The sequence below is a fragment of the Dipodomys spectabilis genome, unplaced genomic scaffold (assembly GCF_019054845.1).
Source record: "Dipodomys spectabilis isolate Male_0828 unplaced genomic scaffold, ASM1905484v1 ptg000051l, whole genome shotgun sequence".
Taxonomy (NCBI): Eukaryota; Metazoa; Chordata; class Mammalia; order Rodentia; family Heteromyidae; genus Dipodomys; species Dipodomys spectabilis.
In genome coordinates, this window is record NW_024870728.1 from 21,622,890 (window position 1) to 21,744,785 (window position 121,896).

The 121,896-nt window shown below is 38.7% G+C and overlaps 4 protein-coding genes across 5 annotated transcripts; 2 read left to right on the forward strand and 2 right to left on the reverse strand.

Moving 5' to 3' along the window:
• Positions 1 to 12,222: 12,222 nt before the first annotated feature.
• Positions 12,223 to 32,044, reverse strand: Fastkd2 (FAST kinase domains 2). The gene is made up of 12 exons (XM_042679170.1): positions 31,972 to 32,044; positions 30,174 to 31,012; positions 27,233 to 27,336; positions 26,493 to 26,601; positions 26,019 to 26,142; positions 25,623 to 25,762; positions 24,159 to 24,331; positions 17,527 to 17,690; positions 16,896 to 17,111; positions 16,089 to 16,170; positions 13,411 to 13,525; positions 12,223 to 12,458 (listed from the first exon to the last, which is right to left on the reverse strand). Exons 2-12 carry the CDS (start codon positions 30,912 to 30,914, stop codon positions 12,339 to 12,341), a joined length of 2,088 nt encoding a protein of 695 aa, XP_042535104.1. The 5' UTR covers positions 30,915 to 31,012; positions 31,972 to 32,044; the 3' UTR covers positions 12,223 to 12,338.
• A 297-nt stretch (positions 32,045 to 32,341) lies between these two features.
• On the forward strand, positions 32,342 to 58,022 carry Mdh1b (malate dehydrogenase 1B). Of its 2 annotated transcripts, XM_042679171.1 has the most exons (12): positions 32,342 to 32,390; positions 33,852 to 33,964; positions 37,264 to 37,398; positions 37,584 to 37,726; positions 39,225 to 39,721; positions 41,212 to 41,353; positions 42,617 to 42,780; positions 44,679 to 44,818; positions 46,070 to 46,121; positions 51,841 to 51,939; positions 55,497 to 55,568; positions 57,810 to 58,022. In XM_042679171.1, exons 1-12 carry the CDS (start codon positions 32,369 to 32,371, stop codon positions 57,845 to 57,847), a joined length of 1,617 nt encoding a protein of 538 aa, XP_042535105.1. In that variant the 5' UTR covers positions 32,342 to 32,368; the 3' UTR covers positions 57,848 to 58,022. The 2 variants fall into 2 exon arrangements, with proteins under 2 accessions (XP_042535105.1, XP_042535107.1); XM_042679173.1 differs by lacking the exons at positions 32,342 to 32,390; positions 33,852 to 33,964 and adding an exon at positions 36,606 to 36,654.
• A 14,689-nt stretch (positions 58,023 to 72,711) lies between these two features.
• Dytn (dystrotelin) lies at positions 72,712 to 111,386 on the forward strand. The gene is made up of 13 exons (XM_042679344.1): positions 72,712 to 72,787; positions 74,601 to 74,828; positions 77,005 to 77,079; positions 80,043 to 80,244; positions 80,731 to 80,816; positions 81,345 to 81,445; positions 87,844 to 87,915; positions 88,130 to 88,293; positions 90,236 to 90,347; positions 91,611 to 91,759; positions 101,194 to 101,353; positions 105,015 to 105,489; positions 111,283 to 111,386. The coding sequence occupies exons 1-13, from the start codon at positions 72,712 to 72,714 to the stop codon at positions 111,384 to 111,386; spliced, it is 2,004 nt and encodes a 667-aa protein (XP_042535278.1).
• A 3,066-nt stretch (positions 111,387 to 114,452) lies between these two features.
• On the reverse strand, positions 114,453 to 118,328 carry Fam237a (family with sequence similarity 237 member A). The gene is made up of 2 exons (XM_042678992.1): positions 117,917 to 118,328; positions 114,453 to 114,586 (listed from the first exon to the last, which is right to left on the reverse strand). The coding sequence occupies exons 1-2, from the start codon at positions 118,326 to 118,328 to the stop codon at positions 114,453 to 114,455; spliced, it is 546 nt and encodes a 181-aa protein (XP_042534926.1).
• Positions 118,329 to 121,896: the final 3,568 nt, after the last annotated feature.

The following is a 121,896-nucleotide window of genomic DNA, read 5'->3' on the forward strand; positions in this document are numbered from 1 at the left end:
TTCTAACCGTGTGAAACTTTTTTGTTTGCGGTGCAACTTGATGTTGCATTTGATTTACAAAGCGCTGTGTATTCTTAGTCTGAGATGACAGCCCATTCTTCTATGAGCTGAAAGTATGGTTTGGGGCAATGGGGTTAGAATTAGAAATCTGGGCTTGTGCTAAGCACTTGTAAAAAGATAGAAATTCACATCTTAGAAAGAAAAGATCTACCTCATCCTCATTCTTATATAGAAGAAGAAACCAAGACCTAGATGATTTAAATGACACAACAGTAGCTGTACCCCAGGACTCTTGGCCCTCACTCCAGAGGTCTTTTCTCTCTTGCCCTTGGCTCCTTACAACTGAAAATTCAAAATGAATTTTCATGGTCAAAAAAAGTTACCTATGTACAATGTACTAGTATTTTCATATTCTAGCATGTGCACATCAGATAATTGATATGATTTCTGTTTGAAAATGATTTTCTGTTTATTACAGTCATTTAATATATGATAATACCCCTATGGGATCAGATTTAAAGGTGTAAATGTCTTATGCGAAGATATGTGGTTTGGGAGACTAAGTATGGGTCTCTTCATCTGTAAAATGGGCAAGATAATTCTTCAAGGTTGGATTGTTTTACTAAATGAACCTTTGAGTCAAATGCTTAAAACACAATGGCTTGTGTTATGGTTTGTGTAGTCGGGCTTCAAATAGCAGAGCTGGGAAACTCACCGAGCTTTCATTCCCATAGTGCTGTCCTTGTTGAAAATACTTGTATGCTTTGTTTGTGGAACTGCCTTTGGAGTTAGTTTTTGAGTCTTATGGTAAAATTATAGTTTTATGCCTACTGCTGTGGTTTGGAAATGTCCCCCAAAATCCTGTGCATAAAATCCGGGTCATCAGTCTATGGCGCCACAGTAAAACCCTTAAGAACTTTAAGGGATAGGGACTAGCGGAGGGATATCAGGTCATTGTAGTGCCCTTAAAGGGTGTATTGTGAACCTGCCTCTTCCTGTTTCTCTCTTGCTTCCTTGTCTCCGTGGGAGAAGCAAGCCCAAAGCAGCATGGCCAAACATCAAGATGTCGGTATAATTTGTGGAGGGGAAGGGAAAAAACAAGTCGTTTAAATAGGGATACAGGTGGAACCATTGCAACAATGAGATGTACAAGTCGTTATGTCGAAAACGAACTTTACAACTTTGGTGGGGGAGAGGATTGGGGGGAGGATGGGAAGGGATGGGAAGAGGAAACAAAGGAGGAGGCTACAATGCTTGATAAGAAATGTACTCATTTTCTTGCCCATGTAATTGTAACTCCTCTGTACATTATTTTCACAATAATAATAAAAAAGAACCAAAAGTCTGAAACTGTGAGCTATACCTTTTTCTCCTTTTGTATTGATTAGCTCAGGTATGCTGTCAGAGCAACAGAAAACTGACCAACAGGCCTGTATTTAGACAAAAAGAGTATAACTTAAGGGTTTTTTTTTTTACTATATATTTTTATTGTAAAAATACTGTACAGAGGGGTTACAGTTACATGAATTAGGTAATAAGTACATTTATGGAGCATTGTTACCCTCTCCTTTTTTTTTCTCCTTACCATCCTTTCCCTCCCTAACTCCCCAACTCCTCCCTCTGTTGTTTTTAATGTACTTATGAATAACTATGTGATTTTTTTGTTTCTTTTGCATAACTTAGTCAATTTTATTCACCATTAATAGCTCTGAGGTACTTCTAACCATTTGTTTATACTGAAGCTAGATATAAGAATAAGAATACTCAAAACTTGACTAAGAATACTCAAAACACTTTTCTGTATTAAGTGGAGGGAACACACTTTCTATTTGTTAGATCAGGTCCAGAAACCTTAGGCAAGGCAGAAACCATGGAACCAAACCCTGTTCTAGAGTCAAGGAGATGGGAAGCCCTGGTATTGATGACTTAGTCTTGGGGAAGCTATAATTCTCTGGAATTTTTGAGTCAGAAACATTACTGCGCCAAGCAATTAAATATGGGTTTTTCACAAGCAGAAAATATCGCTGTAACTCTGGCAAGGATGAAGTCTCCTTTTGTGGGAAGGACAGAAGGAAGGAGATACCTTTGGGAGCCCTGAGCACTCCTGACCTTGAACACAAGGCAGACGGTAGAAGGAAAAGTAGCACCTGGAAGGCTCCTATTTTGTCCTTATTCAGGATAAATTTCTATCCCTTCCCCCAGGAGACATAAGCACTTATGCACAAACACATATACACACAATAAAGAAGAGAGCCCCTTTAGAACTCTGTCACTCTTTCACAGTAGAGTTAGCATTGTACTGGTACGTGCCCCTCAACTATCCCATTCTTTGTGCTGTTATCATTATAACACTATCATTACACTGCTGGTTAATCATAATTAAAACAATAAACAAGGGAAAAAAGTCTTTCCCTGGTGAACATAAATAATTGCAGATGAGTATATCTTACTTGGGCCTCACACCGTGTAATGTGTGCTATTACAAACAGTATTAGCAAAGGTTTTATTGCCTGCTATAATTTTTCTAATTGTAATATCTACTCCCTTCACATTCCAGGCACATCCTGAAGATCCCCCAAAGTTACTTACCATTTGTGGCACTTTCAGCTAATGGAAAAAAAAGTCTTTCTCCTCCGTAGGTAATAACCTTTAAGGTGAAAATGCCAAAAGGGGTGGGGAATGCTTTCTCTACCAGATGTTAACTAGAAAAGCACAAGGAATTGTGGGTCCAGAGTGAGCCTCGCTGGGTTAACTGAGCAAGGAGAGGAAATCCAGGGGGCCATTTAGAAAGGCATCACGCCTTTGGAAGGCTTTTACTAGAAAACCAGCCTTCTAAAGGACCAGCTCAGTAGTTCAGCTGGAAATAGATTGTAATTTTTTTTTTGCTAGCTGTTTTTCTACCCAGCTAGGCTGTTTGCTTATACTCAAATATTAAAGTATTCGAGTATTTAAAAAGCTCTTGTACTGATAGGTTCTCACCCTATAGTAGGTTCCATCCCTCCACCCAGCTCAGGAATGAGCAGCCAGGGGAGGAGATGGTGTGTGTGGAGGGGGGAGCAGCGGGGGAATGGTCTCCTTTGTAGCTTTTCCTACCTTGTCTTCCCTCTGTTGCCCCTGCCCCACTCACTGTACTGCCTCTGAGCCCTCCAAGGTGAGGGTGAAGAGGGACAAGCGCAAGACCTGTTAATGGGTGCCTTTGTATTCTGTGAGCATGGCTTTGTGGGTAAACTGCAAATTTGCCAGCTGCTTCTCTCCTGAGAGGATTTTGTGGGTTCTTAAGCAACATCATCTGCCCACCCCCAGCTACCCCTTCCATAGCTATGGCTTCTGGGGTACACCATAGTGATCCTGACTCAGCCCTGAAGATGCACTGTCAGGCTGTTACAGACTCCAGACAGTTTCTTTCTGAAAGCAAGTCCTCTGGTTTCAGGTTTACTAGACTTACTGGCTTTCTCTGCATCCCCTTAATCTACACTAAGTATTGTGCACATGTGCCACACATGCCTTCTCCGCGGAAAAACTTGAAGCCTGACGCTCTCTCATGGTGTCTCTGGTTTTGTTCTGTCACCAGAGGCAGCTCTGGGAAGTTTTTTTTTTTTTTTTCCAGGCAAGTCTCAGGCTCTATCTCTAGCCACCTACTCCTATCTTCAACCTCAGCTCCACCAACATTTAAGGATCCACCTCAAGTCCTCAAATCCTGTATCCATGTTTCTTAGTGTTGCTTCATGAGTCATAACTCTATCTTATTGAGTGAACAAGTCCAGTTTAGCAGACATGTGCTCTATGATCGGGTTCTGATCCCTATCCTTCTTCTCCATACACCGGGCCTTTTGCATGGCAGAGATGGCTTGGTCAAGAATGCAGATCATTTCTTTTTTGAAACTATTTTTGGCTTAACTAAAAATATTAAACATAACTCCTTTCTCTATTGTTGTCTTAAGCCAACCACACAGATAAACTTCATATCTATACAACATAAGTTGGGATGTTTGATTCATTAGAATATAGAATTCGCACATATAAAAGTTTACACCTATAAATAGTATTTCCACAATATTCAAGCCAAAGATGATCTCATTATCTGTATGTGTGAATCTTTGCTGATGAATTAAAAACTTAATCCTGAAAACCTTGTTTGCCATATGTAATATATGATACTTTATACATTCATAAATTCATCTAAAACGAAGGATGGATGAATGTAGAGACAAGATAAATAGATACATAAAGATAAATGATAGATGACATATTTTTAGAAGTGCCATATTTAGGAAGCCAGCAGGGAAATAGAAATGGATCTGATGTATAATTCTTTAAAATAATACTTGATGACCTAGGAAGATGTCACTTAACCTCTTAGTATCCCAATATTCTCATCTATAAATAGAAACAATAATCTCAAGACAGCTGTGAGCAATATATGAGCTAATCTTGGGAGCTCTAAAACTACATACCAACAGGAACGTGTTAGTGGGATGGAGCAGAAGATCTACAGCTTGGCTTCTGCATTCAACAATTTCCATGTTTCTGTGACTTGTTCTTACTCCTTAGAAATTGGGAGAGTCTTAGTTTTATGTAGAAGACAGTTTATATAGAAAAAGAACTTTAATTTCTCAGAGCCCTGCAGATCTAACTGGACTGTACAGCCAAGGACAAGTCATGAAAATCTTTGTGCTACAGTTCTTTCAACCATTAAAGAGGATAATGGTGATGGTCTCATAGGGTTGTTGTGAGAATCAAATGTCTTACTAAGTAGCTCAGTGACTGTACAATGGTAAGTCTGATTTGTGTCCTGTGGGTTTCCAATGAAAAAAATACCATGGGGTTACCTCCCCCTTTACTGCCTTGATTCAGTCATTTCTGAATAAGCTTAGTTGCTATGGTTACCTCCCAAAGACACCACTTTTGAAAATGTGTTGGGAGATGGGGATTGGTGGCAGAAGGCTTTAGTGGAGGACACAAAGCAACTTCAGCAACAGAGACATTTTAATACATGTGAATTCTTTCCCTTGGAAACCAAAGTCACATTTTGCCAAAATGGAAATCAACTCAGGAAGTGGAGTCTCAGAAGTTCTGCATTTGGCCAGCCTCCTCCCCTAACTGAGACCTCAAGGACAGGTATGTCTGGCCCTGAACCAATTCCAGAGCATCACAGTTTCCTCCCCCAGGATCTGGCAGTCAGAAAGATGCTAGTTGCCAGACAGAATTCATCAGATTCACTTCCCAGATGCTATCACTTCTGATGCCGAAGGAAAAATAGGTTGCCCAGCAATTGAGGTTGGAATGGATGGATATTGCCGAGACAAATTCAGTGTTATGTACCAAACAATGATGGACTATTCTTCCTGAAATTCATAAGCAGCAATTTTTAATTTTTGAATATTACAGGAGGTTCTCATATACCTCCAACTCCATACTGAGCTCTGAAGGAGCTAACACTATTATCCCAGGCCAACCTCATCCCCCCCCTCCCCCAGTGATGTCATAAAAATGCCTTTTTATCTGTCAAAGTAAGTCATAGTTCCAACAGTGCTCAGGGAATGAATAAAAGTTGGCTTGACCCTGCTTCCTGTTTCCAACGAAACAAAACCCCAGACCTGATGGGGCCTAAAAGGCAAGAGTATTGTGCACTGGATTCTACTAAAAAAGACTCTTTTTGCCTGGCTATTTTCCCCAGACATCCCAGGGAGCCATGAGGGCTCTCATTTGAAATTCAAACCAGAAAGTGACCCCTGAAAATACGAGGTGTCCCATTTGTACTTTCATGATGATTCAGCACCACCTAGGGGACATTTTTATTCATTTCTTGTTATTTCCATTTTAAACATCTTTGGATATACTGCAGTTTCCCCCACTCCCACTCCATTAGAAGGCCATTGAAGTTTCCTTTTCTCCATTTTTTAAAAAAAGATTCAGTGCCAATCTTACTAGAAACTGACCAGCAAACATCATACAGAGCCTGATGCTGGGTGATGTGGTTCACATTTACAATTCACATTATAATTACTAATATAAGAACCACCAATGCTTACACAGGTAAAGCATAGATAATTATTCCTAACACATGCACTAGTCCTGCAAATTGGGGACTGGCATCCTGATTTTACAGATGAAGAAATTAAGGTGCAGAGGTTAAGAGACTTTCCTAGAATTCCAGACCAGAATGGGCTTTTTCCTTTCATAGGAAATTGTTGTCTCTGTTCTTCTGTGTTAAGCCTATGTAACAAAGCTGTTCATGTTAATGACTTACTGTTCTTTTGATATATCACCTTGAAATCAATTCTGTCATTCCCAAATTAGTGATGAAACATAATTGTCTCAGTAGTGGGAACTACCTAGAGAACAACCTTGAGCTGCCTGGTACAACCTCATGACTTTAGAAGCAGGTTATGGGCTAAACAAAGCCATAGTGATGTTGTACAATGTAATCTTCCAGATCCTTTGTCTGTAGATTTTGATTTAATACATCTGGAATGTACCCAGGAGTTTGTAGTTTCCACGAGTATATAAGTGACTGTAACCACCTGGAAAGCCTGACACATAGTTGTACACTGAGGTGAGAAAGACTTGGATTGCAGATCCAAGGCTATGCCTTGTCTGCAGTTATCACTAGGTGAATAGCAAAGCCCTTTCAACCCCTTAAAATAAATTCCTTGTTTATAGAATGAACATTAGTAGTTATCATGAACCACTAAGCAGGGCTGTGGTAAGAACTGGATATGAAATGCTAGTGTAGTGCCTGGAACACAACAGGACTTGATAAGTGGTCATTACTGTTGTTGTTAATCTCTTGCTCAGTTCACCAGACTTGTTGAACATGACTTCTTCCTATATCCAAAATTTAAATTCAACAGTGAAAGGAAATAAAGATACAAAAAAATACACTATAATATATATATATATATACATATATATATATATATGTATATATATATATATATATCACTAAAAAAAAAAAACAACCAATCATCCTTAGGAAAGATGATAGATGACAGACAGATCAATAGTTAGCTAGCTCGCTAAATAGATAACCTTTAAGAAAATGTTCTACAAATGAGAAACCACATATTAGAATAGTTGGACATTCAACAGAATAACAATTGTCTGGACACACAGAGATTCAAATTGTGGACAGATATATGCATAAATAAAATGGGAGAGTTTTATCTCAATTAATCACCAAAAAGTCGTAAGTGGAGCTGTGGCTCAATTGGGAGAGCCTTGAGCACAAAAGCTCAGGGACAGCCTCCAGGCCTTGAGTTCAAACCTCAGGACTAGTGTGCGCGTGCATGTGCGCACGCGTGCACGCAGGCACACACACACACACACACACACAGTTAACATGGTAAACTTGGTTATGTGTGTTTTATCATGCTTTAAATATATTCTAAAAATATATAGGATTTCAAAATTTCAGGTAAGTGTTTGAGAAAGATCATGTTTGGTTCATTTGCTGTTTCTTCTAGCAAATATGGTCCTAAGCTCCATGTGAATTAGCTACTGTTACCAGAAATTTAGGGCAACTTAGTTGACCTTCATTCTTGTTTCTGGCAAGAAAAGAAGAGCACTTAACTAAGGTAACAGGAAAGTTTATTAGCAAAGAATTATGGCAGAGAAAGAGAGAAAGAACAAGGCATAGGCATTCCAAGGGAAGATGGCAATTCAACCCATTTTAGCCAACTTGGATTGTCTTCCAGGTTAAAGAGCTTGACCTTGGGTTTAATAGGGAGAGTCCTTGAAGACTGCTGATAGGTGACGAGACTCACCTAGAAGTATCCTATAAGTTCATAATACTAAAGATTTAGTACTTCTCCCTATTTTATCATTCTTTTGCCCTTCATACTTCCTCATTCTTTTTTGGTAGCCACTGGTTTGCATTTCCTCGTCAGGTTTTAGTTTATCATCTTATCCTGTCACCTGCAAGTTCTCCAATTGCCTGCTTTTTCCACTAACAAATATCTATACTGTGACTTAAAAGGGCACAAGGTACATACTTCTTAAAAGTGAACAAGTAAATTCACAACTTTACACATACATTCTCAAAAAAAAATTAGCTGTCAATGTTGTGTTTTTGTTTCCAGCTGCATGTAAGCAAGCTACCCATGACCAATCAAGAAATACTAAGCAAAATAAGAGGTTGTCACGAACAGTTGTTCTACTTTAACCACCCTGACATGTTGAGATGTTTTGTAAAACAGCCCCAGTGCATACACTTTTAGAACACTGAGGGAGAATGGTCTTTAGTGGCCTGCATCGGGGTCTGCCACTCTTACTTGGCTGGGCTCTAAGTAAAAAGCAGACATCAGAGGCATATCCTGGGGGCCAAATTGTGGGGGACCCACTTCAACAGCTGCATCAACAGCAGCAGGTGAAACCTTATTGAACCTCAATTTCATTTACTGCTAGTTAATATTCAAGCCTAGTAATTCTTCCAGACCAGCATCTGATAAGCTACAAGAGTATTTGCTAATGAGTTTAAGCAACATCCAAGCACTTCAATAGTTTCCAAGCATGGCAACATCGGTTTTGTCTAATTTAACTTTAGGTGAGACAAAATGAAAGTTTTACCTATCTAGTTAATTGTTTCATTTATATATCTAATGAATTCTACATCTTGCTCCTGTCCTGTTTTTTGTTGTTGTTGTTGGGGTTGTTTTTTTTAAAGCAAAACCAAGAAACAGATTTCCTAAGACCATTGGGAAAATAGCCTTTTCCCTCTTCAAGAGAACAAGGGTCTCCGTGGCAGAGTGCCTGTGAGGGAGCCAGCCACAGCAACAGTGAACATGTGGGGAAGGTGGGTTGGTTCCCCCTCACCTGCCAGAGCAGCCGTACCACTGCCTGGCAAGACTTGCTGAGGAGACCTCACGCGGAGTGCTGGGCATTCCTAGTGAGTCTTAGTATGTGTGCCTAACCCTGAGCAAAATTCAAAATATTTTAAGGGATTTTCTTTAAACTCTGTAAACTATATAGGTATGTATCTGTAACATCTTTATCAATCATACCAAGTTTAACATAATGTAGTTGGAAGTTAACTCCTGGCCCTTCAGAGAAGCCTGTCCTGCTTACACAATTAGAAGAGCTGAAGGAACAGCCTTTAGTCCAATATCTGGAACAATTCTCAGAACACCATAGCAGAACTGGCTGTTTAGGAGACACTGGCTCTGCTGACAGTCGGGAAGATGCTAACCACATTACCTCAGCCATGATCCCACATCCCAGGACCTCTGTTACTGCTATTCCAGACAAATCAAAACATCCCATAATTGCTAGTAGAAACAATTGATCTCCATTTCACTTGGCCTTCCTAATTTCAAGCAAGAACATCTGCATGGAAGAAGCTCTCACATTTGGCATTCAAGCTGAAATGGATTCTGGGAAATGTAAACTTCAGTCTTTTCTGATCCCATCATCGAGAGCCCACTTATGTGCTCACAGATGTGTCAAGAGATTAACTCCTCAGCCTTCTCAGTAACCAAAAGGCTAAGCAGACAAAATTCATTTGGCCAGTAACCTACTTACCTAGGGCTGCCTAGAGGATAGCTCAAGCATGATGGACTATTGTCCGCCTAGGTCCCTCTGGAAAATGAGTATGCGAAGAACCTAGGCTTTCCTGCTTTTCTGTGCTGTTAGGTGAAGTCCAGTGCATGTACAGACACCTGTACAGCTACATAAGCAGCCTGCTGCTGGTGAATCACTGAGAATCATGGACAAAGGGTCCTCCAGCTACTAGATCATCTTAGCAAAGTATAAACAGGTGACTCTGAAAATACTAGTTCCTCATAGGATCTGCTCCAGCAGGAGCCCCAAATCTGTACTAAGTAAAGTTCTATTTGTTTAGAGATGCCCAAGGCACTATCATAACAATACATACACACTCATAAATTAAGAGTGTCATCTATAAATGCTTGATACTTAAAAATTCTAGGCATGTGTAAAAAACCACTACCACATTCTGTTAGTGACAGGAAAAGAGCTGTTAGGTTATGAAACTTTTGAAGTTTGACTGATACATAAAAGTTTCAAATTGTTTTAGCAGCTACTTTTGTGAGCAAAGTTTCTGTCAATGGGAACTACCAAGAATGTGAAGAACTTACCTAATGGTCTTGATCTAAAATTGCATGTACTCATGTTAGCACACTATATATTGTCTAGAAAGCCAGATGAAGCGTCTCACCCAAAGGCAATATTCATTTAGCATCTTCCTTATTAGTTCGGGTTTGACTGGTTTATTTCTTCTTATACAATGAACATATTTTTTTCCTACCCACCTGAAAAGGAAACTCCAAATCCTCTGCAGCTGGAGCTAAGGAAACCATTTTGTTGTCTAGGTGAGCCTTTCATGGGAAGGGGAAAAAAGAAATGAAGAGAAAGGAACCTTTCCGTTATTGGACATGTTGTCTTGATTGTGGTGAGGTCTCCAGAGGTATGGTGTTTATATGTCAAAACCTACCCAACTGTGCATCTTTATTATATGCCATTTGTTGTATGCCAATTACACTTAAAGCTTCATTTAAAAAAAAATCCATTCCAGAAAGGTTGTATTAATTTACACTTTGCCAGCAGCCTATGTAAATGCTTGCCTCACTTATCAGCACTATAATTCTTTAAGAAAAACAACTGCTAATTTTAAAGGTAAAAATACTGTTCTTTAAAAGTGCATGTCTTTAAGAGTACACTAAAATTTTTCATGGTAATCAGCCCACTTTTCTTTCATTGCCACAAAACAATGAAGAATGGTAATATTAGTAAGGCTAGTAAGAGAGGAATGTCTTTTATGTGCCATATTAATCAGTTCAAACTCAAGAAAATTACTATTCTAAATGGCAGCTTTAAGTATCTAAGTTTATCCAGTCCTTCCACTAAGAATCATAACTAGCTACTGGAAAGAAACTGATACACTTAACATTAAATAATGAACCTTAGTTTCATTAATAATGGAATATTTTCATCTCCTTAGGAAGCTTATAAAGGTTAAATCACTTGGCCAAGTACACAAAACTAAATGGCACCCAATTTGGAACTAGAATCCAGCACCCTGGGGACATGACCTACTCCAGCAGACAATGAAAAGAATGGAATGATTGAATTTGAACTTTCTTCCACATAAAACTAGGAGGGTACACCAAATGACCACTGGACTCCTTCTAGTTCTAACCTTTTCTAAATGCAGTTGAATGAGTAGATAAAAGTTGACTGCTGCCCTTATACTGTTGTAATTGTTTTTATTACCAGACTGGGAAATCCTTGACTATTCATTTTTTTGGCCAGTCCTGAGGCTTGAACGCAGGGCCTGGGCGCTGTCCCTGAGCATTTCATACTCAAGGCTAGCACTCTCACTTGAGACACAGCTCCATTTCCAGCTTATTGGTAGTTAATTTGGAGTAAGAGTCTCATGGACTTTCCTGCCCAGGCTGGACTGAACCTTGATTCTCATATCTCAGCCTCTTGAGAAGCTAGGATTACAGGAGTGAGCAACTGGTGCCCAACAAGAATCCAGATTTTTATGCACTGAAACTGATGAAAAAAGTAAAATTTGCACCTCATGAATTTGTTAAACATTTAGAGTGGAGAGTATTAGTGGTTAGAAAAATGACCTTTCTAAAAATTTTTCAGCATATTCTAAAATGCTAATAACATCACTTCTATTCCTTTTTTATGCTGGTACTAGGGCTTAAACTCAGGGTCTAAGTTCTATCCCTTAGCTATTTTGTGCAAAATTGGTACTGTATCTACCACTTACACCATAACTCCACTTCCACATTTTCTATTCTTAAAATAATTTTTGTCAGGCAATAGTGGTGATTCATTCCTGTAACTCCAGCTACTCAGGAGGCTGAGATCTGAGGATCACCATTCAAAGCCAGCCCCAGGACAGAAAGTCTATGAAACTCATCTCTCATAAGCCAGCATAAAGCCAGAAATAGCATTGTAGTTCAAGTGGTAGAACAGTAGACTTGAGCAGAAAAGTTCAAGGGACAGCACTCAGGCCCTGAGTTCAAGCCTCTGGACTGGCACAAAAACTACAAAAATAAATAAATACATAAATTCTTTTGACAGAGAAATAAATTAATGTTCTGTTATCATGAGCTGCCATGTTAATTTCACTGATTTCAGTCTTTATTAAAGTTAATTTTTGGGGGGAGGCTGGGAAGGGATGTGAAGGGTAAACCAAAGGAGGAGGCTGCAATGCTTGGTAAGAAATGTACGCATTATCCTGCCTATGTAATTGTAACCCCTCTGTACAGTATGTTCACAAATAAAATTAAATTAAATAAAAAAAAATAATAAAGTTAATTTTTACTGGATATATGTGTCTCCTGATATGAAAATGCTGACTTTTAATATGTACTTTGCAAATTTACATCAGTGGTGGGTAGGGCTTCAACTGAATAGATTTTAGTCTTCAAAAGCATAGATGCATCTTCCATCTTTAGTTTTTCCATCAACCAATTATTAACCTAACCAGAGAAAAAGAAAAATAGTTTGTGAAATGATAACTTTTAAAAGCTGTAACTTCAACCATATTAAAGTCAACAGCTTTTTAAGAATAAATTAAATTACAATTACTCATATTTTCAAAACCTAATAAGACTATATGAATTGACTATAGAATTAAGAAGCATTCTAACAGTGAATATTATAAAAACTTTAGAGGCTGTCTAAATGGTATAAAAATTACTTCGTTGGAAAGATCTTTTTACTATACAATACCACTGGTTGTACACTAGGAGAAGGGGGACATTTCAATCTTAGTAATCTATACATGACCCATCTCTGGATTCTAATGTACATTAATGGAAGACCTGAGTGTTTACACTTCAGATTATGCATAAGACCAAGTGAACAGCAGGAAGATTGGTCCCAACATTACCATAGATATAAATGTATTTATATGATTCTTTTTATGGGTAGAGATATTTAGGAGTAGAAGATGCTGTTCAAGGAAAGCTGTGGTGCTTGAGATCAAAGGGAGCCATAAGAGGAAGACCATCTTCTTCTGAGTATTCAAGTGGTCTGCACCCTGCATCAGCCTCATTCTGGCTCAGGAAAACAAACATTAACACCTTTTTTTCCAGGTTCAAGATTGTGTGGAAACTGGAATGGTTTAATATAACTTCAATTAAATAGGAAAAAGTATTATTTACATTCTTCCTTATCAAAAATGGATTAAAGTTGCCCATTAACAACATTCGTAAAATTCCCCAATATCTGAGAGTAATCTGCTGAGCAGAGCCAAGTCATATACTGGCAATGTTCCTTTTCAAAGGAAACCAGAAATAAAGTATTTGTTCCAATAAAGCTGACAATTCCCCTAGAGTGTTAATAACCAAATTCAATCATGGTATTCCCAGTAAGTACTGGAATGTACATCAGTAATGAAAGAATACTTCATTTGCATTTTTTTCTTACCAAGATTACATGAAAACCCATTACATTCAAATGCCGCATTTTCAAAGCAAGAAAACCTCTCGGGTGGCTTAAATCCAAACAATAAAGGGATTTAGGAACACAGAGCACAGCTACCCTGAAAATAAACATACACAACACAAGAACAATTAGGGAGATGAGCATTTACAATCTTGCTACATATCTGTTCTTTGGAGATTCCCAAGTTGGGCTTTTTTGAAAAGCCCCTGTTTTAGTCTTTCTTTTCTTTCTGTTACTTGGGTCTCTATACGTATCATACTACTTGCAAACCAAAATCTTGAATATTTTATACAGTTATCCTTCAGCCATTGTTGTGAATGCCTATATTTGTGAGGAGGAAAATTTGCAGATAGGAAAGCACCCATTTTAAAGTTGCTTTGGTAGTGCAAATCTCTGACCTGGATACAATTACTCATTAGAAGCTGAATGGGGAATACTAACAATGGTAAATACATTGCAGATATTGTAAAGAACAACATTTAAAAACTTAAGAGAAAGTCGACTAGAAAAACTAACATCTGTAACAACAATGTAAAGAATGTTATATGTTTTCTCATGTGTGAATTTTGGAAATAAGTTGATTGGGAAGAAAAATGGAAAAGGAATTTATAAAGATACTATATCCTCATTGTCTTCTACACACTAGATTTTATAAGAGAGATTATATGACTATATTATATACATATATTAAAGAAATGCTTAAGTTCTTCACTTGTCAGTTCTTTCTACTGAGAACTATGATAGCTCTTACTACGTCAGAGAGTTCTTAGTATGCCAAGAAAGAAAAAGAACAAAATCTTTGGGCAAGGAAGGCTCAGTGGTAGAGTGCTTGCCTTGCATGCATGAGGCCCTGGGTTCGATTCCTTGGCACTATATAAGCAAAAAAAGCCGGAAATGGCACTGTGGTTCAAGTGGTAGAGTGCTAGCCCTGAGCTGAAGAGCTGAGGGATAGTGCCTAGAGTTCAGGCCCCATGACCGACAAAAAAAAAAAAAGAACAAAAACGTCAACAAGTTCAGCAAGGAAGTTTTTTTGAGGACAGATGGGTAGGAAATAAAACATGTGAAAACAGTGGCCAAAGAAAGAGCCAGAGGGATTCACAAAGAGTAAGTCACAAAACTTTATGCAAACAGAAAGGTGAAGATAAAGAGATTTATTTTATATCCCTAGGTCATATTTGTTTACTGCCCAAGAGGGTAAAGGAATATAAATTCCTTGAGACAAGGTCTTAGGCTGACTCATCTAAGACCCAAAAAGCCTCTCCACAAAGGCTGACTGAAGAGGGGGTATGCAATGACTCATGACCTAACTCCTCGAGGTATGGTACAGTGCTTCTCCACAGGTTCTGATGAGTCAAGGACTCCATTTATGATTAATGTCAATACTCTCTGCCCTCGTATAATACAATTTAACTGAAGTGCTAAGGTTCTGCTGGTCCCCAACAGCTTATACCGGCAATCTTAGCTACACAGGAGGCTGGTATCTGAGGATGGTAGTTAAAAGCCAGCCCTGGCAGGGAAGTTTATGAGACTCTTATCTCCAGTTAACCACCAAAAAGCCAGAAGTAGAAGTGTGGCTCAAATAGTAGAGCACTAGCCTTGAGTGGAAAAGCTAAAGGATAGTACCCAGGCCCTGAGTTCAAGCCCTAAGACCAGAAAAAAAAAGAAAAAGAAAGAAAAAGCTAAGGTTTCTCTACTTTTGAAAGGTCTTGGAGTAAGGAAGTAAAACAAACTATACGTTGGATATTAGATTATTTTGTGTGTGTGTGTGTGTGTGCGCGCGTGCGTGCGTGCGTGCGTGCGTGTGTGTGTGTGTGTGTGTGTGTGTGTGGATAATGCTTAAACTCTAGGCCTTATGATCTCAACCTGCTTGCTTTCTGATAACTGGCATTTTTCTACTTGAACTATGCCTCTAGGACAGTATTTTGTTGGCTAATTAGAGATAGAATCTAGCATACATTTTTGTCTCAGCTGGCTTCAAACCTCCAGGTCTTATCCTCCTGAATAACTAGGATTACTAGTTGGAGCCTCCAGTGACCAGCTGGTATTTGTTTGTCTGTAGAAGTCTCAAATCTTTGTGTCTTTAAAATATTACCTTGTTTGAAGTTTAACTATTGATAGTTTCAACTATGTTAGCATTGTTTTATGACCAGTTTAGCTTCAAAATCTAGCTTTTTGAAAATGTCTATTTCAATAAGCAACACAATTCCAGTTTTGTATTCAACTGTAATAAACACATTTATACTGGATACCAGTGGCTCACGCCTATGATCCTAACTACTCAGGATACTGAGATCTGATGATCGTGGTACAAAATTAGCCTAGGCAGAAAAGTCCCCATGAAACTCTTATCTCCAATTAACCACTGGAAAACCAGAAGTGGTGCTGTGGTTCAAAGTGGTAGAATGCTAGCCTTGAGTGAAAGATGAAAGAGTTCCGGGACAGTGCCCAGGCCCTGAGTTCAAGCTCCATGACCAACAAAACAAAACAAACAAAAGGAAAACAATTTAAAAAAACACATTTACATAAAACAGTAGATTTTGAGTGAAAAATCTTTTGGTTTGTTGAAAGCTCTATACAAACACATTGGTATTATTACTGCTATCTGATATGAAGTCTTTCAGATTTCAGAAAGCCAAGAAAGTACGTATTATGTAAGCAACCTTTGTATATTTGTAGAAGTAACGTCAGCCTCTGAAAATGAAAATGCTTGGCTTCTGTTGGCATCCATTCTGATTTCAAAATCTGAAAGAAAAAAATTGAAATGAAATTTTCAAACATCATGATTTTCTATATCAAAATGTCTAAATCTACTATTAGTAATGATAATGGCAGTTGCCAAAAAAATAAAAAAATACTGAGAGCTTACTAGTTGGCAAACACTAGTCTGTGGATTTTTACTTGATTCTTTTTTTTTGCGGGGGGGGGGGGGGGGGGGGGTTCGTCCGGTCGTGGGGCCTGAACTCTGGGCCTGGGCGCTGTCCCTCAGCAATTCAGCTCAAGGCTAGCACTCTACCACTTGAACCACTTCCGACTTTTTTCTTTTTGCTTATGTGGTGCTGAGGAATCGAACCCAGGGCCTCATGCATGCAAGGCAAGCGCTCTACCACTGAGCCATCTTCCCAGCCCCCGTCTGTGGATTTTTACTCAGATTAGTTATCAGTTATTAGTCTCAAAGTATTATTGCCATTTTCCAAATAAGGAAATTAAGGTATATTTGTGTCTAAAATCAGATCACTGGTCATTTGTAAAGGAAGAATACAAACCCTGGCAATCCAGGTCCAAGGAAAAACCACATGGTACTAAGCTGCTACAACGAACTTTTTTTTTTTTTTTGTCAGTCATGGGGCTTGAACTTTGGGCCTGAGCACTGTCCCTCAGCTCTTCAGCTGAAGGTTAGCGCTCTACCATTTGAGCTACTGCTGAACTTCTTTTTTAAGGGAAATAAATAAAATAAGGAAGTCCCATACCAATGTGATAGTTATGTGGCAACTGGATATTTCTTGCAAAGTATCCTTCACCTCCCAGAATGCTACTTAGCACCTGGGCAACCTTTGCATGTGTCAGCGATGGTGATGGTGGCGGTGGTGGCAGTGGTAGGTCTATGGCATTTTGATAAGCAACATCGTCAAGTTTCAGACAAGTATCTAAAATATGAAGCCTAAGGACATTTTTCTCTATATCACCTAAAAAATAACACAATGGTGGAACAAAGGGTTAACAAAGTCAGCAGTGATATTCACTAGACACTACGTTGAAAATGAACTATACAACTTCACAGGGAAAGGGGTTGGGAGGGAGAAAATTGATGAGGGAAGAGGTGACAATGTCCAAAAAGAAATGTACTCAATACCTGACAGGTAACTATAACTCCTTTGAACATCACCTATACAATAATTTTTTTAATGGATGCTCTATCTTCAAAATAATATTAATATATCTATATCTGTGTCTCTTTCTTATGATGAGAACTCTCCTGGGGTCTCTGTAGGTTGGTTGGTTTGAAGCACTGACTTTACCTTCACCACTCTTCCCCCAGTAACATCTGTTCTGCAGACTCCAGTGTCTTATTTTAGTCATTACTATGCACTGCCATCCTACCTGATGTCAGCAGTTCATCGATGATTTCTTTTTGGAGAAGCTGATTAATAGGAGCCAAGGGGAAATAATTCATCATACAAAATGAACACATGGCATTCAGTAGGTTTTCAGGAGAAATATGGTGTAGACAACCAGTCAGAGCACTGGACATACCTTCTAGGAACCTTTTGAGAATAAAAAGAAAAATCAGATTTCAAACATAAATACAAAAACAAGGTCATGGAGGAGCTAGGTAGGTGTTATAGAACTAATGTCTTCAAGGAATCCCAAGAAAAGAGGTAAGAAAACCAAGTCTATAAATAAGTTTCTACATATAAATCAGGATAAATTGCTAGTATCTAATAAGTACATATCCAATTAATGATGGCCTATTGCTTATATCTTGCACTAAAAGTTATTTAGTAATCTTACTTGTTTAAGTCTTACTAAAACTATGGGACATTATTACTATTCCAATAAGAAAATGAGTAAACAGGCCCAGAGAAGTTGAGTAATTAGTCTATGAATTAGTAGTGTTTGGGTAAGCAAGCTCTGAAGCAAGGAATGACAGGGACAGTATTGCCAGTCTCCAGAGCCCTGACTTATAGGTTCACTGTCTTAAGCTCTTGATATTCAACTTAACTCACTATGTAGATCAAGTTGGCCTCAAACTTGTGGTCCTCCTACCCTAGCCTAAAAGTGCTAGGATTACAGGTATACACTAACTTCCACATCCAGTTTTAGAGACTTTTAATAATTATAGAAGATTTTCTATAAAGCCAGCACTCTTGCTGAAATTGTATCATCTATTAAAATTCTGTAGCTATCAAAATTCTGAGTTAAGTTTAATATCGATGGCTCATGTCTATAATCCTACTTACTAAAGAGGCTGAGACCTGGAGGATCAGTTTGAAGTTAGTCTGGGCAGATAAGTCCAAAAGACTCTATCTCTGAAACAGTCTGGGATTAGCTGTGATTTGGAGAAAAAAAAAAAGATCAAGAAGTTAAAAAAAAAAACAACTAAGAAAAAAGGTGATGGGTTAAGTAGATAAATGTTTTCCTCTGCAGATTGCAAGCCACAGAAAATATGGATTTTACATGCCCTCTCCCTGCTATAGGCAATCAGCTTCTGGACATACATGTTCCTATCACATCCATCTCTTCCAGTCAACTCTCTTTCCAAATGCTTGGATTTAGCCTATTTTTTCAACCTTGTCACTCTTGCTTACAATGTTGTCCTTACTCTTTCCTTCATAAAGCATCATCTGGTACCTGCCATTTACTGTTTCCCTCTGGAAGAACAAGATATGGCGTCTAAATTGAACTAGAAAAGAAGGAGCACAAACTTCTTTTTCATAGTCATTAGAGTACCAAACTCAGACAACGGTATATGTGGACATTCAGGATGACTGATTAACTGCTATCTCCCACTGTCCCTGTTCCTCTACACAGAGACATGGAATGGGAGACTAAGAGGTAGATAGACTTTTCTAATCACAGTATGACTGACATTTAGAACTGGATAATTCCTTTTTGTGAGGGGTGTTAGCAGAACTTCTGGCCTCCACCTAGTAGATAGCAGCACACAAGGCTTAGCCTTTGTATGTCCTCCAGTTGTGGCAACAAAACATGCCTTCAGCACTGCCAAACGTCCCATTGGGAGACAAAATCACTCTGGTTGAGAACCTCTAGGTCCAATAAAAGCAGAACAGACAGATAAAAGGATAATATTCATAATCCTCCACTCCTGTACTATTTAATTCTGCTATTAATATTTTACTAAATACCCCAACTCTTGTTGCTTCTTTTGGGTATGACGATTTCACTGGATCCAGTTACCACTTGAGCTGCTTAGAATCCATAATCTCCCTCACCCCTCAGTACTTATTCGCTAACCCCATACGCTCTAAGAGACAATTTCTGGAGTTTTCATTACCACCATCTTGCTAGTAATTGTCTGAAAAGTGCAGAGGTCAATGAGAGAAAGAAAACCAGGTCAGAGCAAGAGAAGGATAAATTTAGGAGATATTTTTCAACCTTTATTAAATGCCCATTTTTTGTCAAGTCCTGTGCTAAGTTCAAGGAACCTGGTTTTGATTCCAGAGAGCTTACTAAATGAAGAATAGAGACACATGAATTGACACAATTATGTGGCCAAGTATCCACCAGATTTTAGGATACACTGGCACTGACAGAGACACCAGAGAAAGCAAAGGAAACTTTCAGTGGTGGGCACAGTAGGCAGGTGCTTTGTAGGCAGCCTAGCCCGACTTCATTGATGAACTGAATCTACACAAATAGATAGCTTTAGAATCTGGATCTAGAGGAAAGACTATAGGACAGTTGAAGCCAGTTATTTTGTGGCAAAAAAGACAACCTGAAAATCTTGTCACTAACACCCTCTGAATGTTTTTTCCTCTAAGACCTCTTTAACCCATGCTATTTCCTTTTTTCAATCTAACAACTACTTTGTGACAGACATTGTTTTCATAGTCTGGCATAGGTAATTCATTTAATCCTCAAAATGACTCAAGGCAAATTTATCCCCATTTTAATAGTGAACAACTCTTTGCATAGATAAATAACTTGTCAAGCATGTAGTATGTAATAAAGGCAGGGCTGGAATTCAAACCTAGAAAAACTATCTTTAGAAGCTGTGATTTTAATCCACCTAAAATAATACTCTTCATTCTGGTTTTTAATAAACCCTGACCCAAAAAAAAGATGTTTTATCTAGTTAAAGATAAAAAGAACAGAAAGTAGTTTGGGACAAAATGAATAGTCACTAAGAGTGACATTAATAAGACAAATAGAAAGACCAGCTCTTTTAGTTCTATAGAAACACTGATTTGATGAAAACCTACAGACCAAATAGGACTTCATGAGGAGTCCAGAATCAAGATAAAAAAAGGCCATAGTAATCCAAATATGCGCAAAATCAAAAACAGCTGCATAGGAAGATAAAAGGAGAACTTTACCTATGTCAAGCCCTCCCTCAAACTGTCAGCACTCAACACTAACAGACACTCTTGGCCTATGACTTTTCTCTTGGAGGGAAAGAGTAGAAGATGCACACAGCATTCCAGTCTTTCACTGAGACTAAGGAATTGGTTTCTGCTTCACCTCACATGAGGTACTGATGGACCCAGCATAGATCAGACGGCTAGGCAGTTTTAGGAAAGTACTTTCTGCAACTAGCGCAGACACTAAAGATGAAGAGAAAGAATAGAGTCATGGGTATCAACCCAAGAAGCAGGGATGTGCAGTGGAATACACCTTTAACATCACAACTATCTGAGATTTCCATTTCTTGGACACCTCATATCTTGCCTCCTATCTCCATGACAACACAACTAGCACAGTTCAGATGCTTAGGAAAAGTTAAAAAGAAAGGAAAAGAGCTTGGTGGCTTATAGTGGACAGAGCAGCTCTGTGGCTGGGAGATGAGCAGAACTCCAGAAAGAAGGAAGGAATCTGGTGCATCTCCAATGTCCCAGCCTACAGTTCCAAGGACAGACACCAGAGGGAGCAAGAGCTTATGGGCTCCTGAAACAAATGAAATTTCCAAATCCTAATTAGGAATCCAGCCAGGTGCTAATGGTTCATGCCTGTAATCCTAACTACTCAGGAGGCTGAGATCTGAGGATTATGGTCCAAAGTCAGGCTGGGCAGGAAAGCCTATTGGAACTCTTATCTCCAATTAACCCCCCCCCCCCAAAAAAAAAGCTGTAAATGGAGCTGTGGTTCAAGTGCTAGCAAAAGTTCAGAGGCAGCACTCAGACCCTAAGTTCAAGCTCCAGGACCTGCACCTCCATCCAAAAAAAATTGCAAGCACAATCAGAGAAGACATATCCACAGAAAGGTCTGAAAGGGCCTTGTATTTTCTGACTTGACTGAGCGTCTTTCCTTGTCAAAGCCAGTCCATAAAAGTAGGGCGAGGCAGTTGTTCCTTTAAATGTGCAGACAACAGTGCAAAAAACTACTTAAACACAATCAAGACCACATGATACAATTAAAGGAATAACTATCAAATAGCTGACCCCAAACAAATGGAGACTTGATTGCCTCACAAAGAATATAAAATAACTATCTTAAAGAAACAGTGTGTTTCAGGACATACACAAATAAGTCCAATCAGGAAACAGATGACAAAAGCTAGGCTATCAATAGATCATGTTAATTTTTTTAAAACAACTTAACATTTCAAGAAAAATAAAAACTATACAAATATCCTTTCAGCCCATAATGGAATGAAACTAGAAAGCAAAAGCAAAGCTGGTAATTTCACAAAAATGTGAAAATTATAGAACATTGTATATGGGGGAGGGGGGGAGGGGATGGAGCACACATGCATGTGTATGTGTAAGGCCTGGATTCTGTCCCTGACTGGGTGCTATCCCTGAGATTTTTTTGCTCAAGGCTAGCACTCTACCACTTGAGCCACAGCTCCACTTCTGGCTTTTTAGTAGTTAATTGGAGATAAGTCTCACTGACTTTCCTGCCTGGGCTGGGTTTGAACCAAGAGCCTCAGACCTCAGCCTCTTGAGTGGCTAGAATTACAAGCATGAGCCATAGGTGCCTGGCAGAACAGCTAATGGGCCAAAGAAGTCAAAGTGGAAAATATCTCAACAAAACCACAACATATCAAAAATTATGGGATCACAAAGAAATCACAAAGAAATAATCTAAAATTGTACTTGAGGAAAATATTAAGCCCAAACTTAGCAGAATGAAAAAGATCATAAGGATTAGCACAGAAATAAATGAAATAGAGGAAGTGGTGCTGTGGCCCAAGCCGTAGAGTGCTCGCCTTGAGCTGAAGAGCGCAGGGACACCGCCCAAGCCCAGAGTTCAAGCTCCACGACTGACCAAAATAAAAGAAAACACAGAAATAAATGAAATAGAGACTAGGAAAAAAATTAACAAAATTAAGACATGGTTTTTTGAAAAGATCAACAAAATTGTCAAACTCTATCTAGACTACCAATGAACTGTGAAATCACATTTATAATAGCAGCAAAAAGAATAAAACACAGAATAAATCTAATCAAGGAGGTGAAAAACTAGCCCACAAATGTTTGCATTCTTTTCTATTTTTCATTAGTGTTGTATTAATTCTTTCATTAGTGTTTTGCTGTTTTCAGTATATAGTAAAATGTCTATATTATACACAATGATCTACAAAGTAGACACACAAATAGTTTACAGGAATATGTTAAAATGCTCATTACCAATAATCATAAGGAAAATGCCAATCAAACCCATAAAAGATATGAGATATAACTTGCACAGGTTATAATGGCTACTATTTTTTTTTAAAAGGATTAGGAAGAAGACATTAGAATGGGGAAACAAGATAGGGGAAGGAGGAGGGAATGTAGATGTGGAGGTGGAAGGGAAGGGATGGTAGGGGAAAAACAAAGGAGGAGGCAACAATCCTTGACAAGAAATGTACTCATTACCTTGCTCATGTGATTGTAACTCCTCTGTACAGTATTTTCACAATAAAAAAGAATGGGGAAATAAAAGTGTCTGTGTACTGTTGGTAGAAATATAAATTAGTATAGCTACTAAGGAAAGCTATAAGGATTTCTCAAAAAATTTAAAAGGAGACAATTCCACACCTAGAAATATTTATAAGCATGATCTCCTAAAGATATCCATAGTTCCATGTTCACTGCAGCATTATTCACAAAGTCAGAATACAACCTAAATGTCCTCAACGACCTAAATGTCCATCATTCTAAACAGATAAATATTTTTAAAGAGGGGAAGCCAGATATAGTGGTGCACATCTATAATCTCAGCAGTAAGAAGGTTGAAGAAGGTTGAGAACACAAGTCTGAGGTAATCTTTTTTTTGGGGGGGGGTCCGGTCATGGGCCTGAACTCTGGGCCTGGGCGCTGTCCCTCAGCTCTTCAGCTCAAGGCTAGCACTCTACCACTTGAGCCACAGTGCCACTTCTGGCCTTTTTTTTTCTGCTTATGTGGTGCTGAGGAATCAAACCCAGGGCCTCATGTATGCAAGGCAAGCGCTCTACCTCTGAGCCACCTTCCCAACCCTAAGGTAATCTTGAACTACAGACTAAGTTCAAGGCTGACCTGGGTTACATAGTGAAATTCAATAGAATATTATTAATCCTTCAAAAAGAGCTATATGCTAGAACATAGATAAACATGGAGGACATGATGCTAAGTAATGAACAAATCACAGAAGAACAAATACTACATAATCTCAAACTCAGAACTAGGACAATGGTTGGAATAGGGTAGGGAGTTAACAATAATCCACTGACATTTAAAAATTTATAGGAGAGTAGATATCATTTAATAAAAGGGAAACTAATACTAAATTAAAGATACATTTCTTAATTTTGCAACAAATTAAAAAAATAAACTACAAACTTAGTAGCTAATGAGATAAGATAGGAAAGTTTGAATACTGAATGAACATACATTGAGAATTTTTTTGAGAAAGACAAAGAACAGTGAAAGTAAAATTCTATTTAATTTCATAAATGACTGAAAAATACTGTCTAGTTTCTTCACATGGATGATAACTACGGGTACATTCAGTTGTTATAACTTGTTACGCTCATAATTTATAAATAATTTTATGTTATTTAATAATCGAGTAAAAGAGAAAGTACATACTCTTTGTGCTGGCCTTTGTCGATGTGATTAAGAGAAGAATACACAAACAGAACAGATATAATACTTTTCATGTGCAGAGATTCAGGTTTCTCTACAACTTTCTTCATAAACAAGTCCATCAATTCAATGGGTCGAAAGTGAAGGTTTTCAAATAAAATAAGGAGAAGAAGGGCCTTAAAAAGAGGAAAATGTCTTAGTTACAATAAACTGCTAACAATCTTTATATCTGAAAAACATTAACAGTAATACCACTGTCCTGAGTGATAAAATACTTCCTAAAAGGGAAAAAATATCTCCCTGGTGCCAGTGGCTCTTATCTGTAATCCTAGTTACTCACGAGTCTGAGATCTAAGGATCATGGTTCAAAGTTAGCCTGGAAAGGAAAGACCATGAGATTCTTATCTACACCAAAAACTGGAAGTACAGCTATGGCTCAAGTGGGAGAGTGCTAGTCTTGAACACAAAATCTAAGCCCTAAGTTCAAGCGCTATGACCAGCAACAACAACAAAAAAAAGGAACAGAAATTCTTGAATCATATTAAGTTAATAAGTAATCTTTTTGTAGCTGAGAACCAGAACAATACAATGGTTTCCATACTTCTATTTCATTTAAAACTAAATTCTTTCCTACATGCTTTTCATACTACAGATCTTAAAATTACTTTTAAATGTACCTTTAAATGAGGTTTCCCAAAGTGACTAACACAATCTCAAATAGCTCCCACTTCCAACTCCAGATACTCCCTAGATGCTAAGGTAACTGAAAAACTTCTAGATTTTATAATAATTTCTAAAACTGAAAATGGTTGAAGTATCATGGTAAAAATAAGTCTTCCAGGACACCTCCAACCTTCCCCTTGGGTCTTTACCACAGTAATTCTTTTCCCAAGGTTAATGTAAAATTTTTAAATACTGAGTTAATCAATATTCACTTTACTCTCTAAACAGACCCAAATATTTGCCACAGTCATCACCTACTTCATTATAAAGAGAAAAATTCTAGCAGCTGAACAATGTTTCTATTAAATATTATTCCTAAAAGCTTTTTCACAGAATGAAAATGGAAATGATCATAAATAGTAACATTTTATGAATAACAACATTTTATTCTTCAACAATCAAATCTGTCACACTGCCTATCTTTATTTTTAAAAATCTAGGAAAGAAAAGAAACACACAGTGATAAATACTCATGTACAATATAATCTTCCAAAAACCAAATTAAGAGAGCAAACTTCAGACAATATAATTTTTGTTTCAGATACAAAGACAATTAAAACACTAAATAGTATATTAATAAATAACCCCAGAAAGGAATAATGAATAATTTTTCAAAAGTCAGATTAGTATTGGAAATTGACATATTAACTGCTATAAAGCAGAAAAAAATACTTAAAATGTTTAATGAATTGACATGCTCCTTTAAAGTTGTTGAGGACTACTTGAAACTGATAATTTACTCACTTGTTTCAAATTCCAGATGTCAAAAGTTGTAGACACATAATCTGCTATTCCCCTGAAGAGATCTAAATTATGGTATTGGAGTTCTTTGCAAGACCGCAAGATGCTGACCAATATTTTAAAAGGACATCCATGGATATTATCTTTAAGAACCAATTAAATAAACAAACAAAAATTACCAGATAGTTTCGAATGCAAGATTTATTATGTCCAACGTTTTTGTCCTTTTGATTAAAAGAAAAGGAAGCACCATATTTTTAGGAAAAAAAACTATAGGCAAAAATTAAATATTTATAACCAATTTTAACTCATATAAAAGCAAAATTTCACAAGAAAAACAAATGTAATTCAAAACAGTACATCAAATACTATTAATCATGAGAGGAAAACTCCCCTTACCTATGACCTTCTTACTGCATTCACTCAGGAGAGCAATAGAACGATGATTCATAGCAGCAAGGACTTCAAACATGTGCTGGCTATTCAAAAAAGAAAATCTGTCTAATTCTTTCAAGGCTTTCATCTAAAACAAACAAACTTGTGTTTAGCATTTGTGGAAAAATAAATTAAAATTTTAAGTAAAAAGTATGAAGTTTGAGAAAAACAACTCACTAAAAAAACTACTCTGTGTTTTAGTGGAAAAATAAACTTTTAAATAAAAAGGATGAAGTTTGAAAAACTCAGACAGGTAAGTAAATTCATGTTTATATATGCAAACAAAAAATCTTAATTGACTTCAGTAAAGCTAAACCCCAAAAGCCTAACAATGTTCTTTCCCCATCCTCCCCACTCCAAAGTGACTTCAAGAAATAGTAGCAGGGTCACAAAAAATATTTTTTTTAATTACCCACTAAAGAAAATTCAGGTTCTTACCTCCAATTTCTTTTTAAGTGCTACTGGTGTATCTTTTCCAATATATTTCATCACAGTTTGTAATGTGAAGACACGCTGTATTTTCCAAACATGTTGATCAACTAGTATCCTGTCATTAAACACAATAAACATTATAATCCTAGAATAATTTCAAACTTTATTTGGCTCAGTTCCTGCTTCTCATGAGCAAAGAATATGAAGCCTATTAAAGAGATCTACATGCCCAACAGAGTATATACGTCTACAACTAGAATACCATATAGAACTAGTATCTAGACCATATAGAACTATTTTGTCTTACATTATTGTGTTCTCAAATCATATCAGGACACTACACTATGATTTATTATGTATAGTCAAAAAACAGGAATTAAGTATTATTCTCAATAATCTATGACATTAGGTTAGTTGATTCATGCTAGTTTCATGAATAACATAGTGCCCAAATAACTATCCTGAATGGATTATACTTGTCAGTTCTCTCCACCTCTCAATTCAAAATTATGTTTTAAGATAATTTAATTTCAATTTTGCTCACATATTTGTTTGTGGTAGTTCTTTTAAAAAGGTATTATTTACAGCTTTATCTCACTCAGAGTTAGGATTTTAAGTTTATTAAAGTATGAAAGACTTTAATGTTCCTTCCCTCCCCAAAAGGAGTTTAGTTCTCATTTCAATTGTTAATTTCAAGTACAGAGGGTCAGATAAAAACACATGAAGAAAGGATAAGAATTTCTCACCGCAACCCTGCTTGAAGAACATCCACATTCTTGCATGGGTCCATTGCCTTTAGAAGAATTGACAAAATTGAAAGACATCTCTCGTCACACTCATTGATACGTTCCTATTGAAAAACAATTCAGAAAACATAAGACAATAAGTCCATAGTGGATTATCTCACCCAATGAACACCACTGAACTTCCCATTAAAAGTCTAAATATTAAATCAATAAGCCCTATATTCAATCCAGAATAAACAACTTCATTGGGGAAATAAAATGGAATACATAAATTTTCCAAATAATGGATACACACCATTTTGTACAACACATTTTTATTTATCAATATAATTGAAAACACATTTGACACTTTGCTTCTGAAATAACTTGAATCAAACATTACTTTTTCCTCTTAAGACCCAAGCCATCACGAAAACCCCATGGTACATAATATCAGTGTACTGAGGTATACAATTGTATTCTCTAGTGTTCACCACAGTGCCTAGAATACTGCATGTCTTATAAAGGGTTAGTTTTTCTAAGTGGTTGAAAACATGTCTTCCTTTCTAGATTTAGAAGCCTCATGATTATAAGGGATTATGTTTTTCGTATCTTTATATATCCCTATTGACAAATGCAGTAACTAGTACATAGTGACATCCAATGTTTATTGTGTCAATATGAATGCACTAGCTCTGTGACTTTAGTCAAGTTGCTTGACAACCCTGAGTCTGCTTCTTCTTCGGCATCATGAAGATAACATCAATCTCCAAGTGTAGTTGAGAGGATTAAGGAAGATTATATAAGTAAAAGCCAGATACCATTTACAAATATGAATCCTTCCCTTCTCTTTTCTTCTTTCACCTACCCACCCTTTCTTTGTACATCTTTCCTGTATCTGTATTTTAGTCCCTTCATTATTATTCATCCTGGAGAAAGTGAGTAGCATAAAATTTCCAAAGCTAAAGAAATGACCTATAGCTAGGCACCGGTGGGTTACATGCATAATCCTATATATTCTGGAGGCTGAGTAATTAAGATTCAATAGTAGTTCTAAGTTAGCTGGAGCAGGAAAGTTCATGAGACTCGGATCTCCAATTGACCTCCCAAAAGCCAAAAGTAAAGCTGTGGCTCAAGTGGTAAAGTACTAACTTTGAGCAAAAAAGCTCAGGAACAGTGCCCAGGCCCCAAATTCAGTCCCAGGATTGGCACAGAAAGGAAAGGGAGAGGAAAGGAAGGGAGAGGAGGAGAGGAAAGGGGAGAGGAAAGAAAGGGAAGGGTGAAAGAAGGGAGAGGGAAAGAAAGAGAGACAAAGAGACAGAGATAAAGAGAAAGAAGGAAAGAAGAAAGGAAGGAAGGACCTAGCTAACTTAAAGTCTCCTAACAAATAATATATAAACAAATCAATACCTATGGCAGATTTTTTTACTAGCTTATGCACCACACAAGGGTCTCATATCTAAAAATATACTTAGAGCTCAAAAAGTTAAAACCACCCAAAAATAAACCATCAAAGAAACAACTACTCAATTTAAATAATAAATAGGGATTTAAAAGACTTCTCAGCAAGAATGGCCGTGAGACACGTGAAGAAATGTTGAACATCTCAGGCCATAAAAGAAATGTAAATTAAAACAACAATGAGATTCTACTTCACCCCACTTAGAATGCCATTATCAAAAAATAATAGATGCTGATAGGGATGTGGCCAAAAGGGAACATTACTACACTGCTGATAGGAATGTAAACTTGTTTAACCATTCTGGAAAGTTGTATGGAGGTTCCTAAAAGACTAAACATAGAGCTTCCCTAGGACCCAGCAATCCCACTCCTGAAAATTTATCTAATAGACCACAAAGAAGGCCATGCTAAAGCTACCAGCACATCCATGTTCATTGAAGCATTGTTTACCTTAATCAAGATATAGAATCAACCTAGATGCCCCTCAATGATCAAATGGATCAAGAAAATATGATATATATATATAATGGAATTCTACACATCAGAAATATTGTACCATTTGTAAGGAAATAGACTTGGAAAAAATTGTATTAAGTAAGCCAGGCCTGAAGAAACAGACTACATTGTTTCCATTTGTTGTAACTAGAATACGCCTATAAATCTATAAGTAAACACACTATATGGTAAAATACAAGCAAACATGTAGACATGCTAAACTATGCAGGACTCTAGACATTCACACAGTGTGACCTGAGGACAATACTCTTAGGAGAGGATCACAGAGGCTCAACAGCTATGTGCAAATGATCATATAAAATGATATTTATTGAAATGAACTCCAAGAAATGTAAACAAGAGGTTGTTTGTTAGTCCTGAGGCTTGAACCTAGGGACTGAACACTATCCCTGAACTCCTTTTGCTCAAGGCTAGCATTCTACCACTTGAGCCACAGCACCAAAGCTTTTATGTGATTACTTGGAAATAAGACTCATGGACTTGCCTGCCCAGGCTGCCTTCAAACAGTGATCCTCAGATCTCAGCCTCCTGAGTAGCTAGAACTACCAGCCACCAGCACCCTAGTACAAGAAGTTTTTTGTTACTTTGGGTTTTGTTTTTGTTTCTTTTTTCTCCTTTTTCACTGTTTTTGTTTTTGCTATCTTTTGTCTCAAATCTAAGTTTACGTTTTGGGGAGGGTAAGGGGCGAGCACAGTAATGGTAGGACAGAGTGAATAAATGAAGCTGTGAGACTCACTAGACACTATGTTGAAAATAAACTATACAACTTTGGATGTGAGGGCAAAACTGGGAGAAAGAGAAGGAAGGAGTGACACTGTTCAAAAAGAAATGTACTCATCACCTGAGTATATAACTGTAACCCCTCTGTATATCAAATAAATAAAACTATACAAAAAGGAAACACATATATTCCACAGATAGCGTCTAATCTTTCCTCCCATCCTTTCAAATGTATAAATACACTTCAGTTTCCTTTTGATTTTACCTGTACCATCCTCAAGGAAGTCTGTACCACAAGAGTATTCTGAGGTACTCCAAGCTTCACCATAGCATAAAGACTGAACAGCAGGTGGTCATAGTGCATTATCCTGGCTTCTCTCATCATGTGATCACACAGGTGGTTAAAGGCCGGGTGCCTAAACATCAGTTGCTTTTCAAACCGTTTCTGGTCTTCAGACATTCTTTTGGCAATTGTCCACATTGCTGAGAAATAGTTACTACTAGGAAATGTAGGGGCTTTTGAAAATATATCTAACACGTCACTCAAGGAATTACACTCTTGAGACAGTTTTCTATAGCTTATAGGAGTTGGTTTCGTTTCTTTATTGGGTTCAGCTCCACTGGAGAACTGTGGATCAACATTCACTTTCTTCAATCCATCATCAAATATCTCAGCAGATACAAGAGAATGCTTTGAGTCAAAGAATAGTAGTCTTCTAGGACAATGCAATCTGTCAACCCCAAATACTGATGCAATGCTTATGTCTTTTCTTTGCAAGCTACCATCTCCTGACTTTAAAATAAATGCATCCTGAAAAAGGTATCTACATGATGTTTGGATTCCATTATCGAAGTCACTTAACAGAAAGTTTCTTAGGTTCCAGTTTGAATGAGGAATTTTTGGTCTGCAAAACTTCAAAGGATATAACCTCAGAATTCTGCTCCTTGGAACTAAAGAATTGATTTGTCCAAGGTTCCGTAAAAAGGAACCTGCTTTATGACTCATTTTGCTATCCACTGAAACACTTTCAAATGGCTTTAAAGTTGTCAGTATAAAAGTGAAGTCACCTCTCTTAATGAAAAACAACACATGATGTCATTTTCCTGTAGGAGACAATAATGAAAGAAATTTAAATTTTAACTTAAATACACTTAAAAGAAGCCAGCGTAGGAACCCATGGAGTCATTACAAATTTACATTAAAACAGTAAAACAATTGTAATGATATGGACTGCTTCCATGTTTACCTCAGTTACGTCCAATTGACCAGGTGTCCTTATCTTGAGGCCCCAGAGTAGTTCCTAGATTCAGTAACACTCCCACGGTACCCTTTCCAGACAAGATAAACTCTAGCAACAGGAATCGGACCAACATGTACTCCCAGCTTGGACCTTGAGCAGATACTCTGGCGCAGCAACCTCCCCTCCCTCCAGCCTTCACCTTGTTTCCCGCCCTTCGTCCCAATCACCTCCACTAGACAATTCCAGCCCTCAATCTGACTCACTGTAAATCCGTGGGCTGTAAGTAAGGAGTGAATCTCTAGCTTTCGCTAGAGGCTCTCCCTTGCGAGTAATTTTTGTTCTTCCTAACAAATCTATGCTGGTACCGAACCATCTCTTCGTCTATTCTTTTGCTCTCCTTTTCCTCCCTCTTTTTGGACCTAACCACCACCTGTAGGCTGTCTGAAAGTGTCCATGATTTAGCAGCTTTCGCAGTGATCGCGGCATGAATTAGCCGAAAATAACGAAAGAAAGGGGGGGTTGGAGATGTGTTCCATGACCATGCTAACATGGCTGGAAACTTCCCAACGCGATCTAATCGTGTCAGAGCCTGGGCTTGGGCAGGTTGGACCTGCTGAGGCGCGGGAAGCCACAGCGAGGCCCGGGGCCCGGGAGGAGCCACCACCGGCCGGCCTCCCGGACCCACCCGCACCCGTGCCCGCGTCCTCCGCAGCTGGGCCAGCCGCCCGTCACTCCGGCCCTCGTCAGACCTCCCGCGGCGGGGCGAAGCGTCCAGGGTGGGACACCGGCCCGCCGCGCCTCCCACACCCGTCCTACGCTCACCTCTGAGGAAGAACCCGTGGATGAGGACGGGCGCCGCCATGACAGTTCCGCCAAGCATTGCCAAGTATCGCGAGATTCTCCTACGGCATTTCTTGCAGGTCAAAAAGGATCGGTTCGCGGGAAAGACTGACTCGTTGTAAAAAATGGTTCATTTTCCTGAGCGCCGAAATAAAACCAGAGGCAAAAAAAAACCACAGACTCTTTTAATACAGGCGATGTGCAATCTAATCGTGTGCCCAAGCGTAATCCTTTCAAGTCATGAATTCGAGTCCTTCGCCCCTCCCTCTGGATCACCAAACGCGAAGCGCCGCTAGCTTCAGAGTGCGCCTGCGCTGCGCTTGGCTGCGTGGTTGCTAGGAAACCGCGACGCCGACGCGGATCTGGGTCTCCCCGGACAATGGCTAAGTTCGTGATCGCTGGTGAGTGATCCTCGAGTCTGCCCACTGGACACAGCACAAGCATAATACCACCGACAGCTCACTTCCCCAGGACGCTTGTCAGTGACCGTTTAAATGGCTTCTGTTCTAGCAACCCCAGACCTCTAGATTTTCTTGTGCATTTATTCAAAGACACGAATGACAGAGTGTCAAGTACTACTTTTTTTCTTTTCTTTTTTCTCTTTTCTTTTCCATTTTTGCCGGTCCTGGGGCTTGGACTCAGGAGGGACTGAGCTCAGTCCCTGAGCCTCTCTGTGCTCACGGCTAGCGCTCTACCCCTTGAGTTACAAAGCCACTTGTGGCTTTTTCTGCGTGGTTTATTGGCCGTAAGAGTCTCACGGACTTTTCTACCGGGCTGACTTCAAACTACGATCCTCAGATCTCAGCCTCCGGAGTAGTTAGGATTACAGGCGTGAGCCACCAGCACTGGGCTGCTTTAAAATAATTTTTATCAAATTATATTAAGTGAAGTAAGCCAGGCCCAAAGAAACATAGGTCTCATGGTTTCCCTTATTTGCAATATCTAGTATATGTCTGAGTCAAGCAGAAAAGGTCAGATAAGGTGATGTTAGGGAAATGAACCCTAAGATATGTATTCAAATGTTTTTTTTCTTTCATGCTATTGTTTCTAACACATTTATAAGATTATTTCTTTGTTGCTATGTATGTCCCTCCCCCACAGTATAACCCCTGCTTTCACTGTATTTGATGTCGGTATAATTTGTGGAGGGGAAGGGTAAAAACAAATCGTTTAAATAGGGATACAGGTGGACCCAATGCAACAATGAGATGTACAAGTCGTTATGTCGAAAACGAAGTTTACAACTTTGGTGCGGGGGGGGGGGGGGGGGGGGGGGGGAGGAAGGGCGGGGAGGATTGGGGGGACAGGAGGAGGATGGGAAGGGATGGGAAGGGTAAACAAAGGAGGAGGCTACAATGCTTGATAAGAAATGTACTCATTATCTTGCCCATGTAATTGTAACCCCTCTGTACAGTATTTTCACAATAAAATAAAATAAAACTCAAAAAAATATAAATAAAATAATTTTTATCATCTTCCCCCTTCCACTCAATGAGACATTCCATTCTATAGATTCCGTCCCTAATACCTCTCCAAAATACTTCTCTCCATTTCCATGTCCACACTAAAGTAGATCTCTATAAATACCTGCCTAATCTCTTGGAATCCAATCTTTCTCTCCACAATGCAGCTACAATACTCAAGTAAAATACAAATTCGATTGTTTCCATATTGTATTATTCTGATCTCCTGTGCATTTTTATCAACATAATAATTGGAAATTTGTGTTATGTCTATTTCTGCCATAATGTTATGTTATAAAATTCTAACCATGGAAAACTTCAGAATTGCATGACAAGTTGTTATACCTAGATGATAATTTCTGTGTTGAAAGAAAACATGGCTCATTTGAACTTTCTTAGGTAAAGCAGATTGTCCATTTTATGCTAAAGCAGAACTTCTGGCAGATTATTTACAAAAGAATCTTCCGGATTTTCGGATATTTAAAATCACACAACATCCTGATGTTTGGGAGGTAAGAAACGTTTACAGTTTCTTAAACTCACACATAAAGTTTGCTCTCTTTTGATAAAATTGGTGTATCATATTGCCTTTTAATAATGAATGTTCTTGTATGAATGATATTTCACGACTAGTAAAAGTAGTCTAGTCTCAAGACCTTATTTTATTTCCAATAAGTGGAATAAGTTTGGTGATTCCACAAGAATTCACTCATTAACCTTTCGTCAGCCTTCATAAGGATTTCTAGTGATAGGAGGACTTGTTAATTTGAAATAGTCATCTTTATGACTGTGTTGCAACAGAAACAGCTTCAAAATGGAAATTTTGAAGAAATAGCTTTTCTGAACAGTGCTCTTGACAATGACAACCTGAGAAGGAAAGAGGACCCTGTAAGGGTATTGGGTAAAGGGGGTAGGTGAACTACAATGCAGCCTGCAAGGATCCTACAGGGCACTCATTGGTATGACTTTTGAGAGATACCCCCAAGTTGAGGCAAGGTTTTTTCACTCCTGTATCAACCAGTCACCAGATGTTGGCTTTTCCAGGGGAAATGATTTAACCTTAGACAAGAGAAAACCCTTCTGCTGAGGTCATTCATGGAGAGAGATGGCGGTTTGCCATCAGCTTCCAATACAGCTGGTAGAAAAGGGCATAGGTGCCTTGGTTATTAAGAGGGGACATAGACTACACATGACAGCATCCAGTACATCTGTTGTACCTGTGGGTCCACATGTACAATATAAGTTCTCACTACCTAGTAACAGCTCATCTGAATTCCAAATGGCATCTTTCCCTTGGGAAATTTCACATGCCCCAAGGCATGTAGTTTCAAGGTCAAATTGGCACTCAGTACTTTTTTTCTGTTCTATCCACTGTAGATTCCCCTAGTCTGTGTCCTTGAAGGCTCTGAGCCCTAGTCACTCTTGAGGATTTCACTGCTATGTTTGTCCATTTTTGTGTCAAATGTGAGCAGAGCAATATTAAGGACACCTGATAGATAAGACAGATGTTGGGTTTTTTCTTTTAATTTTAATTTTTTAAAATAGTTATACAAAGGAGTTTGAATTCAACCTGTCAACTTTATGAGTACAGTGTGTCTTAATCAGGGTCACACTTTCCATTATTCCAGACGATAACTGTTCTTCAGCACCTACACTACGGACCTGCCACTGTACAACAGAGCCAATTACCCTTTTCAGAATGTCAACTCCTGTCCCTACCTTCTGGGTCTCTTGTCATAACAGCTCCCTGTGTGAATAATGGAAGCCAGAGCCTAAAATTTAGTGGGACTTTTCCTTTGTCCCTAATATAGCCACTCCCCCTTTTGGATTTAGGAGTACAAATTCCTTCCATGAGTCACTGGGAGTGATGTTAAGTGTCCCTCTTAATTTTAATTCTTAGTCTCTGAATCCAATTATTCTATATATTATTAGGGAAAAACACTACATGGATGTGTGTGTGTGTGTGTGTGTGTGTGTGTGAGAGAGAGAGGGGGGGGGGGAGAGAGAGAGGAGAGATACAGCCTGAAGGAGATGTCCATCCTTGCACAGGATACATCTTAAAGCTAATACATGTCTTTTGTGGCCCTTCTGCCCCTCTATCAGGCTAGGTGGTACAATAGGAGCAGGCGATCTGGTTATAGGCTCCATTACGCATGCAGCACCTTTTTTGCTATAAAAGGTATCTTTTGGTTTGAAATTGTGTTATGTAGGATTTAGTGTTGGTATACTAGACAGTTTGTAAGTGCTTAGCCAAAGGGTGCTAAGATCTATGATCCATGCCAAAGATCTATGAGCAGGAAGATAGTTCTTTACCCAGAACATACGTTGATTCAAATCTAGATAAATCATTGCGCTCTGCAGGCTAGGAGTCTACTATAATCATCTCAAAGAGGCTGACTGGTATCTTCAAATGATAACACCATTACTGAGGCCCTTATTGTTTTCTGTTGCTGGCACAGTGACCCACTCAGCAGCAACAGTAACTAGGTAAGCATTAGAGCATGGCGGCCTTTCCCTTTGCACCGCTTGCATAACCTCTACCTCTTTTTTGAGACCATTCTGCCTGTAACTATCTAGTGTTAACTCATCTACTGGATGAGTTAAACTCCCAGAGTTTATCAGGAACAAACACACTGGGCTTCTCCATGCCACTAGGGCACTTCTCTCTGGTACGTTACATATAACTCGATGAACGCAGTGCCCTTTCAGAGAACACAATTCACTGGGAAGTAGCCACGGTACTAAATCAACTAGCCGATTGAATCCCTTCTTCCACTATCTTCCAGGGCAGTACTAGTGTTTTAGTTGTGTTTAACTTGAGTCATCACTTTCACCAAGCTTCCAAGAGACAATCTAGCAACAGGTTATCACTGTCTTGTGAAGTCCCTGCCAGCTTGTGCACTCCTGAATTTCAAAAGAGGAATTCACATGGTAAATTCTCCCTTGTCCAATTTTATGTTCCACTCTTGACACAACACTCCAGTCATGTTTCTCAGCTGCTGCAGAGACATCAATATAGTCTGCTTGGTGCTGATGGTCTTTTGAGATAGAACTTACTGCTTAGGCCCAGCATGTCATTTGGTTGAGCCATGACTAGGGAGTTCATGATGAATTCTCATGTTGTTTGCTTTCAGCTTGGATCTAGGTAGAGAAATCTTCAATATCAGCAAGAGAAATTTATTCCCAAGGCCGAAATTGGAAGGTAGCCTCATTAGGGATACCTCTAATAATTACATGGGCTTTAATACTGCTGCTTTATTCTTCACAGATAAGAATGCTGCTCCTCGCCTCTCCTCAGATCTTATCACTGGAATGTCTGATATCCCCAAACCAGATATTAATAATTTAAATTCTATTCTGATAAGTATAATCAGAAATCCACAAATGGCTTTTTAGCTCATTAATTCAGTCTGAAGTACATAAACCACGTCCACAAATCTGAAAGGCAGTATCTTTATGTGGCCCTAAACTGGAAATATTTCATGTATAAGGAAAAAAACAGCCTTTAAAAAAATCAATCCAATAAAAGCATCTGGTCTCTCTTAAGTTAAACACATCTTAGATCTTCTCCTCAGCAGAAAGAGCACCATTATTAGGTTGATAAATCTGAAGACGATCCTTTCTTATTTAGTAATTTGCTACTGAAACCATCCATTTTCTATGTTCACATTTTTCCTGTTTAAAGACACCTAAATTGCATTTTATATACATAGTGCCATTAAAACAAGCTGATATCTTAGTGTTAAATTCTAGAGTATTGAATTCTCAGGCAGATTTAATATATGTCTTTTCTTGGGGTGTCATTTGATAGAAGTGGCTGAAAGGAGTGTGTGAAAAGAACAGATGGAATCACAAAAGATCCCCAATCATCTGGAGAGAGATGATTGATCGTGGAGGAAAGGGTCTACTCCTGGGTGGATATAACGAGTTCCTGGAGTATGCTCAGGTATGTAACTGACTTATCTGTTTTAAAAATTATTCTCTTCCTTTAATATTTCAAATGTCTTGCTTTCTGAGACATTCTCTCATTTCTCTTTCCAGCCTATTTAAGCAAAAAAAAAAATTCATTGATAGCCATTGTTGAGTAATAATCTCTTTTCTAAGACTGACTTTTGCTTCCCAAATATTTAGCTGTATTATGGTGTCACCTCTAGCATGACAACTCAGATGATGATGGTAATAGCCCAAGAGAATCTGGAAACACATATAGAAAAAGAACTGGAGAAAGAAGCCTTGAAAGATCTTATCAGCCCCTTGCAGGTCTGGATCACCAGGTGCGAGAGTCAGATTCTAGGACCTTTTTTTTAGATTAGCTGTTGATTTTTTTGAAAGAACAATGAGATGAGATTAATTCCATCCATGGTTGAAGAAGGGTTATCAAGTTTCAGATATACATATATGTGTGCGCATGCGTGCATGTGTGCATCTTCTTATGTAACTCCATGTATGAGTTTTACACACACACAATCTGTAAGCATATTTATTGTGTGGAAGTTTTGTTAAATTCTGTCATTGTTCATTGTTCCTTGCCTCCTTTGACCATTGCCCTCTGGCTCCTCTTACAAGTTTCCTTTGCATCTTCTCCATGTGTTTACTCACGCTAACCCCACACCCCTCATCCGATCCTGCTTTTTTCTGCCTGTAGGTTTGCCCCTTGGTTCTCCCAGACTGGACCATGTACAACCATGATTACTTTCTCTCCTGTCTCTGCACTCATTCTTTGTCTTTCTTTCCCTCTTCCCCCTTCCATTCCCCATTCCCTTACTCTGCCTTTTACACTTTCCTGGCTATGTGTGTATTTTCTAAATTGTATGCTTGTTTTTATAAACTTTTGGTTACTTTGAAGCATTACAAATTCAGAGAAGAATGGATGATTATATAGTAAACACCATAACTCTTTTGTCAGATTTTGTAAATACCATATATTCAAAGGATTAAAAAAAAGCTATGGAAATTCCCACTGTGCATCTTCCCAAGCCCATAGTGATCTCAGAAACTATCTGCTAGGTTTCCCAATCCCCTACTGTTGATTTTATCACAGAAATAGAAAAGTTAATTCCTGCATGAGGTTGCAAATATATCATCCACAATCTGTGTACATGCTAACCCTGTCTGTAAAGGCTTTTGTTTGTGAATATTTGGAAAAGATAGTCTATTCTAAAAACTGTTATTGCTTGGTACATAAGGGTGTAAAGGAGAGCTTTCACAAATGAAACCTATATCCTTTTCAAGAGGAAATGTAGACCTGTAATTAGAAGGATGTGATGAAATCTTGCTCTCTGCACATAGGGATTTCTACTTTATTTGAAAATAATATACAGTGCATTTTTTAGTTTGAAATTGCTTTCAGATGTCCAATGCAGGGGTCAGCAGCAAGAGTATTTTGTTATTGCTGGTCAGCTACACTTTAAAATATCTGTGAATGCCTTCGCCCCCTACCTTGGTACCTTACTGGGGACTTAATTCAGCACCTTGCCCTCCTGCTCAGCTTTTGGCTCAGGGCTGGCTGTCAAAACCATACCTTCACTTCTAACTTTTTGCTAAACATCTCAGGAATTTGTCTGACTAGGCTGGATTTTAACTGGATCCTCAGCTCTCAGCCTCCCTGAGTAGCTAAGATTACAGGCATGAACCACTGGCCCTAGCTGTGTGAATTCTTATTTAACATATTAAAACATGCTATTCATGTACACATAAAAGTAGCTATTAAGAACAAACACCTACCTAAGTGTTTATCTAACTGCTTGCCACTCAACTTTGCATTTTCATCAGTGCAACCACCCCTGTTAGCTACAGCCTAATCCCCATACTGACCAGCGGTGAAGTGTTTGGCAAGAACACAGAAATCAGCCTAACTCTATTTGACCAGCAGAAGGTGGAACATTATCTCAAAATCATAGTGATGGAGATGCAGGACATGGCATCTCAGCTCCTCCTCAGAATCGCCTACTGCACCAAGATAGAAGAGGCTTTCCGCCAGGCTCAAGTCATCATCATCCTGGATGAAAGCACTGACAAGGAGGTGACCAGCCTGGAGGACTGCCTGAGGAGCAAGGTGTCACTGTGTCGCCTCTACGCATACCAGATAGAGAAAAATGCCCATGAGTCTGTCAAGGTCATCGTGGGAGGAAAAAGCTTTGTGAACCTGAAGGCAATTTTGCTTATGCAATATGCCCCACGTATCGCACACAACATTATTGCTGTAGCCATGGGTGTGGAAGGCCAAGCCAGAGCCACAGTGGCCAGAAAGTTGAAAACAACTGCCTCACGTGAGTGGACTGCTGGTATTCTGTTTGCATTTCCCAAACATGATTCCAAGCAGCCTTCTTGAGGGATACTACTGTACACTGCACATTTTTTGTGCCTGCTTTTACAACTGATTTTGTCTATCATTATAAACATTAACTGACCAATAAACAATGTGATTAGAAGCACTGTCTTCTACTTTAGTTTTTCAGATAGGGTCTCCTGCTTTTACCCAGGCTGACTTCAGGCAGAGATCCTCCTACCTCTGCCTCCCAAGTAACTGCCTCCAAAAACTTTTTGATGTAGTAGGGTCTATATTAGTAAGTGATAATATAAACCTAGTAATAATATTTTTGCCATAATATTAATCAATTTATCAGGATTATTTTAAAAATTAGAATTCAGTTAGGTTTATGGTAGAGCACTTGCCTATCAAGTTCAAGTCCCAGTGTAAAACCCAATCCCACCACCCAGAGAGAGAGAAAGAGAATAAGGATATATTAAATCAGTTTTGCTCCATTTCCCATCTGTGTGTCCTTAAATGTCTTCCTCCTAGAATTGAGGAGGTTCAGTGAGATAATAAAAAAGGTCTTGGTGCATGGGATCCTTTGCAAAGATGTTAAACTTACTGATAAATTTATGATATGTGACCAGTTTCTGCTCCTAAAACATTGAAGCAGGAGACATCAGAATCATGGGATAATGAGAGTGGATCAGAAAATAGATCACATGTGACACATTTTAACTCTGTCATGATTGATAGGGCAGGTACACAGCACCACTGAGAATGAAAAGAGGTGAAGGATTCTCTCAAACAAAATTAAGAAAACAGTTGTGAAATGTGACCTTAGCATGCTCCAAATCTGGGCAGTAAGGGACTTCAGTGATCCTTAACATCAGAGCCAGCTTCAACTGTGTTAAAAGCTACTTTACAAAGAAGCCCTAGGAAGCCTAAGTTATGGTACTCTTGCATACATGTCTGTAGTGTCCTACTCCTAGTGGCCTTTTTGGTAGTTTTTTTTTCTTTTTTTGGGGGGGTCGGATCGTGGGGCCTGAACTCTGGGCCTGGGCGCTGTCCCTCAGCTCTTCAGCTCAAGGCTAGCGCTCTACCACTTGAGCCACAGCGCCACTTCCGGATTTTTTCTTTTTGCTTATGTGGTGCTGAGGAATCGAAACCAGGGCCTCGAGCATGCAAGGCAAGCGCTCTACCACTGAGCCACCTTCCCAGCCCTTTTTTGGGTAGTTTTAATTGGGATAACAGTCTTGTAAACTTGCCTTACCAGGCTGGCTTTGAACCACAATCCTCAGATCTCAGCCTCCAGAGTAGCTAGGATTACAGGCATGAACAACCGGTGCCCGGCTCATTCACACGATTTTAAGGAGCATAAACTTCAATTTATTTTGTACCAAATAGAAATAAACAAACAATACAAAAAATAGGCTTCAGGTAATTTTATTTTAATTATAAAAATGTTCTGTAATCTATTTTTATTTCTACTTTTCTTTTTTACAGTCATCAAAGATGTGATCATTTGGGGCAACATCAGTGGGAATAACTATGTTGATCTGAGGAAGGCAAGGGTTTATGGATATGATAGTGCCATTTGGGGACCTCCTAATTATTCTCGCCCTGTTTTAAGCTTGATTTTTGACAGGTATAGTATATTTCTGAGTGACATACACTAACAAAAGTTATATAAATGCAGAATCGTCGTTAGAATCTTTGTAATCATCTTGCAAATCTTTATACATAAATTACTTGTACTGGATACTTTTGTTCTTGTTTGTGGTATTATCAAACAAACAAACAATTCTACAAGTAGTAACTAGTGGATTTACAACCCCAATTTCTCTTATGTTAAAATGATAAGTTTTGATATTTCAGAGTATTTTTAAGGCAGTTTGTGTATTCTATCAATACAAGCATACATAAAGGAATTTAAACTCTAAAGCCAGGTATGTAGCCCAGTTGCAAAAGTTCCAAAAAGAAGAATTAAGGTGATAAGCTGACCAGGCAAAGTGGGGTGCTATGTTTCTCTGAAGCGCCCAACTAGAGGTGCATGGCTCACTGTACTAAGGAGCAAGCTATTTGGGATGGAATTCTCACGTAGCCTCTTGTTGTTTTAGAGACATTATATAAACTCTCTGTCACAGATTTTCCATCAGCAGTATGAAAATGATAATATAGCATGACCCACACAGGATTGTTGGAAAGATGAAATGGATTCATCCAGTTAATTCTGGTAAACACACCAGGATGCAGCAGAAGAGAAACCTGCAGGAGCATATTTAATGTATTTTCTTCTCTAAACTATAGAACTTTCCCACTCTTGGCATTTCCTTTGCATTGTTGCTCACTTCCCTTCCTCCTTCAGCCATAGGACCCTCATCCAGGCCCAAGAATGAGGAGTTTCAGGTTCACCCTGCTGCAGCTAGCAAACTCAGGGCCAGTATTGGATGGATCTATCTCGTAGGCTAACCCACAGCAAGGTAGTCCTTAATACTTGCACTAGTTCAGCTGGACTGTTTCTTAATTTAGACTTCAGACCATAAAACCATGATTAGTTCTTTAAATCTCAGTGTGACTAATTCAGTGTTTTATAAAAAAAAAAAGTTATTTGATTTTAAATGAAGAACACCAACTAGTTCCAAGAAGATATCTTCATAGAATAAATTCTTTGTAATGAAAGTAATTGTTCCCAAAGTATTTGGCTACTTTTCTGTGTAGCATATTTAGTTTGAAATTTGGGGGTTCCTTTCTTTAATATCTCCCCATCGATTGCTTAAGGATACTATGAAGTCATATTTCCATTTTGATTATGGACATCATTACTTGTACTAACTTCCAACAGCACAAGAAATTTCCCTTTTCATTTCCATTCTTCTCTCTTAACAAAATTGTGTCTTTTTTCTTCCAGTGACTGGCTACAAAAAGAATTTGTGACGACTCTTAAAAACCTGACAGACACAGGAAAACACTTTGGAGGCATTTTGGCTGCACATAGCATCACTACTACTTTGAAATACTGGTACCATGGTTCACCACCTGGGGAGATTGTGTCCTTAGGAGTATTGAGTGAAGGTAAATCTAAACTTTTCATGTCTTGTTAATTTAAAAAAAAAACCTCCTGTCCATGTCTCCTTATGGTCTATAAGCAGTCTTATTCAGCATCAATTCATTCTGTTATTCCCTGGAACCTTGGTAAAACTCAAGGACATTGTCCCAAATCCCTCAGATCAGAATCACTGTCCATCTCTCTTCTAAAGTAACATGGTGCTTTGCCAACTTTCAGAGAGCACATTATAGTTGCCTTCTTAGCTTTATACTTGTAGATGTCCTTGTTATGGGTCTGTCTAGCTTCTCAAGACAGCAGCTTTGTCTGGATCACCTGTCTACACCTTTAGGAAACAGCTTTTTTATAGGACACGCAGTGAATTTTGTAAAATTGAAGTTCAGTTTCACATTGCTACAGTGTGAATTCAAGTCAGTTTGTCATGTTTGTCAAGAAATGGGTATTCAAAACTCTATATTTGTAGAAAGAAAATTCAATTACTTTCTTGAGGAATTTCATCAAAAATAAAGAATGCAATACTAGGAGGAGGGAGACAAATGATGTTTGTCTCTCTAAAAGCAGAACCTTAGATAACCTTCACACATTCTTTGCCCATAAGTTTAGTTATTCACAGATAAAACACATACAGAATGAACAGAAGACTTAGGAGGCCCTCTAGGGAAAAGGCTGGTTCCTTGACTCCCTTGTATTTTGGGGGAGTTCCTTGCCTCCCTCAGTATTTTTGCCCCAGTAACAGCATTTTTCGTATCTGAAATGGTAAGAAAAGTTTTCTTATTCAATTGAGGTACCAAAAAGGGGAAGATAATTTGGCCTGAAGGGTACTCAGGAACTAATAACTAGTGTTAGTCCTTTTACTCCCAGCATACCCAAGTGGGGAATTTGAAGCTGCAAGGAGATAATCAACTTTCTCACTTGCTTTCTTTCCATTGCCAGTCCTGCACGTCCAGGCAAAATGGCTGCCATATGAGCTGCAAAAGTGGAAAACTGTTTGGACGAATGACTTAGGCTTGTGGGCTACAGAGAGAGTCATGGGAAGCTATGGGAAACAGATACAAGGAAGACAGACAAAGTTTGGAAAGGAAAGATTGTGTTAACGCCTGGGTATGCAACTTGGTATTAACTGTGTTAACTCCTGGGTATTAAAACTTGGACAAGTGCTCAGTTAGTACTTTTCAAGTGACTGCTTTGGTCTACCCTAAAGATGAGTACCTAAAACTTACTTCCATCATTGCCACTAAAAATTGTGACTATGCTGAGTGACTATGCTCACACCTGAATCATAGCTACCCAGGAGGCTGAGATCTGAGGATTGCAGTACAATGCCATCCCAGACAGTAAAGTCCATGAGATTCTTATATCCAATCAACTACTCAAAAAAAGAGCTAGATATGGCACTATTGTTCAAGTGGTCGAGTGCTACCCGTGAGCAAAAGAGGCTCAGGGACAGTACCGAGGCCCTGAGTTCAAGCTCCAGGACTGGCGTGAACGTGCACATGCACGCCCATACACACACACACACACACACACAAATTGTGTTGTGTAATATTGCCAGGACCAAGTGGCTGTAATCCTAGCTACTCATGTGGCTGAAGATTGCAGTTCAAAGCCAGTCTGGGCAGAAAAGTCTATGAGAATCTTATCTCTAAATAACCAGCGAATAAAACAGAAAGTGGAGCTGTGGTTCAAGGATAGAGCACCAGCTTTGAGTAAAAGAGCTAAGGAAGAACGTCCAGGCCTTGAGTTCAAGCCCCAGTACTGACTGGTGTGCCCATGCACGCACGCGCACACACACTCACACACATGCACAAACTTGTGTGCTATGTGTGTCCTTTTCTATAATTTTCAAAAGAGAGAGTGTATTTTTCTCAGTGTGTTCATTTTGTTTTTCTTGTGTGCCTCACTACAGGCCAGTTTGGTATTCCTGAAGGGATTGTCTTTTCTATGCCTGTGAAATTTGAGAATGGGACTTGGATAGTTCTTACTGATCTTGAGGACATTGACCTAAGTGGAAAAATAATGAAGAGCTTGACAAGAGATCTGTTTCAGGTAATGTCAGAGCACATTCAAGGGAACTGGCTTTAATATAATCTTTTTTTTTATTGTGAAAATACTGTACAGAGGGGTTACAATTACATGGGCAATATAACGAGTACATTTCTTATCAAGCATTGTAGCCTCCTCCTTTGTTTTAATATAATCTTAAACTGAATCTATGCATTGGTTTTCTACGTTTGTTTAATTTGTAACTATTTTTGAGATGCTTATTTTTAATTGTGAAAATATGTACAGAGAGGTTACAATTACATGAGCAAGGTAATGAGTACATTTCTTATCAAGCATTGTAGCTCCTCCTTTGTTTCCCCTTCCCATCCCTTCCCATCACCGCCCCCCCCCCCCACCCACCAAAGCTGTAAACATAACATCTTGTACATCTCATTGTTACTGCAATGGGTCCACCTGTATCTCTATTTAAACAACTTGCTTTTTTTCTCTTCTCCCCCACAAATTATACCAACATCAAATACAGTGAAAACAGGGGTTATACTGTGAGGGAGGGACATACAAAGCAACAAAGAAATAATCTTATAAATATGTTAGAAACAATCGCAAGAAAGAAAAAACATTTGAGTCCTTATCTTGGGGTTCATTTCACCTAACATCACCTAACCATTTCTGCTTGACTCAGACATATACTAGTTATTGCAAATAAGGGAAACCATGGGACCTATGTTTCTTTGGGCCTGGCTTACTTCACTTAATATAATTTTGTCCAAGTCTTTCCATTTCCTAACAAATGGGGCAATGTCATTCTTTCTGATGGAGGTATAGCATTCCATTTTCTTGATCCATTCATCTACTGAGGGGCATCTGGGTTGGTTCCATATCTTAGCTGTGATAAATAATGCTGCAATAAACATAGTTGTGCTGGTAGCTTTAATATGATCTTGTTTGTGATCATTCAGGTAAATGCCCAAAAGTGGGATTGCTGAGTCATAGGGGAGCTCTATGTGGAGTCTAGCCATCATAACCCTAATCCCAAAAACAGGCAATGACTCATCAAAGAAAGAGAACTATAGACCTATTTCTTTGATGAACATTGTAACTTATTCCTAAAATTAATGAAGCAATAAAAATGTAATGAAACAAGAAGAACATTGTTCATTGGGATTGTAATTTATGGCATATTAAAATATTTGTCATTATTTAAAATCAAGAATTGAAGCACTGTTCTATTATGGGGTAACTAAGTTAGTGATTATTGTCATTTAATGATCTGATTATAAAATTTTTCAACAGGAGAAACTTGTTGCACTTGGACACAACACAATTTTTCAGCCTTACAAATCAGGTAATATCTTTAGATATTGTCTTTATTGGGCCACTATGAAGAGTTGTTATAAATGAATCACTATTCATATAGATACTCAAATCCATATTCATCATTTTAACTAAAGTATTGACAAAAACAAACTTCCAAATTCAGAATCTTTTTTTTTTTGGGGGGGGGGGGGTCCAGTCGTGGGGCCTGAACTCTGGGCCTGGGCGCTGTCCCTCAGCTCTTCAGCTCAAGGCTAGCACTCTACCACTTGAGCCACAGCGCCACTTCTGGTTTTTTTTTTCTTTTTGCTTATGTGGTGCTGAGGAATTGAACCACGCCTCAGGCATTGCAAGGCAAGCGCTCTACCACTGAGCCACCTTCCCAGCCTTCAGAATCTTTTGAAATGAAATATGGTAAGAATGTTCAAGAGATCACATCCTGAAACACCTACCAAAATTTGGTATAGGACTACCCTTTACTTTTCTAGAGCTACTATATAAATTACCATGAACTAGGCAGAATAAAACAGCAATAAGCTATTTGCTTCTAGGTCAAGAGAATAGAAGGCCTAAATTAAGATGTCAGTAGAGCTGGATTCCCTCTGAATGCTCTGGGGAAGAATTCTTCTTTGCTTCTGGTAATAGTGATAGGCATTTTTTGGCTGTAGCTACATCATTCCAATCTCTGTCTCCCTCAACATATCCATTGCCTGTGTGTGTGTGTGTGTGTGTGTATGTGTGTATTTCCAAGTTTCTTCCTCTTGCCTCACAAGGACACACTTAGGGCCTCCACAACCACCCAACATGACCCATGTTAAATTGATTATATGTGCTAAGACCCTATTTCCAAATAAGTTCACAAGCACAGAAAACAGAGGTTAGGACTGCAGAATATTTTTGGTGATCTGTTTTAACCTACAACACCATATTTACTGCAGAATAAATGTCAATATGTTATTCTTTTTCATTGACATTTTCTTTCATCATAAATTCATAAGGAAGAGCTATCATCTTTTTGTCCTTCCTTCGCCTTGAGGTAATTTCCATTTAAAAGAGGGAACTCTAACAATAAGTGCTAGAAACTGAAAATACATAGGCATTAGTTACTTTTCTATAGCTGTGACCATAACCTGGCAAAACAACTTAAAGGAAGAAGAATTTATTTTTATCATACTTCAGTTCATGGTGGGTGACTCCACACACTACATCTGAACATTATGATGGCTGGAGCCATCATGGGTGCCAAGAAGCAGAGAGAGAAAAAGGGATAAGGGCCACACCTAACCTCCAAAGGCCACACAGCCTTCAGTGACCCACTTCCTCCAACCTAGACCCTATGACTTAAAGTTTCCAGAAGCTCCCCAAATAGTACCACCAGCTTGTAATCAACCATGCAACATTTTGCATTCAAACCACAAGTGGTGAGTAAGATAGCTCTGATCTCTCTTTGGGTATCTGCAGACCACCAAAGGACCACACGTTATACAAATGATTGCTTGGTGGTGTCTCTGGAGGATGCATACTGTAGGGTGCTATGCTGTGAGAATATAGGCCTGGGGAAAGAAGTGAAGAACGTGAGGCAAGAAAGCCTACGTCAGCTTATTTGGAAAAACTTCAAAAAAAAGGAAAAACAACTCACATGGCATAAGCCTAAGAAGATGGAGCTAAGAGTCAAAGCCTTGACATGGAAATGTGAGAGCAATTGGAAATTACTAGATGGAAAATGATCTGGTCAGGACAGAAAAACATGTGAGAGAGATAAGATGGGCCCAGAAGTCTGACCAGAAGTATGATTAGTTTGAAAAACATACTGGAATAAGGCAAGGCTGTTTGCAAAAAGACTGGAATTAGGAGGTAGCATAATGACATGAGAGTAAGGGCTAATTACAGCCAAGAAACTGAGGAGACATATAAGAGACTTGATGATAGGGTGGCTCTGGGAATTCCAAGACACTCAGGCTTCTTCTAGTTCAATTACTGATAGAAATTAAGTACATTTACTGATAGAAAAAATGGCATACACACTCAAAAAGAGAAATGAATGAGAATATGAGAGAGAAAAAGAGAGACCATGGGTGGTATTGTACACATGCATGTGTAAAGTAAAGGCAAGATGACTTTGGCTTCTTACTTTCTAATTCTGAAATACCTTTGGGGTATCTGCAGTGGAACTATCAGATAGAGAACTGCATATTTCTCAGTGCTCAGAACAAGCTGGAGTAAGCTGTCGAATTGGGATCTGTTGCCTCATACATAACACAAAGCCATGAGATTATCCTAACTAGTGATTAAGTAGCACTGGGTTAGCTGACAGAGGAGTGAGAGAGAGAGAAAGAGAGAGAGAGAGAGAGAGAATGAAAATCTGATTTTGTGGGATATCTAAAGGCAGAGTGTTTTAAGTACTAGAGCTAGTCTATACTTTCAGATGCTCTGAATAAGCCAAATAAAATATCTCAAAGTATGAATGATACTCAGAAGTCATTGTATGTATGTCATGCATCAAACCAATGAATGACATAATGGTCATTTATGACTTTGACAAGAGAAAAACTTATAGATTGGTGGAAGGAGGCATGAGACCAGAGTAGAAAAGAAGAACCCTAGATTTGGAAGCCACAGACTTTCAGTGGAGCTTAGGTGCTTCAATCAGAAGCCCCATGATGATTTTGATATCATGGAAGAAGGTGACACCCAAGGTAAATTGTGAGAAGAAAGATGGTTCAAGCAAGCTGGGTGATAAATGGGAGGGTTGTTCTTTTGAAAGGTATCAGCATATAAAAAGACAAGAGAAATAAGAATGAACTTTGAAAGTGCCTACCCATTATATCTGGGGAAAGGCTTGAGATGAGAAGGCTTAGAGTTACCTCCCTATCTCCTTAATAAGCCTTATTTGAACTAATTTTAGGCAGGAGAGGAATCAGAGCATATTCTTACATTTAGAATGATCATTCTGTATTCCAAAAAAAATGGATTGAAGGAAGAGATACAAGCAGCAGGAATAATTATGATGATAGCCTTAGCTAAGCAGTGGCCAAGGAGATGTAGAGAGAGAAGCAGCTAGATTTGAAAGAGATACAATTTGCAGAACATGACCAACCTGAGAAAAAGGATGAGAGAGAACTCCAAGCCATCAAGAATGTACTCAATGTTTTTGCCTTTGAAATATATGGTGGTAATATTTCATGAGGCAGAATTTCCACCAATGGTGGAAGTATGTAATTTACACTATTAATCTCCACTCTTGGGAAAATTCATGAGCAGCTGGTTACCTCTACTGGCCTTATCACTTATTATGTTTCGTGAGTCATGAAAATGACTGGAAAGATGTGGTTAAGGTAAGGAATAGAGGGGAAGGAACAGACTTTCAGGAGTCCTTTAACTCGAAGTATCTACATGGTGATGGACACATGTCTCTTAGTTTAGGAGCTGAGATAGCCCTAAGGACAAAAAGTCATCAACTGGTACCTCTTAGAAGAGGTCCTGGTGGCTAGGGATGGATGGCTTCTTCATTGGTCATTTGTACCATTTAGATTTGGTTCCATGTACACAATTAAATATCAAAAAATGTAAATGCATAGATATGTGGATGGTTAATGTTTAACCACCATTAACATGAGGGAGAGTAAAAATAGATGGGAGTCAAAAGAGGGTCCTCCAAAGAGCAACAGAACCCCAGGCCTTGATTACAGGATCCGCTTCAAACTGGAAGCATCTCTCCTGCTCAGGCTAGAGGGAATGAGGAGATGGTCCCAGGTGTGGGTGAATATATAGGAGGGGAGAAGTCAGAACAAAACAATAAGCAGCAGAACCAGCTACTGAGAGTCAGAGGCCAAGGGAAAGGCTAGGGCTATAAGGAAGGAGAAGAAAGTTAAATATTTGATAAGGGGAAAGGAGAAGAGAAAGTGACCTGGAAAAAGCACATCTATTTTTTTTTTTTCCAACCTGGCAATTCAGTAGAAGTCAATGATTGTAGTGACCCCAACATAGGGTTGTAGGATTCCCTGTAAACATGCTCTGCTGCAGGATGAAGGAGTACCAAAATAATAATGTGTACCACCACACTACAAAATTAGAATAAAAATAGCACTACCCTGTGATGACAATGAAATTCTGAAGTTCCCCATGCTGATTTTATTTGGAATATCAAAATATTTCCAAATGTTTTAAAAAGATACTGAGATGATTTTCATCAGCACCATTGGATATAAGTATGGGAAATGAGTCTTGTTCTATTCTTTTACTTAATATTTGGAGAGGGAGGGCTCCAAGGCAGATGATGGTGGTAACTGCAAGAACACAGATGAGGTCATACACCTTGGCCATCCGTAATGTGTTAAGAAGCAAAAGTAAATAGAAATAAAATAAAAGAGTGATACTGAACGTCCCTGCCCATCTCTGTGCTGCAAAATCTGTCTAAAACACTTGTGGAAATAAAACACTAGCAGTAAATAATTGAGGGGCATTGCTTCAGACCAGAGATTTAGTAAGGTCAAATTACAAAGGAAGAGCAGAGAGAACTTAAGGAAAATGTGTGGACAGAGCATGGGTTCAGGAACTTAGAGAATGTTCTGGCTGATACCACATCATCCAGATTGGGTCAAACCAAATGCAATCCAAATGCAGAATGAAGTTGGAAACTACAGGCACAGATAATTATATAGACGTCCAACAGGCAATTGTATATTACTACTGCTACTACTACTACTACTACTACTACTACTACTATTACCACCTTCAAACAACTGTAGAAGGAGAAGGTTCTACTTAGCATGTCTATTTATATATACAAAGCACCTTGATCAGCGTCATCTCTTCTATTATTTGCCCTTGGTTTTAAAGCAGACTCTCTTATTCCAGAATTTAAAGCCTCTCCAGGTGGCTTCTTACATTGGGAAGACTAGAGCTGCGAAATCCTTTCACTGAAATGCACATCAAAACTGTCTTCCTAACTTTGACTTCAACACTAGTAGCTAGTCCTAAATTCACCATCTATACTGGTATCAGAAGCTTGTTTTACTTGCAGATTTATTGCATGTGGTTTTGGCCCAAAAAATGCCCCCCAAATTAAGTTTTGAAACTTTAAAAGAAAATTCAGAACAAAATTTGTAAGTTCTTGCATGCACTGTGGATGGAGAGAAGCTGGCCAGTCCCATATTATAGTGTTAGCCTTGTTTAAATCATTGTGTGACCTGCTATGGGTTTCCCGGCCCTTAAATGAAAATATGCCTCCCTAAATGCAAGCAGCATCCATAAAGCAAGGTAAATGTGAATGTGCTTGATCTAATTGATAGAGTGAACATTTCAGATTTGTTGAAAAGAGGCAAATTTTTATTTGGGCATTTTTATGTTTTATTTTTATTTTAGTTGGGCAGCACTGTGGAAAAATGAATCAGGCACCCATAGTGTACAACACTGAACTCTGAACCTTAGGCATCTGAAGTACTTTCCTAACACTGGTCTCTTTGGAACCAAATACCCAGGGTTACCAAGGGTCTATTACATTATGGAGAGTTTCGTGAAAGATAATTACCTGTCATTCTTCTGCATGTTTATTACACTGTATTACCTTTAGACCTTGCTCCAAAGAAAAACACTGTCCCTGGGATTCTAAACTCACATCATCAAAAATAATCAGAGCATTGCACCTTCTTACAATTTGGAGAGCTCTGCTTAAGGTTAATGAAATGATTTTTGTATGAGATTTGCTTAATCATTTTAACCAATCTAATACTTGGTTTTCTGGCTTTTAGAATCTCAATTAATCAAGAAGTATGAAGACTTGTCCCTTTCCGCCCAAGATGAAAAACAGGAAGTACAAGTAGAAATACAAAACCCGCTTACACGTCAAAGTACGCGCAAGTGAAAAAAACTGCCTTTATTTTGTATAAAAGCTAACACAAAATTTTAAATATTTGGATAAAATTGCCTGATAGACACTGCAAGTCCTCAGTCTCTTGGTTGCTGTACGAGATACAGGGGGGCAAAAAAGGAAGTGAAAGCAACATAAATTGTTGAAAAGAAAGGAGCCAAGAGACTGTGAAATGCCAAGACATAGAATGCCAAGTCAAAGCACATAATTGATACTCTAAAAACTCACAGGAAAGGTCCTTTTAAGACATGAAGAGGAAAATTTAATCTGAATTTTGGAAATGACTTGTGAATTAAGGTTGGCTAAAGATAAACAAACAGGCATTTCTTTGTTCAGAAACTGTACTGGCTCAGTCATTCCAGATGAAAAAATTCTAAAAATCTACTATAGAACAATTTTTACATAGTTGGCAACCTTGTATTATATCTTTAAATTTTTAACAGGATAAATGTCATGTTATGTGTATTGGCCAAGTCAAAGAAGGAGGGTGGAAAGAAGAAAAAAAGGAGGGAGGGGGGAAAGAAGGGATGGGGGGAAGAGAAGGAAGGAAGAGGGAGAAAAGGGAGAGAGAGAGAGGAAGAAGAGAGGAGGAAGACAAAAGGGAAAGAAGGAAAGAGAGAAGAAGGAAGGAAGACTTGCTAAGTGCTAGGGACATTTAAAATTAAGCCAAGCCTGGTTTCTACTCTTGATATTCTACTCTTAAAATTGAGCATTTGAAATAGTAAAGCAAAGAAAAAAAATTATACTATTGAGATATCTTAATTTGTTTCAGCTGCCATAACAGAATACCATAACCGAAATGACTCACAAACAACTGAAAATTATTTCTCCATGTTCAAGGGGCTAGAGAGTCCCAAATGAAGACATTAGCAGGTTCAGTGTGCTGTCAAAGCCCGTTTCCTTGTTCATAGATGGCCTCTTCTCATAATGTCCTCACATAGTGAGAAAGGACAAACAATTCCCATGAGCCTATTTTATGAGGAAATAATCCCACTCATGAGGGCTCCACCCTTATGACCTGATCCCCTCCCAACAGACTAACATTGAAGTGACATAGAATCACTCTGGAGTTGAAGTTTCAATATGTGAATTGGAGTGGGAGTAGGGCATAAACTCTATCCAAAAGGAAGTGCTATAATAGAAAGAGGCCCAGGGTGTAGTCAGGAGTGTGACTCACTGTGCATTCATGTTTATTGCCACAATATTTTCACTAGCCAAATTATGGAATCCACCTAGTTGTCTACCAATAGATGAGTGGATAAAGAAAAGGTGTATAATATATGCACAATAAAGTATGATTCTGCCACAAAGAAATTAATTATGTTGTTTGCAAGGAAATAAGTAAAACTGGAGATGATTGTGTTAGTCAAAATAAGTTAGACTTAAAAAGACAATTACTACACATGAAAATATGTGCAGAATCTAGATGTAAGAGGACATAGACAAAATTGGAAGACCATTTGTGGACAGTCAGTGGGGAGAGGAAATGTGGGGGCAAATATGATCAAATTATATTGTAGACATGCATGAAAATATAATAAAACTTCATCTAAAATTAAAAAATATATTTACCATGTAAAAAGAAGGAAAGAGAGAAAAGAGGGAAGGAAGAAAAGGGAAGGAGAGAGGGAGAGAAGGGGAAAAGAAGGGAGACAGGTCCAGGATACAAAGAGAGCATCTAGGAGTCTTCTGCCATAGACTGACTAGGTTAGGAAAGGCATTCCAGAAGAGCTGACATGAGACCTTATTCTAGAAAGATGAGCGGGGATCCCTTATGTGATTCAGAGTAAAGGAAGTTCAAGGGTAAGGCAAAGTGGAAGAAGGTGGTGAAAGGCTTTCCACAGAGGGAAAAGAACATGGAAGAGGAGGTAATCAAGGCATTTCCAGAAGTACAAGTCTGGGATATTAGAAGTTGCTTTCAGAAGACAGTAAGATCTGAGCTCCAGGGGGAGATGCAGAACTAAGGGCAGTGTGTCGTTTGACTGATGGTGAGCAATATGGCCGGTGGGATGATGGGACAAACCAGGAAGTCGATGGGGCCAGGCTCGCACTGAGACAACTGTCATTACCGCTAAAAAGGACGGTTACTGGGCGCAGATCACTGTCCAAAAGAGGTCCCGGCCCTAGGATGGCCCTAGAGGCTCAATCAACTATTCTGTGTCTCTAGGTATCTAAGTAGCAGAAAATGTCAGAAAAGGAGCCGAGTGTAGTTTTGGTTGGTTGCACTGGTTTCAGTTGGTGGCATTGGTTCCTGCTTGTTAGATGAACTTTAAAATCAAATATAAAGGCTAAGCACTAGTGGCTCATGCCTATAATCCTAGCTACTCAGGAAACTGAGATCCCAAGGATCACAATTTGAAGCCAGTCTAGGCAGAAAAAATGCATGAGCCTCCATCACTAAAAGAACTAGCAAAAGGCTGGGGCAGAGGCATGGCTACAATGATAGAGCAAAAGCTGGGCAAGTCCAAGGTCCTGAGTTCCAACCCTGGTAGAAGGAGAGATAGAGACAGGGAGAGAGGGAGAGAGAAGAGAAAGAAGAGAAAGAGGAGAGAAGGGAAGGAAGGAAGGAAGGAAGGAAGGAAGGAAGGAAGGAAGGAAGGAAGGAAGGAAGGAGAGGGACAAAGGCAGAGGAGAGAATGGAAAGGATGAGGGAAGGAAGGAGGAAAAGGGGAAGGGGAAGGGGAGGGAGGGAGATAAAGAGGGAGGAAGGACAAAGGAAAGGAAGGGGAGGGAAAAGGGAAAGGGGAGAAAAGGGCAGGCAGGCATTAGCAATATATATATATATATATATGTATGTATGTATGTATGTATGTATGTATGTATGTATGTATGTATGGTTAATGAGTTAACCAGATAGATAGATAGATAGATAGATAGATAGATAGATAGATAGATAGATAGATAGATAGATAGATAGATAGATAGATAAAGTTAGTCACTAGCATTTTTTTTTTGGGTCCAGTCGTGGGGCCTGAACTCTGGGCCTGGGCGCTGTCCCTCAGCTCTTCAGCTCAAGGCTAGCGCTCTACCACTTGAGCCACAGCGCCACTTCCGGCTTTTTTTTTTCATTTTGCTTATGTGGTGCTGAGGAATTGAACCCAGGGCCTCAGGCATGCAAGGCAAGCGCTCAACCACTGAGCCATCTTCCCAGCCCCAGTCACTAGCATTTTACCATTGAGCTATCATAAAACTGATGAGAATACAATTTTTAGTTCCCCACCCAAAGAATGAGAATAGAAAAGAAAGAAAAAGGCAAATAGAAAATATTTTTTCAAATTATCTTTAAGTAGTTGTGCAAAGGAGATTCAGTTCAACATATCAATCTATGTGTCCAAAGCAAAATACATTTTTTTAAAGATTGACAGGAAGAGATTAGAAAATTATTTCTTGTGCTTTTTGGTTGATTCATATGGGCACTAAAGCCTGTGCTGAGAATGTGTTCTTTGCTGGGAACTCTGCACACAGACCCAGCGTGGCTTAGAACATGTCACAGATTGTTGGTTATGTTCTAACCCAACACATTTTCTTCAACTTTAGTTTCAGATACTAAAGAAAACCTGTACTATGATATGCCCACAGACGAAGAAAAAGAACAAATTTTATCAGATGGTAAGTCAACAGAGCCCAAATGGAGCTCTCTGTAGTACTTACAGTCATGGAGCACGTGGTCCAGCTTTAGAGGTAATGCTGATTCTGTGATCAGAAGAACTTAGCTAGCAGTCAAAGTAAATGTTTCTGTAAGTACTTTAGAAAGGGAATAAAAATGCCCCGCCTTTTTGTATAAGCAACTGAAAAATTGTCCCATGTCATACTCACTCAAACTGTCCCCAAACACTACTTCTCAGCCCTGGCCCTTTGTGTTTATGCTTTCCAACTCTTCCTTTTCCATAAGTAGAAAAGGGCTTCAGAAAGCCCAAAATATCCAATAGAGTAAGACAAAATCCTCCTCAGAAGACAGGTGAGAAAACTAAACTTTAGGGGGAATCTTCCTCCTCTTCTTCCTCTTCCTCCTCCTCCTTATTCCTTCTTTTCCCTCTCTCATACATACATATACATACATATATATGTTATTATATATTGTTACATATGCTATTATGTGTTACTATATATAGTAAATACTATAAAATAAATAATATATAATAAATTCTTAAAGGTATTCATGTAGAGCTTTGAATATTTTCTAAGTCTACCTATACAAAATACAAGTAAATATAATAATTTTCTCTGTTTCCAATTCACCCACACTTCTTAACTGATTCTCTGAATAAAAGAAAACTGTCAGATGGGTGAGAATGTGAAGGGTTGACATTGATCAAGACACACTATAGAGGGAAGGGATAGTAGGAGAAAAACAAAGGAAGGGGTAGCAATGCTTGACAAGAAATGTAACTGTAACCCCTCTGTACAGCATCTTTAAAATAAAATTTTTAAAAGGACACATTATATTTATAAGCTGCTTTGTTTAATGGCAACTCCTTTGTAAAACTACTTAAAAGTAGTAATGAAAAGGAGAGAGAGAGAGCGGAGGAAGGAAGGAAGGAAGGAAGGAAGGAAGGAAGGAAGGAAGGAAGGAAGGAAGGAAGGAAGGAAGGAAGGAAGGAAGGAAGGAAGGAAGGAAGGAAGGAAGGAAGGAAGGAAGGAAGGAAGGAAGGAAGGAAGGAAGGAAGGAAGGAAGGAAGGAAGGAAGGAAGGAAGGAAGGAAGGGAGAAGACAGAAAAAGTCAAGCACTGACAAGTTCCACAGTGATTTACATTATAACACCAGAACTCCATGGGTGGTGGGGGATGATAAAAAAAAATTGCTCTACTATTGTTTGGGCATCTGTTTACCTTCATGGGGCCAAGAACCAGCCAATATCTTAGACTGCAGCTCTATGAGAAATGTGCCCTAATATACTGCAGTTCCTAACAGAGCAAGACACTGAGAAAAACTTCAGAGTGGAAAGAACAAGATAGGAGAAAATGAGAATATCTGGAGAAATCAATGTGCTTTAAATATTTAAAACTATTTTTAAGTTTCTACTTCTGCAATGGATCAGCAATTTGAGATCTGAGTTATCCCACTACCTCAACCAATTCATCAGTTCAGGGACTCATAAATGGTACATGGAAGACATAATGTTTTTGTTTTCTTTTTCTATAAATGAACTGGGTAGTAGAAACATCAGCTTCCCTTCTACTAAAATTCCCTTCAAACCTTCCTCTGCATACCGCAGGTATTCAACCTGGCTTGTCCACTCTCTGGGAACTCAGCTTTCCACTTCTATAACCAAGACTGTAACAGTAGGAATCTAGTCCAGATATCACACAAAAATATATGTGAGTCCAGATTAGCAAGGTATTCAACTGAGTTGTCCTAATATTTCATAAAAATAAGGCCACTATAGATTGCTTTGTGGCTGACCAATTAGGACAGTCACTCATGCCTCTACATTTTTATTTAAATGTCCAATAAAAGGTCTAATGCAGCTTCCATTCTGAGAATGTACAAACAATCTGATAACTTTGGAATAGACCTAACTATAAGACACTAGAATTTGTGCATTGAATTGATAGCTGTATTCATCACTCAGAAGGAGAAGCAAAAGAGTACAAAGAGTGAGCACTGAAAAAGCATAATGTCAAGAAAGAAGCCAGAATTAGTTTTTCCAGATGAAAATACATAATGATAGTAATATTGTTTTATTTCCCCCATAGAATCTACCTCACAATATGCTCCCCAACTATTGAGCCAGACTGAATGTAAGAGTCCAGTAGACAGAAGGAAAAGGGACAAAAGAATACTAATAAAATAGAACCTACTAATGTATTTTTAAATAGTTACCTTGTTTTAATTTTCTTCCTTTTACAGACTCTGATGGCAAAACTGACGAATACCAACAGCTCTAATTGGACCAAATATATTAATATGGAACTGTCATAAAGACCTGTGTGTGTATTTAGGGAAGAATGATTTGGAAGGATTTGTTTAGTCTTAAGTAGCATTATGCGAGGCATAACAGCGCAATATATGTTCTCTATAGCACTGTGATGTATGTTTATGATTGCATTTCCTCAGAAATGGTTTGATGCTGATTTCTTCTTTTGAAATTGTATTAAAGATAGTGTTGTCAGTCATTGTGTCCACCTGTATATCCTTCCAAGAAAACCTACTTCCTTCTATCTGTCATTGGGCCACATTAGTTCATATGGCCTTGACTTTGACTTTAACTGATTAAGCCAGAATCAATGAGATGACTCCACAAATACCCCAAGACGTCGGCTGAGACAAGTTATTGGTAGTGAACTAGAGAAGACCACTAAAACCTGCCCTTGTCTTCAGGGCTAGGCAAGTTCCTCTGCCCTGTATTGTTTGCCTTGGATTTGTTCAGTTTCACATAGTTGTCACTGTAACACATTTAGTTTTAACTGAATAGATCTCTAGTTCTTGACATAGATAGGGTCTGAATAAACTGAAATTTGAAGGGAAAGCGTATTTTTTTACCTTGAAATTGGATAGTTTAAGTAAAGATTAGTCTTAAAGCCATAGTAGTCAAACCAATGTGCATTCTCAAACTTAATAGGACCTGAACAAATGCCACTTAGGAACTTTTGAAAACCCAGGAGTCTTGTTAAAAACTGCAGCTAGTTCTGCCTTCTCTGTATTTCTTAATAGCTCTCAAGGTACCCATTGCTAGCTGAGATTCAAGAGAGTTTCAGGTGCTTTTGCCTTGCTTTCGGCCCATCACAATGAAATGGATAATTTCAAAACCATGACTGACTGTTGCTTATTTCCAAAGTCATCACTCTATTTGATGTTGCTGTGAAGAAAGCTTGCTGTCTGTTTTAGGAGGTAAGCTTGAACCCCAGTCCTACCCCTTCTCCTGTCCCACCCCTGGACCCTTGTGTTTTCACCTGGTTGGTACCCTCAGACCACAGTCTTCTAGTTCTGTCACCTGAGTAGCTTCAGATTGCAGGCGTGTGCCCCCATGCCTGGCATGGAAATAAGTTTAATGGGAACTTATGAGAAATAAATAATCAAAATTGTAAAGGCTGACATGGCATGGCATAAGGGAGAGATATTCAATAGAAAACACTAGAGCATGCTAGGTAAAGGCATTTATGTGGCTAAATAATTGGCTCACTAGTCACGAAAGTATCAGTTTCATGGTTATAAATCCTGGAACTTTAGCAGACACTGTGAGGAGCTCTCCCTTCAGGTTTGTCCCCATTTTCTTGACAAATAGAACCTTAGTTTTGTTGCAATTGCCACAAAGGCCAGCACTATGCAATGGATATTGATATATCTAATCTAGTGTTGCTGATCAGTGATTGGCCTAGAGACAGGCATGTAATCCAGTCTTGAAGAATACTATATAAAGACAATTCTTCTGATGTGTATGGGGGGGGGGGCATGCAGAGATAGAGCCGGGAAAGATGTTATATAAGGACAAAGCATGTGGGCTCCTTCTACTTCTGTCATACCAAGATATAATGTTTGCTGGCAGCCATTTTGCCACAACAAGAATAGACATTACTATTGTAGTAAGATGGTGATGGAGAAAAATAGACAAAAAGAAAAAAAATAACTAGTTCCTGGGCCTAAGGCCTTGATGATTTCAAAAAGAATCTAAACTAAGCCAAGACCGATTTCAATATTTTAGTCAAACAACAACTGTATGTTTTCAGCCTCAGTTAGTTGTGGCTCCTGTTACCTGTAGCCAATGTCTGTACTCTTACACATGTATATGGTATTATACACCACAGTCCCCATGTACATAATTCATAGAGAAACATTTTCAACTCTTTGTTTTTGGGGAATTCATAAATATTCTGGAATTGTTTAAGCCACTTTTCAACACAAATGGGCTCCAAACCTTGATTGATTTACATTTTCAATATTCCCCCCAGTTCTAGCCAGTAAGTACCATGAGCCTACATCATTTGTAGGCTAGTGATTTTAGTATTAGCATGAATTAGAATCACCTCTTCAGACAGATAGATGAGTTTGTGATAGCCAGTAGTTTTAGGTAGGGTCTGAGAATCTGCATGTTTACCCTGTTGCCAAGCAATACTAATACTGCTGATCTCAGGACCACACTTAGATAATCACTATCCTGAGCTATGGTTAGTTGCCTCCCAAGGCAGACACAGACTTAAATTCACACTCTCCACATGTTTATCCCAGACCCTTAAAAGTAGGTCTTTCTTTCTGATCAAAGGATTGTTCTTCAAACTTAGGAAAGGTTTCAGGATTTTGTAACGCCATTACCATCCCCTTTTAAGACTAGTCCACCCTCATTCTTATAATCCTCAGACTGGCTGCTTCCTGCCTTGGCACATACTGCTTCCACTTTCTGGAGTACCACACACTTTATTGTACTCCAAGTTTCTTCAGGTCTAACACAATGGAGTCATCTTTTCTCTTTTGGTCAAATTATTATGCCTTGCTTTTCATTTCATAGAGATGAGAATTATGTGATGCTGAAAGACAGAAGGTAAATAAAGAGCTCTCTCCTTCTGCCTGCTGCCTGCAGGTACAAATGTGAAATTATGCTGCCTGTAACCTCCATTTCTGCATTTGCTGGCCTTAAAATGAGCTTTCGCTCTGAACTGGTCCTGACCCAGAACTGAATGCTTTCTCCATCTGCAGAGGACATAGGAAGGTTACCCAAGCTTGCAGCTGAGCTCTGGAAGCAAACTGGTAACCCAACCGTGAGCAGCTGCTCTGTCCTTCTCATTAATTTTTTTTTCTGGGCAGAAATTAGGAGCTCACAGAGATATCTAATCACAGGGCCCTCTATTCACTAGTATGAAGAGCATGGATTTTTATACAAAGGGTCTATAAGCACACAGTCTCCTCACTTCTTGCAGGCATGCTGCCTATGTCTGGGAAAGAGGCCACAAATTCTACTGTGTCTTGTTCAAGAACAACATGTGAAGGTCACACTCATATGATGTCATCAAATCAACTTTTCATCCACTCTCAAAATTACCTGTATGTTTGCATAATCTTCCAATAAACCCTGTATTTCTTTGGTTTGGATGTGGTTTGTTCCCCTGCCCTCACTCCCCCCCCTTCGCCCCTGACGTCAATCCCCAAAAGCTTTATATGTTGGAAGCTTAGTTCCTAATAAGGCATCATTAAGAAGTGAGAACTTTAAGAAGTGTAGTCTGGCTGGGTCTGAGTAGCTCAAATCTGTAATCCCAGATACTTGGGGGATCTGGAGGACTGCAAGATGTGGTAGTGCACACCTATCATCCCAGATACACGAGATATATAAGTAGAAGGACTGTGGTCCAGGATAACCCTATCTGAGAAACAACTAACACAAAAAGGGCTGGGATCATGACTCAAGTGGTTGAGTATGTGCCAGAAAGTGTAATGCTTTAAGTTCAAATCTCATTGCAAGCACACATACACATACATACAAGGTAGATTCTAAGGGTTTGTCAACTGGGGATGCTGCCATCAGAAGAGATTAAAATACTTCTAAAAGATCCTGAGTTAGTTATTGAAAACAGTAAGATTGGTCCCTCCTCCCACACTGGCCTCCTGTGTCACAGAGCTATCTTTCTTCCTTTACCATGATGTGATGTAGCTCTCCCCCAACATGGCACTATGCTATTTGCTATTTTCAGCCACCAACATGGACAGCTAAATAAACCTCTTTATACCCATGCTCAAATATTTTGTTATTCTAACAGAAAATGGGCAAATCGAATCCTCATGATTTCTTGTTCTACCATCATCATTTGAAATACATCTTTGTCTTTTTCAGGCTATGATAACAAAATATCTTAAACTATATAGCTCATAAATGATAGACATTTACTGCACACAGTTCTGGAGACTTAGGAAGTCCAAGACCAAGGCTGCATCAAAGTCAGTGACTTGTGAGAACTCGGTTCTCAGTTCATAGGTAGCACTGTCTTTCTATGCTCTTACATTATAATGGATATGGCAGCTCTCTGAGGACCTTTTCACGAAGGGCACTAATACCTCCCAAAGGCTTCACCTTCTGAAACCTTCAGACAGGCAATTAGGTTTCAACGTGTGCGGCTTGGGGTGACACAAACACTCAAGACTGTACTGATAGGGTTGATATTTCCTTGTCTCCAACACAGATCCTACAATTGCTTTCCATCCTACCTCATTCCCACAAAGTATACCAGCCTCCTTTTCTGGATCCTTCTCTTATATCCTCATAAATGCTGGAGTACTTCAATGATCTTGTCTTTAATTTTTCTTACTTTTTACACTCATCACTTAGCGACACCATCTGGTCCCATGGCTTTACATAACATCTATATGCAGACCATTTCCAATTTTTCATCTCCAGCTCAGTGATCGCTTCCAACTTGAGACTCCTCTATTCTACTTGAGAATTTCATTTAAATAACTAGAAAACAACTGAACATATATCAAAATTATCTCCTAATTCTTATCTTCCATTCGCTCAACTCAAAATCTTTGAAATCATCTTTGGCTTTTCTCTCACTTTCTTAAATCCACTTGAGGGAAATTCTGTTGTCTTTACCTTCTAATACTCTTCTATATTTAGTAGAAGCCATTCTCTACCATAATCACCTTTCTCTCTTCTGGGTTACTGCATGGCCTACTGACTAGTCAGTATTTTTTGATTGCTTAGAGAACATTCTGATAGTAACCAAAATAAAAACCTTATTTCCAAATGTTAATCAGATTACATCTCAGCTAAGAATCCTTACAGATACACTCCACTTACTTCACAGTAAAAGCCCAAGTCTTTAAAAGCCCTATATGAGCTACTTCAGCCTCCATCTTTTTATCCCTCTGTTCTTCCTTTGGTCACGATCTCCCAAGCTAATCCACTCTGTTCTAATGGCCTACATCTGTATTTCAAGTCTTCACTCACATTTCACTTCTTATGAAACATGCAGGTAGTTAATGTGCAATCTCAGCCCACAATTATGTCAAGCCCTCTTGTTGCTTGTTTATATATTTATTGGATATTATCAATGTCCCATACCAGGATGAAAGCTTCATAGTATAATGGATATTTATCTTTTTGGTGTTTTCTAATACCTTAAAATAATGTGTGCTATACAAATGTTATCAATACATATTGTTTATCCCTCTTTTCTAAATTGCAATAATGTTCATATTATTTTAAAGTATGAGACAAAAATAAAACCAGTAAGTATCCATGGAAGTGAGTGTGTTATTTCTCATAGTTATTGCACATGAGTAAAATACATAACCAAAGTCTTCTTTATCTGCAGAATTGGAAGCATAAAAGTTTAATTATTGAAAGTGTTTGGTAGCACCATTAATGTTCTTCATTTAACAATCAACAAGCCCAATGGCAGAACAAAAAATGCCAACTTGCCAGGTGCCAGTGGCTCACAACTGTAATCCTAGCTACTCAGGAGGCTGAGATCTGATGATCACAGCTAGAAGCCAATCTGGGCAGAAAAGTCCCTGTGAGACTCTTATCTCCAATTAACAACTCACAGGAAGTGGCACTGTAGCTCAAGTGGTAGAACGCTAGCCTTGAGCACCAAGTCAGAGACAGCCTTGAGTTCAAGCCTCACAAGTGACAAAAAAAGTCAACTTATTGATCTTAGCTATAAAATAAGAGTTCCAAGGGTACCAGTGTCCATAGATCTAACCATGAATTCACTTTCTATACAAACTACATGGAAACACAAGATAAAGGCAAAAACTATATTTTGGACTTAGCAAAAAAAATATGGAAGTGCAGATATTGCTTCAATATATTCATTTTATTCCCTTTCGCCACTGATGCTATCTTATGTAGTTTTAGAAATTCCAACCATGCAATCATGGCCTCTGTCGGATGTTTTCCTGTGTATTTTACTATTTAGGGCCAATTGTGAATTCATTCCTCTTAATATTTCAACTTGACCACTAGCAGAAACAACTTGAGGGAGGAAAAATTTCTTTTGGCTCAAATTAAGTGTTTAATACAAAGTGTATGCAATGCCATGGAATAGGAAACAAGATAGATAAACAAAAAGATAAAGAATGAAGGAAGGAGGGAGGGTGGGAAAAAGAAAAAGAAAGGAAAGAAGGAAGGATGAAGAAGGAAGGAGGAAATGAGAAATAAATTCTGTCATTTGCAGCAATGTGAAATTAGTTGTACTAAGTAAAACTAATCCTTCAAGACAAATACTGTTCGATCTCACTTATATGTGAAATCTAAAAAAAAAAAAAGTTGAACTCAAAGAAGGAAAGAATAGGATGGTGATTACAAAAGGCTAGCATGAAAAAATGCCTGAGAAGATGCTGATTAAATGACACACGTTTTCAATGAAAAAGGAGGAAGAAGTCAAAGCAACTTATTATATAATGGATTAGAATTAATTACAATTAAGTATATGATTATAATTCATAGCAATAGATTATATTTTTGAATATTTATAAGAGGATAGATTTTGTATAAACATTTTATTTTAATAATACTCTTTTTCACTTCAATTTAAATCATTCCATTATGAAAATTTCTTAATTGAAGAGAATATTTCTTTAAAACTCTAAGTTAAACAGAGCTTTATCAATTAAACTTACAGCAATACAGTCTTTAGAAATACATCATTTTCATACATCCACTTTAAAAATTTGTCAGGGTTTATTACATTTTTAAAATAAAAGGCACCTAATGCTATTAATACAGTATACGTAGTATAAGGTAGCACATCTTTTCTCAAATATTTATTTTCTTTAAAATTCCAGCAACTCTCCATGAAGACAGTGTTACTCAAGTTAAAACATTTTTTTCTGTGTAGTTATTTTGCAATATTCTACAAAACATAAAGTGTAATCCATACCTAATACAGGCAGCTTATTTGAGTATTTTTTTTGTCTGTCAGAAATACTGATCTACACACTTACATGATTTCCTTGAAACATAATATAGTCCAACATTTAACAAGTATGTGAAAATAGTCTTTCAAACATTAGGATTTTATTCCTTGATTAGTTTAAATCATTTCATCAACTGAATTCCTTGAGATATGTTAGGTAGGTTGGTCATTTCAATGGACTGTGGACTGGAACTTCCCATAACTGTAGTGATATGTTCATAGCTACATAGCAAAGTACTTCATTATGAAAATGAAGAAAACAGACATGAGGAAAATATATTTTAGAGTTTCAAAGAACTGAAACTGTTATTTTCAGACTAGGCACTGAAACATTTTTTTACAAAATCTTGCCAGATTGTCTCTTCGCTGTATAATGTTCCATCATCAGGCTGGACTATGGACACCAGCTAACTGGCTCCAAAGAGGATAGATTTTGTATCATCACCACAAAACCAAGTAAATAGAAGCAATGTCTATATTAATTATCCCAATTTAGCTCTTCCATAATATACATACAAATCTTGAAATAACATCTTGTACAGAAGTATACAGAATTTGGTCAATTGAAATTAACTAATTTTTAAAAAATAGTATAGCAAATGCCTACTGAAAAAATTTCTTCTTTTTGTTTGTTTGTTTTTGGTCAGTCATGGGGCTTGAACTCCAGGCCTGGGCAAGATCTTCATCTCAAGGCTAGCACTCTACCACTTGAGCCACAGCACCACTTCTAGTTTTCTGGTGGTTTACTGGATATAAAAGTCTCACAGATGTTCCTGTCCAGGCTGGCTTTGAACCATGATCCTCAGATCTCAGCCTCTTAGAGGCGTGAGCCACCAGTACCTGGCTTGAAATAATTTCTTCTTATTGAACCTACTAATATATTACTTTGTGTTATGAATTCCTAACTATCATGTATTGTCAATTGCAGTCAATAATAAAATCTCAGTTGTCACAAAATCATCTTTTAGCATATATATCTCTGTGTTCTGTATTTAGGATTTTCTCTTGTGCATTTGTAAATAATATTGGCCCATATTTTTTGTGAGTATGTGAAATAGAAAAGTAACATGTTTATGGTTGCATTGCTTTGACATTCATCATTTTACTCATGTTCTAACATGAGTTTGGTGGCCTTGTGTATCTGTGTCCATTTTCAACAGTACGAAAATCTGTTTTTTAAAGCTGATAAGGCTTGACACTTAGGACTACTGTTCTGGGCTCAGAACATTCTGTTTTTAGTTCATTTTCAGTATCTTTCTTGGTAATGGTTTTCTACTTATCCTTGAGTCAATTTTAGAAGTTTCACTTTTCCTTCAAAATTGTTCAACATTCATAGTATTCTATTTTACTCTTTTTTTAGTATGACTATACCAAGCTTCCTTTTCCTCTTATAACACTTTTAGTCTTCAGATATTTATGTGTAAGACAGAAGAGTAAACCAGACCCTGGCTTCTCTACTCATCAGCACCTATATATTATAAGGAGGGACCATAGCCCAGTTCCTGGCTGGTGTAGAATCTGTATGTCTGCAAGGGGGGCAATTTGTGATCACATAGGAAAATTGAAGCCTCTTCCCATATGCTTCCTCAAGGTGGAGCTGTTTCAGAACATAAATGATTACTAATTAGCATCTACAGGAACTAATATTGTTAGCAAAATTGCCACCTTGTCATCATGTATAGTGTAAAATCCAGTAATTGTCTTTAAAACCCAAAACAGTTACAATCTGAAAAGAGAAGAAAACAGGACAGGAGAGGAAAGGAGAGGAGGGGAGAGGAGGGATGGAGAGAAGAGGAGAGGAAGAAAGAAGAGAATAAAGGCAGAGAGAAGGAAAGGGAAGGTCTTAATGTGACTCTATTCAACATGAGCCAAAGATTGCAACAAAACTACAAAGATCCAATTAACAGTAGTAAATGAACCCAAACTCTAGATCTTTTCTCAAAGCCTGGCCAAAGTCCAGTCTAGCTAAAAGTTTAAGATTGTCAATTGTCCATTTGTGGAGTTTTTTTTTTCCAGTATGTGTTAGTTCATTCTTATAAATTTTAAAACTTGCTTATTTAATTATATTATATTGATTGTAACTCTAGACAATTATTTTTAGGAATACAAGAATTTTAATTTTTTAATTAATATATATTACTTGTAGCAAAGAATGGAGTTCATTGTGAGATTTTCATACTTGTATATAATGTACTTGGATCTTATTTGTCTCTATCTATTGCATCTCATCACCTCCTGCTGATCCTCTCTTTCTTCCTTCCAATTTAGTCTAATTAAAACTTAATATGATTATTGATTTTATGATTGCTCTTTCAATAAACCACAGGTCTATCAACCAGTTAGAGGAATGCAGACACTAGACAATTAACAGTGCTGATGCTCTGCTGATGCTCTGAAAGAGCATGAAATTGAAAAAAAAAAACCTTTTTATGGAGGGGAGAACTTTTTCTGGAGGGGAGAACAATGGAAGAGGTGACATGGATCAAGATGCATTGTACAGCCAGGCGCCCGTGGCTCACGCCTGTAATCCTAGCTACTCAGGAGGCTGAGATCTGAGGATCAAGGTTCAAAGTCAGCCTCAGTAGGAAAGTCCGTGAAACTCTTATCTCCAATAAATCACCAGAAAACCAGAAGTGGCATTGAAGCCCAAAAGGTAGAGCACTAACCTTGAGCTGAAGAGCTGAGGGACAGTACTCAGGCCCAGAGTTCAAGCTCCACGACCGACAACAACAACAACAAAAAAGATGCATTGTATGTATACACTAATAAGTTGAATTGAAACCTCTTGATACAACTACTTGAAGGTAATTTTAAAAATTTTAACTCTTTTTTTTTTATGTCTTTTTCCCCTTGGGCTGCATATGAGAAAATACAGATAATATTGTTTTCTTGGGTCTTGTGTCACTGTATGTGATTTTTAAAAAAGTGGTATAATTCCATTCATCATTATGGCTGAATAACATTCTATTTTATATTAATACATTCTCTTTATCCACTCATCTGCTGCGGGGCAGGCATGCTATTTCCACATCTTGGCTATTGTGAATAGTACTGCTAAAATCACAGGTATGCAGTTCCGTACTGGTTTAGAATACCTTACATGGTATACTAGGATGAGCTAGTACCTCTATTTATAGAGTTTTGAGGACCTTCCATCCTGGTTTCACAGAGGTTCTGGTCTTTTACACTCCCATCAACAGTATATAAGGGTTCCACATCATTATCAGCATTTGTTGTTTGTTTTCTTGGTGAGAGTAGTTCTGACAGGGATTCAATGAATTCTCAGTGAAACTTGGTACTAGCGTTGCTCTCTGCTCAGGATTGCTGTAGCTATTTGGGATCCTTTGTGTTTTCATATGAACTTTAGGATTCTTTTTCTTTTTTGCTTTTTTTTTGGGGTCCGGTCATGGGCCTGAACTCTGGGCCTGGGTGCTGTCCCTCAGCAGTTCAGCTCAAGGCTAGCACTCTACCACTTGAGCCACAGCGCCACTTCCGGCTTTTTTCTTTTTGCTTATGTGGTGCTGAGGAATCGAACCCAGGGCCTCATGCATGCAAGGCAAGCACTCTACCACTGACCCACCTTCCCAGCCCAGGATTATTTTTCTTTTTCTAAAGGCTATCATTGGAAATTTTTTTGTTGAATCTACAGATTGCTTTTTTTTTTTTACAATACTATTTGATCAATTGATGAACATGGGATGTCTTTACATTTTCTAGTGTCTTCTATTTTTTCTAGTGTCTTCTATGTTTTATAGCTTTTGTTACCTCCTTGGTAAAGATGGAATTATTTTCCTATTTTCCTTCTCATATTCATTATGAGTGTACAGAAGAGCTACAGATTGTAGTGTATAGATTTTGTATTCTATTATGTTCCTGAAGGCCTCTATCAGCTCTAGGAGTTTTGATACGGAATTTTTTAAGGTCTTAGATATAAGATCATATCACCTATAGCTAAGGATAGTTTGACTTCTTCCTTCCCTATTTAGATGCCTTTTATTTCTTTTTCTTTTCTTATTGATGAAGCTAGACATTCCAGTGCTAAATTGAACAGGAGTGGGGAGAGTGAACACCCTTGCTTCATGTCTACTTTTAGGGGAAATGGTTTTATTTTCCTCATTTATTATATAGACTTTATTATGTTAAGGTACATTTTTTTCTATTACTAATTTCTTCAGCGCTTTTGGCATAAAAGTATGTTGGATTTTGTCAAAGGCCTTTTCTGTATCAATTGTGATGATCATATCATTCTTATTGTTAATTCTTTTTATGTGGTGCCTTATGTTTATTGATTTACGTATACTGAAACAGGCTTGAGCACCCGGAATGAAACCAACTTCACTATGATCTGTGATCTTCTTGATTAGTTACTGAATTCTCTTGGTATTTTATTGAGTTTTTTTGCACTTATGTTCATCAAAGTATTCTCTCTCTCTTTTCTTAATAGATGTAATGCCAGCTGCATAGAATTAGTTTGGTTGTGTTTTTTTGTTTTTTTGTTTTGTTTTGTTTTGGTCGGTCGTGGGGCTTGAACTCTGGGCCTGGGAGCTATCCCTACACTCTTCAGCTCAAGGCTAGTACTCTACCACTTGAGCCACAGCACGACTTCCGGTTTTCTAGTGGTTTATTGTAGATAAGAGCCTCACGGACTTTTCTGCCTGGGCTGGCTTTGAACTGTGAAGCTCAGATCTCAGCCTCCTGAGTAGCTAGGATTACAGGTGTGAGCCACCGGCACCTGGCTCGTTGTGTTTTATACCTTTCTAATTTGCAGAAAAGTTTAAGGATCATTAGCACTAGTTCTTATTTAAATGTCTTGTAGAATTCACCTGTGAAGAAATCATGTTCTGGACTCTTCTTTGGTGCTTCAAACATTTTTTAAATGACATGTTAAAATTAATTTCCTATCTCCTCAGTAGCCTAATTGTCTTCATTGTAAATTCTGATGTACTTGGTTTATGTAATAGCATTTTTTCACATATCTTGGTAGATTTAAAACAGGTTAGTTTTTAATATGGACTTTGTTAGAAGTAATACATTTTTAGGTTATGCTTAACATATAGGCACAAAGAGAATTCACTACAGAGTCATGATCTTTTGAAGACTTGCATTGTATTTAGTGTCTTTTTTAAATTGGTGCCATCCCTCTCTATTTATAAAAGAATAAAATGAGCTTGATTCCATTTCTGGGTTGGGTTGTAAAGTGATGGTCCCCTGGGACGGGGTTCTTCTTACTGTTTCCTAATCTCTATGGTAACTCTCACTCTCAATAGCACCCAGAAGATGTCTTAACTTTCTCTCCTACACATGAAATGAATACAGAAATAGCCTTTGAAACAGAGATGTGCAAATGACTTTGAATTATTCAGGACCTTTATTACTAATGCATGCACTTCAGTGAGCCCTTAAAAATGGCACCCCCTCACTGCTTAGCATGCAATTGCTGTGCCCTTAGCTCCAGAAATCACCATCCCATGGAAAGAGCTGAATACCCGGTATCATTCAGCTGATCCCTCTCCCAGAACAGCTGAGTCATTCACACAGGCTGTTTGACCAAAATGCTTCTCCAGGGAAACTAAGAAAGGTAAGGAACTGGCAAAGCACATTGCCAGCTATGTGACTAAATGGGAAACCACCCCTTTCACATTAACTCGGGGCCTCCGGGAGAGCCCAAGGGAGCAATTCGTCATTAAAGAGTGCTGACTTGATTGTCTTGCTGCAACTTTTCTGAACAGATCTTACTAGAATGTATTTGGAAATTACCCAGTTGTCGGCAAGTCTTGCAGACATTGTTTCTGTCACATTTTAAACGAACCTATGAAATCAGTATTTGCTTTAATTTCTATTTAAAATATTTATCTGCTCACATGATGTGTGCCCTAATTCATTAACAAGAGGTGGGAACATTAAATAACTTTAATTATAACATAATCTTTTTAAACATTTTCTACTTGTCCATGTTAACAACTATATTTTTTACAACTGCATAAAATATTCTCATAGCATAATTCATTCTTTTTGTTAAAGTAATATAGCTCAAACTGTAGTTGCAACATTAAATTATTAAAGTTAATGTGAATTAATTGACTGCTCTTCTTCAAATAAAACATGAACTAAATTCTGTGCAGATTCAGACTCACATATATGTGTGTATATATACTATTTGTAGGAATTTAATATTGACAGTTATTTAACATTGTGTTAGAAATTTATGCAAGTGAAAGTTTTTATTTTTGTCCTTAAAATTCAGGAAAAATGTTAATTTACTTAAAATGAGGATTCAATTCACTTTCAGAAAGATCATGCCTCAAAAGTCCTGTTAATAATATCAACTTTCTAAAAACTGTGGGCAGGATAAGAAAAGTCTCTCTCCTTGTGTTCTTTCTTTATATCCTGTCAAGTGATTTCAGTCTCCTGCACATTTTGGATTCATTGTTCCACAGGTACAATGATTTACTTAGCTGCCTTGCTATTTTCCCTTACCCATCCCCCACCCCTGCAAAATCTATATAAAATATCGGTTCATTTCCAGTTACAAGGACTCTTTTACCATCTGCCATCCCAGGAAATTTGTGAAATGGGTCCCAGTAAACAAAGTGAGTATTATTTTTGAGTTTCTCAACATAGTTTATAAACAAAAAATATTAGACACAGATGTATTTTCAGACCTTTGAATCATAAAACAGAAGGCATCTGGCAATTTGGGGGCAGTAAAACCATCTATTGAGTGATTAAAATAGGCTTCTCTATGTTCTGTACAGAAATTCACAATTTCCTGAAGAACATTTGGTCAATTGTCTCCAAAGCACCAAAAGATAATTTAACAGAAGAGTTGATATCAATATAATTACAGTTCAAATTGCCAGTCAAATCATACAATGTGTCTTATATTTATTTGTCTTCATGATTTTCTATTCAAATGACATCACTAAAAGTGTTTGGATGTCAGGAGGAAGTTCACAGTACAGTGTGGCCCTTGGTTGGGACAAAGGTCCCACAGCTGTCAGTGTGCACATTCAATAATTATCTATGGAAGAACTAATTGCTCTAATAGCTCCCAATGCTAAGTGAACTCCAGGACTGGTTGGTGACACTTTTATTGCTGAATCTACTTGTAATCTTATTCCCCTAGCAGAAATAGGTTGTTAACTTGGTTGTTTTCATAAAATGCTATGATCCCAAGTGATTTATTAAAAACAAAATTATGGATTGCTTAGATTATCTTTGGGTTCCACAAATTTGTGCCCTCATATCAATATGCTTAACACAAAGCTGTGATGCTCCAGCTCAATTGTATCTCATTAGAGCAGTGTTTCTTAAATTTAGTATACATCTGAATCACCTGGAGAGTTTGTTAAAATGTTGGTGTCTACCAGCTAAGTTTCTGATTACCCAGGTTAATGGTAGAGTCTGAAATTTTTCAATGCTAACAGCTGCTTGATAAATGCCAATGCTACTTTCCTGGGACCACATGTTGAAGAGCACTGGCCTAAAGTATGTATTTCTGAATTTCAAACTAGATAATGGCCACTCATCTTAGTACCTGTGAAAAATAACATTCACCCTAGTGTCATTGGCTAAGCAAAACAATAAGGCATGTAGAAGCAAAATGTTTCTCAGAGTGCTTCCATTCACAAGAATACTTGTATCCTGTGTTATTAGGTCTTTGAGCATCTAGAACTTTAGGCATCTGAAAGCATCAGGTGCCTCATTCACTCAGCAGATTCTTCCATTTTTTTGAGTTTTCTCATCATCAGAAAAAAAAATTAATGAAGCCTTAAGGAAGTGGAGCTAGCAGCAGATTACCTGAAATACTTATTCATATTCCACATTACACTGAATCACAGCTTGCCACGTTACGCTGAATAACTTTATCAGATGACGCTGCAAAGCATCACTTGACAGGAGTGATGGGCCAGATGGTCAGACTGCTACAAGGCCACCGCTCCACCAGGAGCTGCAGCTGGAAGCCTGCACAGCGACTAGGTTTGCTGATTCTCTGTAGCCACTTCAGGCATCTGAGGGGAACAGGGGGCACAAAACTTGGACAATTTCCAGAGAAACAACAAATGATAAATGTTGCTCTTTCGTAAAGTATTTCAACATTACGATGCCTTTCCCTAATTCACTCTTCTTCAGAAGACAAAGATGACTCTGACTTCTCCTATCCCCTAACTTTGAACTCTTCTCTTAAAACAGCATTTTCATGACATTAAATAACAAACGGATTAGAACAAATTACAGAAAACAATAAGGCCTTCCCATATCAGGATTTCTTTTATGAATATGTATAGGCTCTCTCAATAAAATCCCCATGCTTCCTTTGTTCAAAGAAGGCATTGCTTTGGAAAGGAAGTATTACTCTCCTTCCTGTGGCAGCTGATTAATCTTTCTCCACCCTTTTACTTTTTGGGCTCTGTTTGTCTTGGCTTTGTGCTCACCAATATATGAAAGCATTAGGTTCTCTTTCATTCAGGACTCAGTGAAGCCGACTTCAGGGTCGCCTCCTTAAATCCAAATAAGCTGGTAGGCTTCCCCAAGGAAATTTTTTTAAAGCTTGGGCCTTGGAATACACAGAGGAATGAGCACAGAAACATTACCTTTTCATCCTTTGAATTCCCCCATGGTTGTCCATACAAGAAAAAATAATAATGTCACCATAAACTAACTTGCCTATTTGTTTGATTAATGAAATCCACTGAGCAATGTCTGTTTCAGTTCTGCTTTGGACCTGACCTCTGAAGTCTGCCTGTATTTCTAGACACAGAACTTTCCCCAATGATTTCAGTCCTATGGCCATCAGCTCACATTAAATTTGAAAACAGTTTCATTTTCCTTGAGATTTCTTCCCCTCAGCATAGTAAATACAAGTCATTCTTGGGCTCGCAGCTTGTGGACATGTGAATCTTTTACCCCAGAATAAAACATTATGTAAAGTTAACCTTCTCTGTTATCTCAGGAAATACCAAAGATACAATGTTGCTTGGCAGTCAGTCTCTGACATTTAAGATGGCTTCCTCTATCCATCACCACTCTTAAACTAGCCCAAGTCTTCACTTTCTAAACTTTTATTTCCCCAGTATCTCCTTCTAATGCTACATGGATGGACTTGTTCCCAACTTCATAAAGAACAGAAGCTCTTGGACACACCATTGTCACATCTTTTATTCTTCCTCTCAAAAAACTAGTGATGAGCTTCCCATCCAGTGTCTTTCCTCCAGGGACTATCTTGTTTAATACTATTTCACTTGCTTGTGAGAAAAAAAACTTAGCTCAAAGAGGCTTTACCTTTTAGAATTAATAACTCAATCAAGCAAGTTATGGTAAAACATTGTGACTGTAGTTAATAACAATATGCTACATTTGTTAAAACTGCTAAGTGGATAAATTCTATATCTTAGTCACCAAAAAATGAAGAATCTACATATTTTAAAATAACATGCAATAATACCTCACAAGACTAGGGTATAACTCAGTGGTAGTGTGCTAGAGGTGGTAGGGTGTGTGTGTGTACCTCCTCAAATTTGAACTCTACACAATAAAGAGTTATACTAAGTACATATAGTTTTTAATCTATTGAATAAAACAAATAAAGTGGAATAATGTATGGAAAGCATAGCTTTGGCTAGCCTCAGACATTGCTAGCTGAAAGTGGTTTCTCCACCACCTCCAAGTTCATCCCTGTGCTCCGTGCATGTTGATTTTATTCACACCCTATCAAGATAATGCCTATTGCTCCATCCAAAATTTCAAGTTCACTCCAGCAAGAAAAAAAAATGTCTACTTGTTTGATAACTAGAACAAAGAGTCCTCGAACTAAGTTCCTTCATCATATTCTGTGCCCGCAACGATGGATGCGATGTTGCTTGGCAGACCTGGGCTCATCTCATTGGATATGGGAAACTTGATATTAGCACTACTAGAGCTTCCTGGTGTATTGTAAAAGTAACTGAATCCCGAGTGACTGAGGGAACATGGACCCGAATCCATGACCGCTTTCTCTCTCCTAGCTCCTTTTCGCTGATGTGTACTCTACAATTGCCTCTGCCCTTTGAAAACAGAGCCTCATTCTGTCTTCTTTCTGTATGGCTCTTTCATCAAAACCTCAGGCTACCGGTCTTGTTTATAGGTTTTCTTATGCAATCCTTTGCAACTTGATGCTTACACCTTCTGCTCCCTGAACCCACTGTTATAAAGGATTTCAATAATCAAGTTAATTGGTTTTCAAAAGGTAGGATTCTTTATTCCATGTCTGGCTTTTCTTGTCATTTTCAGCTTCTTTTTAAATTCTAGCTTGTCCCGCTTTCTGAAACACCTCTTACTTGACCTTCACCTTTCCTTTCTTTGCCTTTCCTGTCCATGCTTCCTCTTACAAATCTTTCTACTAAGTTACCTAAACGATTATGTTTCTCAGAGTGCTGTTACTGGTTTTCTCTTCACTTGATATACTCCAGTGAAGCAATCTAGTTGATGGGCAGGAAATTGCCCAAAGCCAACAACTTCTAAATCCCTAACCTAGCCCAACTAGCAACTATGACTCCAGATGCAAAATCAAACATTGGAGACTCTTCAGCAATCTGAACAGCACCATTTCCAATATTCTCTAAAGCCGAGTCATCAATACATACACAGCTACATATGACTATTGAGCACTTAAAATATGGTCAATATGAACTATAGTGTGTCACAAGTATAAAAAGATAACAGAGGGCTGGGAATGTGGCTCAGTGGTACAGTGCTTGCCTAACGTGCATGAAGCCCTGAGTTCAGATTCCCCAGTACCACATAAACAGAAAAAGCCAGAAGTGGCACTGTGGCTCAAGTGGTAGAGTGCTAGCCTTGTGCACAAAGAAGCTCAAGGACAGTGCCCAGGCCCTGAGTTCAAGCCCCAGGACTGGCAGGAAAAAAAAAAGATGTCAGAGTTCAAGGACTTAGCCATATAAGTCATTCTACTTACATGTTAAACAATTTCATCTGAATGAAAATTGGTCATTTTGGTTTTTAGAAAACAAAAACCTCACTGTGAAATCATTCTATTAAACTAATTGATAATTAAATTTAAGGCACCAATGAAACAAATTTAAGTGTGGATCCTTGAAGAAGAGAAACAGTTTTGTAAGTATATTACCTATATTTTCTTATTTAAACCATACAAATATTATGAAAGAGATGTATTATAATCCATATGTACATGATGAAGAAAACATGATAATAAGGAAACTAATTTCCCCAAAAGGAGAAAGGAAGAAACTGAAACAGGGATGTCTCCAGATCTCTTTCCTCTACTTTTTTTCCCCTCTCCTCCCCACTGAAATGGGCAAATACACTCACCATGTCTGGGAAGTGCTCAGAAATACTAGCCATTGTGACAGTCATATTGGTGTTAACTCAAAACAAGATATACTAGTACTTTGTCTCAATTATAAGAGCAATCTATCCTATTTGCCAACAAATTTGAGTAATAGTGACAGGTAAGAAGAAAATAAGTGAAAACACTAATAATTTCAGCACTAAGATAAGTCTACTGCTAATAATTTGGTGGACAATGCCACTAGAAGTTAAATCTCACCAGGGTGAGGTTTGTTGTTCTTATCATTGTTGATGAGACAGGTTCTCATGTAGCTCAGGCTGGCTTTGAACTTGGCATCTTCCTGCCTCACTCTTCAAAGTATGAGGGTTACAGGCATACATTATTAGATCCAATGAGGATAAGGATTATTACCAGCTTAGTTAATTGCTTACTATCAAAAGTTTAGAATCATAACAGAAATAGATAGTAAGAGCTCAATAAGTATTTGGTAAAGTCATGAGTGAGTAGATAGCTTTTGCATCTTTTTCATGGATGCATAAATGCGCACATATATGTAAGAGTATATACTCTAGATTTTTATCCTATTTCTGTCACAATGTCATTGCCTTCTTCTCTACGAAGTGGGGAGATAAATGCAGGAATGCTCTCCACTTTTTGCTAAACTCCTGTATTTGGTGAGTTTGGAAGATACTTTCTCAGGTCATCGCTTGGCCCTAAGATACTGTAAGTCCATTATTATTTGTTTCCAAGTGGAAAAGAATACTCTTTATCTTGACTTTCTCATCTGCAAAAATAAAGAAGTGCTCTATAAGCACTAAGATTTCTTTCCAGGATGTGGGATTTACACGGTGAGGCAGTGCTTCATGGGTGATGTTTCGTGTTTTCTTTGCAGGTGCTCTTAATAGTATTGAAAATTCTGTCTATAGGACAGCCTTCAAACTAAGATCAGTGCAAACTCTGTGCCAATGTAAGTACAAACACTCTGGAAACACATAAAATAGTCTTACCCAGATGATATATGATGTAAACATCATAGAGAAAGGCAGGACTTGCCCCACGCAAGAATCCACTGGGCTCTGGAAGGTTGGGCCTGTGCGCATCTGCCCGCTGATAACAGACAAGATGGCAGGGAGGGGAGAGAACCCGCTGAGCATTCAGCCCATAGTATAATAGAAAATACAACACATGGATAACAACTTTAGCAATCTTGTATTTTCCTTATGTGGCATCTAAACACATTTTTAAATTTCCCTTTAAGGTTATCAATATAGACACCAACTATAATTACCAAAAAACAGGCATTGTACTAGTAATTTAAATACAGATATTGAAATTTTCTTCTATCATATACAATTTAAACTATTTTTTTTGTCAGTCATGGGGCTTGAACTCTGGGCCTGGGTGCTGTCCCTCAGCTCTTCAGCTCAAGGCAAATGCTCTACCAATTGAGCCACAATGCCACTTCCGGTTTTCTGGTGGTTAATTGGAGGTTAAGAGGCTCACAGAGTTTCCTTCCCCGGGCTGGCTTTGAACTGCAATCCTCAGATCTCAGCTTCCTGAGTAGCTAGGATTACAGGCATGAGCCACCAATACCCAGCTTAAAATTTAAACTTTTGAGTTGCACCTCTTATCTATAACTGAGCATGCAAATGTAGGTTCTAATGAAAAATCCATGGGCCACAACTCTTTAAAATTTCTGGAGAATTCCTACAAACTGCTACTTTGGATCTGATTTCTATCTGATTGAGTGAGATGAGGTTTTTTCCCCCCTCATATTGATGTCTAGGCAAAATAAAGTGATACAGCAAATGCTAAATAAAAATACAACACGTAAAAAAGCCTATCTTGTAAAATTCTCCAAAATGAAATTCATTGTGTTTAATCTTGAAAACCAAGACACTCAGCCTCTCCAAAGTCATTAACTCCTTCTCCTATGTTTTGTTTTTGTACTTCGTGTAAAATGATTCTCACATTCATATCTGACTTAAAAGAAAATAAGTTATTTGTATGACACCTCCACTGAAGGTTTGTGATCCTTTTTGCATTTTTCTTCTACTCAATAAATTATATAGACTAATAGTCTTTATAGAATGCTTCAAAAAGTGTGTGGTGTGAGGTAAGGCTCAACAGAGCTAGAAAATGGGAAGGAAGGATGTAGTTAGAGGGGGTGGAGGAGGGATTGGGCAAAGACCATGTCTTCCAAAAGAACAATTCTGTACTTTTCCCTCTTCCATAGTGTGCTTCTGTACTAGGCTCTTCTGAAGAGGAGACTTGGGCTTTGCAAAGGTGTTTTTTGTTTGTTTTGTTTTGTCTTGTTTTATACTACTCTAGACAAAACTCACCACTTTATCTTAATTATTTCAAGGATAAGTAAAACTCATCATGTGCTTATTAAAAATGTCTCCTCAACCATGCCCCTTTCCTGGAGAGTGTCTTCCATTAAGGAACACCAGAGCAAAAGTTCACCCATGTCTCCATAGTTAACATGTGGAAATGTGCAACAACACAAATAGAGGATACACATTTTTGAGCTTTCTGCTATGCCTGGCATCAGAATCAATGAATGAAAGGGCTACTCAAGGGAAATGTTAACAGTACATAAGAAACAGTGGTTAAAAAATTCTACCTAGGAAAGATATCCAAGCAAACATTTGGTGGGGGGGGGGGGGGGGGGGAGGAAGCCATGAATTTCAAGGGATTTAAAAAAAAAAAAAGCATTCCCTGAGCTCCAAGTTACAGGATCTGGAGCCTATCACTGAGAAGCTAGCCTATCACTGGGATGAATGAGCTGTGCTCTTATCTGGTTTGCAGTAACACAGAATGCGCGGCAAAAGACAGAAACATCCCTGTGTTCAGAGTGCCAGGCCCACGTGATAGGGTTTGTGATGGAATAATGATCAAAGAGCTAACATCCTCTACCACCCCCGCCAGGGATTTATTTAAGCCACATTCCTGAAAACTGTTGCTCCATTCTTTAAACTCACCTCTTAAAAGCAATATAAGAAAGAAAGAAATTTTTATTTTACTTGCTAGATTCCTTATCTGTGAGGGTGATTTATGAAATGCAAGGAAGTGCAGGGTTTTATCATCCCCAGGCCTTAGGACTCAGGACATCCCCGCTTCTCAGATGATACAGAGGGTCATTGTGAATTCTGTCTGCCATCCCTGTTCACAGGGAACCACACATAAGTGTTAGCTCTGTTTCATTCTTCTTTCTGTTCATTGCTTTGTAAAAAACAAAAACAAAACTTTAGAGAGAACGTGGTGGATATACATATGTAAAAAGACAAAAGCATTAAGTTTTTGTAACTAACTCTAGTTTTATGAAGCATTGTCTCTAGGTAATGATATTAATCCATTAATCCAAGAAAAAAATGTGATATTGCTGAGCCACGGGTAGGCCCCCAAGTGTCTGTTAACTTAGCAACTTCTTTATACAAAGAGCCCTGGACTTCCCTAGCTATGGCTACTGCATTTGAGGCCAGACAGCAGACAAGAGAAGCTGTGTTTGAACATTGAAAGACAAATTGGTTCAGTCCACTTAATGTGACATAAAACAGGTTTTTTTTCTCAACTAATCACCATGATATTTTGGCTGCTTTAAAATGCTTATTTCTTTAGCTCCTCACTTTGCCCTGTTTTCTCTTTGTTCTATACAAGAACACACTAAAAATTATTATACTGGCAATAGTACTTCAATACTTTGTTAATGGATGAACTTGTCCAAACTCAAATTGGCTGTCGGAATAGCAATACTCAAATTACATGCAAAGTAAATGTATCCAAACACTGACCATATTTTATTCCCTTTGAGAAAAATAGCTGCCATAAAAATATAGCTTTGCTTAAATACTGGGAGACACTCGCTTTATTTGAAGCCATTTATTCTCATCAGAAAATAAGGACCAAGCCTTCATTTGCTTCCTGCAGTGGACTTGCTGGACAGCTCCCTGATTCAGCAGGTCTTACTCCGTCCAAGATTCCCGGAAGCCAGGGAGAGCTCCCTTTCTGTACAGCAACTTTTTCAGGAGCTTCAAGAATTGTTTCAGAAAGTGAAGGATGGAAAACCAGGCCTGGTGCATCCCAGAGCTCCAGAACTCACTCTGAGCCTTTTCATGGCAATGTATGACAGGTGAGGGTTGGGTACTTCCCTATGACCCCAAGGGCAAAGTTGGTTTACCACTGGTTAATGACAGCATGGTGCTAGCTAGTGTTTGCCTGCAGTCCGGTATATGATCAAGCTTATCTGTTTGTTTTAAACATTCTTGCTACTCATTCAGGAAGAGAACAAAAAGGGAACTGTTTATCATTAATATAAATCCCCCATGGATTCCACATGACTATTTTTCTTATGCAAACTCATATCTCATCTGGAAATCTAACCAACCTTACTACAGAGTGGAATCTGAGAACTATTTGTTGAATGAATGCAGTAGAAAGGAGTAAAATAACAAAACATTTTGATTCAATCCTCTCTCCTGGTACAGGAAAAGAAGCCATGGAAAGTTAGACATGATCAGACCATGTAAGCAATGTTCATGAATAGGTATGGTTTTGATCAACATCTTTTCATAACCTTGCCCTTCTTATTCTTTCCCTGGGATCTGTGGTCATGCAGCACAGGATCCGGGTTTCTGAAGCTTCTTCCAGTGGCGGCAGCCCTGATCGCCCTCTCCGGAGACAAGCCTCTTACCAAATACAGAGGTAACTTGAAGAGTTCTGCATGCTGGAGGCAATGACCCCACCCCTACCAGCAAAGCATTATGCTCTCCACCCGCTTCCATGCCCCTCTCTCACAGTCACTTTGATTTTGGGCACGTGCTCAGCATGGCTGGTTGGGGTTTTATTTCTATTTAAATGTTTAAGATTATGAGGATTTCCAATTTTTTTTTGAATCATGCTTTTGAATTGTGTGTCACTTGGCTGTCTTGCCTATTTATGATTGCAGGGACTATCCAGCAAGTACTAGTTTTTATTTTTTAAGGACTGCAATGATACTCACCTTGCTATTTACCAGCCTTCAGCACAGAAATCTTAAATTACCAAGGGGTTGAAATATAAATAGATTCTCATTAGTTATCCAATAATAGGAATTGGGAGACTTTCAAAAACAGCAAGCAACAAATGGAGGACATAACTGTGCCTTCCATTTCCTTCATAATCGCAAAGAAATTTAATTCAAAGTACATATGTAGCTTAACTTACAGGTTTCTTTACCCATTATGTGTCTAGCTCTTTTTCAACTGTATGCACAAAATAACAAGAGAGGCTACGATTCCGGGACACGCATGACTCGAAGGGCTTTGAGAACCCTACTAATGGATATACAGCAGGTAAATCCTGATAGGAATTCTAATTCTTGTTTGCTGTATTAGCCACAGTACTACTGAAGTGTCTGATTTTTATGGTGTCAGTTCTACTTTCAAATAACACTCCATCCTACTCCAACCTCTTTCTAGTCCTTGCTACTCAGTAAAGTTCTTTTAATTTTATTTTTTATTGTAATAGTAAAGGTGATGTACAGAGGGATTACAGTTACATAAGTCAGGTAATGAGTACATTTCTTTTTGAACAGTGTCATCTCTTCCCTCATTTCTTCCAGTTTTTTCCCCTAATCTCCTCTCCCACAAGTTATACAGTTCATTTTCAACATAGAGTCTAGTGAGTGTCACGGCTGCATTTGTTCCCCCTTTGTCCCACCATTTCTATGACCCTCCTTACCCTCACAAAAATTGATAAACTTACATACAAGACAAAGGTATAGAAACCAAAAACAGCGACAAAGGAGAAAAACAAACACAATAAAAAGTAAAATAACTTTTAAAACCTCTTGTTTCTGTTTCTTGGAGTTCATTTGGATAAACATCATTTTATATGATCAAATGCACATAGTCACTGAGCCTTTGTGGTCCTCTCTTGAGATTATCCTCCTTTGGTCTCACTGTCTCACTACTGTTAGTGTTTAGAGTCCTATATAATTTATCATAACCAAGTATAATTTTTTTCTTTTATCATCCAGTGTGTTTACTTGTAGATTTATAGGCACATTCTAGTTACAAAACCATCCAATCTATGTTTCTTTTGGTCTGACTTACTTCATTTAATATAATTTTTCCAAGTCTTTCCATTTCTTTACAAATGATATAATATCACTCTTTCTGATGGAAGTATAGTGTACATATACCACATTTTCTTTATCCATTCATCCATTGAGGGGCATCTGGGTTGATTTCCATATCTTGGTTATGGTAAGCAATGTTGCAATTAACATGGTTGTGCTGGTAGCTTTAGTGTGACCTTCTTTGTGGTCTATTCCTATGGTATGCCCAGGAGTAGGATTATTGGGTCATAAGAAAGCTCTGTCTTTGAGGAACCTCCATAATGCTTTCCAGAATGGTTGATCACTTTACATTCCCACCAACAGTGTAGTAGTGTTCCTTTTTTGGCTACATCCCCACCAGCATCTGTTATTTTAGCTTTCTAGATAGTGGCCATTCTAACTGGGTAAGGTGGAATCTCAATGTTGTTTTGATTTGTATTTCTTTTATTTGCCTGATCTTTACAGTTGCATCCCAACTGATTTCTCTAACTTACACCTGACATCACTGTCTCTCCTCTGCACTAAGCCACTGACCTTTCCAAAGTGTATCACTGTATGTTGGTGAGCTTTTTGTTACTGTAACCTTTGTCTTGGAATGTCCTTTAACAGTGAAGTACAAATTCTAAGTTAAATGCACAAATACCAGTCTAGAGTCAGAAGTCATAAGTGTTTTCTTTTGTTGTTGTTGTTGTTGATCATGGGGCTTGAACTCTGGGCCTGGACGCTGTCCCTGTGCCCTTCAGCTCAAGGTGAGCACTCTACCTACCACTTGAGCCACAGCACCACTTCAGTTTTCTAGCGGTTAATTGAAGATAAGAGTCTCACAGACTTTTCTGCCCAGGCTGGCTTTGAAATGTGATCCTCAGCTCTCAGCCTCCTCAGTAGCTAGGATTACAAGTGTGAGCCACCAGCGCCCAGCTATAGATGTCTTCTTGATACTGGATTTTACTATAGTGAGCCTGGGGCCCAATGCAAATTATTACACTTCCTCTTCCTACCAAGCAAATGATACCTCACTTAGCCTTAAGTTGTGGAAGGGATAACATGAGCAATGTGAAACTGTTTTCCTGCCTTCTTCAATAGGTATTTTATTATTAGCAAGCAACAAACAGAGAACATAACTGTGCCTCCCATTTTCTTCATAATCACAAAGAAACTTAATTCAAAGCACATACTTTGATCTCCTGATTCGTTTCTTTTTCTCATCTTTGAGAAGAGAGTTGTTCTGTGTGATGTTTTTGCTGGGCAAAAAAATTACTGGAGAGTCAGCCCTTTGTCTCCATCTTCCTCTACTCTCTCCTCCTTTCTCCAAGATGTTCATATTTCTTAAATAAAGTGGTGATTTAAAATTTTTATAAGGCTAATATGTCAAGGGGAGTTGCTAACAAGTGTTCTGATGGTTGCAATGGCACGTAGAATCAATTCCGAGGCATGTCTCAAAACCACATAGCCCATGATCTGTTCCTTCTTTTTTAAATTATACTTATATCATTTAGAAGTTGTACAAAGAGTTACTATTTGACATATCAGTTTATGAGTACAACTCACCCTAATTGCTGTCATCACTTTCATCATTCTCATCCAGCCTTTTTTTTAATTGTAAAGATACTGTACGGAGGGGTTACAGTCACATGTGTAGGGTAATGAGTACATTTCCTATCGCACATTGTTACCTCCTCCTTTGATTTTCCCCACCATCACTTCCCTGCCCACTTCCCCAACTCCTCCCTCCTCCCCAGCACATGATCTTACTCAGCAACCTCATATCTCAAAACCCAAGCAGGTGGAGAGCCAGGGAGCAAAGCACAATTTATTCACCCATCTATGCAATCAGGCTAGAAACACTAGCATATTAAGTGGAGGAGGCGATGAAAAGAGATAGGCTACAGAGCATTTTTCTTCTCTTTAGAGTTTCTTGTGGTTCCCTCTTGACTACTGCTACTATTTCCAGGCTAACTCAGTCCCACAGGTCTTAAAAACCTGCCCTTGTTCCCAACTAAGGTCAGTGAGCTGCTGAAATGGCAGCTTCTGTAGCAATCTCCATGCACCTACCCTCCGTGCCCAGTTATTAGCATGATTTTGAGAAAGCTATTGGAACAGTAGAGATTTGCATAGCAAATTATCATCCACTTGACTGCCATTATGGACTCAAAGATGGATTCCCACAGAAAATTCCAGCCCCTACTGTGTGATTCAACTCCTCCCTTAAGAATCCTAATTATCATTTCAAGTGCCATTCTGCCTGTGCCAGCATGTCATCCAGCCCCGTTGAATGCTTCCATGGAACACCTGCAAGAAATTAGTCAAATGGGCAATTAATCCACAAAAATCTTAATGCATTTGCTTAAAGGCACAATCTCCAATGAACTGACAGATTGAATTGTAGACCCTTAAAGATCATAAAAAATATCATTGAAAAATCAAAATAAAATAAGATTCTACAGAAATATGTTTTCTTTTCACTAGAATCATCGAGGTAGCAAGTTGGTTCTGTTATCCACCTCCCTTATCTTACAAATAAAATGAAATTCCTATCAGCAACATAGTCTGATAGTGTAGTTTATCAGAACTCACAAGCCAAAAGATAAGTAATGGGTGACATCTATCTATCTATCTATCTATCTATCTATCTATCTATCTATCTATCTATCTGCACCAAATAACACAAGGAGTGGTTACTTACATTCTGCTCTTGTCGGGGTTATTATCAATTTAAAGTGCAAGCCATCTTATCACTCTTACACAAATGTTTGTTGACTTCAGCCTGGCTAATTATCAGCAATAAGGTTCTAAGTGCCACTTTCCTGATTAGAAGAATGTTTATTCGAGTTGACAGTCTCAGCAGGGAGTTCTTTGAGATGACTTTTGAGCTTGCAGGCAATGCCTGCTAACAGCCTGTGCTGTAGAAGACATCAGACATGACACGGAGACTCAGACTAAATGGAAGAAATGGAGTTGACAGATACATATCCGAGCATAGAAGTAATGTCAGAGCCATGTTCATGTCATGTTGAAAGTCACAAGAGTTGCTTGGCCCTTTAATTAAACTGCATGGTGTCTGAACAGAAAGAAGATAGGAATCACCAAACACACTCTGTGGTTACAAAGCTTTATAGAAAAACGTCAACAAAAAGTAAAGTTTTCTGGAGTGAGACCTCTATGTGCAGCTAAGTTGATTTTTGACTTTGAGAAGTGCCAAATCTCTATCATCCTTTAGTCATTCAGTTTAAAAAAATATTTAATTGACAAAAGTTACACAAATTCAAGATGTAACCTAGGTATGGTGGTGTATATGTATAGATGCCAGTCTCAATAGTATGGCAAGACCTTGTCAGAAAGAAAGAAAGAGAGAGAGAGAGAGAGAGAGAGAGAGAGAGGGAGGGAGGGAGGGAGGGAGGAAGAGAGAGAGAAGGAAAGAAGGAAGGAAAGAGAGAGAGAAAGAGAAAGAACGAATGAAAGAAAGAAAGGAAAGAGAGAGAAAGAAAGAGTGAGAGAGAGAGGGACAGAACACAAAGGAAGGAAGGAAGGAAAGAAGGAAGGAAGGAAGGGAAGGAGAGAGGGAGGGATGGAGAGAAGGAAAGAGGGAGGGGGAGGGAGGGAGGGAAAGAAGAGTGGAGGGAGGGAAAGAAGAGTAGAGAGAGAACAAAAGGCAGATGAGAAGAAGGAAAAAAATGAGGAGTGTAGAAAGGAAAGAAGGAAGGAAAGAAGGAAAGAAGCAAGGAAGGGAAGGACAAATCGAAAGAAATTTGATCAATTCAACATAGATATACATTTGTGTAATGATTAGCACTGGCAAATTGCCACATCCCTATTCGCTCTCTGTATATATGGAGGGGTAGAACTTGACATCTCATATTAAATTTCAAGTAAACAATACAGCGTTAGCTATGTTCACCATACTGTGTATTAGACTCCCCAGAACATATTCACCTTATACTCTTTGATCAACATCTCCTCACACCCCAGCCTACTCACCCCACTCCTGGAAGCTATTCTACTCTATTTTTAAATGTTCAGGTAAGTGAGATCACACAGTATTTCTGTGTCTGGCTGATTTTTTTTTAGCATATTGTTTTCCAGGTGCATCCATGTCACAACAAATGACAGCATTTCCTGTCTTAAAGGCTTGACAATATTCTCTCCCATTTTCTTCGTTCATTAGTTTCAGTGGACACCCAGATTGTTTCAATATCTTGACCACTGTAAGTAGTGCTGTAATAAACAGAGGAATGCCAGTCTCTCTAACAGAGTGACTCCATTTCCAGCCCCAAAGACCGGTTTGGTTATAAAGTGGTTCTCAAAAGGCGCATGTGCCAAAAGTGTGAACTCCAGTTGGTGGGTCCAATTATTCAGATGCAGTTGGATCATGATTAATCCAAGTGGATTAATCCACTTCTAGATGCCATCATTTTAAAATGGGCTATTGGGAACTGGTGGAAAACTTTAGACATAGAGGTCTATTTGGACCATTAGGCACAATCTCAGGATCTCCTTCCTCTCTCTGCTTTCTGGCCACTACAAGGTAAGTAGCTCAGCTTTACCATGCTCTTCCTCCATAGCATTTGACTTCTTTATAGCCTCAAAACAGGCAGGAAGCAGGAACCAACCACAGACTGAAACCTTGAGTCACAATAACTATTTCTCCTTTTGAAGCTATGTCAGGTATTTTGTCATAGCAACATTAAAAAAAGCTATCCTAACTGGCCTTTGTTAGAATGAGATATTTAAGATATTTGAAAAGGTCTTTAAAAGTATTATAAATTAGGACCATGCAATGGTGGGTGGCTCATGCCTGTATTCCTGTGTAGGAGGGAAATTAGGAGGATTATGATCTGAGATCAGCTCCAGGCAAAAGGAAGAGCCTATCTGAAAAAAATCAACTAAAACCAAAAGAGCTGAGGAAGGGGTATGGTTCAAGTGATGAAGTACTCGCCTAGCAAGCACAAAGCCCTGAGTTCAACTCCCAGTGTTGCTAATAAATAAGTAAGTAAATAAATAAATACATAAATACATAAATAAAATAAAATAAAAAGAGAGAGAGGCACTATGAATTTTAATGTATTCCCATTGTCGGCTGCTAACTGGACTCTGCTCATAAAGTGTGACACAAGACTAGCTAGCTGCCCCTTTGCCATCCAAATTGCCAGCTGTCTTCTTCCCCCCTCTTCTCCCTCTTGCTTATGCATTCTTTTCAACTCAGGCACTCCACACAACCTAGGCTTTCTTTTTCTTTTCTTTTTTTTTGCCAGTCCTGGGGCCTAAACTCAGGGTCTCTGCATCATCCCTGAGCTTCTTTGTGCTCAAGGCTAGTGCTCTAACCACTTGCGTCACAGAGCTACTTTCGCCTTTTTCTGGGTAGTTTATCAGAGGTAAGAGTCTCACGGACATTCCTGTCCTGGTTGGGTTTGAACCGGGATCATCAGATCTCAGTCTCTTGAGTAGTTAGGAATTCAGATGTGAGCCCTGGCACCTGGCTCTAGACATTGTTTTGTTTGACTGAAACAGTTCTTGTAGTCTGAGATACCCTATACTTGTGCCTCTAGAAGTGTGAGTATCGTTGCGCACCTCTGCTGATCCAGGGGGCCGCTTCGCTCTGTTCTCTAGTGACTGACCTGAGGTTGCCTCTTGCAGATCCCAACTGCGGTGGGAGAGCGTCACACTCTATGTTCGGTGGAGAGCGCCATCCACAGCTGTTTCCGAGGGGTGAGTGCCTTGAAAATGTCCCCTGGAGATGGGGCAGAGCTTTCTGACTGATTTAAAGTAAACTACCAGACACCCCAGACAATATGTTGAGAGACAACTTTGCCTCCCACTTGTCTTAAAGTTCTTCTCTTTAGAGAAATAGATCCAGAAGACAAAAATACAAACCATGCCTAGAAATACGTGCTACATGCTATTGTTTTTTTTTTTTTTTCAGGTACTCAGCCCAGGGATCAAGGAGAAGAAATTCCTGTCTTGGGTGCAATCTGAGCCTCTTATCCTGCTGTGGCTTCCCACCTGCCACCGGCTGTCGGCCACTGAGCAGACCACTCACGCTGCCCGGTGCAGGGTGTGCGGGGCCTTCCCCATCACAGGGCTGAGGTACGGGCATCACGGGTGCCTTCCAGGTGTCACTGGCCACATGGGCTTCAAGGGGGGCGGACTCTCTCCAGATTCTATTTGAGATCCTCACACATCGGGAATTCAACTGACTTTCCTAAGCTCAATCATTTCCTATCTATGGCACCCTCATTAAAAATAAATCTATTTTACCTCCTAGAATGGATGGGATATTGCAGTCTTTCAATGACAGCATACTCTGATCAGTAATCCGTTTAATTTCTCTAAGAGGGAAAATTATCTTTTATCCCAAGAAAACCTTTTTGAATACCCGCAATATCCACCATTAAGCAAATGTTAGGCTGAACGGTTCACATGGATTATTTCATTTAGAACAGGTCATATACCTCATAAAAAGTAGATTTGCTATCCTCAATTTTCAGAAAAGTTCAAAATTGAGAAGGTTAGGGAGTAGCAGAGGCTGGTGAGTTGGAGTCCCTGCTCTCCAATCATAATGCTATGCTGCCCCCTTGTGGAGACAACTCAGAACTAAGAATAGGACCCAGAAGAATGATCAACTCAGTGGTGTTAGAACAACACAAGGCCAGGATCTCTGCCAAGAGGAAGGGAAAATTTGAAGGCTAGTTTTGGAGGCAAGTGATCATGATCTTCCCACATCTTTAAGGCTGATGGTCATCTTAAAGCCAGCTACTCAGGAGGTTAAAGCCTAGAGGATTGTAACTCAAAGACAGCTCAGCCAGAAAATTCTGTAAGACTCCATCTCCAATTAACCAGCAAAGTGGCAGCAAGGTTCCAGTAGTAGACAGGAAGCCATGAGCAAGGAAGTGCAGTAAGAGCTCAAGGCTCTGAGTTCACACCCTAGTACTAAAGCACCACACACACACACACACACACACACACACACACACACACACACACACACACATAGTGTGATCTAGGTCCTCCATAAATTAAACCATAAGAAAATTTAGGATTATTATTACTATAGATTTTTAAAAGTTTTTTTATAGATCATTTTTATAAATTATTATTACTATGGATTCAGGGAGGAGAGAAGGAAACTAGAGGCTCTAGGTCATTGCTCCTAACAGGTGGACACAGGAAGGCTGAAGCTCTGGGCCATCATCGTGTATAGAAGCTGGGCAAGGCTAGGAGGGCAGGGTTTCAGTTTGGATGGTATCCCAAGGCTGAAATTTGCTACCGCTTCCTGAGCAGTTAGTTATATGACTTCAAGCAAGTCATTTGATTTCCCTTGGATTCCATTTCCTCTTCTATAAAATAGAAAGACACGAATATGCTAATCATACCTGAAGAATTTCCACAGGATTCACTGCATCGACCCACATACACAGAGTGCAAAAACTGCTTCAAAATGTAACTGTTAGCACAGCCGCTCAACACAACCTACTAGTAGTTTGCCATGTTAGAGGGCTAGCAGTGGCTGAGAACCACTAGGAAGTCATTTCACCACATTTACATTCTCCACACACCAATACGGGCTCACTATCATTGTACTGACAGACTTTCAAGAGGCGTCATATTATGTTTTGTTAAAAACTCCCCAGCTAAATAGCTGAGCGCATCGTGCGACTACATTAACTATGGTCACAGATTTAAAGATCTCTTCTGAGGATAGTGGCACGCTGTACCTTGAATATAGAAAATATTTGGTATTTGGGTCAGAGCTGGAAGGCATAAACTAAAACGATCTACCATTTTTGTTGGATCAAGGGCTATTGACATAATGCCTTATAAAATCACTTTCACAAGACAATTTCTTAGATTCAGCAAACACATCAGAATCATTCCTTTACTGTCCCTATCAGCGTTGAAGGAAATCTTCTGCTCCCTTGGTCGGTCAGACATTTTCTGCATGTATGAAATGTCCACCCTCTGCATGAATGTAGTTTCTTTGCTCACTTACTCATGACAAAATGTGCCACGCTTCTGTCTCACCTGGCAGATACTGCTGCCGGAAGTGCCTCCACTTTGACATCTGCCAAGTGTGTTTCTTATCTGGTCTTCACAGCAAATCCCACCAGAAGTCACATCTTGTCATTGAACATCATGTTCAGGTAAATCTAATATTAAAGCATTTATTTAGCTAAGTCCCTATAAGATATAGTCTTGTGAAAAAAAACCTTCCAATTCTGTTTCTGTCATACTTTATCAAGACTAAGAATGTCTCTCAATACAAACATGCTTTCTTTACATCTGAGATTTTAATAAAAGCTTTTGAGGACAAGAAATAGCGAAATAGAGTCCTGTCTGGCCATTGAGATCAGAGTAGGGGATTAGAAAATATACATGAAGTCAGAGGAGGAAATCATTAAAAATTAGTATGAATGGGAAAGAAAGAGACTTTGTTTTTTTTTTAAGTTACATAGCTTCTAGTGTCTAGAGCATTTTTTGGAAAAACTTTCTTTTTTCTAACATGTCTTCTAAAGTTCAAGTATTTTTTTCTTTAGGAAAAAAAGTAAAAGAGAAAATAGAAGAACGAAGACTTTATAGCTATCTTTCATCTTTGAATGTCATTTTTAACAAGAATACATAGCAAATGATCCTAGTTCTTTCTAAGAAGGAAAAGAAATAAAAATAGCACACTTGGAGCAAAAAGCATTCTAAGCTTTCCCAGAAAACAAGATTGTCTTGTTATCACTAATTTTCTATGAATCAGTTGTTTCTTATACTTGAAGGATGATTGATTTCCTTTACAAAGAACAGTTTTCCTTTCTTCCCTCCTTAACGTGAATAGTCCACAAAGGGCAAGTGCCTGGATCTTGCCAAATAATTTCCAGTGAGCCTTTTCTTGGTGAACTACATTAACCCTGTTGAGCAGGCTCTGGGGCTTATGATCTAAAGACTGGAAGTTGACTGTGTTACAGTGCCACCGTGTGGCCACTTTTTTGTTACATGTTAAAGTTCAAGAACCAGACACCTTTGTTTCTTTTGGTTAATTCTCAAGGTGAGGTTGACTGTAGGTGGTCCTCAAATTCCAGGACCTTGCATACAGCATTAAATTTACGAGTTTTATGGAGATGAATCCAGTCATTATCCAGTGCTCAAAGGAATACACAACCCCGGATGTTAGCCACTTATACTTACTTTTATTCCATCTTCTAGCTTGAGAGTTTCCAATTATTGGGTTATTCTAGGGAAAAGGAGTTATTCAGACTCTGAGGCACATAATCCAGAGACTTAAGCCACGTGTAGGTTATACAGACAGAAAGAGAAGAAATTTTCAGAGCAGAGAATATTTTCCCAAAGGTATAAAAAGCAAGGGGAGAAGACCACATGTAGATGACCAACCCCCTTTTGAATATTAGCCATTCCAGCAGGTGTCCACAAAGGAGAATACCAAACTCCTCCTCAAGAATCTCAGAAACAATCTGCTCCAGGGGAACTGGTGGAGAAAAGAAGCCACAGGAAGACAATGGCTGCTGGACCAAGTGACATCAAAGGACATGGCCAACCGTGCCCAAGCCAGGTGAGTGTCTGAGCATCAGCCCCACAGAGTAGCAGCCCAGAAAAGCAATGCTGGGTACCATCGCCAATGCAGAGCAGGGTGACAAGTTCTCTTTTTCTTTTTTGTTATTAAACGAACAACATAATATTTATTAGAATCTTCCTATCTTGCTCATATCTAAACCTAGATTTACTAAGTGCACCTAAATGTACATACCTACCTTTGCATTATATTTTAGCTCATGTATTTTCTTGAGTTGTACAAAGCAGTTTCAAGTCAGCATGTCCGTTTGGAATATAATGCATCCTGGTTAATGTCACCCCTTCCACCATTATCCTACAACTCTCCCAACAACCCTACCCATCTTCTCAATTTTCCTAGTTCTATTTTCACATATGTATATTGACCATTATGTCTGTATTTTCCAACCCTTCCTTCCCTCCCCCTTAACCACATGAGTTCCAACTTCCTGCTCTTCATTTTGTTAAACTTTGTAAGTTACTTCTTTTTTTTTTTGCCGTCCTGGGGCTTGAACTCAGGGACTGGGCACTGTCCTTGAGCTTCTTTTTTGCACAAGGCTAGCACTCTATCACTTGAGCCACAGTGCCACTTCCAGCTTTTCTGTGTATGTGGTACTGAGTTATCAAACCCAGGGCTTCATGCATACTAGGCAAGCACTCTACCACTCAGCCACATTCCAGCCCTGTAAGTTACTTCTTTAATGGAGTTACACCATTAGAATCCTCCCACCATGTATACCATATTTTAGTTATTCTGTATGTGTAAATATGCACATGACTCTTTATATGTTCACATATATATTTATGTTAAATCTGATTTCCATATATGAGAGAAAACGTGTCCTTTGTCTCGCAGAGCTTAACTTACTTTACTTAACATAATTTTGTCCAGATTCATCTATTTCCTTGCAAGTAACATAATATCTTTCTACATGATGGATGGGTAAAGTTCATATATATATACATATATATGAACATAATATTTATTATGGAACATCATGTATATATTATTATGTTCATCCATTGAAGGGCAAATGTGCTGTTTCACAACATGACTTGTAATCTTTTCGATAAAGAGCAGCAGCTTTTCTATGTGTACAGTCCTAAAGAAACCAGTGATAGCAGTGAGGGATGGTTGAGGTAGCCTTTTCCTTTAAAAATGTCCTCTAGTTTTAACTAAGTAGTAACTAAGTTACTGTTCAATTATTTAGAGTTATACAAATGAAGGTATCAGAAAGGCATAAAACATTGTTGGGTTATTTTTTAACTGTGTTCTCAATTCCTAGTTTTTTTTTCTGGTTTGCTTTTGAAAATCTAAAGCCAGTACTTTGTTTTTCAAAGAAAAATGAAAATAAAAAAAGATATTCAGTATCCCATTATGCACAGATAACAGATGAATGCTATTCACATTGTACTATTACCAAAGCAGAAGTATACGATTGGTATCTTTGTTTATGCATCTTCTTTTCTGTACTACACAGAGACTATTTCCATGTCATTTGCTTCTAAATCATCATTTTCAGTAACCTGACTCTCGTCCTTGAAAGAGAAAGTCATAATCGATAAGCAAACTCAATAGTGAATATCTTGGTTATTTCCAAACTTCTCCCATTATTCTGCAGTCAAAATTTCTGGACACGCATCTTCCTGTATATTTTTAACTTATTAAAATAAACTCACTGGGATCACCAAATCTGTTTCTAGTGCCATGTACAGAATGGTCCTTCTCTAAATTTGGTCAGATAAATGTTCATTGTTCTATACAAACCTTCTGATGGCTTCCCCCATGACAAAGAAAGCCAAAGTCTTCCCAACAGCCTTTCATCTGGTCCTAAAAACCCCATTGTCCACCAGCTCTGACTGGTCTATGCCTCTGCCCTGACTTGTCCCTCACTGGCTACACACCTACCTCTCCTCAGCGATCCTCAGACATGCTAGGTATACTGTACCACTAAGGCCCTTCCCTGCATGGTTGATTCTTCACCTCCTAAAGCCTCATTGAAGGTTTTTCCTCAGATGTCTTAATCTGTTTCTTTATAAAAACTTGCCCTCTCCACCTCTCCCCAGCTCTGCTACTCCCAGTCATTAACTCTGGATTTATTTTCCATTAAAGCACTTCTTTACTATCTGATGGTTTATTATATATTATTTATTTTTGTGTCCTTAAAACTGGATTTTTTAGACTCCAGGCCCAAAGTCCAGAAATGGGCTTGGGATGTAGCTCAGGGGCAAAGCACTTGCCTAGAAAGTACAGTGTCCTGGGCTTGATGCCCAGTACTATATATGTGTGTGTGTGTGTGTGTGTGTGTGTGTGTGTGTGTGTGTGTGTGTGTGTGTGTGTGTATGTATACATATGTGTATGTATGTATATATATTTAAAACAAAAACAAAGTCCAGGAGTCCCAAGTTCAATCTGACCACTCACCCCTATGACAAATAAAGCGACATGGTGAAGGGCAGAGAAAGGAGATTTATTACACAGTAGATAGACATGAGAAGGCAGTACTTCCTTTCATACACCTTTATCCAACCCCTGAGGAACAGATATTGGCTTCAGGTTAAATAAGGAAAATTAAGGGAAGGGAGTGAAAGAGGTATACATATTTAAGAATGTCCCAAGTCATGGGTATGACTTGGTTTGATCATTCTCTCAATCTTTGTCCTTGGAAGAGAACTAGAGTGACTGTTTCTTCCACTTAAGACGCTCATCACAGAACGTCTTTGCTTTCCTGAAACCCAAAATAGAGCAAAGGGACAACAGCAGAGAACACCTCAGATCCAAGGGCACAGATTCAAACTTGGGAGACTTTTAGTAAATTTATAAGGTTCAGAAAAAGCATCCTGTAGTTTTCTCTGGCATCCTAAACTGTAATGTAACTTCTTTGTTTCCAATTGTATTGCCAGAATCTATACCAGTGTCTGAAGGCAGCAAATGTTCATTGAATGTGTGTTGGATGGATGGATGGATGACGTCAGATCACAAGCTCATTTGGAATAAAGCATGAAAGACAGAGGAATAAAAGAACCTAGAGTTTGAACAAGATCATCCAGTTCCTGTGAGCCTGACTGTATTTGTGACTTTGAGGAAGTCATTTCACCTTTCCAGTGACTCAGTGATTTCACAGGGTAGCTTGTCATTCCCACTCTCAGAGTAGTTGTGGAGGGAATTGCGAGAGCCATGAAATACTGAAGAGTATTTCAATTTCCATGTGTTATATTCTGTCTATTCCAACTTAACATGATTATTTTCCCAAGATAATCTTACAAATTAATTTTCACTTTAGCCTGTATCTCAATGGGTTCAGAGATTCTGATTAGTGGCTAATTTAGGGAAAAATGAACATGGACTTCTACTATTTCACAATGTGATGACAGGGGAAAAAATCTCATCCTTGATATCTATTGACATAGATTAATAAATTGGCATATTCAAATTGACCATCTTCTAAGACGTGAATGGTTATTGTCAAGTGGTCATATTGAATGTATTCGGTGATTTAGTAAATAATCTGCATAGTTAAAAAGTTTCCTCCCTTTTGATTTGGATTTAATTTATATATAGTTGTTCACACTGAGAAGAATAATGCTTTCAATTACAAGAACATAATTGAAGGCTAGGTGCCAAAAATCATCACCTTTATTAAATATTTGGAAAAGTTATTACAAATATGACAGAAGATAAAATTAAAATGTTTTAAAAACAACAGACAAAATTACTTCCATTTGCAGCTAATATAATTGTGAAGCCTCATGAAATACCAAATAACTCCAGCGGAAACTACTAGAATTAATAGGCTTTGAGTGACAGTTATCATAAAACAAATATGCACAGATTTATAGCTTTTCAGTCTCCTTGCAATAACCAGCTAACATTTTTATTTAAAAAATCATCTATAATAAATGTAAAATTTGTTTTAAAAAGAAGCAGGGAAAAATTTAATTAGAAATCTCATATAAAGAAAATAATATTTCATTAAGTGCAGAAAGCAAGACCTGAACAAAAAGCAAAACCTGCCAAATAGCTGAGGGGAAGACATTTACAAAAGTATGTTCATCCTTCAAATTCTCCTATGTCAATCCTCACTGTTCACAGATTCAATATTGGCAATTTGCATACTTGCAAGATTTTATTTGTAACTGCAAATCAGTATTTACAGATGTGCATGGAGGCAAACATTTTGAGTTGCCAACATGTCCATCTGCAGCTGAGGCTGACTGGCATCACTGTGTTCCACATGCTTGCTCTCACTCTTCTGTAAATGAGTGTGCCTCATCCAGTCCATTTGGGGCCTTGAATTGCTTACTCTTTTCCTTTTTCTAGATGGTTTCAGTGTTTCACAAAACAAGTGCTTCTCAGCACAAGAAAACATTCACCTTATTCAATCATGGTGCTAGATTCATTTTATTCAAACAGGTGATATAGATCTGTGAATTCAAGGGCAAAGACTCAATAGCACATTTGAAATAAAGTATATTTAAACAGCAATCCAAAGTGCATATCAAGCACGAATATCGTGACTGGTGGATGGAAATGTAGTGAATTTAGAGGCCTCTGAAACTAATGCTATCTCTTCTAGGAGGTGTGGTTTTTAGTAATTTGGTAGTTTCTGATTCAGTGTTCTAGATTAAGAGGAAACAACTGCTGTGGATAATAAGAAATGATTCTATATAAAGTAAATGCCTACCATAAAATCACAATACTTTTAAAATAGGATTAAAGAATTCTGAAGATAGGTTGGAAGAAGGACTAGGGGCATGGCTCAGGTGGTAAAGCCCTTAGCTAGCAAGCCAAAGTCCGTGAGTTTAATCTCCAGTACAGAGGGGTGGGGAGAGAGTGGACAGATGAGAGGTAAGGAAGCTAGGCAGAAACTAATGACTTAGGACTTAGACTTTTGTCTGAAGAAACTTTTGAAGGTTCTGAGTAGATTTAGCTAAAAGGAGCAAGAGTTAAAAGAAAGCTATACAATACTTTCCTGAATTTTTTAATGTTTCTATTCACAAATTTTAAACACTAAATGTCTGCTCTGTTTAAAATTTATTCCAGCTTCCCTTCCTTCCTTCCTTCCTTCCTACCTTCCTTCCTTCCTTCCTTCTTTCTTTCTTTCTTTCTTTCTTCCCTCCTTCCTTCCTTCCTTCCTTCCTTTCTTTCTTTCTTTCTTTTTCTTTCTTTCTTTCTTTCTTTCTTTCTTTCTTTCTTTCTTTCTTTCTTTCTTTCTTTCCTTCCTTCCTTCCTTCCTTCCTTCCTTCCTTCCTTCCTTCCTTCCTTCCTTCCTTCCTTCCTTCTTTCTTTCTTTCTTTCTTTCTTTCTTTCTTTCAACTCTGGGCCTTGGCACCATCCCTCAGCTCTTCAGCTCAAGGCTAGCACTCTACCACTTGAGCCACAGCACTACTTCTGGTTTTGTGAATGGTTTATTGGAGATAAGAGTCTCACAGCCTTTCTTGCCCGGGCTGGATCCTTGAACAGTGATCCTCAGATCTCAGCTTCCAGTAGCTAGGATTACAGGCATGAGCCACCACACCCAGTTTTCACTTTCTTTCATATCAGTAGTCAATTGTACCTTTTCTCTAGCTAATTAAAATTTCTACTTTGCTACATCTTAAATTCCCTTATGCGCTTAGTTTCATTAATGCAATTTATATTTTATTCTGAGATCAATATTTCCATTCTTATACTGGTACTAAACACTATGGTCGTTGTGGTTGTAGACTGAATAGGACAAAGTTGCCACCATCTGAGAAAGAAGAGGCTAAAGGTAGAGTAGGTATGAGAAGGAAGGTAAGTTCCATTTGGGAAATGTGAATATTGGGATATCTACGTGGAGATGCTGAAAAGGTAGTTGGTTATTAGCATCTGGAATTTGGGGACAATGTATGTACTGGACATGGAGATGTGGGGAGTTGGCGCCTATGGAATCGTGTGATGGCTGAAGACAGAACGTGAACAGAAAAGAGTCTGATCAAGCTCTGACCCCCGTGGAAATGCCTGTTACAAAGCTGAGAAAAAAGAAGAACCCTCAAGAGACACTGAGAGTGATGAATGAGAAATGAATGAGGGGAAAGGAAAACCAAAAAAGACAAATCTATTATTTAAGCCACCCAGTTTATGGCATTTTGTTACAGTAGGCCAAGAGAAAATAGAGTGAAACCACTCCATGATATTAGCTTAATCTCAAGTGAGGTAGAAATGGAGTACATCCCTCAGAAAATGTATTACAAAGAAACCTTTCTGCCCCCCCAAACCCACATTAATGATAGAAATGAGTGTACCCAGTGTTCTTATTTGTCTTGTAGAAACTATCACAGTGTGTCAAAATAGTTGTTTGGTTGTTAGATATGAACTCTGCCAGTGGAGAGTTTTTTGCTTTTTTGTTTTCTTCTTTAAAGCAGTAACTAAGATGGTGAGATGCTTTAAAATAGTTTTTGAATAAAGGAATGAAACCAAATGGAATTGTGTAAAGTCAAATATACCTAGCCTTCAACTGGTCTGTGTTCCTTCAGCTATGGCATGATAAACACACATCGGTATTTAGAATCACTAGAATATGACCCGGACAGAGCGACCTGGGAGACTTTCTGCCATCATCTCTGCATTTCTTTGCATCTAGATTGTCATGGAGAAGAGCAAATGGAATTGTTGTTCCTATTATTGGCTAATTGGCTCTCTATCCACTCAATAGCCTATCTGGAAAAGAGCATGGGGGGGGGGGGGGAGGTGCGGAGGGGGGTGGATAGGCTATTTGGAAAAGTATTGACTTCAACCCTAGATTTAATATTTTTCGGAAAAGGCTTTCTTTAATACTGTACTTGGTCATTAACAATTGCTCCGACTTCGTATAAAATTCTAACAGGCTCTCCGTCCAGTACAATAGCTTCCATGTACCTGTGTATGGAAGGGCAAGTGGGCCTGTGAAGGCAGCAGCGGCCGGGGCCTGCATGAGTGCACGTCAGAGGAAACCTCGGGTTCCACAAGCAGATGACCGCAGCCCGCGTCCCCAGGTGACTGCAAACAGGAAAGGAATCACCACTAATGCACAAGCCACCCACAACATGGTAAAAGAGTAGAGCCAAGTGTCACAAATCATCACCTAGTCTATGAAAGATGTTAATGTGATCAATCTAGAAACCTATTTATAAGAAATATTCTAATCTCCAATCTGAAGGTTTACATATTTCCTATAGAAAATTGAAAAAAAATGAAGTGTAGCATACTAACTATTGTAATGTTAATATTTCATATATTTCCTTCTCATAAATATTTTTAAAAATAAGTCTAGACCATATGGCAAAATTTATTTACATAGTTACATTTCAGTAAAAATTATATTGTGGGCTTTTTCCATTGTCATTAAAATCTGCATGGTTAATTATATGGATATATTACTACTCATTGAATTCATTTGTGGTTAGAAATTGTTATTTCTCATTTTTGTTTTAATTTAAATTTTACAATTAAACTCTTCATATATTATTCTGTGTACACAGTTATTTCCCTTAATCATATTTCTAAGGTGGGATCACCAGAAAGAAAGTAGCAACCTCAGGGCTGAGAAGGTATCTCAGTGGTAGAGCGCTTGCCTTGCATGCCTGAGGCCCTGGGTTCGATCCCTCAGCACCACATAAGCAAAAAGAAAAAAGAAGAAAGTAGCAACCTTTTTTAGGTTTTTCTGGCTCACTGAAAACTCACCATTTCAAACTCAAGCCCTGGCTCACTTCATCCTTACTAAGATTGACTACCACATACTGGATTTTGTCAATTACATGAGCACATTAAATATAATTTTGTTTGCTCTGATTTTTAGTTCTCTGATTAAGCCTAAAAGAAAACCTTAACTCACAAATTTGGAAGGCAAATGCATCTTCTTTTCTTTTGTATTTTCTTGTTGTTGTTTTGTACCCACTGCCCACCTTTACTGATCCACCAGTTTAGCTTATCCATGTATTTAAAATTTTCATGTTTTAAATTTGACTGAAGAAAACCCTTTTCTCCCTAGGGATCTCCTATTTAATTTGTGCTCACAAGGAAACTTTCACAGTTTTATTTGCTAACTCCTTGCTTTTTAATTTTGAGAAATTGAAAATAGCTTGATCTTCTTTAGTGGTGAATAATCCAATAAACCATGTCTCCTACCCTATGGATATATATTATTGTAGGTTGATAGACACAAATCTAAATGCTTCTTTCCCTTTCTTTCTTTCTTCCTTTCTTTCTTTCTTCCTTTCTTTCTTCCTTCCTTTCCTTCCTTCCTTTCTTTTTCTCTTTCTTTCTTTTCTTCCTTCCTTTCTTTTCTTCCTTCCTTCCTTCCTTCCTTCCTTCCTTCCTTTCTTTCTTTCTTTCTTTCTTTCTTTCTTTCTTTCTTTCTTTCTTTCTTTCTTTCTTTCTTGTCAGTTATGGGGCCTGGGTGCTGCCCTTCAGCTCTTCAGCTCAAGACTAGCACTCTACCACTTGAGCCACAGTACCACTTCCTGCTTTTTCTGCCTATGTAGTACTGAGGAATCAAACCCAGGTCCTCATACATTCAAAGCAAGCACTCTACCATTAAGCCACCTTCTCAGTCCTCTAATTACAAATATACCATATGATAATACTGATGTGAAAACTTACAGACTCTTAATAAAGGTCACTGAATCAAAAAGCATATTATGCATATGAAAATTGTTTGGATATGCAATATTTAAGTGAAGTGACAGAGAGGTCCTGGTCACTCAAAGGGGCTGCAAAGGACACCAACCAGCAAGAAATTGTGCTAAGTCTGGAGCTAGTTCAACTTCATCTCTTTGTGGTTCCTTATCTATGCACATACATTCAAAGCAAGCACTCTACCATTAAGCCACCTTCTCAGTCCTCTAATTACAAATATACCATATGATAATACTGATGTGAAAACTTACAGACTCTTAATAAAGGTCACTGAATCAAAAAGCATATTATGCATATGAAAATTGTTTGGATATGCAATATTTAAGTGAAGTGACAGAGAGGTCCTGGTCACTCAAAGGGGCTGCAAAGGACACCAACCAGCAAGAAATTGTGCTAAGTCTGGAGCTAGTTCAACTTCATCTCTTTGTGGTTCCTTATCTATGCACACAGCTATTTTTGAAGTACACTGTATTCTATGGAAAACATCAGGATCATGCTCTCATGATGGATTATTGGCGATGGAGGTCTCATTTCTATTTCTTGCTTCTCTAGAGCATAGACCCTATTAAGAGTGAACTGTGGAGGCCTGGGGGATCCATTCATGCTCTCCAAAGGGAAAGAAGGTAGGAACAGACATGTACCTGCAACAGCATTGACAGCAGAGACGAACAGCAACTTTCTCAGCTTTTATAGACAAGTTTCTACAAAGATTTTATTTTGCTTCTTCTATTTACTGAAGTTTGACTCTTGCTGGTCTCCTGCACTTCTGAACCACTCAAGCCTGGTTTCTTTTCCAGGCTCCTTAAAAAACAGTTAAAGCGGTACAAAGACAAGTTGCGAGCAATATACACCTTGCAGGAAGAAAGAAGATGCAGATTTGAAACAAAGATTCATGAACTCAAAACAAACCAAGACAGTCTAAGGACCACGCTTCAGCAGATGGAGCAGGAACTACAGGTATAAAACGTGAGTAAGGCTGGCCACCTGGACCGCCTAGAAGTCTAACTTTGAGTTCTCCAGATAAGGTTGGGCTGAAGCCCAAAGCTTCATCTCCCACTTTGATCCATCGCGTCCCTTACCCTCGTCTCATAATCTCACATCCATCCTCCAGTACGCATGCGTCCCCTTCTGGAAGGACGCACCATTGCAAGACAACAGACAGAGATCCTTTACAAACAGCAGACGTAGGCAAAGCAGTTTTGCACAGCACGGATTCTTAAACTTTCTAGTTTCAAGATTCTTTGTTCATTCTTTAAAAATGTTGAGGACCAGGCTGGGAAGGTAGCTCAGTGGTAGAGTGCTTGCCTTGCATGCATGAGGCCCTGGATTTAATTCCTCAGCACCACATAAGCAGAAAAAGCTGGAAGCGGTGCTGTGGCGCAAGTGGTAGAGAGCTAGCCTTGAGCTGAAGAGCTGAGCTCCCAGGCCCAGAGTTCGGGCCCAGTGATTGACCAAAAAAAAAAAAAAATTGAAGACCCCTCCCCACCCAAGGAACATTAGTTTTAGTGGCTTATATACATTGCTATTTACCACAGTGAAAATTAGAACAGAAGTGACTTTAAAACATATTCTTTACTTAATTGGAATATAAAAGGTAATAAACATTATGCATGGAATTTTTTTATGCTGGTCCTGAGGCTTGAACTCAGAACCTGGGTGCTGTCCCTGAGGTTTTGTGCTCAAGGCTAGTGCTCTACCACTTGAGACACAGCTCCACGGCTGGCTTTTTTTTTGTTTTTCTGAGGGTTAACTGGAGATGGGAGTCTCATGGACTTTCCAGCCTCAGCTGGCTTCAAGCCATGATCCTCAGATCTCAGCCTCCTGAGAATTACTAGGATTATAGTTATGAGCCACTGGCAACCACTCCATGAAATATTTTAAAACAGTAAATATATAGAAAAGCTGGGCATGGTAGCACATGCCTATATTTCCAGCACTTAGGAAACAAAGGTAAAAGGATGACCGGTTCAAAGCTAGCCTTAACTACATGGTGAGACCTTGTCTCAAAAAATCAAACCAAACAAACATAGAAAAATCCCAAAGACTGAGGATGTATTTCAGTGTTACCTTACCACCTAGTAGGTACAAGGACCCAGACTTCATTGGCATTATTTTACATTTACAAATCTTTTTAATGCTTGGCTTAAAGAAAGAACCAAATTTTTCAAAAACTGTTCTAGAAATCAGTCTGTTGCAAGATGTGTTGATAGAAGCATGTGAAGAAATTTGACTTCATATAGATTTGCAGTTTAAAAAACAGGAAGATTTTCCTAATACTATTTCCTAATATTATTTCCTATTAGGAAATAATACCTGTGGTTTAGAATTCGATCTCAGGGCTCCACACTTGCTAAGCAGGTTCTCTAACACTTGAATTATATTCCCATCCTTTTTTTGCTCCAGTTCTTTTTCAGATAGCATCTTATACTTTTTGTCTTGAGCTAATTGTAAGGTAAGTTAAAGTAGGTCGCTGATGAAGAGAACACAGCATGGTATTCAGGCAGGAAAAGAAGTTTATTAACCAGACTGCTGCCTTGCCATGCATGATAGAGAGCACATGGCCGAAGGGCCATGCCTGGCCTTCACTGGGGAAGGGGCGGGGAGGTGAGGGAAGGTGTGGTAACACCAGACGCGATGTGACCTCAGAGCCTGCGACCCTCCCATAGTCCAATGGGAGGCATGACGCGGGCAGCCCTGGATGTGACCTTGGAGGAGGGGAAGTGACTGTCTGCAGGTGTGCCAGTTACCTAGGTGACACCGGCACTGGGCGGGCACTTAACCAAGATGGGGGAGGAGTCTGTCTCACCTTCCCAGGGTGGACTTTACACTAACCTTGGATCTTGATCCTCTTACTACCAACACCCTCTGTTGCAGGCACCACAGGCATGTTCCATATGTCCAGCTCGCTGGTGGAGAAAGGGCCTTGTTAACTTTTTTGCCCAGAGTAGCTCCCAAGCCACAATCCTGATATCTACTTCCTGAGCATCTAGGATTAAAGGCATGAGCTACCACACATCACTCAGGACACTTTTATTTAATACTCTACTAAAATACTTTAAAAATAATATTCTCTTAAAGGAGAGCTGCATTGTGGGGGTCTGAAATTGTATGTTTCATTAAAATCCAATGTCTAGTACACTTGAATGGATCTAACCAGGATTCGTTTTGTTACATTTATCAGTCTTGTTGAGCTAAACTGAATATCCTAAGGCTCACTCATTTTCTTTTGAAAAAACTCATTCATCAGTGTTACTACTCATTTCTTCAGAAATACTTAAGAATTGGAAAGTGGGGCTGGAAAGTTGGCTCAGTGGTAGAGTGCTTGCCTTGCATGCACGAAGCCCTGGGTTCGATTCCTCAGCACCACATAAGCAGAAAAGGCCAGAATTGGTGTTGTGGCTCAAGTGGAATGCTAGCCTTTAGCTGAAGAGCTGAGGGACAGCACCCAGGCCCAGAGTTCAGGCCCCACGACAGTCAAAAACAAAACAAAACAACAAGAATTGAAAAGTTATCAAGCTTAAGGTCATACATGCAGTTTTCTAACATTCTAATTTCTGCTTCAAACTTTAAATGTCAGAATAGACAATAACTATACTTCATTGTTTTCTTTGCAGTGATATTCTCATTCTCGTTAGATTTTTTTCAGAAATTACTTGCCAAATACCCAACTCTGAATAGTCATAGACTACACACTGTTTTGTGGTACAAAAAGGCCATGTACTTTGCATTGCAGTATGTATCTGAAGTGTTTCATGCACACTTCCTGTTTCATCACACACAATATTATTTTGAGGCAGTGCTGGGGTTTTGAACTCAATACCTTATGCTTGCTAGGCAGGCACTATTCCATTTGAGCCCCATTTACAGCCCTCTTTTGCTTTTAGTTACCTTTCCAATAAGGTTTTACATTTATGCTCAAGCTGCTAGACCACAATGTTCCTGTTTATGCTTTCTTTCATAGCTGGAATGTGCACCAGGCCCAGTAGTAGAGATGGCAGAGATGGGGATCTACATTATTGTTGCCCAGGCTGGTCTTGAACTGTAATCTTCCCAATCTTATTAGTAAGATGTCTGGTTTTTTTAAAACTGTTATATGATGACAAAGCCTCTTGTTGCTCAGTGTGTGTTGGTGCTGTCTGGATTTCTGTTCAGGTGCAAACTGCTATACTTACTGTTGATTTTGTACCAGGAGTGTATACGTAAATGCAACAATCAGCCAAACGACACCCACGGATGATTAAGAGAGTAACTTCACAGACATCAAAAAGGTCTGAGGGATTCCAAAGTCTGTGGACCACACTTTAACATGGAGAATAACCCTAGATTTTTATTTATGCCTCTGACTTGTGAACTCTGCCTCAGCATGCCCACTAGACAGATCACTGGGAGTTTATTATAATAATTTTTAACTATGAATGCAACCTATGTTTTCAGAACTTCCTGATGACCCTTGTAGAATGTAGGCTTTGAGAGAACTTGAATTTTTTCCAACTTTTTGTGATTATTCCTTGAGCAGTTTTACAAATATGTGGCATTAGCATCTCCTGGAATCTTGGAATTTAATATGTTTATGAAACAAATAAAATATTTCTTCTTAAACAAGATTTTCTTTGCTCAGGCAGTGTTACCACTACTTCATCCCTCATCCTCCTGTCAAAACATCATGTGTGAAGCCAAGAGTTCTTCATCTAACAGGACTTGGAAGGGAGGAGAATCTTCTCAGATTCAGAATGCCTCTGAAGGAAGTCCAAAATGGGAACCTATTCCTAACTCTGCTGTGATTGACAAAAGGCACAGAAGTCAAGCAAATGCAGAGTTTGCTCAGGAAAATACAGAACCTCCAGCTAACACTTTGCAAAGCACCACAGCACAGAGCCATTCACAAAAGATGCCAAAGAAAATCCAGAGCTTTCTATCCAGTCATCAGAAGGAAAGGCTGAAAATTTCTCCCGCTGAAATGGGCAGTTCTCTGACACTTGCAGAAAGAAAAGAGATAGTTAGCATCCAAGAGAGAGATAATGAGCAAGAGGGAGAGGAACTGCAAGACCTATTGTCAAAGCTCCTGGATGCCTTCAATCCAGAAACAACATCAGGTAAGATTTTCACAGTCAGAGACGATAGTGATAGTGACGGTCAAGGAGTAGAGAAGCTTTTAAAACACTTGGTTCCACAGTACTAACTATTCCAATGGCTGTGATTTATCTAGTGTGTAACAGAGTTCTGGATTTTTTGTGCATCCACAGCATCTCTGAATTTGACTCTTACAATTGACTGATTCACAGGGATATGGTGAGCATTAAAGGTGCTAACACATGCAAGACTTCAGTAGAATGCCTGATACATGGTAAACATGACACAAATATTGTTTTGTTGTTGAGATTATTGTTATCAGTAGTCAATAAATAACATATAATTAGGCAGCCCAATATCACCATTTAAAATCAGGATTAATGATGATGCTCTCTTTGTAAAGGAGAAGGGATTGAGGTATTTTATATTGTAAGTAGCACATCAGTATCACCTTCTTCATAAGCCAGATTTGCTGCTGATGTCAGAAGGCCTTTTGAAACAATTGCTATAGCAATTTCCTCTGTTTTGAAATAACATTGCCTTATTTCTTTCCAATATATATGCAAGTGCATATTAATGTATACATATACATATATACATGCAATGTATATACATATGATCATTTATGTTACAAACTTTGATTTGCCTAAAGATGGGATAAAATAGAGGATTATATTCTCATGTTTCTACATTAGAGGGAGCCTTCTCAAAATATTTAGGAGTTGGTATATTCATTTTATAGCACTACCATAATACTGGAAACTATTTTCACAACAGACTAAGTGACTTACACAAAAGGAAGGAAGGAAGGAAGGAAGGAAGGAAGGAAGGAAGGAAGGAAGGAAGGAAGGAAGGAAGGAAGGAAGGAAGGAAGGAAGGAAGGGAGGGAGGGAGGGAGGGAGGGAGGGAGAGAGGGAAAGGAAGGGAAGGGTAGGGGAGGAGGGAGACGGAGAGAAGGAAGGGCTGATTTTTCACAGCCCAGAGATTGGAAGTCTAAGACCAAGGTGTCAGAGCATCAGTGTCCTCTGAGACCTCTCTCTTTTTGGGGTTATCACTTGCCTTCTTCCACCTATGTCTTTATACAGTCTTCTTTCTGTATGTTTATGTTGAAAGTTCCTTTTTTATCAACACACCAGCTATATTAGAATAGAGCCCATTCTAGGGTCCTCATTTTCACTTAATCACTGAATGTAGCACCACTGGGGTTAAGACTTCATTATATAAAGTTGAGGATGGAGGGGACAAAATTCAGCCATGATCGTTGGAGACCTAGACATCATCATGTACTAATGTCAGTTTTATTCTGAATCTAGTATAGCCAAGTCAATGAAGCTCTATAGTTATGGAGTTATAGTCTTCTCATTAGAGGAAATGAGTTCACACAGATCCTAGAAGCATGCTCAAACAGTCTACGACAAAGACAGGATGGGGAACTCCTTGTGCCAGATTCTTAAGTTGACATAGAATTCCAGGCATTGTATTTCCAGCTGAACATCCTTGGGGCCATAATGAGTCTCCAAGGCAAAGTCAATGTTCACTTGACCTTTTTAAGAAAAGTTCATATAAAATTCACGTAAAAATTGGATTTTATAGGAAAGATTTTAGTCCTTGACATCTTCATCTTGTGTTGATGTTTTGGGTTGTTTTTCTGAGGAGCCAATGAACATGGCTAATTTCCGAACAGTTGTGGTGTGTTAGCTCTCAGAAATGCAGTGATTAGAATGTGCTTTAAAAAAAAAAAACAGTCATCATTGGCAAAGTCTACTACTCACTTATGTCACATTGGGAAAGCAATGCCTGAACCTTTTTTACCTAAAGGGGAAAGACTGATGAATATTTTAAGTGACTTTATTGAGATCTTTGTATAAAAATACATCTATATGGATATATACATGCATCGTTGGATTATTAAAAGGAAAATCACCAAAGAAAGGAAAAGGTATTTCTAAATCCAGATGATATGAGAATGCGTAAATACATGATTGGTATTATCTAGTCTTTTAAAAATATTAAAAGTGGGGCTGGGAAGGTGGCTCAGTGGTAGAGTGCTTGCCTTGCAAGCCTGAGGCCCTGAGTTTGATTCCTCAGCACCACATAAGCAAAAAAAAAGAAAGAAAGAAAGAAAAAGAAAAAGAAAGAAAGAAAAAAGCTGGAAGTGGCACTGTGGCTCAAGTAATAGAGTGCTAGCCTTGAGCTGAAGAGCTGAGGGACAGCGCCCAAGCCCAGAGTTCAGGCCCCATGACCGGATCCAAAAAATAAAAATAAAAAATAAAATAAAATAAAAAATATACAAAGTATATATCTCAAAATAGTCATCTCTATTTTCACATATCATCTCAACGGAACCTTTGAGATGCTTCTTTAGTAAGTACAAATTATTATACAAATGTGCTTATAATTCAATAGATTTTTTTTGGTCAGCCATGGGGCTTGAACCTCTGGGCCTGGGTGCTGTCCCTGAGCTCTTCAAGGCTAGTGCTTTATCACTTGAGCCACAGTACCACTTCCAGTTTTCTGGTGGTTAGTTGGAGAAAAAAGACTCACAAATTTTCCTGCCCAGGCTGGCTTTGAGCCATGATCCTCAGATCTCAGCTTCCTGAGTATCTAAGATTACAGTCGTGAACCACTGGCGCCTGGCCAGATGTTTATTTTTAAGATGGAAAGCTATAGTCTTCCTTTTTTACCTTAGGCTTATGTTTTTGAAGCCTTGAAGCATAAGCCTGAAGGTCTCTATGATTAGTGTTTACATGGCCTATATCATTACTCATTCAAATATTTTTCAGTTAAACTTGGGTCCTTATTCAGTCTTGTATTAAATGTGATCCTGTTTTCAAACTCCACTTAATCAGTGGTAATGTGTTATAAAATATACTCCAGAATTTATGCATAATCTATGTGATGTCCACGCTGACACAGAGATGGAAGGTGAAACAAGGTAAATGAAGGCTTTTTTCCCCACTGTTGTTTATTTTCTTCTCTGTTTATCCTGGGAGCACCAGACAGCAGAAGTTTCTGATTGCTTTAGTGTTGCAGCTTTCTTAGCATTTTTACTTTCGGAGAAATAGTGGGGAAAAATTAGAAATATCTATTATTTACAAAACACTGAGCTTTACTTAATATAGTCACCTAGAGAAGAGCAATCACACAATACATAAAGAAATCAAGAATTTCAACATTGATAGAAATGTTTGAATAAAAAACAAATAGAGGGCTGAGGAGGTGGCTCAGTGGTAGAGTGCTTACCTTGAACTCTTGAGGCCCTGGGTTCAATTCCCTCAGCACCACATAAGCAGAAAAAAAAAAGCTGGAAGTGGTGCTGTGGCTCAAGTGGTAGAGCGCTAGCCTTGAGCTGAAGAGCTGAGGGACAGCGCCCAGGCCCAGAGTTCAGGCCCCATGACTGCCAAAAAAAAAGAAAGAAAAGAAAAGAAAAGAAATTTTGGACCTGAAAAATTATACACAATAGCTGAAGTGAACATTTCCATAGAAGGGTTCAACAGAAAACAGCACTGTTCTCCTGAGCTCACTGAGCATTTTAACAATAGATTTTCTTTCAGATAAGTCATCTGTCTCTATTTTAGTCTAATTGTGGTGCTATCTTACTCCTCTGTATCAAGTTTCCCTTCTTCTTCATCTTTCGTTACTCTTTGTGCAGTGGAACATTCTAGCAAACTAGGATCAAGCAGAAAAAAGAGCCAGAAAGCTCAAAGAAACAGAAAGAATGCACTTGAAACTATCCAGCCTAAGGAAAGAAAGGGGCAAAGTGATGAATGCTTAAGATTCATGGCATACCATCAAGGAAAAATTTATATATACATATATAATATATATATGTGAAATAGATGCATATATATATATAATGAAAGTTCTAGGTGCAGAAGGAAGAGAAACATGATTAAAAAGCTTGCTCAAAGAAATAATGACTCCCAACCATCAAATATAGGGAAGAAAATGAAATTGAAATCACAAAAGCCCAACAGATCCCAGATAATTTGAACTGACACACTCCATCATGAGCTACATCTTCACTGACTTTTTAAAAAAAAAAAACATTTCAAGGTACTACTAAAACATAAAAAAAATTACCAAACAAGAAAAACTCTTATGGATTAAATGGATTATTGCTTTCCTATTTCTTTCTTTTTCTCTTTTGAGACAAAGTCTCTTTAAGTATCTCACAATGGCCTCCAGTTTATGATCCTCCTGACTCTGCCTCCTGAACATTGGCATTTTAGGTGCAAGCCACAATGTCCCACTGCTTTCCTATTTCTTTATTTTTCAGTCACTAGAGGCTGAGAACACTATCTCTCTCTCTCTCTCTCTCTCTCTCTCTCTCTCTCTCTCTCTCTCTCTCTCTTTTTTGTCAGTCATGGGGCTTTTCTGCCCAGGCTGGCTTTGAATTGTGATCCTCAGATCTCAGCCTCCTGAGTAGCTAGGATTACAAGTGTGAGCCACCAGCACCCAGCTCTTTTTTTTTTTTTTTTTGGTCAGTTGTAGGGTTTGAGCTCAGGGCAAGGACACTGTCCCTGAGCCTCTTTGTGCTCAAGGCTAGTGCTCTACCACTTGAGCCACAGCGCCACTTCTGGTTTTTGAGTGGTTAATTGGTGATAAGAATCTTCCAGGGACCTTTTTGCCTGAGCTGGTTTTGAACCACAATCCTCAGATCTCAGTATTACAGGCGTGAGCCACATGGTGCATGGCTAAGAACACTATCTTAAAATAAATTTGCACAAGCACAAAGGTTTTTATTCAGGCTATCGAGCATGTCTTACTCAAGGTCTCCACTGCACTAGAGCAGTGTCAGAGAATGTATGGACTAAGATGCATCACCACCTCTCACAGCCATCCAAAAATAGTACACAAGGAGCCACAATGCAAGTCATCTAGCCAAAAGCTATGTAACTAACATAATGATCCTTTCCATATGTTCATTCCCTATGATCTATTTTTTATCAACTACACAACTAACATAATACTACATGTTTATAATAAATTAAAATTCTGAAATGTAGTTTTTCTGAAAACAAACTCACTGCCATGTTCTCCATTCCCTCTGTCAGAACTTTCTCTCGTGTTTTTATTTGCATACATGTACGTCTTTCTTTTTTCAATGTAAGCTAAATCCCACTGTACTTTTGCTGTTTTCACTGCTTCAATGTCTTTGACATGGAGCAATGCCATTTTTAACATGCTTCAGAATATCTCTAGGTATGAATGGACTATCATTTACTTTATGATATATAATTAACTTGTTTTTAATTGGTAGTCTATCTCACAAAGGCTTTTGTGCTTATATGAAAACAGAACTGATCGCTGCCAAATTCTTCTCTTCCTGTAACAATAGCTATTATAACATCACAAGAGATCACACAAATAGTTCATAATGTAGTTGTAGAGTTGTGTTTCTGGACCAGCTTAATCAGTATCACCTGAGATCTTATTATAGCTACAATTCTCAGGCTTGTCCCACATGGACTGAATCCTAACTAGGATGAGGGTAGCAATCTGTTTGAACTCTCCAGATGCTTCTGAGACACATCAGAACCTGCAAGATACCACTATAGAGTAAGGCTTCTATCCCCTAGACTTGTGCTACAAGCAATGGGAAAATATACTTTAAGATCTCACAATCTGCTGGATTCATGGGATTGATAATGATAAATATGAACCATTTAATTTACCACCTAACTTAGGGAAAAAGTACGGTCCCCAGGAATTGAGGAAGGTTAGATGCTGGCCTCTGCGCAAAAGCTTCAGCAAGTTCCATTGAGAAGTTCCAGTTGTATTTTCCTGAAGTATCGCCTGTTGGTTGATTCCAGGACCACAGTCCTCGGTGAACACGGACCTGTACAGTGGAGCTGAGCGGCTGTGCAGGGCCTTCTCTGCCTTTGTGGATCAAATCACCTTGCCCAACTTGAAGTGAAAAGGAGTCCAGGCTCAGAGGCCCTTGGAAGTGATAACAAAATGCATATTTAAAATCTGAATTAAAATAATTGTCTTCTAACCCCCCCCTCTCAATAGCTGGTTTGAAGTATGAAGTTGTATTTTTTAATTTCCTTACTCATATCTCTTGGTTCTCTTTGTTCTTTTGTTCAGAAAAAAAAGTTTTGTGTGTGAGGAGTAGGATAGGGGAAAGAAGACACAGCGGCTCAAATCCAGCTGTGCTGCGAGTTCATCCGAGGGCCATTCTAACTGTGGAGATTTGGCAATAACATTCAAATGTGTGATCTACATGTCGGAGGCAAGTCTGCTTCAAGTATTACTTAAATTGGAATCGATGGCCTAAATTTTTTCTATTTGACTGCTGCTGAAGGATAGGCTTGATTGAAAAAAAAAAAAAACTAAACCCACAAACAGACATTTAGGAATGCATGTAAAACTTGTAAAATCTGAGCAAACTCTGGATGGCAGCAGTGCCAGTCTTCTGGTTGTGATATTGTACTATAGCTATACATGGTGTTCTCATAGGGGGGAAAATAGATAAAGGGTATATATTTGTCTCTATCATTCTTTACAACGCTCTACAAATTAATAAGTATCTCAAAAATGTCCTTTCTTCATATATTGGATTAGGTGGTGCTGTGTATGTGATGCTACTATAGATTTTATCTATATAATCTGTCATAGTTTGAAGAGTAAATGATATCTTTTCATATAGGATTAGTATTAGGTTTTCTTATTAAATTCCACTCCAGTATTTAAAGTTTTTCTTTTTGGTATATTATAAATGTTGTGTTTTGGTTTACTTGTTGAACACATTTTCTTTTCTTCTTACTGTTTCCCAGAGTGTTTCTGGGGACTGATAGCCACATCCTAGAGCATACATCAGCTCATGGACCAACTCTTGACCACTACCGGTTTTGTACAAGCCATGAGCTTAAAATGGATAAGGACAAAAGAAGAACATTTTGTGACACATGGAAATTTTGTATGTCAAATTTCAGTATCTATAAACAAAGCTTTAATGTACCTATTATTGTAGCTTTTTTTTGTTTTATCAAGACAGACTTAATTAGTTCCAACAGAGACAAAATGACCCATAGAATCAATAATATTACAGAAAAATATTGCTTACTCCCAGGGGAGGGGAGAAGCAAAGCAGGGTCCATTCTTCAAGAGTAGTGTCTTATCAATGATTTATAAAAGGTAATAAATTTATTAGAGTGTCATGGAGGATATGAGGAAAAACACTAGAGAAAACAGGAAGAATGCAAACTCATGAACCTATTTAGAAAGACAGCCAAAGGGTGGCACATGTCTTTTGGAATCTTCAAGTAGTTGAAGGAGGGGCTTTCATTTCAATGTCAGTTTATGAGGACAATGCATATTGGTGAATGCCACCTCCTTCATCATTCTATCCCATCTCGCCCAACTCCAGCTCCCTGTGCAAGTTTCCTAGCTCCATTTTCACATATATACATTGAATATTATGTCTACATTCTCCTACCCTTCTTCTCTTCATTCATCTACCCCCTCCCTTGAACTCTACTCTCCACATACAGACCTCAAGTTCCAGTTTCCTGGTTTCATTTTCTTAGACCATAAGTTAGTTATTCAAAGGAGTTACATTATTGAAATTCTTCCCTGTATATGCCATATTTTAGTTAACACATCTGTATGTGTATATACATATGACTATGTTTATGTTTATATATATATGTGTGTGTGTTGATTGGTTGAATGATTTATAAGTTAGACCTAAGTTCCACATATGTCTATCTGGGTTTGACTTCATTTAACATGATTTCTTCCTGGTCCATCCAATTTTCTGCAAAAGACATAGCATCATTCTTCCTGATGGATGAGTAAAATTCCATTGTGTACATATCAGGGAGACAGATTTTTAATACCCTCACTTTTCATGATCAATCACAATTTCAGGTTGGACTTCCTTCCCTCCTCTTGATCTTTCTCCAGGCTCCCTTCCCCCATGGCTGGGAGTGGGACTAATCTTCAGAGACAATAGCCTTATGATAATATTCCTTTCAAGTGATATTATTTAGATATTATTTCTGGCTTCTGGAGGCCTCCAAACCTTTTTCTTTGGGTCTAGAAAAAGCAAGAGAATTGCTAACATAGTTCAAATTTAAACTTGTTATCAATCATTGGTCATAATAAAACTATTGGAGACATGGGAATAATTAGAGAGAAAAATAGCATGAAGTCTAGAACTCAAGGAAATTTGCTAATTGAACTTCACTGCTATGAACCTCATTCAGGGTTGGTCATTTATTTATAGTTTCTTTTCTTACCATGATGTTCATTTTCATTTTATTTTGCTTTGTAATGTGGAATATAACAACCTATAGGCTTAATTTTTAATCAAACAAGAAACATACAACTGGAAGATAATTTATACCTATGCTATTTTATTAGAATTTGGCTATCATTAATGGTAACATGAAGTGTTTTAATAAAGAAACTCCAATAACATTACTTGGACTCCAAAGCTTTTTTTTATTAATTTATTTGTATTAGAAGATTTCTGTATATCTCAGGGGTTTTTTTTTAACTTTTTGCTTCATTCAATATTCAAAACTATTCTCTCAAACAAGATTTAGTATCTCCAACATTGGTAACTGTTCATTAATCTATGTAGTCCTTTATATGCTAGTGCATAAGCAATTCAGTCATTATTGACTTAGAATTAATGCAGCTTATTCAAGTGGAAAGTATGACACTCTGTTTCATTAATAATGCCAGGCATCTCCAAAATGTAATCCATCAACTATGAAGAGGCAGAAGCTCCCAATCCCCAAATCAACTTGGAAGTTCATTCTTTTAGTGGGATGGCCTGGCAGTAGTCACCATCTGAAGGAACATGCTAATAACCTAAAAGAATGAAGCTTTAAAGAAGTTTTAAAGAAGTTCTGGTAGAGAACTTGGCATGGTACTGACTTCTGGATATTTTCACCATTTAAAATTTTTAAAAATAATCAAAAAATGTGTATTTTTCAATTTCAAGACCTGCGTTGCTTTGAGGTTAGATTTACTTTCGCTTTATATCCAGGCTCAATTTTCCAACAAACCTAGGCCCACTCCTGTGCACATGCCTGCTTATCAAATCTTCAATCAACTCTTTCTTCTTTAGGAAAGGGGTTCTTAGAAGCTGAGAATATACACCTGAAAACAGAGAAAATAAACTTCATAAGGTCAGCAAATTACTGAAGACTACTTGAAAATCCATACATTGATTTTTAAGAAATCAAAATTTGTATTTCTGCCTACCTACTCTCAAAAATGCTAAAACATTTATTGCAGGGTTTATTTATTTATCTATAAGTTTATTATAAATGTATATTTTATTTATTTATAAAAGTGTGTATTAACTTCAAAGTTGATTTATATATAAATTTATTACAAATATATATTTATTTTAATATATTTGTGTAATTATGTATATGTTTATTCGTATGTAAATACATTTATTTATATAGTTAGAGAAAATTTGGTGTTCTGTACAATTAGTCATGTGGTCTAAGTTTACTAAATAATTATAAATATATTCCCTTATCAGTTAATGTGCATTAAAATATTTGGCTATAAACAGACCATAATTTTTAATACATACACACAAAGAAAGCACTTTATGCCATCTGTAATGTTCCAGAGATTGACTTGGCTTTCTAAACATACTTCATGCCACAATTATCTTAGTGGGGCATATTCTGATTATTTCTCAATTTTCTGTTACTATAAATAGTACTGCAGTGAAGAGCCTGTTCTTCATCACTGAACACTCATCATGTGAATGTTGTTTCTAGATGAACAATTATGGAGTATGTTACATAAGAAATTTGTTTTTTTGGTCGGTAGTGGGCCTTGAACTCTGGGCTTGGGCGCTGTCACTGACTCTACAGCTCAACGCAACTGCTCTACCGCTTGAGCCACAGCACCACTTCCGGTTTTCTAGTGCTTTATTGGAGATAAGAGTCTCATGGACATTCCTGCCTGGGCTGGCTTTGAAACACAATTCTCAGATTTCAGCCTCCTGAGTAGCCAGGATTACAGGTGTGAGCCACCGGTGCCTGGCTAAGAAATTTCTTACAATGAGTAAAGTTGAAAGTTGAGCATTTGTGACTCTATATTTCTGAAGTATATTTTTCCTCTTGTGTGTGTTTGAAAAATAATCACTATGAACATTTGTCAGCTGAGTACCACCTAGAACCATTATTGAATTATGCATCTAAATTTTAATTTCCTCATCACAGAGAAAAAGACTCCTCAATTTTTCTAGAATATATAAACTGCCAATCTCAGGAAGGGAGATGTGTTTGCTCTTCCAAGTGGTAGAGCAAGTCTGCTGAAGGAAGAAGGTATTGTTTAGACACAAACAGGGTTATACCTTAAAATCTCTCTCTCTCTCTCTCTCTCTCTCACACACACACACACACACACACACACACACACACACACACTTTCTCCCCCCCTCCTTTTTTGTCAGTAGTGAGACTTGAACTCAGGGCCTGGCCATTGTCCCTGAGCTCTTTTGCTCAAGGCTAGTGTTCTGCACTTTGCGCCTCAGCACCACTTGTTTTTGTTTTTGTTTTTTTCTGGTGGTTAATTGGAGATAAGAGTTTCATGGACTTTCCTGCTTGGGCTGGCTTTAACCATGATCCTCAAATCTCAGCCTCCTGAGTAGCTAGAATTGCAGGCATGAGCCACCGTTTTCTTTCTTTGCATGGGAACCTTTGTGCATTAACTTAAACTCTATTCCTTTTTAGTGTTATCTGTGTTGTGTACTCTTGACCTAATACTAGTCCCCTACCTTTTCCCCTGCCCTCTCTTTCTTCTCCCCATCTCTCTTTTTCTCCCTCTCTTTCTCTCATTATCTTTCTCTCCCTCTTCCCCTCTCTCCTCCTTTCTCTCCTGCCCTGTATTTCCTCTCTCTTCCCTAAAGTCAATTAGCAGTTAAGCTGGGATGTGTCTCCCCTCTTAATACCTTCCTTTAGATATTTCAGCTTTCAACCATTAGCCAATATCCGCCTAGACATTTTTAGAGTCTTTTCTTGTAATATCTCTGTCCTTCAGTGTTTTCGAAGTTCTCATTTCCAGACCTATAATGTTCTTGCTGATCACTGTCATAAACCCACAATGTCCTGGTCACCATCTAGCTCGGTCAGTGGTTCATAGGATAAAGGTCTTCCAGATTTTTTTCAGAGTTCTGTAAGTTCTTTCTTGCATTTTGTTTTTTTAATAGAATCACAGAACATGAAAAGACTTCGTTGGTCATCAAGTTCTTTCTATATCCTTCAAGTTCAAATGAAGAAACTGAAAACTAAATACTTAGGTTAATTTGCCCAAGGTTCCATAGCCCTTTGATTCCTATTTTTTCACATTTTGTTGATGCAATATTAATAAACATGATATAATCCATACAAAATTACATGAGTTACATGTTTAATGACATCAACACAACAAGAACGTTTTCTGCATATTACGTACCCACCTACTTTAGCTTTTCCCTTCTTCCCAAATGACATGATTACTCCTGGGAACTCTGAGAACAAACACCTCTTCACCTTCACCTTCATTCCACCTGATAGCTTATTATCCCCAGTGATAAAAGGAAAAATTACTGGAGGATTCCTGAAAGTACATCCAGATCCCAGTTGAACCACTACAGATATAATGAAGTTTATTGGAAGGACATCTCAATGTTCTTATAACTATTTAACTTGTAGACATGTATCTTCTTGACCCAAGAGCTTCTTTGTGATTAACCAACCAAATGGAAAACAAATCTTTCCTAAGGCTCAGACAATTCCTTGTGCCTGCATAAAAATAACTTTGAAAAAGTAAAATGTGTCCTCCTCATACTTAACTACTTGCTAAGTCTCCTTAAGGTTTGCTGACCAGCTGAGCCAGTAGCAGCTCTGTAATGCAATGAAGAAAATGACTTCCAAAGTTGAAACTTTCTGTAGTTTTATGTCATATACGTATATTCCATATTTATAAAAATGTTATCTGTATAACATACCTCAACTACTCTCATGAACAGCTAGACACAAATAATGCTATTTTCAGTTATTCTATAAACATTACATGGAATTATGCACAGTAATAATGTTAAATAAAAAATAATTGATAATTTTTTTGCACTCAACAGCTAAATATAAGAATGGAAAGTTAGCTGGGTGCCAATGGCACACGCCTGTAATCCTAACTACTCAGGAGGCTGAGATCTGAGGATGCCGTTTGAAGCCAGCCCAGGCAGGAAAGTCTATGAGACTCTTATCTTTAACCACCAAAAAGCTGAAAGTAGAGCTCAGTCTCAAGTGGTAAAGTTATCTATGTGTACTATGTGATACTTGTGTACTTTTGAGGTTCACTCTTTGCAAGGAATCTACATGACACTAAATTCCTCAAGTCCATTTCCCTTTTTCTGATACTTTGTCACATTCATCCTTGATTCACCCTTTTAAAAAGATAAAAAGGAGCAGGGTGGGTCACCTTGTTTACTCCCTGCGTGTTGTAATTGTGCACGGGAGATTTTCTCATCTTCTCCAGCCAATTGCCTCCTTCCTAAGCCATGATTCCTGGAAAGAACACAGTCCACATAGATGTCCCAGAAGAGTTGGGCCAGATCCCAAAACAGTGCCCCATGCTTCAAGTTCTCAGATGACTTCAGGTAGATCATAAAGTCCCAGAAGCCTGAAACAGAGTTGGAAATGCGAGGCTTTTGCATTTCCAGCAGGAGAACAGAGGAAGACTCCCAGCACTGTGGATCTGCTTGGTTCAGAGCAAGCAGGTCTGTCTGGCTGTGACAGAAGAAAGGAGACACACAGCACATTCCCACAATGAGCAGGGAGCAGATGAGGCTCAACGGGCGATGGATCCCTCTTCTGTTCCCAGGATCAGCCATGGCTCTGGAACTGCATGAGATGGAAATGTATCAGTCCCTGCTTATGTCCCAGGTAGTAAAAGAAAGCAAGTCTTCCTTAAGAACCTTCATCCTTGCAAAATAAGCACCTCGCTGTCACTAAATACAAAGCCTTGTCCTGCATCCCAAACCACAAGCCTCATTCTAGCTAAAATGACTTATGGCCAGGCAGTGTAAAATCAAAATAGGCTAAGAAGTATCCCTAACCTGTGTAGTTTTGCAAGATAAAATAAGTGAACATGTTTTTCTCTGTGGCAGAAGAATACAGTTGAAGCAAAAATGTAAACTCTTGACATGTATCTTTAATTAGTTGACAATGTTTTGCCTAGCTATCCTAATGGAAATTTCCTGTTTAATTCAGAATTTAAATGTAGGTTTTATCTTTGTATGCTTTTGTATTCATAATGGCTTATAAGTTTTTTAAAGACAACAGAATTGTAAAACATAATAATGATAAACATAAGAGGTGTTAAAAGTGTAGGTAAACATATTTAAGAACTGAAAACATATTCAATCCACTAGAATAGATTCAACAGGCATTGTATAACACCTGAAATAACCTGAAATTCAGATAAAACTTTATAATGAAATTGTTTTTATAGTTTCTCTCCTTTCTCTGAATCACAAGGACTTTAAAGTTAATGATTTGCCTCTCATTCGGTTCTGGGGGCTCACTGCCTGTTGTAATAAAATCATCAGTGAGAAGTGTCTACTTCTCACTTTTAAATGATCCTTTGTCACCACTTCAAACAGAAGCTCAAAGAGAAACAATGGCTGAAGATAACTTGAATTTCCTCTTTTCCCAGAAAAAAAAAGTTTATCTGATTTTTTCCCCCACAAACTTTACCAAATGTATACAGCCTCTAAACAACTTCAACATAAAGAAGAAACAGAAAGGGCACACACAGCTCACACAACTTTATCTTGTATTCCCAAACCTTTTAGATACTAAAGGTTGGCTCAAAGGTGGGAGAGGGGGACAGGAGGAAGTTTAAATCGCCTGAGAATACGTCTTCATCCGAATATGTAATACCATAGGATGGAATCTTTCTGTTTTGCACAACAGAATAAACACTCCAGAAACTTAGAACATGAACATCCCTCCTTCTAAGAAGCATGCTTGAGAGACAAGATTAATTCAACACTTTTTCCTGTCTTAAGATAAGTTGTAAATTAGCTCTACTTGAAAAAACAGGCTCATTGTGTTCTTTTGTGCACTAAAACACCAGAGGTGATTTTTCCTTGAGGGGGAGAATGGAAGCTGTTCTCGTTTTCAGAGGGCGCAGCGCGGGACGCTGTCCAGGGTGCTGAAGTGAGCGTTGTTGGGGACTCCCCGAGGGCGCGGGACACAGAGCTCCTGCTGGAGACGCCTGTGGCTTTAGGAAAGGATTGTCCCGGCCAAGAGAGTTGTAACCCTGGGGTGCTAGTCCCTCACTGTACTTGGGTCTTACCCCAGCACCCGAAGTGGCGGGCTTCGTCCTCCCAGGGCTGAGCTGCCCCGGGACCCGCTCCATCTTCGTCCCCACTCACCTCTTCACTCCGCAGCTCCGCGCCCTGGCGGCAGAAGGATGCCTCTCCGCGCTCACCTGCCCTGCCCTGTCGATCTTCCCGCTCCCTTCGCGAGCGACCCGGCCCCCGCTCCGCGTCCCGGACGCTACCCTCTCTGCCTGCCTCTTAAGCAGCGCCGGGGTGTGTTCCGCGCCCCTTCCAGTCTACGTCAAAGCGCCTACGGCCGCCACTTCAAGTCCATCTCCCACGCCCTCCTCTTCCTTTCCCGCCCCCCCCCCCCCGCTGAACCACACCCACCCTCCCCGGCCCTGACCCCCACCCACCCTCCACCCAGCGGCCGGGAGCCTTTGTGCGCCCTGAATTCCCCGACCTCCCTCAGGACGCTGAGTGCTGTTGGTGGGAACTGAAAAGTTGGGGCCCAGTTCTATACCCATGTAGGGGAGAGTGGAGGTCCCGTACCCCTGTGCCTTTCTGAGCATAAAGGCATGGGGGAAGACCTGAAATTTGGGGAATGGAGATAAAAAACATAGGCTGCCTCCGGTCCCCAGATAGAAAGCGCGCAAAGGATAGAAAGTGACTCCAGAGATATTGTGCATGTGCCCCATGAGGCCTTGACAAGGACAGAGAGCAATCAGGGGTTCAGATTTGCCACTGCCGGAGGTTTCTCTGACCGGGGCCAGTCTGGGTTGTTGGCCATTATCTGGGTTATTGGCATTGTTCTCATGAACATTTAGCTGTGAGCCAAAAGGAGGAAGCTCCCAGGATTCTCACCTCAGGGTTACTTCATCTTACCCCGGGGGTGTGGGGAGGGGGGGTCACACTCAGGTCTAACTTGTCTCCTGGGCTCTGCTGAGCATTCGCTACCACCTTAACTGAAACACCGCCACCCAAGGGGCCTTAGGCACAAACAAGTCTTCCCTTCCCAAATGTATCTAGGTTTTGTCTTTCACCTAAAAATCCCCTCAGAGTCCTAAATAGAACTTCTTGTCTCCCATACGTGAAGGCTTTTGTGCCAGTTTAATAGTATCCATGGTTATCTTCCACAGGGGCAGGGGCTTTCCAGGGAGGTTTACTGAAGCCATAGAAAGCCAGCCTCCACCCAAGCAACAGGGAGAAGGAACTCTGAAGAGGGGTCCTGAGGGGCCCCAGGCGTTTCATTCCTCGGAAACTTCAGGAATATGCTTCAGTTTCTCCATCTCTGAAATGGGCAGCTTAATGCCTGCTTCTATTTACCCCCATAGGAATGTGAGAAAAGATAAGGATGATGTCCTGCTTCTTGAACTTCCTGGCACTCACATCCTTTTGGGAAAATGGAGCGTGGTAACACAGTGTGTGACTGAGGCATGGAGACTGGCAAGGGAGAACCAGCGGAACCTGTGAAAATGCCTGTGCTCTTCATTGATGGATGGATATGGGGTACAAGGGAAAGAGATCGACTGAAGAGAAACCAAGTACTGAGAGCCAAGTAACAAAGTTCCAGATTAGCCACAGCTGCAAGGAAAATCATGCGGAGAAATAAGTTTGAGAAACAGAAATCAGATTTGGGTTTTGGACATTTTCAATGTGAGGTGTGTCACATGCAAAGTGGAGATGATATTATGAAGACAGGGAAGAGGTGGAACAAATATTTGGGATACAGGGATAAGGGCAAAAGCCTGACTTGAAACTCTATTGATATGTAGGTTTATCATTTAAACCAGGAACAAGTATGGAAAGTGGGTAAGGATTGAACTCGAGAAGTGGCAACCATGAAATGATTTTAAAATCAGAAGAGTGTGGTACCCTGGGAAGACAATGAGATAGAGATTGTCACCATATAGGCAGAAATCAGCACCACATAGTTTCAGCAAAGGATATCTATATCTATCTATCTATCTACGTTTATTTATTTATTTATGTATTGCCAGTCGTGGGGCCTGGACACTGTTTTTCAGCTCTTCAACTCAAGGCTAGCACTCTACCAATTGAGCCACAGCACCACTTCTGGCTTTTTTGTCCTGCTTATGTGGTGCTGAGGAATTGAACACAGGACCTCATGCAT

Coding starts and splice junctions, on each gene's coding strand:
- Fastkd2 (XM_042679170.1), bottom strand. CDS start 30,914: ATGAGTCATAAAGCAGGTTCCTTTTTACGGAACCTTGGACAAATCAAT. Junction 26,602..27,232: donor GTTCTTCAAGCAGGGTTGCG/GTGAGAAATTCT, acceptor GTTTAATGACAG/GATACTAGTTGATCAACATG. Junction 17,691..24,158: donor GACAAAGGCCAGCACAAAGA/GTATGTACTTTC, acceptor TATTCTCAAAAG/GTTCCTAGAAGGTATGTCCA.
- Mdh1b (XM_042679171.1), top strand. CDS start 32,369: ATGGCTAAGTTCGTGATCGCTG. Junction 42,781..44,678: donor CTTAGGAGTATTGAGTGAAG/GTAAATCTAAAC, acceptor GCCTCACTACAG/GCCAGTTTGGTATTCCTGAA. Junction 44,819..46,069: donor TGACAAGAGATCTGTTTCAG/GTAATGTCAGAG, acceptor ATTTTTCAACAG/GAGAAACTTGTTGCACTTGG.
- Dytn (XM_042679344.1), top strand. CDS start 72,712: ATGGGCCAGATGGTCAGACTGCTACAAGGCCACCGCTCCACCAGGAGC. Junction 77,080..80,042: donor AGTGCAAACTCTGTGCCAAT/GTAAGTACAAAC, acceptor TGCTTCCTGCAG/TGGACTTGCTGGACAGCTCC. Junction 101,354..105,014: donor AGATGGAGCAGGAACTACAG/GTATAAAACGTG, acceptor TTCTTTGCTCAG/GCAGTGTTACCACTACTTCA.
- Fam237a (XM_042678992.1), bottom strand. CDS start 118,328: ATGGCTGATCCTGGGAACAGAAGAGGGATCCATCGCCCGTTGAGCCTC. Junction 114,587..117,916: donor ACACGCAGGGAGTAAACAAG/GTGACCCACCCT, acceptor CTCTGTTTTCAG/GTGTATATTCTCAGCTTCTA.